Source organism: Polypterus senegalus, chromosome 6 (genome assembly GCF_016835505.1).
Source record: "Polypterus senegalus isolate Bchr_013 chromosome 6, ASM1683550v1, whole genome shotgun sequence".
Classification (NCBI taxonomy): Eukaryota; Metazoa; Chordata; class Cladistia; order Polypteriformes; family Polypteridae; genus Polypterus; species Polypterus senegalus.
Genome location: NC_053159.1, coordinates 83081958 through 83226136, shown reverse-complemented (window position 1 = coordinate 83226136; position 144179 = coordinate 83081958). Strand labels below are relative to the sequence as shown.

General features: G+C 38.5%; 2 protein-coding genes across 3 annotated transcripts in view; one reads left to right on the top strand and one right to left on the bottom strand.

Moving 5' to 3' along the window:
* The window catches only part of traf3ip1 (TNF receptor-associated factor 3 interacting protein 1), an 81969-nt gene extending 44760 nt beyond the window's left edge, over window positions 1-37209 (bottom strand). Inside the window, exons 1-9 of one of the 2 annotated variants that reach the window (XM_039756431.1) lie at window positions 36721-37209; window positions 36161-36588; window positions 26109-26177; window positions 22409-22570; window positions 16472-16615; window positions 15883-16179; window positions 14023-14103; window positions 9127-9202; window positions 762-782 (exon numbers count right to left, since the gene is read on the bottom strand). In XM_039756431.1, the coding sequence (XP_039612365.1) occupies window positions 762-782; window positions 9127-9202; window positions 14023-14103; window positions 15883-16179; window positions 16472-16615; window positions 22409-22570; window positions 26109-26177; window positions 36161-36283 (973 nt within the window). In that variant the 5' untranslated portion in view covers window positions 36284-36588; window positions 36721-37209. The remainder of the gene's footprint in view (window positions 1-761; window positions 783-9126; window positions 9203-14022; window positions 14104-15882; window positions 16180-16471; window positions 16616-22408; window positions 22571-26108; window positions 26178-36160; window positions 36589-36720) is intronic. The other variant, XM_039756432.1, reaches the window with a different exon arrangement.
* A 22317-nt stretch (window positions 37210-59526) lies between these two features.
* On the top strand, window positions 59527-101052 carry agr1 (anterior gradient 1). The gene is made up of 8 exons (XM_039756430.1): window positions 59527-59630; window positions 63675-63832; window positions 65357-65420; window positions 81216-81268; window positions 91782-91858; window positions 93493-93556; window positions 97081-97164; window positions 100904-101052. The coding sequence occupies exons 2-8, from the start codon at window positions 63733-63735 to the stop codon at window positions 100951-100953; spliced, it is 492 nt and encodes a 163-aa protein (XP_039612364.1). The 5' UTR covers window positions 59527-59630; window positions 63675-63732; the 3' UTR covers window positions 100954-101052.
* Window positions 101053-144179: the final 43127 nt, after the last annotated feature.

The following is a 144179-nucleotide window of genomic DNA, read 5'->3' as shown; positions in this document are numbered from 1 at the left end:
AGCACCCATCCACCAACCCCTCCTCCCACGGGTCTCGCCTCTCCTTTACTGCATGAATCAGCACCCAGCTAACAGCCTTCCGTGCTGTACTCTCTCCTCCCTCGATCGGACCTAACAGTCACTGGCCGGGAAGCTACAATACTTTCGACTGTTACTGCTTTCATATTCTGTACCTTTCTCTGCATATGTATCGGGCCTTGGGTCTCTTTTCTCCGTGCTGCTCTTTCTTCTTTGCTGAGAGCACAGGATCTGTGTGTCACATGACTTTACATGACTGAATGTTTGCTGGCTGTCTGTGCTCTTATTTAATAAGAAGGGTGTGTCTTGCAAGAATCTTATGTTCCCCCTCCCCGCGCGACTGTCCTGGGACAATCTCTTGGCACCAAGTCTCATGTTTACAGTCCGAGCGAGACGCTCCTTGGCCAGTCTTTTTTGTCTCGCGGGTCTTTAAAATGTCTTTCGAGAACTTCCAAGAAGATCACGTATTGTCGCCTTGCGTTTCCATTCCAGGAGTTTATATATATATATATATATATATATATATATATATATATATATATATATATAGATATATATATATATATAGAGAGAGAGAGAGAGAGAGATTTACCTAAAAACTAGTATGAATTAACCTTTATGCTCTTGTCAATGAAACCAAATAAAAGTGAGTTAATTTTACAGGCAATAAACTTAATTCAAACATAAAACATTTCAGAAATAAATTAAACATTAAAGACTTAAGATGAATCAAAATATCCTACCTCCATCACTGTCTGATTCATCTAAAAATAAAAAAATATATACATTTAATAAAAGCAGGAATATTGCAGAAAATAAAAAAATACAGCAGTGACCAAAATACCGAATAACAACCTTGCATTTAAAAGTACATAAAATGGGGAAAAAACACATTAGAACAATTTTGACAAACAAAGCTTACCAGTCATGTTCTTCTAATTTGAATTTTGAATGTCCCTAAAGTACTACTTTCTACCACACTACATGTGTTATTCCATGAGTCAATTTTCACTAAAATTATTTACTACTTCTTCTTCCTCTTTTGGCTGCTCCCGTTAGGGGTCGCCACAGAGGATTATCTTCTTCCATCTCGGCATCTTACACCCATTCACCGGCATGTCCTCTCTCACAACATCCATAGATCATCTCTTAGGCCTTCCTCTTTTTCGCTTCCCTGGCAGGTCTATCCTTAGCATCCTTCTCGCAATATACTCAGCATCTCTCCTCTGCACATGTCCAAACCAGCACAATCTTGCCTCTCTGACTTTGTCTTCCAATCGTCCAACTTGAGCTGACCCTCTAATATACTAATTTCTAATCCTATCCATCCTTGTCAGACCCAATGCAAATCTTAGCATCTTTAACTCTGCAACCTCCAGCTCTGTCTCCTACTTTCTGGTCAGTGCCACCGTCTCCAAACCATATAACATAGCTGGTCTCACTACCATCCTGTAGACCTTCCGTTTCACTCTTGCTGATATCAGTCTGTCACATTATCACTCCTGACATTCTTTGCCACCCATTCCACCTTGCTTGCACTCTCTTTTTCACCTCTCTTCAAAAATCCCCATCATTCTGTACTGTTGATCCTAAGTATTTAAACTCATCCACCTTCGCCAACTCTACTCCTTGCATCCTCACCATTCCACTGAGCTCTCTCTCATTTATACACATGTATTCTGTCTTGTTCCTACTGACCTTTATTCCTCTCCTCTCTAGAGCATATCTCCACTTCTCCAGGGTCTCCTCAACCTGCTCCCTACTATCACTACAGATCACAATGTCATCAGCAAACATCATAGTCCGAGGGGACTCCTGTCTAATGTCTGTCAACCTGTCCATCACCATTGCAAATAAGAAAGGGCTCACAGCTGATCCCTGATATAATCCCACCTCCACCTTGAATGCATCCATCACTCCTACCACAGACCTCACCATGGTCACACTTCCCTCGTACATATCCTGTACAAATCTTAAATACTTCTCTGCCACTCCTGACTCCTTCATACAATACCACAACTCCTCTCGAGGTACCCTGTCATATGCTTTCTTCAGGTCCAAAAGACGCAATGCAACTCCTTCTGGCCTTCTCTATACTTCTCCATCAACACCCTCAGAGCAAACATCGCATCTGTGGTGCTCTTTCTTGGCATGAAACCATACTGCTGCTCACTAATCATCACCTCACTTCTTACCCTAGCTTCCACTACTCTTTCTCATACTTCATGCTGTGGCTCATCAATTTTATCCCCCTGTAGTTACTACAGTCCTGCACATCCCCCTTATTCTTAAACATCTACAGCAGTACACTTCTACTCCACTCCTCAGGCATCCTCTCACTTTCCAAGATTCCATTAAACAATCTGGTTAAAAACTCCACTGCCATCTCTCCTATACACCTCCATGCTTCCACAGGTATGTCATCTGGACCAACAGCTTTTCCATTTTTCATCCTCTACATAGCTGTCCTTACTTCCTCCTTGCTAATCCATTGCACTTCCTGATTCACTATCTCCACATCATCCAACCTCTTCTCTCTCTCGTTCTCTTCATTCATCAGCCTCTCAAAGTACTCTTTCCATCTGCTCAACACACTCTCCTTGCTTGGGAGTACGTTTCCATCTTTATCCTTTATTACCCTGACCTGCTGCTCATCTTTCCCAGCTCAGTCCCTCTGTCTAGCCAATCAAATAAATAGCTACTTTGAATAAAAAAAAAACCCTATAATCTAAAAAAATAGCTGCTATAATTAATTGAATAAAACTTTAATTTGGAAGCTTAACTATAATGAAATACTATGTTGACTGACTTAAGCAGTTTTGTAATTATTAAAACCAATCAATTTTAACACAAATACATTCAAAACTTATAATTACATCATCATTTCTATAACTTTTTAAAGGCATTCAGTTACTTTATAAGAAAAAACATTTTTATTTGTGTAATAGTATGGTTTGATCTACATGCCAGATGAGAAGTGACCTCTCACGTCCTATAAGACACAAGACTTTACATAAAAATATGTTAAATCATGGGTTAAATTAGGTGCTACTGTTTATGTTAAAAAAATATTTTATCAAAGTATTTCCCCATTATCTATACTTTTATTCACAACTTGGCCATTCACCTATTACAGAATTTTGTTTCTTCGTAAACTAATGGCAAATACAAAACACTTTTTTACCTATAAAATACAATAAATCCTGCCACTTATTGTTCGATTTATGTGGGCTGGGAATCTTCATAGCTATTTTTTACACCTTCAGGAAATCCTTAGGCAGTGTCATTTCCACTGGCCAATCCGAGCATAGAATTTATGTTTCAAAAAGCAGCAGCATTTTGACTTGACTTAACTGGATAAATGGGTCTAAATGTGAAGAAGAACCAATTATGATTTTGCAATTTGCTACTATGTTAATGAATTTGCCTTTTTCAAGGGTACCATTTTAAGTGATCCCTAAGCTGGAAAGAAGTATCCTACACCCTCTTTAATTAGGGACATAACCAGTTCAATTCAAATTATTCTTATTAATCGCACTTGTACTAATGACTTCAGACCGCTATACAATTACTTAAATTAAGGAAAATATAATATAAACAGAAAACTATTTTCAAAGCAACACCAAAAAAATTTACAAATACGAATACTAAATGCAATTACTTATGGATCACCCTGAGGATATTAGCAAAGAACCTAGAAATTGTGCAACTGGACAAGGCATACATATGAATTAGGATTACTTGCCCTTTTGTTGAATTTTTTTAGTAGATTATAGAGTAAATACCTTTCCTCAAAATGTTTCCTTAGCAAAAATGCAAATGACACAGATCATTAACCTGGTGCTACAAAAAAGAAGCACCTGTACAAATGCATGTTTTCTGTATTGAGAAAGTATAACACTTACTTCTTGATCCTTCACTGTTTACCAGACATATGTGCTGCATAAATCAAATCACACTGTCACACTGTTGTAGACACTTATGCCCATACTGGCTTTAAACCAAATTAAATTTGCAGTTGAACTGGCAGTGTTTTTATTATTAGTGTATTTTCCTTCAAAACACTGTCAAGTTTTCAATTAAAGCACTTGAGACTCAACATTATTGAACAAAGAGTTTACAATGATGAGGATTTAAAACTAACACTTTGACTAATAATAAGGAATCTTTGAAAGACTTAATTTCTTCAGATTCATATTTAGGTTTTAGCATGTAGGCTGGGCTTCTGAAGCACTTACACCTAATCAAAGACTGCTTCTTGCCTTGTGCCCTGCTCTGCCACAACAGGCTCTAGGCTCTTTGGAAAGCAAACTGAATTAAGTAGTTATGAGAATTTTATGTCATGTATGACAGAGAGCCTACTTTCAATTGAGTACAGAGTCGTATATGATACTATATTGCAAGGTTATATTTTTTTTCCATTAAGGAAGTGTTTGATTCCATATTTATAATGGTTTATTATAACTATTAATTTAAAGATTTTACAGTAAAACATGTATATAACAACATTCTTTTAATTAATGGAATACAAAAAAGAATGAAGTGTGAATATATAAAAATACAGATCAATATACAGTGATGCTTGAAACTATAAGATCCCTTTAGAATTTTCACTTTTTCTTAACAAATATACTGTATGATTTAAATTGTTACCGGATTTTTACATAAGTTCAAAAACTAGATAAAGAGAACCCAAATAAACAAATAACACAAAATCATTATGCTTGTGTGTTTATTTATTGAGGAAAACTATCAAATGTTTCATATTTGTGTGTGAAAAAAGTACGTGAACCTCTGATATTATCAGTTCATTAGAAGGGGAAATTAGAGCCAGGTGTTTTAGTCAATGGGATGACAATCAGGTTTGATTGTGGAAGACCTTGCCCTGTTTAAAGAACATAAATCCAGGTCTTCACTATCAAAATATGATTATTACCACACAGGTTTGTGGAAGTGTGTCATGCCTCGAAGAAAGGATATTTTGAGGATCCTGGAAAATAGTTGTTGACACTCACCAGGCTGAAAAAGGTACACATATATTTTTGAAGAATTTGGATTCCATCAGTACACTATTAGGCATATACAAATGGAGGAAATTCAACACCACTGTTACCCTCACCAGGAATGGTTAACCAAAAAAAAAATTATTCCAAGAGAAAGGTTTATATAACGGTAAAGTCAAAGAATCTAAATACCTCTCTTGCAATTGCTAACATTATTGTTCATGTGTCCACCATCAAGTTGACAAAAAATGCTGAAAAACATAATGGTACTAGCTTTTCTGCATTGTTGGTAGTGCAGAGTAAAACTGGTACTGCAATGAGGAGTGACTATAAATGGACAGATGGTTCAATCATATGTGAGAAAAGTGAGACTAAAAACAACACACGAAAATAAATTACAGTGCTACTGCATTGCCTTAACATACAGTATCTCAAAAAGAAATCAATAGCAGAAATCGTGTCTGGAATTGCTTTGTGTTTGAGGTTGTAGAACTTCATCATGTGATTGCTGGGATCATGCTTATCATTTAAGAAAATAAGGCAAAACCCACACACAGGCTTTTGTAATTGTTATTTTTATCCCATTTTGCAGATGTGGGCTGTAACCGTTTAATTTGGAGATGATGAGATAAATCACTTTTTAATGTCTTACACAGTCTTGATAAAGGAAAAGATGCTTTGCATTCATTCTCAGACTGAACATCTACAGATGCCTTGTTGAAGCATCCATATACATCCTCTAACTATAGTATACAGTTCAGGTCCAAATATCCAGAATCATTAATATAGCACTGTGGAATGTAGGATGAAACCACACCACTAAAAGTGCTGTAGCAAGTAAATACTGAGACAAGTTTCAAAGGAAGAGGATGTCTGATGTGTTTACACTAGCGATGAAATGAGCGGCTTGTTGATAGTAGTCATTAGGAATTTTGCTGGCTATGGTGAGGAGGAAGAATCAGTAGCAGCTAGTATTTAACCAAATACAACGTAAGGTTGACAGGCACGGTACCGAAAAATAGTAACGTTAAATGAATCCTCATGAGATGCTCAATATTAGTGCATCATTCCAATAAGAATTTTAGATTTCAAACAATGCCTGCACTTACCAGTTTGGAGGAGTCCTCTTCTTTAGCGGTCAGTTAACGGGCAGTTTTCATTCTGTGTGCGTGGCTATGTACTCCCATTATGCGGCTAAAAGCAGACAAGCAGCTGATTTTGCAACAGTCAAGAGTAACGAAATGGGAAAGGGGAGCAGCAGTCACAGTGTGGGGATGGTAGAAGTTTTACTTAACTTGTTTGTGTATTTTGAAATGTAGGTAAGTTAGTTTATGTGTAGGAATACAATGAGAATAAGGGGATGGACCAACTGGTATGCGCCAACTGAGTATGTAGGAAATGTTTAAAAAGCTCCTGTGCCATTACTTTGGGAGTCAGTGGTAGGGATAGTTGTCACTATTGTGTGTATTGCAAAGTTAACCCCCCACCACATATGCTGTTGGCTGTTTTAAAGGTATTTTTCAACCTTGTTAAGGCAGGGAGCCTCCTGGATTTTGGGAGTGCATCAGCAACGTACTGAGATATAGGTTTTGGCTGCTACTGAGCTTTTTCTTTCTACCATTATCTTTTTTGGCAGCTTTGGACTATGTGCATCTTCTAAGCCATTGTCTGTAACTACTGTGCATGAATGTTTTCAGTAATTTACTGAATTTGTCCTTTTTTTGTCAACTTTTTTATGGATTTTTGTTCTTTATCTCGCCAACAAATAATGGATTATGATTCTTCCTGCAATAAACATTAGTGACTTTGGTTTCAAAATACTTTGTGCTTTATCTGTGTTTTGGGGCATCTTGACTGCCGTCCACCTATGAACTACTAGCAGGGTCTAACTTAAGACAGTGTATCATGACACTTCTCCATTTCTTAATACCTAAATAAAATTTATTTAGTGTTAATATGACATATAGAATAATGTGTTTATATAAATGCACAGCAGACACACACAGATACAGCAGTGCAACCAAAAAATTATACTGAATATGAATCACAAATGTTAAATTAGGCACAAATGTTTGGTTTTTAAAAACAAACTAATGTTGATGTGTATAGCCTCTTTGTGATGAACACAGTGAAAACACAAAGTATATCATATACCTAAAAGGTATATTGGCAAAAGTCTACTTTCTAATTCTGAATTGTTACACATGCTAGACAATAAAAAGGTCAGATCACTCATGTATGTTAATCTTAAAAACAGAACAACAAATCCTGTTTTAAGAAGTGTTCTTGAATAATGGATTAATGTAAACCTGACAAGTATGATTTCACACAAGAAGTATTAAACTTTGGACAAAAGTAAAAAGGAGGCACAGATTTGAAAAATTAAAGCATCAAGAGTTTGTGACATTTGAAATAGGAAAAGAACTGACATCCTTTAAATATTTCACCGTAGTAAGTTTTTAGCAGCTAATGTTGCAGATATAATCCTTACAATAGCAAAATTAAAAACATACCAGTGTAATTCTCTGATAAAATATACTGTAAAAAGATGTGGTTATAAACACAACTTTAAAGAATTTATCTTGGAATCTAATAATTCAAGAGTACAGATATAATAATCCTTGAATTTTTCTTTTTAGTATTGATTTCAAACAACACTTATCAGTAAGTGGAAAGAAAATGTCATAGAACAAAATTAAAACGTGGACACTGTAATATAAATCAGGTAGTCCGTGATGAGCGTCATACTGAAATCCTCGCAAATAAAAATTGAGTCTGAATAATGGAGGTAATTTTAATTAAAAAGCTGGTGAAAAAGAAAAATTAGTATCCCGATACCTGAAATTTCACTATTACTAATTTCAAATACATACACAATTGTGGCATTTCTCATGAGAACACTGAACAACAATGGTGTGTATAGCAAGCCTGCAAGGACAAAGCCACTACTATCTAAGAAGAACATTGCTCTCTTGCTAAAGGTTGGTAAATACCATGTAGATAAACCAGACGTACACTGAAAGAATGTTCTGTGGCTAGAGGAGTCCAAAATAGAAGTTTTTGGCTTGAATATGAAGTGTTATGTTTGGCTAAAAGCAAACACTGCACTGTGGCATAAGACCCTAACCCCACCTGTGAAACATGGCAGTGGCAATATCATGATTTGGCACCGCTGGGCTACCTCTAGTCTAGTATGGCTTGCCACCATTGATGGAACTATGAATTCTACACGGTACCAGCAAATTTTACAAGAAATTGTCAGTGTTTTGTCTGTGTACTGAAGCTCAAAAGAAAGTGGGTCATACAACAAGACCACAACCCTAAGCACAAAATTCATTATACCAAAGAATACATTTTTTGGAATGACTAAGTCAAAGACCTGATGTCAATCCTACAGAAAAATGTTGCCGAAGAAAGTGAAGCAAGCAGTTCATGCAAGGAAGCCCACCAACATCCCTGAGTTGAAGCAGTTCTGCAAGGAGGAATGGGCTAAAATTCCTTAAAGGTAAAATGCAGACTGATGACTTATTACTAAGAACAAAGATTCATATACTTTTTCACAAACAAATATGTAAAACTGGATAATTTTTCTTAATAAATAAAAGTACAATGTTTTTGCATCATTTATTTAATTGTGGTTTTTCATCTAGTTTAAACATTTGTGTATAAATTTGATCACATTTATGCAGAAATAGAGAAAATTCTTACTGTAGTGCCTTCTAGAACACTGTAATTCACTTGCTTTTTTTCAGTGGTACCACATATGACAAACTGAATTAACAATGTCAAACCACAATAAAAGTCATAACTACACCTAGAAAAAATTTTGTTTATTGCAGCTAAGCTTCCACCTAACTTTAAAAAAGATCTTTATTATGTTATTCAAATAATAGATTAATAAGGAAACATTAATCTATGCTGGTACATACTACTTAACTGCATACATACCTATACACTACAGCTATTCAAATACACCACCATACTTATATACTTAAGGGATGTTATAAAGCTTTAGCAATTCAGTTAACTCCAAACAACTAATATTTTCTAGTCTACTTTAACATCCCCAATTGCTCTAAGCTTCACATAGACAAAACAAAAATACCTGCGCCACCAGGTTTGTGCCGCCTTCTCTGTCCTTTTGCTGAAGATGGTCGAGGTATTCTTGCAGGGCTTTCAGTCTTAAAAAAAAAATTATATATATATATATATATATAATATACACACACACACACACACACACACACACACACATACACGTATATGTCATTTACAATTTAATTTCAGTTCTCTAGGCAGAAATGTAAAAGTTTGTTTACTTATTCTATTGTGTCTAGAAACAACAACAAAAGTTTCAGATAGCATATCTATGAACTTCGGTCACTCTAAAAGCTCAACTAAATTAATTCTGTTTATCATGATCTTACCTCCAGTTCCTCACCCTTATAGGTTGACAGAAGAAAAACAAAGTGAAAGTAAATAAGATGCTTTTTCCAAAGGGATCAACACGATACGATGTTATATGCAGGCATACATTTATAAATATTTAAATACACATAATCAAATTATTTCATTTTTAAGAATGATGCAGGAAGAATGTTAAATAACTGTAGGTCTACAAAAAACCCCCCGCGTGGAAATATAACTACTACAGAAGTTAGTGGGTCAAATGAAATGTCTCCTGAATATAGCAATAAGGTTATCATGAGAGCTACAAAGTTTTATATGATTACTAATTAAAACGGTTACCAATAAACACATTCTTTAAAACTATGAAAACTATCAGAAATCCCAAATCATACAATTATCTTTCCTGATAACATCTAAACCTAACATTCTCTAACTGGCTTAACCCACCAATACAATTCAATAATGCAATAAATACAATACCTCTACTCCAAAGACCTCAGTGGGCTTCCAAAAAAAAAAAACAAAACATAGGTATAGTTACACAATACACCAGCCCTTGACAGAGCAAATCAGAATCACCAATTAACCAAACACGTGTCCTGGGTGTGTGGTAAGAAAACCAAACTATAAGAGAAAAATCCAATCAGGCAAACATGGACTGAATGTTCAAACACCTCAAAATGACATATATAAAATTCTCAAACCCCATTGTCAATAAATACCCAGGACAGGGCTCCAATCCCCCAAAGTACAAATACAAACTATCAGAGCAAGGCTAACTTACAGCTGCTATTCTACCTACCACACCTTTGTAAACACATAAAAAATGTAAAACCACAAGCAATGACTGAGAATTGGAATCAAACCCAGAATGCTGGATCTGGCAGGAACTAGAACTAACTTTTGCAACTCTCTGCCATCCTGTGTTTTACTATCTACACATAATGTTTAGTTTGAAGATTTAGGAAATTTTAAAAGACTGCACAGTCTTACATCTTTCCTGAAGGGGCTTGAGTTGCCTTGAAAGCTTGCATATTGCAATCTTTCTAGTTAGCCAATAAAAGGTGTAATTTTGCTTAACTTCTCACCACAAAGACTGTACATACAAAGACTGTTCTGCTAAATATGATGCTAAATAATACATACAGGTGCCGGTCATAAAATTAGAAGATCATGACAAAGTTGATTTCAGTAATTCCATTCAAAAAGTGAAACTTGTATATTAGATTCATTCATTACACACAGACTGATGTATTTCAAATGTTTATTTCTTTCAATTTTGATGATTATAACTGACAACTAATGAAAGTCCCAAATTCAGTATCTCAGAAAATTAGAATATTGTGAAAAGGTTCAATATTGAAGACACCTGGTGCCACACTCTAATCAGCTAATTAACTCAAAACACCTGCAAAAGCCTTTAAATGGTCTCTCAGTCTAGTTCTGTAGGCTACACAATCATGGGGAAGACTGCTGACTTGACAGTTGTCCAAAAGACGACCATTGACACCTTGCACAAGGAGGGCAAGACACAAAAGGTCATTGCTAAAGAGGCTGGCTATTCACAGAGCTTTGTGTCTAAACACATTAATAGAGAGGCGAAGGGAAGGACAAGATGTGATAAAAAAAAAGTGTACGAGCAATAGCACCCTGGAGAGGATTGTGAAACAAAACCCCTTCAAAACAGTGGGGGAGATTCACAAACAGTGGACTGCAGCTGGAGTCAGTGCTTCAAGAACCACCACGCACAGACGTATGCAAGACATGGCTTTCAGCTGTCACATTCCTTGTGTCAAGCCACTCTTGAACAAGAGACCGTGTCAGAAGCGTCTCGCCTGGACTGCTGCTGAGTGGTCCAAAGTTATGTTCTCTGATGAAAGTAAATTTTGCATTTCCTTTGGAAATCAAGGTCCCAGAGTCTGGAGGAAGAGAGGAGAGGCACAGAATCCACGTTGCTTGAGGTCCAGTGTAAAGTTTCCACAGTCAGTGATGGTTTGGGGTGCCATGTCATCTGCTGGTGTTGGTCCATTGTGTTTTCTGAGGTCCAAGGTCAACGCAGCCGTCTACCAGGAAGTTTTAGAGCACTTCATGCTTCCTGCTGCTGACGAACTTTATGGAGATGCAGATTTCATTTTCCAACAGGACCTGGCACCTGCACAAAGTGCCAAAACTACCAGTACCTGGTTTAAGGACCATGGTATCCCTGTTCTTGATTGGCCAGCAAACTCGCCTGACCTTAACCCCATAGAAAATCTATGGGGTATTGTGAAGAGGAAGATGCAATACGCCAGACCCAACAATTCAGAAGAGCTGAAGGCCACTATCAGAGCAACATGGGCTCTCATAACACCTGAGCAGTGCCACAGACTGATCGACTCCATGCCACACCGCATTGCTGCAGTAATCCAGGCCAAAGGAGCCCCAACTAAATATTGAGTGCTGTACATGCTCATACTTTTCATGTTCATACCTTTCAGTTGGCCAACATTTCTAAAAATCCTTTTTTTGCATTGGTCTAATTGATATTCTAATTTTCCGAGATACTGAATTTGGGAATTTCATTAGTTGTCAGTTATAATCATCAAAATTAAAAAAATAAACATTTGAAATACATCAGTCTGTGTGTAATGAATGAATCTAATATACAAGTTTCACTTTTTGAATGGAATTACTGAAATAAATCAACTTTGTCATGATATTCTAATTTTATGACCGGCACCTGTATACAGTATTCCATTATCATTACAAACTTTACAAATTCTTTGTAATGTGTACCAATGATCTATTTAGTCTATAAGCCTGAAGTATGTATTTTTCTAAAGACTGACTTACAAAAAAAACCTTACACAAAAATGCCATTATTACTCCAGGAACCTTCCAATGAATGTTCAAAGTTAAACCGGAACCAATGGGAGTACATTCAGCAAAGCTATGCTTTCAACCTGTGTCACAAGGACATTACAGGTTTGCAGGATCATTATTGTTATATTACAGTCTAATAATTCTTTGCATTTATATAGCGCTTTTCTCACTACTCAAAGCGCTCAGCAATTGCAGGTTAAGGGCCTTGCTCAAGGGCCCAACAGAGCAGAGTCCCTTTTGGTATTTGCAGGATTTGAACCGGCAACCTTCCGATTGCCAGTGCAGATCCCTAGCCTCAGAGCCACCACTCCGCCTGACTAAGCACTTTTTGTCTTGGGTGGTAGTTTAATACATGATCTTTAATGAAAAGGTATACAGGTAAATAACAGACAAGCTTGAAATAATGCAACACGTGCAGGTTTAAAAGAATGCAGAAAAATATATATTTAGCCTTTAGCATGAATAATCATGCTACTACTGTATCACAGACACATACTAAATGTGACATCCTGCTAGTATAAACCAAAAATATAATTAAAATAAGGAAAAGAAAATAACATTGGATGCACTTTCAAAATGAGTTCCTATATACTAAACAGATATGATGATACATATAAGCCATAGAAACAAATCTATCCATTGAACACTATTTGGTCTTCTTTGTTTAATGTGTAACTATTTTAGTTGTTAAAGACAAACTTATCTAATGGCTAAACAGGACTTCTGAGTACAAGGTGTCCTGCCAGTAAATGACAGTGGGGTGGGGGCTGGCAGATAAGCATAAAGTCTTTTATGTTCTGTGCCTGGTTTGACTTGAGCACACTTGGTAACAAGGTAACCATTCTTTAAATGAGTCTGTAACAATCTGTGCAAACAATAAGTTAAGAGTTTATTAAGATTTAAAGTCTATCATTACTCTGTGTCACAGTGTTACAAATAGTTATTTAAAAAAAAAAAACCCTAAGGTGAACACTTTCTGAAAAGAGTGACATATGTTGAAGTGCCAATGAAAATCTAGTAAATGCATGGAGAACAAAAAAATTCATGGTAAAAATTTCTTCACACTTAGAATTTGTTTATTTCTCACAGCAATTTATTATTTATATCACTAAACAATAAATTATCGCCCAAATTACTATTCTATGACAGAAAATAAAACACAAATGAGAAAACAAAATAAAAAAACTAGGAAAGCCACACTTGGGGATTAAGCAGCAATCAAAGAACCCCAACTCACATTAACAAATAAGACAGCAGGTTAAGCTGTACTCTAACACCCAAAACTACAAAATATCTGGAGAAAAAAAAATATAATGAGAATAAAAACAAAAACAAAAGCAAGGCATATAAATCAACTAAACATAAATTATGCCTATACCTCATTGACATCTTCAGGCTTTTTTAAAAAAAGTAAAAACATCAGAATTGTTAGCTTATATAAAAATAATCTGTATGGAAGGATGTATAGGCTTTTTCTAGCATCTGTTATTTAGGAGTTAATTCATGCGCTTCCATGCATTTAAATATTACTATTATGCCACAAAATACAACAAGGTTACAAGTAACTCGGAGGAGGCAAACAAATACCTATAAACAAGTTTAAATAAAAAAAACAAAAATGTGGGTCCAGTGCTACACCTGTATGACCACCATATTAAAAGCACACTAGTAAATTTCTTAAGAATTTAAAAAAATTATTAATAAGGTTCACCAAGTATCAAAAACCAACCTCATTTTGTGTGTCAGTTTTAATGCTTCTCGCAGATGGCTCAGGAGGCTTTGAAGACTCCGTGTCTGTCAGTTCTTTAGACTTAAACAAAGAAACCAATTATTTTATTTCAAAATATCTAACAGTATTCATTTAAAACCATTGACATGTTGAAATGTATTTAAACTTTAATCCAATTGTAAGAATCCAATTCTTAGAAAAGAGGTAAACATTATCGAGTAACATTAGGCTAGGGTCTATTTGTTCAGCAAGTGTAATAGGACGGGTAACAAAAGTTGATTGCCACAAGTGAAGAGATGTAATAACTAATAATTTACAATCATAGATTACAATAAATACTGCAATTAAACAAATTAACTGACAATATAAAATATCGTAAAAGTTTTTTTTCTTCCCGATTCAATATTTATTCACAGAACAGATGGGTCTTCAATCGCTTCTTAAATACATTGAGGGAGTCAGCAATTCGGATAGAGGTGGTCAGCCAGTTCCACCAACTATGAACTACACAGAAAGAGAGTCTGGATTGAAACTTAATACCAAGCTGAGGCGACATCACTAGATAATTTTCTCCTCCAGACCAGAGTGAGCAAGCAAGGCATGCTGGTTAAGCGGACTGGCAATGCTAAACTGGCCCCAAGTTGTGTTTGTGTTAGTGTGTGTGTGTCCACCTTGCAATGGGCTGGTGTCCTGTCTAGAGATCGTTCCTGTCTTGTGTCCAATGTTTGCTGGGATAGATGCTGACTTTCCCACGACCCTGACCTAGGTAAGTGGGTTTAGAAGATGGATGGATGGGTTACAGTTTTTACCCACTCAGTAAAGAATTATATACTTTTATAACTTGATATTTGGCGAGTTTACATATTATGCCTCATTTACAGCAAGTTAATGTCATAAAGTATATATTTAGCAACTATTGCTGCCATTCCTTTCTGAAAGTGAATTTGAAACTTTGATTTCCACAAAAAACAGAGTTTTCAAAAAATACCTAGAATTTTTACATAACAAAACAAAAACTTTATTAAAAACTTTATTATAAAACTTTCAGAAATTTCCTTTCAAGAACCTTCAAAATGTTCTCCTTGAAATGCAATTCACTTGTCCCAGTGATCTCCCAACTCTTGCACTCATCTTTTATTACTATGTCTAAAACCTTCGCCATTTTAATAGGATTTCTCCCATTGTAGCAAAACTTCCATTTTGCTTCAAATTTAATTTCAGGAACAAAAAATTCATAAGGAGTATGCTCTGACGAATACATGAGGTGCAAAACAACAACTGCATTATTTTTCATCAAAAACACTTTACTAATACAGTGCATCATGGTGCAAAATGTTATTGCCATTGCTCATTGTATTTCTCGACAAAAGCCTTCCCATAGACACACCAACACTTCAATGTAATATTAACTCTTTATGAGCAAGTCCGACAATGATGAAAAACATGACCATCATTGGCTGTTGAAAATATGCCCTGATGATTGCTGAAATTGCTGAAGTCACCTGCACAATTGTAGAACAAATACCAAAAACATGCTCAGCACAATGCCACACAATAGACTGATTAACTAGACATGCAGGCATAATATAATTCCTAAATGTACTTTCAAAACATTCTTTTAAAATTAATTTTCCTGAAATAGGCCAGGGGCGTTTGGGTAGTAGTGTATACTAACATCTTAATTATAGTATAAAATAAGAATGTGGAAAACACAAATTCACCACAGTCATCTGTAATAAAATAGTTATAGTGTACTGTTTACACATTTAGGATGTACAATTAAAATCCATTCATTTTTTGCAGATGTCTGCCCATTGAATTTTTTAAAGTACAACTATTACTTTTTAAGATGATACATACCTTTACATCTAAATCATTTGGTAACTCCCTTGGTTTATTACGTTCTCTTCTTTTTTCTCTGTCTTTCTCGTTTGACTGCTCCTGGTCTTTCCCTTTATCTCTTTTTTCCTTGTCTCGGTCACGACTCTTTTCTTTATCTCGATCTCTGTCTCTGGTTCTTTCACGGTCTCTTCCCTTGTCATACTTTTCTCCATCTCTATGTCTGTCTTTCTCTGTCTTCTTACTCTCAGTTTCCTTCTGCTCTTCTTTTCGATCTCTGCTGGTACTTCTCTCCTTAATTTCTTCATCTTTCTTCTCCTTAACATAAATCATTTATTTTTAAATATACAGTTAATCCAAATAAAGTGGCAAAATAAAACTCTATTGGCTAAATTGTTTTATTTTTATAGTATAACACAATTTTTCAGGAACATATGTTTATACAATTTGAGTTAAGGTGGATTCAGCTTCACATAGGAAGCAAAACGTCTTAAATACTATATTACACACATTATAAATAATGAACCATTGAACAGCAAGTACATTTCTTAGTTACAAGGATGTTAACAAATTACAGTGATTTAATGAAAAACTAAAAGGTTTTTGAAACCTCTCTGTCTTTGTGTTTTCTTTTTTCTTCTTCTTTGCTCTCTCGGTTCTCTTTGTCTTGTATTTTAGAAGTAGATGGAGGCTTCCCTTTAAGGTCTGGTTTATCCCCAGCGAGAACTCTTTTAACAGCATCATCACTTGAGAGCTAGCAAAAAAAACAAATTTCCAGGAACTTTTTAAAGCTTGAAGAAAGAAAATACTTATATTTTTGTCTTCAGATGACAAAGAAGGTGAACAAAAATTTAATCCCTCAGTCCAAAACATGTTTTTTGCAGTTTAATAGTTCAATAATATAACAATAATAGGAATCCTAATGATTTGAATTATCCTATATTTACAACTACCTGTGTTACCCTGTTTTCACCCAAGAAATTATCTTAAAACAAAGGGCCTCAGTTGTAATGCCACTGGTTAATCAACTGTATCAGAAGGGCTATTTAACTAACAAATTTCTTTTATATATACAATATTTGAAGTTTTTCTTTTTTTCCCCTCTTTAAGGCTAATATTATTAGGTCACAGAAGCTGCTTACTCTTAGACATACTCTATGAAATTGTCCAGGAGTAAAATATTTCTACCATAGATTAATTTGTGCTTTTCCTAGTAAAGGAACCTGGAGTTTTTTGATGGCATCATCACACAAAATTATATTAATTTGAATAGAAACAGGCAGTCATTAGAAAGAATGTGAATTTTGGGAATATACAGTGTTATCATTATTGGATGTTTCTGATTTCCATGTGTCTACAACATTTACTCAAGTATTTCTTTTAGTGTTTTTCATCGGTTGTATATTCAAGCATATCTAAGATGGAGCATTTGATCAGAAGAAAATATGAAGCTGGTTTTAAACGTCATTGAAATAGGAGATTGGAGGAGGCAAAAAGATGTAAAAAAAAAAAAAAAGTGTCGCATTTTTGAACGGACATATAAGTCGGGGTCTGATTTTATGATCGATTTTTTGGGTTTCAAGACCCGACTTATACGTGAGTATATACAGTAAGTAAGGCAGAGAGAGTAAGAGAGATATATTTACAAAAAAACCACAAAAATAATGAAACCAGTAGTTAAAGAACATATCAGAAATACACCAACTTTACAAATTAAGACAATACTTATAAAAGACCTCAGCCATCTTGCACAGAAACATTTCTTCCTTTGCAGTTCTGGCCAGTGGTACAGGATCATTAGTAACTCCAATACGATATTCAGGAATGGTTTTTATCCCAACATCACAAGGCTTCGGAACAGGAATTCATACTCACACCTGCACTGGAGCTTCTTTTATTTATTTATTTAAGATGTATTAATTTTTTGAACAATATTTATTTTCTATTAGTGACAACAATCAAGTGTCACCATTCTTTGGGAGACAGGCCACTTAAATTCAATGTATACTTTACAACAAATCAAACCTAGACAAACTTCATTGTACAACAAATCAAACCCAGACAAACTTCATTGTGAATATTTACCAACATCACTGCTGCTGAGACGCAGACTTTATTTTCTTGAGAAAACTAACACTTTTAAAAGCTTTCTTGTTTGATTAAAATGTACCTTCAATTTCATATTATAATTTTTGTGATCTCATTTTCACAGTGGAATAACTAAAGAGTGTAGGGAGAAAGATTTGTAGCAACATCAGTGATTAATAAGGCATTTCATTTAACATCATATTTTATTTTCCTTGCCTCTCTATGTGAAACAGAAATGGTCATTGTTAGGGCTCATTTATACTTCACGCGACGCGACGCATGCTGCAGCGGACGCTCCTGCTACGCAAGCGTTGTAGTGTTTATACTTGCGCGCGTTCTTTATGTAAATCTGGAGGAATCCACCAGGTGGCAGTGCGAGATATTATCGTGGTGAGAACATGTTCGGCTTCTCTGTGTTGTGAATTGCCTAAAACACCTATTAAATTCCGATAACACCTTACCGCAGTATCTCTGAAAAAGGTGTTTATTGATTAAATCCATAAATCCAGGGATGTATGTGTCCATTCCAGGAAGCATTGGGCACGAGTGAGAAACAGTCCCTTGACGAGGCCTCAGCTCATCACAAGGTGAATACAAGCACACACATACACTAGTGTCATTTTAGCGGCACCAAATCCCCAAATCTGCATATCTTTGGAAGGAAACCGGAGCACAGTGTGGAATACCAGCAACATAACTCCCTGCGAAACAGCAGTGCTATCGCTCCGCCACCGTGACACCCCCATGTGTGTAATTATTCCCCCATGTGTGTATTTATTAACAGTATTCATTATTTAAACGAAATTATATGTAAAATGTAACATACACATTTTAATGCATTTCATCATGAAAGTGATATCAAGTATAAATCTAAAGATTCTAAATGTGCAGAGTTGGAATATCATACATTTAATTTGTTCTGTTTGGCGATCTATTGCTGCTTTCCGCTGCTGAAGCAAAATGCCGACATACAGATGCATTCGTGGTGCTTTTATATTCAAGCGTCGCATATTCCCGATCGTAATGACACGATACATTTTAAAAGTCTCACATACCATCTTTTGTGCCATCTATTTTTTATTGTTTTACTTTACCTGCTGTCAGGTCCAAGAAGCTCGTAGATATTAAAAACTGGGATGACGTTTGCGACCGTCTGCTTTAATGATAAAGTAAACTACGAGGTTAAAGTGGAAATTTCGAGATTAAAGCCGAAATTTCCACTTTAATCACAAAATACACGTTTTCACCGTGTCCTTTATTTTTTTCTCAGTGGCTCAAATATAACGCTATACATTATGTTGCTGTTGTTAAGTTGCAAAAATTAAAAAGTAAAAAAGACATATAAATGACACGATACATTTTAAAAGTCTCACATACCATCTTTTGTGCCGTCTATTTTTTTTTTGCAACTTCACATCGGCAACATAATGTATAGCGCTGTATTTAAACCATTCATCAAACAGCAAAGTGCGCACATCAATCCCCGAAGGATCTCCATAGAGGCTTACTGTCACATGTAGATAGTAAACAGAGACTCTGACGTCACGTTCCGACTTTTAGCACACTGCGCCCCAGGACTTTTTGCTAGTACTGCAACTCGCGCACAAGTCGCGTTAATTTCTGAGGACCTGCTCAGAGGATGCGTGAAAACGCGTGGCAGCCATGATACGGGCGCGTATGCATTCTGAGCGTGAAGTATAAATGAGCCCTTAGACTACTGTCAAGGTAAGAGAATCAGATTTGTTTAAAGAAACAGGATAATCCAATTTATTGATAAATACAAGGATTATATTTTTACTGACAAAAAATGAGACTAACAACACCTGTTCTTTATTTGCTTACACATTTTTTGATTTTAAAAAGTTTCTTTCAAATAGTGTTCACTTTCTCTTTTGGAACTTTCCTTTGAAATTAAATCAATTTGCCTTTTCTAGCTCAAATGTAACACCATCGGTTTGAGAGGACTTGAACATTATTCTGGTTGTTTACTAGCTATTTAGAGTTATTCATCTTGGAACATATAATGCCTTTTTTATATATTAAGCATTTAAGGAGATGCTTCCTTTAGACTACAATTATCTTTGTTTTGGCTGCAGCTGACTGCACTCATTTTTCTTTTCAAAGCAATCCTTTATTCAATGAAGTTACATTCAAACTGTTAAATTAAAAACATAGAAATATCATAGAACAGGGCACACATTTTTGATACTCTAAACTGTGCCTTAGTAAGTGTCCTTTCTTCAGCTTTGAGCAACCTTCTACCAAAAGTGTACTAGAGATTCATTCTTCTTGAAAAGTAAATCAATAAACTATATACAGTTATTTTGCTATTGCAATTTATCATCAACATTCTAATCAATATATTTTCACTATAAAAGCACATGCACTGGGAAAACAATAAAAGAGTCTGTAATGTGCTAGAATTTCCAGTTTTTTTTTTTTTATTTTCCCAAACACAGCTTTCTGATAAATTCTGGGTAACTCATAGATTAAAGCAGGTTGTGTCCCATTCTAAAGTATCGTCATTTAAATTGCACATTTCAACCTTTGTATGTGTACTTCCCAACATGTCATGTTTTATTCAAGCATGTTCATGTTACTTGCACTCCCTAGTGCCATCTGCTGGTGAATGTAATGTACATTAAAAATACAGAAAAAAGCCCATTTCTTTCGAGACAAAGCTGCAGGAAGACAAGCCTTACTAAAAAGGATCGGAGGTAAAGAATTTAGGGGTAACTGTTGACTGTGACCTAAATTTTTAAATCGCATATTAATCAGATCGCTAGGACAGCATTTTTTCACTTAAGAAATATAGCAAAAGTTAGACCCCTTATAACATTACAAGATGCTGAGAAATTAGTTCACGCTTTTGTTTTCAGTCGACTATATTATTGTAACACACTCCTCTCAGGACTACTCAAAAAAAGATATAAATCGACTGCAACTAGTTCAGAATGCAGCAGCTAGAATCCTAACTAGGAAAAGAAAATCCAAGCACATTTCTCCAGTTTTGATGTCACTACACTGGTTACCTGTGTCATTCAGAATTGACTTTAAAATACTGCTTATGGTTTACAAAGCCTTAAATAATCTCACTCCATCTTATATATCGGAGTGTCTGACATCTTATATTCCAAATCGTAACCTTAGATCTTCAAATGAGTGTCTGCTTAGAATTCCAACAGTTAAACTTAAAAGAAGTGGTGAGGCGGCCTTCTGCTGTTATACACCTAAAATCTGGAATAGCTTGCCAATAGGAATTCGCCAGGCTAATACAGTTTAAAAAAAAACTGCTAAAAACGTATTACTTTAACATGACCTTCTCATAACTTCATTTTAATTTAATCCTGATATTGTGCATTTTCAATTAATTATCATAACTATTCGTGGTGGCTCTAAAATCCGTACTAACCCTTACTCTCTCTTTTGTTTCTCTTTCCAGTTTTCTGTGGTGGCGACCTGCGCCACCACCACCTAATCAAAGCACCATGATGTCCCTACATTGATGGGTTAAAGGCCAGAAGTCCATGTGACCGTCATCATCAAGTCCTTCCATGAGAACCCTGAATACAATGAGGATTGATCATTTATGTTATGTAGAATGCCCAGAGGGGGTAGGAGGTCTCATGGCCTGGAACCCCTGCAGATTATTTTTTCTCCAGCCATCTGGAGTTTTTTTTGTTTTTTTTAAATTTCCTCCCTGGCCATCAGACCTTTTATATATTTTTTTATACTTTTATTCTATGTTAATTAGTGTTCTCTGATTTTAATTATTTCTTTGTCTTTTTTTCTCTTTCTTCATCATGTAACGCACTTTGAGCTACATTATTTGCATGAAAATGTTCTATATAAATAAATGTTGTTGTTGTAAAAATCCCCGCAGCCTATAAGCATCAGGTACTGTACAAGTTAAAATGGGCTCATAGGTGCCCAAGTGTATCTCAGCATAAGTAACATCCTAAACAGTGTGAACCAAAAGAAAACACTTGTGTAGATATTGATATTTCATACATAAAAATCCAAAAAAATAAAAATGAGGATTTAGCCATTTATTGTTGTACAAAGTCATTCTTTAAGCATTATTTTTCAGTGTTTTACAGTTACAAAGGGGAAAAGCATTGCTCTAGTGCATCTTATGTCAGTTTTTCATGAGCACTAGGGACCAAATAGAAGCAGTGTTAAACTATTTACTTGTTTTGCTCCCCTTTACATTTTTCCAAATGGTTGCTGGAACTAATTGTAAAAAAAAATCATTAGCTCAGTTATTTCCTGACCTACATGTGGAAGGAATACTAATTGAGGAACAGATCAAAAAGGCCATTATGACATAATAATCACCAAATGATTTCAGCTCAGGCTGTCATGCCAATAATTTATTGAACCCATATCATTCAACTTTGGGATACTTAATTTTTACAGGAATAAATCTAAAAATTACTCAGTACATTTAATTATTTACCTTATTAAGGCAGCACTTTCCTATGGCCTGCAGAAGTTCATTAGTTTTCTCTGGCTCATGTCCTGCAACAATACGGGCTGGCTTTACAGATAAAGCTTCTCCTGTTACCATAATAACAACATCTATAGCCTTCTGAAGGAAAATGATCTTTGCATCCTTATCCTAAAAATAATAAAAATTTAAGTTTTTCAAGATGTACTCATTTAATTTAAACAAACATACAACATAGTTGAATCCTTTCATTTTTGCGAAACTTGCAAGCAACTTTTACCAGGAACAAATTATCAAAAGATGAATATATTCTTATTATTGCAATAGATCACAGAAATGTATAATCTAGAAGAGAAAATAATGAACTTTTGCCAATAAGTATGACCTATTAAGGTTGACCTATAAGTTTCCTCATGTAACATTTCATTAAAGTACTGTATCAAATACAAAGTTACAAAATACAAGAGTTTAAAGAATATATTAAATACATCAACTTTTGTATGTAACTATAACTCTGCCACAACTAAAATAATCCCAAAATTGCTAAATGCTGGAGCTAATAGCAGAGAAACAATGCAAATATCACTCTAACAGTCCCCGAGACTTATTACTTGTCATCGCGAAGCAGAGCCATACTGGAAATTGGAGGCATTTGAACTGAAATGGGAGATCAGAGGGTATAACGGGGATGCGAGGAATACATTGAGTGTGGAGAAACTCTAGAGACAGCGTGTGTATTAACTTGTGGATTTTTCTGTGAGTATTTGGTGGCAGCGTGACGAAGTTGCTTCCAAGACCGTGTTAGCTGTGGAGCTCAGCTCGGAGCATATTCTTTTCCTACCTTGTCAATTGTGTAATGCATTTTTTGAACAGGTTTGATTCATGGAAGTGATCACTCATACTGCATTCAGTCAGTTCACATGAGCTGCTCTCTTGTGTGATGTTGCGATGTCCACGGCTTTATTTAATGTTAGCTAAGACCCGGCACTTAAAAGTTTCTCGCTACAGCAATTTTAACTCTGTTACAAAGTGATCCAAAGTCTCGTTTATACCTCGTGTCTTCTCATTAAACTTGTATCTCGTGAATAAAGTATTCGTTGAAGGCATGACAAACGGCAGCAGGAGCGTGTCTATAAACTTAATTTAAACTTACGGTTTACACTGTGCTTTGTTTCCGCAGTAGCTGCACTTATGAATATGCTTGTATGCGTTTTTTCTTCAGCGCTCTTTGGAGCTCTTCCTTGTTTTCTATGTACTGCGTTCACAGTCAGTTGATGTGATTACGTGGGAGGCGTGATGATAAGACACGCAACTCTGCCTCCTACGGCCATCGAGTTGCAGTCTATTACAGTATATGGATAAAAATAGGTTCCAGTTATGACCATTACACGTAGAATTTCGAAAAGAAACCTGCCCAACTTTTGTAAATAAGCTGTAAGGAATGAGCCAGCCAAATTTCAGCTTTCTACCTACACGGGAAGTTGGAGAATTAGTGAGTGAGTGAGTGAGTGAGTGAGTGAGTGAGTGAGTCAGTCAGTGAGGGCTTTGCCTTTTATTAGTATAGATAATGTAGTCTGTTTAAGGTGTCAGTCACCATGTCTGTTAAAAGTCTCTGTTTAGTTAACAAGGGTAGGTGCCTTTTAGCTTAAAGGAAAGAGTTTAGAACAGCAAGCAGGAGGAATGATACAGCCGATGTTTGTTTTGTATTTAGTTTGAAAGTACATACTTTGTATGGTTTTAATGCCCATTTTGTTTTTTATTGTTTTAAAGTTATTTCTGTAAAAAAAAAAAAAATGTTTTGCCCCAATGTTCACAGAATGTAATGTATTGCAGAGCTTGTATAGTAGTTGTGCATGGTATGTCAGTACAATTGAAACACTGGTAGAATTCTGTTAGCCATTGTTACTTGTCGCAGATGACATGGTACACAATAGGAGTGGGTGTTCCATTACCTTCTGACACAGAAGGCCCTCCTCGCAGCACACAACCCTAACCCCAACCCAAACCCAAACCATCCATCTGAAACGGTTTACAATTGCATCTTTGGACTTTGAAAATGACACCAATCACCCCCCTGCCCCCTTTTTGCTCTCCAACATTATTTTTAGATTTGATTATGTTCTCGAACTTTGAAGAGGGCCATTCCCTCAACCTTATGATCATTGATAAAAATCGATCTGCAGCTGAAAAAGCGGAGTACTGTTATTTGTTTTGCTTCAAACACCAATGACATTGATAATACAGTTCCCCTGGATTAACCATTAGGCAAAATAAGCACACACTTAGGTAATTGAAAGAAAACTGAACACTACAGAATTTTTAAAAAGTAGAAGAAAATTTTAATATAAATGAAGTTATAAGTCAGGAACAGTAAGCATTATTTTCACATCTTTTGATTCACATATGTTGAAATGCTGTAAATCTTCAAAGTTAGAAGCCAATGGCATGGGAGGCATTTTACTATATAAAAATAATGTTTCGTCATTAGAATCTGTTTAACAAATTGTCCACCAACATCGATTTTTATAGATTGAGGATAATGTTTATCAAGTGTGAAAGCTTTCTTTAGTAGGCTTCATTTTAGGTCTTTGACTGAATACTGCCTCAGCAGAGGCTATCAAACAATGTAGAATAAATGTACACTTTCTTTGGTTTGTCTTTATATATTTTTTCTTCATGTTCATAAAGATATTTTGAAAGGCAAAATTCGATTATTCTATTTAGTCTTGCTTGTTTTTGCTGAAAGATGAACCAAAAGAATTGGGAAGAATAGCATTTTGAATTTTTATTTTGTATTGACACATATTTTTAAAGAATACAGTATGCATCTTTTTTAATGGTATATGTAATATACTGCATGCTTATTTATTTCTTGCTCAGTTCTTTTGCCCATTTTTTTATTTTGCACATTAAAGATATTTTGAATAAAAATTAATTCAATCAGATGGTTCAAATCATCCCTTTCAAAAACAACTTGAACCTCAATTGTTCAGGAAGGCATTTAATTTAGCATGATATTCTGTCCCTTCCCGTCAGTTTATTTACCTTGATACATCAGGATGATTTGTATTTGTATCACATATTGTTATTTGTTCAGAATTTTATTGCAGTATATGCATTTCTGTGTTATATTGTGGTTTATTGTCAGTTATTTATCTTTATTTAGTGTTTTATGGTTATATTATTTGGCATCCAATGATGTGTATTTGATTTTTTTTTCTGCTTTTTCCTGCTGTTCATTCTGAAATTCTGTGAAGCACTTTGGGCATGAAAAAGGTAAAGGTAATTGATTAAAATAGTCCTTATGAAAAGAAACAACCACAGTAGAACTACCTACTGTTAACATAAAAAACTGGGCCAAAGCTCCTAAACTGGATTAAGTCTGAAAAATTATATGTACACAGGTATGCTGTGTTAACAGCATACAGAGAACAGAAGCCCGCAATGCCAAGAGTGGAATTTAGGCAGACATCTACAGAGTCAATTCTGAGTTGAGGATGAATTACTAATATGAAACATATAACAACCTTCCAATGCTGCATTTAGTTCATTCATTTTTACTGGTCACTTTTCTTTTTCATTTTTTTATAGTTAGGTGTGTTAACATTTTGTAGTTTCATTTTCTAAAATGTGTAAAGATGAATGACTCAACTGAATGCTTGCCAATACTGGACAGTAAAATAAATCATACTGAAACTAGAAAACTTACCTTTACATTTTCAGATTTCAACTCAGATTCCAAATAAAGCCCTTTCATAAACCCAGTTGTTCTGATTACCTGGAAAATAATTAATTTTTTAAATTCTAAATTAAATATTTAAAAGAAGAAATAAAACATTTATGATGTGTGAACTGAATAGGTTTTCATGAAATAAAAAAGGACTTTACATTGTATCAAATAAATTAACAAATAGACTCCAAAACAAACACATAACATTCAGCTCTTAAAACAGCTTGAGGAAGTCCCATTCCAAAACCATCGGGAGCAAAAAAGAAGCACAAAACAACTCACCAGTCTACTGCAATGCAAATTCACAATACCACAGAGCCAATTTAGAGTCACCAATTAACCTAAACCCCACATATTGGACAATCTGGGTGGAAAACAAGAGTACTAAGACAAAAACCTATGCACACTTGAAGGAGAATGTGCAAACTCGAAACAGGTAATGACTGGGTGCAGCGCTTAGATCCAATATGCTGGATTAGTTAATGTGAAGTTATGTCAAAATAATATCACACTTTTTTAGATCAATATATTGACTTAGAAATTCTGTATAATATGTACAATATAATTTTCAATAAATTCTAATAAGATTTTTTTGGTTTCCTCCCACAATCCAAAGACATGCAGGTTAGGTGCACTGGCGATTCTAATTGTCCCTAGTGTGTGCTTGGTGTGTGGGTGTGTGTGTGCATGCCCTGCAGTGGGCTGGCGCCCTATCGGAGGTTTGTTTTCTGCCTTGCACCATGTGTTGGCTGGGATTGGCTCCAGCAGACCCCAATGACCCTGCAGTTTGGATATAGCGGGTTGGATAATGGATGAAAGATTTTTTTACTACAGTGAACTGTTCATTGTATATTTTATGAATGCATTTTTAATTTGTGTAGCACCTTTCAAATACTCACAAACCAAAACTGCTTTACAGCACACTTTTTCTAGACATGCAATTTTTATATACAGGAATATTTTGACCAGGCCAAATTTATAGGCCAAAGTACTTAGAATGTTGTTTCTTTTTTTTTTTTGCTTTTTTTAATCTCTCTTATCCTCTGTTAATCAACTTAAAAGATTTTTGGGAGCAGTAGACTTTTTGTATTGTGAAATATGCATGAAAAGCACTAGTACATGCTGAAGAGTGCCTGGAAAATAATAATTATGTAATTTTTCTTCTACAAAAAGTCAGCAAAGCTTTAAGGGAAAACAGGCCAAAATAAAGTGCCATGTCCAAATAACACTTACTCTGGCTTCAACAACCCAACTGTGCATAAAACTGCCCAATGTGGTTAAGTGACTTACTTGCTCTTCCATAGATCAATTTTTTAATCTACTTATTCAGTTTATCATAATGGAGTCAATAATTCTGTTACAAGAATTTTGTGGTTTCAAGACACAACTCTAAATCTTGCCGGCTAGCACTAAACACTGACCAAACATATACACTTGTTCAATTATTTTGTGGGAGATAAACTACCAATGGCCATTGTTTACAACAGGCAAGCCAATATATGCCAGGTGCATTAGTCAGAACACTAACCATACCAGGCAACAAGGCTTTTATTGGTCTACTGTCACCATGCCATAGGTAGTAGGTTTCCATTTCTCTTGTACTGATCCATAACAAGTAAGCAGACAAATTATATAATGTCACAGAAAAGAAAATTACAACTTGTACAAATCAAAAATATCTTTAGCCTTAATTTTCTGACATATGCTATCATCCATTTCCTTTAACCTGTATGCTTAATCAAACAAACCAAGGCTCTAATTTTGCTGAAAAACAAATCATACACTGAAATTCTTTCCTATGACATTATTACTTTAAAGAATTAAAATTTACTTTTTTTCAATTATACATTTTATATTACAAAAAAAACTTCAATGTTTACACTGTAATATTTTGTAGATCCACCCATTATGAAGTAATAACTGCCTTTTGGAGTAAGTATGTACCAGTTTAACACACTGCTCAGAAGTGATTTTGGCTCCTTGAAGATTCACTCTAGGTTGTACAGGTTAGTCAGATGACACATGTGCACCAATTTTCAAATTGTGAAACCATTTCTCATTCACCTTGGGCGCAAGCCTTTGAAACAGCCATTGTAGGACATTCATATTATGTGAACCACGCCATTGTTGCACTTTACATTATATATGGTTCACAATTCTGCTGAAACGCAAACTATGGCCGCAGATTTGTTTAACCAGACTGACGCAGGCACTTGAGGTATTTTCTTTTGTTTTCCATCATTCACTCTTCCTTCTAATTTTCCTTTACAGAATAATGCTGATCAGCATCATACTTCTCTGTATTTATTGTGTTTTTTGAGTTGCTGACAGTGTCCACCACTTGCCACTCTCATTTTGAACCTTGGCTAGCAAGCTCCATTTTATTCTCATCTTACCACCTTTACTAACAAAAGAAATGAGTAACCAGCATTATTTTAAACAGAGTATGGCTTCTTTTTTGCTATCCTTTCATACAGGACAGTGTTATGCGTAACTCGTGATATAGCTAACTTTACTCCAGTTCTTACCTACTGAATCTCTGTATCTGCTTCAAAGTGACTATTGGTATCTTTGTGACTTCTCTCACAAGTCTCTTTCTAGTCTGTGCAGAGTTTTGAGGGATGGCCTTATTTTTCAACCCATTTCCTAATTTATGCTGATTTCATGTTACTGAACTGGCCAATTTTGATACCAATTCTGAGATTTGTTTTATCCCTTTAAAAACTTTTTACACTAAGCTCTCACATAACCTAATGGAATCACTGGTGCCCTCATTAACTTGGTTCGACAAAAAGCAATTTTCTGATAACAATAAACTGTCTTATACTTAAAATTACCCTAGAAAAACAAACAAACAAACAAACCCCGAAGCCTACAAAAATATTCATAATGCCAGGACACTTTAAATTCGCTCGCACCTCCTCATAAGTGTCTTTGTTTTGCAAATGTGTCAATCAACACTGGCAGCAGGCGGCCTGCTTACCCATCCCCCACTGAGGCAGCTGAAGTTGGACACAAATTTTCATAGCTGAAGTCTGTGTATTTGGGAGTTACGTGTCTGGATTTGTATAGAGTAAATAATATATCATTATTTGAACTACACGCATTTCATGTGTGTTCCATATCCACAATGACCTGTGTAAATGTAGGATGCCAGAAAATGCAAGGCAAGAAATGTTGAACACATAACTAAAACAAAAACTTTTTTTTTTGTTATAGTAATAATGACAAAATGTTGACGTGAAGTGTATAGCGTCCCTTGTATGAAATCAACTGGGAAAACAAACTGAGGAAGCATGTGCCATACATTAAAAGACCCACTGTCCGCAGAAATCCGCGAACCAGCTAAAAATATGTGATATATATTTAGATATGCTTACATTTAAAACCCGCGATGGAGTGAAGCCGCGAAAGTCGAAGCGAGATATAGCGAGGATCACTATATATATATATATATATATATATATATATATATATATATATATATATATATATATATATATATATATATATATACTGTAAAAGAAAGACACACAAAGCAGCAAGGTTTGGGGTTTTCTGGCCGCGTATACTGTAAGGAAATGAGTACAAGCAGATATTCAAAGTAGTACTTTTCATCTATCAGAGACAGTCAAAATGGCAGAGAGGGGGTGCATTTATATATATATGTAGATATGTATGTACATATGTATATGTGTATATGTATATATATGTATATATGTTTATATGTGTGTGTGTATGCATATATATATATATATATATATATATATATATATATATATATATATATATATGTGTGTGTGTGTGTGTGTGTATATGTATATGTGTGTATATGTACAGTGGTGTGAAAAACTATTTGCCCCCTTCCTGATTTCTTATTCTTTTGCATGTTTGTCACACAAAATGTTTCTGATCATCAAACACATTTAACCATTAGTCAAATATAACACAAGTAAACACAAAAAGCAGTTTTTTAATGATGGCTTTTATTATTTAGGGAGAAAAAAAATCCAAACCTATATGGCCCTGTGTGAAAAAGTAATTGCCCCCTGAACCTAATAACTGGTTAGGCCACCCTTAGCAGCAATAACTGCAATCAAGCGTTTGCAATAACTTGCAATGAGTCTTTTACAGCGCTCTGGAGGAATTTTGGCCCAATTGTTGTAATTCAGCTTTATTTGAGGGTTTTCTAGCATGAACCGCCTTTTTAAGGTCATGCCATAGCATCTCAATTGGATTCAGGTCAGGACTTTGACTAGGCCACTCCAAAGTCTTCATTTTGTTTTTCTTCAGCCATTCAGAGGTGGATTTGCTGGTGTGTTTTGGGTCATTGTCCTGTTGCAGCACCCAAGATCGCTTCAGCTTGAGTTGACGAACAGATGGCCGGACATTCTCCTTCAGGATTTTTGGTAGACAGTAGAATTCATGGTTCCATCTATCACAGCAAGCATTCCAGGTCCTGAAGCAGCAAAACAACCCCAGATCATTACACTACCACCACCATATTTTACTGTTGGTATGATGTTCTTTTTCTGAAATGCTGTGTTCCTTTTACGCCAGATGTAACAGGACATTTGCCTTCCAAAAAGTTCAACTTTTGTCTCATCAGTCCACAAGGTATTTTCCCAAAAGTCTTGGCAATCATTGAGATGTTTCTTTGCAAAATTGAGACGAGCCCTAATGTTCTTTTTGCTTAACAGTGGTTTGCGTCTTGGAAATCTGCCATGCAGGCCGTTTTTGCCCAGTCTCTTTCTTATGGTGGAGTCGTGAACTCTGGCCATAATTGAGGCAAGTGAGCCCTGCAGTTCTTTAGATGTTGTCCTGGGGTCTTTTGTGACCTCTCGGATGAGTCGTCTCTGCGCTCTTGGGGTAATTTTGTTCTCATTTGTTCCTGAATTTCTTTGGATCTTGGCATGATGTCTAGCTTTTGAGGTGCTTTTGGTCTACTTCTCTGTGTCAGGCAGCTCCTATTTAAGTGATTTCTTGATTGAAACAGGTGTGGCAGTAATCAGGCCTGGGGGTGGCTACGGAAATTGAACTCAGGTGTGATACACCACAGTTAGGTTATTTTTTAACAAGGGGGCAATTACTTTTTCACACAGGGCCATGTAGGTTTGGATTTTGTTTCTCTCTAAATAATAAAAACCATCATTTAAAAACTGCATTTTGTGTTTACTTGTGTTATATTTGACTAATGGTTAAATGTGTTTGATGATCAGAAACATTTTGTGTGACAAACATGCAAAAGAATAAGAAATCAGGAAGGGGGCAAATAGTTTTTCACACCACTGTAAGTAAGGGATTACCTACTGAGACTATACTGTCAGTGATGAAGAATCACCTAGGACGCTATGCCAAATTAGCAGGTGCAGTAGGAATCCTGAAAAATTATTGGCTAACACATGTGGTACTAGCAAAAGGCAATGGCAAAAAACATGGTTGTAATTTTGCCAAGAAAATCATTGTTATGAGAGACAAGTTACATCAGACCAACAAGTTACTGTTCACAACACTGATACTACCCAGCAGCAGCATGAAATGTTCAAACCCTTAAGTAAGATTGGTAAAGAAAGAAGCAACAGGATTAAACATTAATCTACAGGATAGATAATCATAGGCAACATGACATTAGTACATTCAGGTGGCAACAAACATGAGAAAGCAGTTGGAATTCTGTTTGAGGATAGATCAGCAAAATGTTTAGAAATATATTGACCAGAATCAGATTAAGTGGTTTCTTGCAAAATTAAAAGGGAGATCATTTGTTGTGGCAGTTATCCAGGTATATGCACCAATCACAAAATGAAATGAGCAGACCGCAGAGACATTCTATGCAGATTTAGACCAAGCAATGAACTAATGCAGATCTTAGGAAATAAGTATAGTCAAGAGAAACTAGAACGCAAAAACTGAAATGGATAGAAAAGGAGATATAGTAGGATCATATGGTCTAGGGGTGAGGAATGAAAGAAGCGATCGATGAGTAGAGCTGTGTGAATCAAATGAACAGGTGGTAATGAATACATGGTTCATGCCTCACCTTCTTACATTGTGGACATGGAAGAGCGCAGGAGATCAAACATGGAACCATATGGACTATATAACAATCAACAGAAGATTCAGAAATGCTGTATGCCAAGTTAAAAGATACTCCAGAGCAGACTAACAAATGATCAAGTACCTTTGATGAGCAGTGTGAAAGTCAAACAGTTTAAACAGTCAGAAAGTTTAAACAGTTTGACAAAGAGAACAGGAAAACACAAGTTATGACTAAAGCTGTTGCAAAACCACCAACAAAAGAAGCAACAGTATAAGGTAGAAGTTAACAACAAATTTGCCTTGCTGAAGTTAGATAGATGGCAACACAGAGAAAGAATGGCAACTTCCACAAACAGGTAGTAGAAACAGTAAAAGGGAAAAAAGCCACTGATAAAAAAAATAAATATTAGATATCTGAAAAAGAAAGAGAAAAAAGGCAAATACAGAGAACTGGATAAATACATAAACACTTATAAGGAAGCAAAATAGAACTGGTACAACAAAGCCTTTGAAGAAATAGAACAACAGAAAGTAGATAAACCAAGAATGTACAGGAAAATAAAATAATTAATGTCAGAATCAATATGTGCCACAAGTGGGAGCATCAGAGCAAAAGATGGGACAAAAAGTCATGGAAGGCCCAGACATAATGAACAAATAAATTAGACCTGCTATGAAAAGAATGAAAAGAGGAAAACCAATGGGGTGAATAAAGTTACAGTGAAAACTATAGAGGCTTTGGAAGAATATGGAATTAGTAAAATGACACAAATTAACTAATGACATATATAACACTGGGTATATATCGGATGATTAAAGCAGATTCACTTTTGCAGCAATGTCAAAAAAGACTGGAACGGTTAAATGTGAAATACACAGAATGATAAGCTTATTAAGCCATCCGACAAAAGTAATTTTCCTTGCGTTAACATTGAGAATAGGAAAGAAACTATGAAATAGACAGTAATGAGTGCTTTAACTAGGCTAGTTTAATTATTATGCAGAAAAGACATTTAATCCAATTAGGGAACCGCTAGGTATTACTGGACGAAATATCAACAAAATACTGTAAGATTTGCAAATGATACCACCAGGGCTGTGGAGTTGGAGTCGAGGAGTCTGAGGCAATTTTGGGTACCTGGAGTTGGGTTCGGAGTCTGCAAAAATGTACCAACTCCAACTCCTAATAAATTTAAATTGTAAAGAAAAAAAATGCAGCAAGTTCAAATGTCCTATTTCACAAACAATAGTCATAATTAAGTACTTATCTGATGTAAGAATAAAGCCCTGTGCATAGCTGTGTTACTACTAATGTGAAGTTCAGCTGAGCTATTATACAACCTGACATTCACATATTGTAATCTGGATTATGGTACATTACAAAAAGTGTTTTCATTTTATGTGTTTACCAAGTTCATTTGAGTGTAAACAAGAGTAATATTGTAGGTGTAGGTGTGTGTTATGGCCTGATGCGTGTTCAGGCGTTCTTGTCTTTTGTTTAAACTGGCCAACATGGTAGAGAGTCAGCTTCCTAGCCAGTAGTTCTATGGTTAACTGACGTGTATGTTGGCCTTCTTTAATCAACATGGAAAATACATTAGCATATTAAATACAGAGGAGTCAGAGTCAGAAGTACCAGAAACTAAGGAGTCGGAGTCGAAGGATTTATCTGCCGACTCCAAAGCCCTGGATACCACACTGATTGCAGGTACACAGAGGAAGCTTTAACACTGCTAGAATGTGTGCTGGAAGAGTGAAAGGAAAGGGCTAAGGTTAAACATGAAAGTGTGTATGGTAATAACAAAGAAATCATTAAGTCCTAAATGCAATCTTATGGTGCATAGACAGAGGAGCATGTGGATAATAATGACAATGCACTTTGCAAAGATTTATGAGAGCATTTCTCTTTATCGAAGTGAAAAGAACGCAGCATAATTTAACTAAAAACAATACCATTTTTTAATTTAGAATTTCTTTAGCAAAAGAGATAAAGATGGAAACAAAAAGTGATACCTGCCTTAGGAATTCAAACATGTATATGAAACTATACAATTAATACCATCCAAAAAGGTTACTTAAAATTAGAAAAAAAATAAAACATTATTTTTACACCCAACCAACAAGCTAAAATTCATTTTGCAAGTTCCAAACCTCCACGTTTTTTTCATGCCTTACACAGCCACAGCATTGTTTAAAATGGCCAGCAACCTGCAGGCAAACAATTAGATCCAACTTACTCATATCTACAAGTTAAACACCACACACATCTGGTCCAATTGCTTACTGAGTGGAATTAAAACCTTCAAAATTTTGCAGGCAAAATAAGCAATGCAACATTTAAAAAATAAATATTTAAAAAAATGGTCAGGAATAGACTATAATGGACTAAAAAAATGTAATAACATATTAAGCTAACAGGAGGAATAACTACCTTCCGAAAAGCAATGGGCTATTGCTACTGTCATGCTGCTCCAGGTTTAAAAATCACAAAAAGTAAGCCTCTTTAATTACACTAAGCCAAAACATAAGCAAACTGAGCATTTTCCAAACACATTATCTTTGTTGTGCAGTATAAACAGTAAAGAAATAAGAACTTAGGTAAGCGAATATGCTTCTAGACACAAGCTTCAATGCAGAAGCAACCATCAAGTGCTGCTGGTTGGAAATAAAGTAACACCAGTATAGTAACACGATGAGTAGGGAAGAAGGCATCCATGTTTATATGAATGGATGGAATCAGTCCTGCACATCAGGAAACCGTGTCATTCTCGGGCCACTAGCAAACAATTTTAAACGCAAGCTAGAAGCAAGTGTACATTTTTAGGAATGTAATTAATATCTGAATACAACATAATGGTATCATAAAATAACATTTGACAAAAATGTTCATCCCTGATAATATCTAATATTGTAACAATATGGGATTGGCACTAATGAATGAAAGTGGAAAGCTTGCCTGCAACAGACCAATACTGGGCACCAAACTAAGCCACTGACTGCTCCCACATGATTTGCCACCAGTTGATCAGTATAAACCTATGATCAAAAACAGTCTAAAGCAAGCTTTTTAATTCTTTGAGAAAATATTTTTTTTTCTTAAGAAAAAAAAACATATACTACATTTTCTGTTGTTCCCCATCACCCTAATGAACCTTTTCTTAAGCAGTTTCAGTTAGCAGTGACATTGCATGTTAAAATGATTCCTTGCTTAATTTATGTGACAGACTTGATTATATAAGCATGTGTTAGGTGATGAGGAACATGAGTGAAACTACAACAGTACAACCAAAAAAAGATTTCAGCATTTGACGTTACATTTCAGACACTAAAAATCGAGACAATAGTAATCAAATAACAGAAGGACCCTATTTGCGTTAATCCTGACTAATAAAAAGAGCTCTCTACATCACATTTTTACAAGCTGAATTTAGAACATCTTCCGTACATGAACACGGTTAAAGGAAACCGTGGTTATTTCCAAACCAAACTCTAAATCAGGTATCTAAGGAGAAGCTCAATAATACGAACGACTCTCTTATTAGCAAAAACATACACTAGGACACACAGTCCAATGAGAAATCTATTTTTTTCTAAAGTCTCTAAATGAACTGCAATAAGCAGCTAGGCCTTTACTACGGTGTACTGGAGCGCCCAGTGGCGCCTAGCAACCAGAGAGACGCCACAATGACCGAGCACCGGGTATACACAAGAAGGAAACAAAAAAACATCTCTTTACAGAAGCATAACGGTCTAATACCACCTTCATACAGTTAACATTTCATATACAAAATCGTCATGAACTCTAAACTGAACTGTGCTTAACAAGCGTACTATCTTAAATCTCTTTTAGGCTAAAAGAGTTAGGCTTGCCCCTGCATTCAGGTCACATTAGATACTATAAATACACCTTGATATGACTTAGTTATACATATACGCTACATGGATATTACATATTAAAAGGAAAATGAACGCAGTTTGCATTATTTTCTCACCTCGGTAAAAATATCGTGTAGGTATCGGAAAGGAGGCTTGCTGAGCAGCTTTTCTGTAAGAGGTGGTTTTTTAATGACTTTCCCAAGGGAGTCTTGAGTCTTCTTGGTTACCGAACTGTTCATGACCGAGGAAAGTGGGGTTCACCAAGACCGTTCGCAGAAATTCTACGCGTGTGTGCGGCACGCCGTCTGGCCGCTCAGACACCAGAATACCAGGGAAGACTGAAAGGCGGGGCGTCCTCCACGATGGCCCGGCAGGTCGCGCGCGCGCGCGCTCCAAGAAGCTGTAGGAGCTGACGCGCGCGCCACCGCGTCAAAACTGTAATCACTATGCTTTCTTGATGAAACGAGAGCGAGCAGAAGAGGACTCCCACAGTGAGATCATTCAGGAATTGTGGATTTTCTTCCCACTGCCAGATTCATGCTTCCTAGATGAAACAGACCATAACATATTACGATATATGCCGTTTTTTAGTAAACAAAAAGGGATATATTCATACACTTCAAAATAACAATTAAGTATTTTGCTAATAATACCCCTTTAAGACTGCGACATTTACCTTTTACAACGTTTTTCCTTGATGAATATTACAAAGACTTTGAAGCAAAGTTAGCGTCTAGAATTTTATCTGGCTACAAAAATGTATGGACTCGCAGAATAGGAAGCTTAAAAGAGCTGTCTGCAAATCTTAGTAGGAAAAAGTATATAGCAAACGACCGTATCTTCAAAAACATATACCGTTTAAAATATCAAAACTGGGCACCTAGTTTTAGGGATAATCTGTCTGATCTTAATCTCACTTCTTGAATTTTACTAACTGACCATCGCCTCTCTCTCCTCTCAGTGTTTTTTTTTTTTTGTTAAATTCCGGAAGTTTCTTAGCAAGGCTGTTAGGGAAGTTCGCTGTGAAACCTAGCATACCAGAAACTCGAATCGCGTATACACGAACTGCCTTGTCTTTCGGACATCCAAGAATAACCAAATTTAAAATCGTATTTAGATAACCAAAAGTAATCCGGGCTCTGGGCAGCCTGAGCGATCCCAGAATGCACGGTTTGTCTGTCACGCGCCTGCGCGTCCACTGACGTGTTGTTACAGAAGCTTAGTTGCACAGCAACGACTGACAACTAGGCTTGCTTTCTTCTTTCCGCTCTAGTCACCCTTCAGTTTTGAGTCACTATTTGCCTAGAGACAGTAGTTTAACAACTGTAACGCTGTAGCACAATTTAATTATTAAGTCGTTAGTTATATAAATTTAATAATGTTAATTATGTTGCTTAAGGATTGTGGATGAGGGTATCCTAAAATAATGCAACCCCTTTACCGCCTGTCCTTGATTTATCAGTTTACTGCTCTAGGGAAAGCTGCCCCAGCACTTTTTCAAATTGTACAGTTTAATTTACATAAATATTTTTTCCCAGCACTTTTTCAAATTGTACAGTTTAATTTACATAAATATTTTTTCCCAGTCATTAATTTCATTCAGTGTTGTTGCTAACATAATTATATGTTTAAGATAAAATTCACTGCATTTTTGTTGTTATTCAAGTACATTTGCAATACAAATACAGAATGGAAAAGAAAGGCACTGTATAAAGATACAGTAGATTTTCTTTGGCATATATTTCTCAAAGGAAAATAGTAGGAAGTTGTGAAGTATAGTGTAAAAAAGAAACAAAATCAGACACAGAGGAGAGAATAAACAGTAGAATTAGAAAATGATATAATGTGGGATTGCAAACCCTGTGGGGATTGGTTATGGGTCCTTTGACTCCATTCTTCATCAACATTTAAACACTAGCAATGTTTATTGTTGTTAAGTGTCCAGAATGTGGACTCCTGAACGGAACCTTTGCCACATCAAATGTTATAAAGGGAATCTTGAAGTAATATATTTGGACCAAGAGAAATTTAAGAAGTGTTTCATAAGTGTTGATGAAATATAGATAAATCACTTCTCCAACACTACAAAAATTCAAGAGCTAAGCTCTGCTGGTAAGATTATATACATGATTATTTATAGATAGATAGACAGACAGATAGATAGATAGATAGATAGATAGATAGATACTTCATTTATGATGTTGAAGGTGTAATTCCTTTTGATTACATACTATATGAGGCCAACATACTGTAACTGGTCAGTATTATATTGTTTTGTTTTAGTGTTTACTGCAGTCAATCAAAGAAAAGCAGCAATGAAAGCTGTCAACCATCTGCTTCATCACAGTTCCCTCAACCATACTCTGCAAGTTGTAAAGGCTGCTCAAAAAACTGTAGATTCATAGAGATGCCTCATTCATTCTCTTCACAAGCTGTTATCCCCTGTGAGTAGCACCTCTTCCCCAATCCAAAGAGTTACCATTATGGGATGTTTCAAGTAGGCCACAATGAAGACAAAACGTTTTACTTGAGTGTGATAAAAATGCCTTGGGAAAGTTTTAACAAGTGTGTTGTGTATTACAGTTCAAGGGATAATATATATATATATATATATATATATAGATATAGATATATATATATATATATATATATATATTGTGAAGGACAGCCGGGTCCCATGCCCGGTAGGGACGCCTCTGCTGCTTATGTTCCGGGGGAGCCGCCATGGGAAGTCCAATACCTCCCCCGGGACGCTTGGTGGCAGCCTCCCTGGCCGTCGGTGACTCCCCAACCACCCGCAGGGCTCCATGGGAGATGGAGTCCTCCACAGCTTGGTTGGGGCCCGGCGTGGTCGCTAGGGGAGCTGCCTGCTTCCCACAGACCGGCTGGACGAGCTTTCAGCCCCACCCGGAGGTGCAATCGGGACCAGGTGGTTACTCACCTGGAATGCTTCCGGGTGGGCTATAAAAGGGCCCAGCCACCACCACTCGGCGAGCCAGAGTTGGGAGGAAGAAGGAGACGAAGCTTGCCTGGGAGGAGTGGTGGAGAATTGTGAGTTTGTGCTTTGGGACTGTGTTTGGGACTGTGTTGGGCCTGTGGGACACGGGGAAGGCGTGTGCCACGGCTGAAGAAAATAAAACCTGTGTGTTGTTGTACACGTTGCCTCTGCGTGGTCTGTGCCGGGTCGGGCCCTATATAGCGCCTTTCACAATATATATATATATATATACTCGTATATATAAATATATATATATACATACTAGGGGTCTCTGCCCCCTGCTTGCTTCGCTCACCAACCCCCAGGTATGGGTAACCAGATGCACAATTTAAAGCAATTGTTATTTTCATGGGAACTGTTACGTATGCATAATAGAGCTAACTATTTTACATTATAGCAAGTAATTAACCATAGTAAAAAATAGTAAAACGTAATAAATTGAAATAAATTTGTTTCACATTGCATTAGAGGTATTTGTTGAGTTAAACGTTTTCGTTCTTTTTTGCTTTGCTTTGAAATTAACACGCAAATACTTTTTAAACTTACACTAGTAATTAACTATAGTAAAAAAATAGTTAAATGTAATAAATTGAAAGAAAATTATGTTTCATGTTGCATGGTATTCCTTGAGTTATACATTTTAGTTCTGTTTGGCTTTAAAATTAACACGCACATACTTTTTAAACTTACACTTTTACTGTAACACTTCAGTAAAAACATACGCCAAACAACAAATCTTTTAATTCCGCGGATACACCTCTTCATTGGGAAGAAACAATACCTTTCCCTGATGGCAACACAAATTAGATGATCTACAAGTTTCTGACTTAAACTTTAAAGATGAACAATATCTACATACAGTACTTCTGTCATATCACCTATGTCCATATTCAATCTCTTTTCGCTGTTCCATTATTTCACTGTGTAATAATTTCCATTTACTATCGCTAATGCGATCTTTACTATCAGTTTTTCGTGCCTTTCAAATTTTACTACTTTCATAATCTTTAACCTGCTCTGTATGTGTATTGCGCCAATGTTTTTGAACCTCTTTACAACGTTCTTCTTTGTATTCTACTCTTTGTCTATTATTTCCGTCCCCGCTTGGACCTGCTAGGTTTTCAGTTTCACTTGGTCCGGGCTGATTATTACTTTCCTTTTTTCCGAATTCACATTTAGATCATTATTGTTCTTTTTTGAATTATTTTCTCTCCAGTGCTTTTGGGCCTCTTTTCAACATGCTGCCTTTTCTTCTTCGCTTAGTCATTGACATGTCATCAGGAACGTATAGAATTATTGTCCAGAAATGGACTATTACAAATGAAACAAATAGATTGTATAACAGTGCTGTCCAGAAAATCTTCTTTAAAGGATGAAATGGAGGACTTTTCATAAATGACTTAAAATGAGGAAAACGTAAAATTTTATAAGAGCTGAAGAGCGCAGGAGGTGTGTCTGACAAAGGCATTCACACAAATAAGAGGTGATTGGACCATGTGCACGGTTGAATATGGTTGAGAGGAGTGCGCGACTTGAAAAAATCTCCTAGCAAAAGTCTCATCTTTCGGGACATGTCCTTTTATAATATATATATATATATATATATATATATATATATATATATATATATATATATATACAGTGGTGTGAAAAACTATTTGCCCCCTTCCTGATTTCTTATTCTTTTGCATGTTTGTCACACAAAATGTTTCTGATCATCAAACACATTTAACCATTAGTCAAATATAACACAAGTAAACACAAAATGCAGTATTTAAATGATGTTTTTTATTATTTAGGGAGAAAAAAAATCCAAACCTACATGGCCCTGTGTGAAAAGTAATTGCCCCTGAACCTAATAACTGGTTGGGCCACCCTTAGCAGCAATAACTGCAATCAAGCGTTTGCGATAACTTGCAATGAGTCTTTTACAGCGCTCTGGATGAATTTTGGCCCACTCATCTTTGCAGAATTGTTGTAATTCAGCTTTATTTGAGGGTTTTCTAGCATGAACCTCCTTTTTAAGGTCATGCCATAGCATCTCAATTGGATTCAGGTCAGGACTTTGACTAGGCCACTCCAAAGTCTTCATTTTGTTTTTCTTCAGCCATTCAGAGGTGGATTTGCTGGTGTGTTTTGGGTCATTGTCCTGTGGCAGCACCTAAGATCGCTTCAGCTTGAGTTGACAAACAGATGGCCGGACATTCTCCTTCAGGATTTTTTGGTAGACAGTAGAATTCATGGTTCCATCTATCACAGCAAGCCTTTCAGGTCCTGAAGCAGCAAAACAACCCCAGACCATCACACTACCACCACCATATTTTACTGTTGGTATGATCTTTTTCTGAAATGCTGTGTTCCTTTTACGCCAGATGTAACGGGACATTTGCCTTCCAAAAAGTTCAACTTTTGTCTCATCAGTCCACAAGGTATTTTCCCAAAAGTCTTGGCAATCATTAAGATGTTTCTTAGCAAAATTGAGACAAGCCCTAATGTTCTTTTTGCTTAACAGTGGTTTGCGTCTTGGAAATCTGCCATGCAGGCCGTTTTTGCCCAGTCTCTTTCTTATGGTGGAGTCGTGAACACTGACCTTAATTGAGGCAAGTGAGGCCTGCATTTCTTTAGACGTTGTCCTGGGGTCTTTTGTGACCTCTCGGATGAGTCATCTCTGCGCTCTTGGGGTAATTTTGGTCGACTGGCCTCTCCTGGGAAGGTTCACCACTGTTCCATGTTTTTGCCATTTGTGGATAATGGCTCTCATTGTGGTTCGCTGGAGTCCCAAAGCTTTAGAAATGGCTTTATAACCTTTACCAGACTGATAGATCTCAATTACTTCTGTTCTCATTTGTTCCTGAATTTCTTTGGATCTTGGCATGATGTCTAGCTTTTGAGGTGCTTTTGGTCTACTTCTCTGTGTCAGGCAGCTTCTATTTAAGTGATTTTTTGATTGAAACAGGTGTGGCAGTAATCAGGCCTGGGGGTGGCTACGGAAATTTAACTCGGTGTGATACACCAAAGTTAGGTTATTTTTTAACAAGGGGGCAATTGCTTTTTCACACAGGGCAATGTAGGTTTGGATTTTTTTTCTCCCTAAATAATAAAAACCATCATTTAAAAACTGCATTTTGTGTTTACTTGTGTTATATTTGACTAATGGTTAAATGTGTTTGATGATCAGAAACATTTTGTGTGACAAACATGCAAAAGAATAAGAAATCAGGAAGGGGGCAAATAGTTTTTCACACCACTGTATATATATATTGTGAACGATGGCCCGGACACAGACAGACGGACATCTTAGGTTCACCCAACACACCCTTTATTTACAATATTTACAAGAGTTTACTTCATGTGCACCCCCGGTGCATCAAGCACCGATCCCCCAAAGTCCAGGCTGCACAGTCCTTCGTGCCTCTCTCTTGGCCGCCTCCAGTCCTCTCTCCAGTTCTGTCCACTTCCACCCGACTTCCGTTCTCGACTGAAGGGTGGCGGCCCCTTAAATAGGAACCCGAAGACACGCCCCAGTGTGGTGGAAGTGCCAGCTCTGCGCACCCAGAAGCCCTTCGGGTGTCCCCTGTCTTCTTCCCTCCAACACTTCCTGGTGTGGCGGAAGTGCTGGGCTCCAGGGTTGTTCAGGCACCAGGGCGCCACCTGGCGGTGGCCACAGGTCCCTACAGGGCTGGGCTTCCAAGCCCTTTACCCGTGGCCCGCAACATAACCAGGGCAGTCGCCCCCTCGCGGTCTGGAGGAGGTACAAGCCCTCCTCCGGTCCTCCTGGGCGTCCCGGCTCCAGCCCCGGCCGGATGCCACAGTGCCCCACCGCCAGCGAAGACATGTCGGTCCGAGCAGCACTTCCCGAGAGGGCAGCATGTCCCCAGGGTCCAACATGGCACCCTGGGACATCTCATTTCAGCAACCCCTCCGACGCCAACGCGCCCCTCTGGTCTGCGCCGCTCTCGCCTCCACCGTCCCCTCCAGCCGGGGCACGGCTTCTCCGGTGGGGAGTCCTCCCATGGAGTGGCCCGTTCTAGGAGGGCAGGTTCCTAACGGTATTGGTCCCAGCGCTCGTCGGGGCTTCGATCCTGTGCAAAGAGAAAAGGGAGGGCCAGAAGCGCTGCCTGGGCACTCGCCCCGAGCGTCTCTGTACCGGCAGCGCTCTCCCCCCCTACCGACAGCCCGCGACTTGCCTGTCTGGCTCCTCCGCTGCAGGTTCCATGCCCATCCGTTCGTCATTTGCGGGACCGCTCTCGCAGGCGGCTCCTCCACCCGCCCAGGGGTTTCCCTCTGCCTCTGCAGAGGACGGCCCTTTACTGGACGCGCACCCAGCGACACGTCCCCTCCTATCGGAGGAACCGGCACTCACCCCTTGGTTCCTCCCTCTTCTCTTGGACGCCCTGACGGTCTGGGTCTGAGCATGGTGACAGCTCAAATCCAGCCCCGTCTGCGTCCCTACAGAGCGACAGGAGACTGCCGCGGGCTTGGAGCGCAGGGCGCTAGGACCCAGGGCACTCATCAGCCCCTGTCTTGCCAGCCCATGCAAACTCGCTCTCCTCGCTCCGCAGGCAGTCTGCACCGCCGCATCCGCTGTTGGGGAATTGCCTACTTGGTGCTGGTTATTCCTATTACAGTCACGGTCGGCGAATCCCCACCTATGCTGTACAGGGAACGCAAGAGCTTCCTTCCCCGCAGTACTCTGCCGGCCAAAAGCTCCAGCGTCGCGCCGATCCTCCGTATCACGCGGCGTCTCCCATGACGCGACCGCCTTCCCCTTCAGCTGCTCCAGCTGGACGGCGAGAGCACTTAGCATCTGTAAGAAAGGCAACTCTGTGGGCCACCGGCGAAAACTGGGAGACAGACGTCGGTGGGCTTACCTGTCCATCAGCCGCACTCGTCGTCTGCCTCCTGTGGGCCACTCCCTCTGGCCCAGTCGGGTATCCTCCCGGCACGAGACTGGCATTCCTTCGTCCCACCTCTGTACCGTCATTGGCGGGCACACAAGACACACCGGCCAATCCCGTGCCTGTCAGCGGGCAGGACATCCGGCCCGCGGCCATCTTGTCTCCCCTTCTCTGGGTGTGGTGGCGTGCCTCCTGGCAGCCTCACAGCTGCTAAGCTGCAGCGGCTCCGATTCGCAGCCTCCTTCGCTGCCGCCCTCGCGCTGCCGACAGCCCGTGGACCGGCGTGCTCCTGCCACGGACTCGGATCCGGTTCGTCCCTTCCTGTGGGAAACAAGCTACGTCTGACCCCAAAGGGCCGATTACTGCAGTGCAGGGCACTCACCTCCCGGATCCCGTCACTCCGAGGCCCCTGCCTCGGTGTGGCCTTCTGTGTTGCCACACCGGCCTGGCTGTCCGTCCTGACAGCGCGAGTCTCGGAGCCGCTGCACTCTGGCAATGCCCGTTCTCCTTCCTCCGCACCCGGGGAACATGGCCATACTGTGGTCCGGCGGCGGCCCGTGGGGTAAATTGCTCCCGCAGAGCTTTGCACGTGCCGCTCCCGCGGCGAGTGTGTGGGGTCCGCTGCTGCGCCGGGCCGTCCACAGAATGATTTCTCTTGAACTCAGGTCCCCACCTCGACCCAGGTGGAGCATCCTGCCGACTACGCGACTGTGAACTCGAACCCGGACACAGACAGACGGACATCTTAAGTTCACCCAACACATCCTTTATTTACAATATTTACAGTTTAGTTCACGTGCACCCCCAGTGCCTCCAGCACCGATCCCCCCAAAGTCCAGGCCACACAGTCCTTCGTGCCTCTCTCTTGGCCACCCCCAGTCCTCTCTCCAGCTCTGTCCACTTCCACCCGACTTCCGCTCTCGACTGAAGGGAGGCGGCCCCTTAAATAGGAACCCGGATGGGCTCCAGCTGCTTCCTGGCATTCCTCCAAAGACACGCCCCAGTGTGGCGGAAGTGCCGGCTGCGCACCCAGAAGCCCTCCAAGTGTCTCCGTCTTCTTCCCCCCAGCACTTCCTGGTGTGGCGGAAGTGCTGGGCTCCAGGGTTGTTCAGGCACTGGGGCGCCGCCTGGTGGTGGCCACGGGTCCCTACAGGGCTGGGCTTCCAAGCCCTTTACCCGTGGCCCCCAACATAACCAGGGCGGTCGCCCCCTCACGGTCTGGAGGAGGTACAAGCCCTCCTCCGGTCCTCCTGGGCGTCCTGGCCATATTGTAGGAGAAAACACACAAGATTCTCATAAAGTGTCTGGGGCACCCAATGGTAAACCCCGTATATTGAAATAGGCGCAAAAGGCACACAAGAAAATGTGTGGTAGTGTTGTTTCATAGACTATATCTGTGTGGAAACTGAGTCTGCCCCTAAATGGCGGTATCTTCAGCTATGATGGTTTCTGAGAGGAAGAGGCAGGTATAGTTGGTCGGTACCCGGAAATGACATCATGGATGTTGGCCCGTCAATCTTTCTTTCTACAGAGGGGAAAGAGGAAGAGATACTGTTATAGTACACTGTCCCCATGTGTACCGGATTAATATTGTCATCAACTGCTGTAGAAAAAAAAAAATATATATATATATACTAGCCGAAATACCCAGCGTTGCCCGGGAGGAAAATAAAGTGGTTTTTTTTAATTGTTTGAGAAAAATATAATAAAAAATAACTTTAAAAATAAAAATAAATTAACAAACAATGAAGACTCAGGGCGGCACGGTGGCACAGTGGTAGCGCTGTGTCTGCGTGGGTTTCCTCCGGGTGCTCTGGTTTGCTCCCACAGTCCAAAGACATGCATACATCCTAAATTATCCCTAGTATGTGTGTGTGTGTGTGTGTATGCCCTGTGGTGGGCTGGCGCCCTGTCCGGGGTTTGTTTCCTGCCTTGCACCCTGTGTTGGCTGGGATTAGCTCCAGCAGACCCCTGTGACCCTGTAGTTAGGATATAGCGGGTTGGATAATGGATGGATGGATGAAGACTCACTAATGTGCTTGTCTTGCGGTCTTGTATGTATGTATGTTATCATCCAGTTGACGCTCGGAACTGGCCAACTCTATTTAATTTGAAAAACAACAGGGGCACAGTGCTGCTTAAACATAAAGAATGCTGGCAGTCGCCTGCTATATATTAACTGTGTAAGCCAAGCACAGGATCCTAGAAAGTATTGAAATCATCAGAACTACTCTGGGCTCTCTCTGCTATGAGGATTCGTATTGCTGACGTGCTCGCATCATTTTTGCTTTAGCAGCTAAGCGACTGTCTTTCTTAGGAGGTTTCCTTTTTCCAGTGTGCTGGCCTCGCTTGTATATCCTCGGAGCTGCAGCCCTCACCCCGACTCTACGTCTCACTTCTGGGCCAGACAGACACACACACTTGCACGCATAGAACTCTATTTAATTTCAAAAGGAATAGGCAGGCAATGGTGCTAAAACATAAAGAATGCTGGCAGTCACCTCCAGTTCGCCCTCTGGTGGTCATTCCGAGTGTTTACTGAATGATAACATGCATACAAGACAGTAAGGTCACCCCCCACCCTACCCAGAAGGGGATGGGTTAGGGTTGATTTCACCCTACAGTATTTTTAGTTGACCATTGAGAAACATATGTACCAAGTTTCATGAAAATCGCTCCAGCCGTTCGGACGTGTTGTTGGAACATACATACATACACACATTGAATTTTATATATATAGATGTTGTAAGAAAACATAGAGATACTCATAAAGGGTCTGTGACACCCAGAGGCAAACCCTGTATATTATAAAAGGCACAAAAAAAAATGTGGTAAACGCTATAGCAAGACTGGTCTCGTTGTATCAGTCTAGTCTGCCACAAGATGGCAGTTGTTCCGTTTATGATGGTTTCTGAAAGGAAGAGACTGTATACAAATGGGTTGACTCTGGAAATGATGTCATAGATGGTGGCATATCAATCTTCCTTTCTGCAAAGGGAAAAGAAGAAGAGATACCATTATTGCTTAGTGCCCTCAGGTGGTCCAGGATAATATTGTCATCATCTAAGCCCATAAGTTGTTTCCCAAACACACGTCTGTGACTGACTACAGTGGAACCTTGGTTTACGAGTAACTTGGTTTACGAGTGTTTTGCAAGACGAGCAAAAATTTTTAATAAATTTTGACTTGATAAACAAGCGATGTCTTGCAATACGAATAGTATGGATACACTTTGTCTGCTGAGCGTTATGTGATCACAACTGAGCTGATGGTTCTTCTCTCTCTCCTTATCTCGCTCGCTTGCTCCCGCAGCACAACTCTCTCATTCTCTCTCTCTCATCTCGCTCCCCCTGCGCGTGTCTCTCTTTCTCTCTCTCATCTCGCCCGCCCAGCGCGTCTCTCTCTCTCTCTCTGGCAATCGTCTCCTATTCTCCGTCTGAGTCTGTGTGCCTCACTCATATAGTCACATCTGTTTACTACAGCATTGTGACTGTGTGTGTGTGCGCTGTGAAGTGCAAGTGCCCATCTTGCTCCCCAAAACACGAAGCTGAGTCTCAGTACTTTAACACCAGCTTTATTCAGCTTGAGACAGCAACGGCGCTGTTATTTATTGTACTGGGAACTTTATAATGTTCCTTTTATGACCCATTGACGACAGGCGCTTATAGCATGTCTGCGATCTTTTTGGATGCGCTTATATGGCGAACTGCTACAGCGCTGGGAGACTGTGATTGCTTTGGGACGCTCTTCCGCGTGTTGTCCCGTTGGGTGGAATCCCACATGAGTTTAGAAACTCACACCAGCCATGATTCTTTATAAAGGTAAAGTGCAGGTTAATTTGTATTATGTATTTTACTTTATATTTTGTATTAATCATTTTTATATGAATAGTTTTGGGTTGTGGAACGAATCATCTGAGTTTCCATTATTTCTTATGGGGAAATTCGCTTTGATATATGAGTGCTTTGGATTGCGAGCACATTTCCAGAACGAATTATGCTTGCAAACCGAGGTTCCACTTGTATATATAAATATAAATATGTCACACATGGGTGCCCGAGGATTACCTTTGGAACTTTGATGATGCTCATGATAACACTTCAGGGTTAGATGAGGTGCTGTCGATAATAGTATCATCTCCTTTTTCCTTCTGTAGTTCCAAGAAGACACCCAGTGAGGGCAATCGAGATATGCCCACAACATCCAGAGAAGCCCCATCATATAAATTCAGACATCCCCAGAAGGAATGGTTGCATAAGGAAACTGGGTTATTTATATTAAGGATGTCCCACAACCTTCTTGATAAAGCCTTTTCATTAGAGAGACCTCCTTGGCTTTACTGGCACGTATCAGACCTTTTTACTGTTGTGCTTCCAAGAGCCTGGTTAAGTCTTGTTTTTTGGACTCTAAAATTAAATAGGTTGACCCAGTTTGCCCCTCTAAACATTCCTGAAGACTAATCAGTTCATTTGTCCCCTGATAATACAGTATATATATTATAAGAAAGACAAAAAAAACCAATATGTAAAGAGTTAGGGCATCATATAATTGGCAGAGTGGTTTGGCAAAACAAAAGATAGAGCAACTGCAAGAGATCATTGTGATTACAGAGTAATGTCTTCTTCATATGTGAGTCTATATCTGACTGGTGGTGGTGCCATTTTAAATAGTTCTGAGAGGAAGAGGCAGGTCCATAGAAGTAAGTGGAACTGATGCCAAAGTTCCTCAGGTCATCAATCTTCTGTTCTTGCAGGCAAAACTGACAAGAAAATGTGTACAACAGCACCCTCTCCCAACTTGGAGTGTAATTGCGAATAACAAATAAGCCCTGAAGATGTCTCTCATTCATGAGTGTGTGAAACTAATCTCAGCCAAGACCTGTCAGTTCAGGCAGCCAGAACAAATAAATCATAGGAACAAGAGAGAATATTGACATTGGCATTAAGGGAGCCCCAACAATGTTACATTACCTGGATGGGAGGCCAAAGTGACAACACAGAAAGATTGGTCAATGGAACAAGGAGATAAATTTGTACCTGGCTGGTACGTTTTAAGGGGTGAACAGAGAAGAAACAAGGATTGGGATTGGTTCTATCCTCCATACACTAGATGGCAGTGACCCTCATATTGTAACCCAGATGGGACACTGGCAGGGGGTGCTTGGGACTTGCAGACCCTGTTGGGGTCCCTGTGGACTGATAGAGGGCACTGTCGGGGAAGGACCTTTCTACTTTTTTATGGCCCAGAAGTGCTTTCTCAAGGGCACAGTGTGATACCAGAAACATTCCCGGGTCTGACATACAAGGAGTCTGCTGCCTCACAGCGGAGAGGCAGTGGGCAACACCCAGCACAGATATAGAAGAGGAAAAATTGTGTATTATTCTGATTGTGTATTGTTTTTGTGGGTGATTACTGGAGGGAAGAAGTGCCTGGTAAGAATAAATATCCTTTATTTTATCACATCAACATGTGCTGTGTTACTGTGTCTTGAGTTTGGGGCTCAGTGGTGCTGCCTTGTGGTCACACACCACTAATTTGTACAGCTACAATTCAAAGGACCATCTAGTGACATGTGTGTTGGATTCCTTGTGTGGCCATCCACTATAATGGTGCATGGTCAGTGACAAGGGTAAATTCATGGCCCAGAAGGTACTACCTTAGCTAGAGAATTGCCCACTTGATCACCAGAGCTTCCCTTTCAACTATCGCAAGCCAATCTCTGTATCTGAGATACAGTATCTGAAGCACTAATCTGAAGAATAAAGGTTGCAGAAAAATCAGTGGAAATCAAATAATAATAATAATTCTTTGCACTTATATAGCGCTTTTCTCACTACTCAAAGCACTCAATACTAGTGCAGACATCAGGGACTGTTTCAAGTCACGAAAAGCAGCCTCCACTTTTTCATCCCATGCAGCATATTTAGGGTGCAGTTTTTTGTTGGGTTTGTCAAGGGCAGAGCTCTTTCGGAAAATTGAGGTACAAACCAATGGTTGGGCCTTTTGACTTTATACACCAAACATTGAAGAGTGGCTTGTGCTCTGTGCAAACCTAAAGGAAGGATACGGTATGGCCACTGTTCACTAGGGGTGCTAAATGCTGTCTTTTCCTTAGTGGCTGCCATTAAATACATTTGCCAACACCCTTTTGATCCCAGACCAAGACACAATAGCCATTTTTATTTAAATGCCCAGTAAGATTTTAGGCAACACATGACTAAGGGTATTGGTTTTTGTTTTTTGTAAAAGGAGAAGTAGATATTGCTGGTAAGTATTTTTGTAAACTGGATTAATGGGAAGCCACCCCATGAACAGAAAAGAACCTTCCTTCTGTTAGGCTTAGAAGGGTGTTTGTTGTTGTTAATTTTTTGGTATTTTGCACTCTTTGGCATTATTTTGGACTTACAGGAAAAAAATTACAGAGACAACCAGTTAACCTGGGTAAACCTGGAGAATGGCCACTAAACCAGTGTTGATAATGATGATGGCAGTGATGGGGATTGCTAGAAATTGTCCTTCTATCTTCATTAATGTATAGATCTTACCTTTTTTTTTGCAAAACAGAGAAAGAGAAACCAAAATGATTAATACTCCAAACAAACAGAATCACAATATGTTCAAGTCTAAAATATGTTTTTTTCAACATAAAACTAAACAGATCACACTCTATATGAAAAACACAAACAATTCCAAAAACAGTTGCTATGGTCATTGCAAAAAATTTGCTGTAGTTAAAAGTGGCAGAGAAAAGGAAGAACAGCAGGAACTAAGAGAAAAGGTTTTGAGAAAAATCAAGGAAGTAAAGAAATGTAGGTAACTGTCAAGAAAAGTATCTATAAATGTCTCATAAACAAAAAAAAGCACTACATGTATTGTTCAATTACAGTAGCTCTCCTTGTAAATCCAGCAAGATGCTTTGTGTGTGATTAATCAGGATATCAGATACATACAGCACCACATGCATATCACTTCCCATCTTTAACCACTACATTGCATTCTGTTTCTTTATCTAGATCTTGCAACAGAGACTCATTTGGTCAAGTCAAAATCTTCAGTGGTGAATATGACAATGTTCATTCATAATGGTTTTAATTGATTATTATTGACTAATGCCCATTCCACTTTTTGAAATTTCTGAGCCAATCTGTTTCTGCTAAAGAAGGTTATCCAAGGGGTAACATAATGAACATTTATTTCAGTGATGAAAAACAATTTATGCCTGTCATTGTATAATTGAAAAAGAAAAAAACCCTGGAGACAATGGATAAAGGCCACTTATCTAGCCATTTTCTTATTTCTACAGTAGTTCTTTCCATACAGTGCTAATGGCAGGTGTGACTGAAGTAGGGCTGTATTACCAGACAGCCTAATATCAGATGTGCATATACAAACATACAGAATGCACTCTGACTCTTCACTTGAAATAGAAGGAGATAACAATGCACCCCCTTGTACACAAACACTTATAAACAAGAATTTAAAAAAAGGAAAACTAAATTGTTCTACTATGCAGCAGTCTGGATAAGGGAATTTTGCATTTTTGTTACATGAAAGGAAATGCTTGCATTGAAAATGACATCTGTGTTTGGCTTGCCCCTTACCTTACCTTATAAAATCCAAAATTTCAGTTGTATAACTGTCACACAAGTGACATAACTGGCTGCTATAAAGAAAAAGCTTAACACCTTACTTTTGCTACTGGTGAAAAAAGAGCCTGAAAATTATTGTGAGTATCAAAAGGTCAGGAGATGGTAAATTCGAACAAGAAGTAGTCAGAGCTGAAAAAGAAAGTCATAGCCAGGATGTCAAAATGTACCAAAAAATATGCAAGCCAAGGGGTAAGACAAAAGTCAAACGTGAAGGATGTAAGCCAGTGTCAGGAAAGAAAAGAATCATCCTAGCACTACAGACTACTTGGAAATAAGCTAAGTATGGTGAAGTAGATGTTTTTTTTCAACAAGGGATAGTGAATACTGAAACTGTCACATATTTATAGCATCACCACTTGCAACATCATTAATGTGATAAATGAGGTCAAGGGATGCTTCCAATAACATTGCACAAATAGTAAAATCAAGATGTTAGATAAAAAGCATCTTTTCAGAACAAAATCAAAATAAAAACTAAACAATGGAAAAAGGATCTGCAGGTCCAAAAATCCCAAAAAATAATAAAACATGCATGGAAACTAATAATATTACTACTGCATTATAATATGTCATTGTTGGCGTAAGTGAATTTTAATGTACTGTATGTAGGGCCAGAAAATTGTAATTAGAAAAAAAAAATCATTGGAAACCCAGAAAAAACTGCAATGAAAAATGACAAAAAACTAAATATTTTTCCAGCAGTTATCCAGTACAGACAGCAATACTTTAAAAGCCGTAAAAGTTAAATAGCACAAATAGGAAACAGCAAATTAACTAAATGCAAACTTCACCTTAATGTAATATAATACATAAATGGAACACATAAGAAACAAATAAAAGTAGTATTGAAAGATTTTAAGCGAAGAGTTAAAAGAAGAGTCCAATCTGCTTGGCACATTCAAGGTATGGATATACCAGAATAGCATCCTACAAAGTATTCTTTGGTCATTGCTGGTGTATGAAGTTCTAATCTTTGCTGTCAAGTACATGGAGTGGAAAGTCGGGAGCTTTCTCAGATGGTAGGGTAGCTGGGGACACCCATAAGTATAAACAGCATCTTACTTTATGGGAAAATACCAGGCTACAACTCCCTTTAAAGTCAAGACCCTGGGTGGGGAGTTGAAAATAATACAGGTTAGAAAAGCAAAAGGACTCCAATGACCCAAGAGTGACCCAGACAGGAGTCATTGTCTAAACAGGGACAAAGTGAAGAGCAGACAAAACCATGCAGCAGTCTCAGCTGAACCAAAGTATTCTGGCAGGAGTGGTGACCCGGGGAAAATCTAGCTTGGGATACTTTCCAAACCCTTGGTATAATACTGCCAATGGGAAGGATGGATATATGCTGACCAAAGAACAAGTGAGAGCAGCCATAGATGAGGAGACGTCCACCAAAGCAGAGGGCATTTAAGCAGCTGTAATCTTGGATAAATTGGGCACCAGTAAAGGGCAGCAGAGTGACATTGGATAACCTCTGGTAAGGAGAGCCACACTCAATCAAGTTCCTGGTCCAAGTGGTGTATAATGTCTTGCTAAGTCCACCCAACGTCCTGGGATAGTGTTGAGGATACCAACTGTCTGTTGTGCTCTAGGAGTGCAAACTTAGAATACATCTTGAGCTGTTGCCTAAAACTCTTGAATAGGGCCAATATAGCTGGCAACACAAGTCCATTACCGATGGAACCTTCTCAGAAGTCAGCTGCAACAAAGGGGCACAACCTTACAACCAACCCATGCACCTTTGTGAGTGGTAGAAGGCAGCCAAGAGCAAGTGCTAAAGCAACCACTCTGACTCTGACATCAGAGTATGGGTTGGGGGATAAACTGCAACTGAATGCTCATGACTAACATGGGAAAACAACCAACATTTCCACAGCATGTCGATGAAACTATTGTGAGACCTGACAACATCTTGGTTTCATAGTCAATAAAGCATATAATCCTCCGGATGGTGTGGTGTATGAAACATCTATAGGGGACCCATCAGAGGAAGTTAGTCAAATAGGAAGAACTGTTAGAGCTGCAGGTCAAAGTGCATGGCCATATAGTTGGGCTACAGGAGCTTCCCCAGGCAATCCCTTTCGATGCATCCAGTCAATTAACATAGCAGGAGTAGACAGAGTGCTATCATGAGTTCCATTGTGGCAGCAAAGAGGTCCTTGGGATGGTCTTGGATTTTTAGGACAACTCCATGGGCAAGTTCACACTACTTTAATATTAGGCACAACATGATTGACCATGATTAATGTTAAAAAACCTGAAACACCCAATGACCCCAGGTCAAATCACTGATAATGTGTTCAAGTGCATCATAAGTCAATGTTCCTAAAATTTGAGGTAATGGGATTTTGCTGGAAGCTGAAAGAAATGAAAAATGTTATTCCTAAACTCTGCAATTGGAGTGTATCCTATATAGTTGGAATAAGTGTAAGGGTGTCTCAAATCAAAACTAATATATATTTTAATTAAATTAAAAGGAAAGAATAACAAAGAAAATTTACTACCAATTCTTTTCAAAGTGTAAATGCCAGTAGCTGAGTACCTCCTATGTTTCCACATTGTTACATAGACACCCTGATTGGCACGGTACCAGGCTGAGTGATCAATTGAAAATATTTTACCATATCATACAGGTGAATTACACCTCACTTCGACACAAACAATACCTCATTTGCAAGCAACAGGTGTTGACTTCACACTCCTAGTGATCAAATTATTTATTTATTTATTTTGGTATGAAATCATACATGTGGTATTTCATAAATTGGCACAAAAATATTTGAAAAAAATTATAATTATTCTGTATAAGGAATACCCAATTGTTATGCATCAGGCAAAAAGTTCCAACCAATAGATTTCAACGAATGTGATGAACCCTCCCACTGACCAAACAATCACAAGCTATATGCTAAAAACCAGAAAATTGTTACACATTTGTTTTGATTTTTACTGTGCTCTTGCGCTTCACAAAACAACAGCAAATATCTATAAGTGATACACCATTACTTACAGTGGGTTCTATTGATCAAAACAAGTCCAAGCACATTATTGTACAATGCATAAATCATGAGATATCTTCCAAATAAGAGAAGTCGCAAATACCACCTCACATTTCCAGGTCATTAGCTCTGATTTAATAGGTTGCACACTCGCAAACTTTATACCATTGGATGGTAGCGACTTTGACATGTCAAATGATAAGTAGATGTCCATATAAGGAAATAAGGAGACCCAGCTGACAGTGTGTGTAAAAAAAAATACACAATTTGAAGAAAGAATAAACAATGTAAATAGTTTCATGTAAATGTGTAGGTGGGGTAGTGTGTTACTAGGATGTAAGAGTGTATTAGGGTATGGGGTTCAGAGATTTTATATGATTCACTATTTTATGTGTAATAACATTTTTCTGAACCTGGATAGCCATTTGGAGAGATTTTAGATAGGGGAAGTGACCCATGGCACCAAATGCTGCAACTATTTATTTCTTTGTGTTATCAACATGAAACTTCAGACATATACAGTTGACATGACTGGGAATGCCTAAGAGGTGAAAAACCTGCCCTGGCATTACTTGCACATGAGATATGCTGTATCAGACAATGACAATTTGAAAATATTTTTTCCTAGCTTAGCAGCAGTTTCTGATTAAAGGAATGTTTAATTCTGACACAAATACAGATTCTATCACACTCGAGAAGTTATCTGTCAGTTTATAATGAAAAATTGAATATCCTGCTTTCATTTTTTGAACAATAAGTTTTTATTGTGGGGTAGGGTGGAGATTGCTGAAAAATGCAATTGCAGCTTAAACATCCAAGCTATAAAGAAAGCAACATACTCAACATATTAAATTTAGTTATTTAATTAAAAGAAAAAACATCATAATTTCCAGTCTCACAATATTGTGCATTTCTCATACATGCTAATCTAATTGCTATTTTCAGTTTTCTAAACAACAACCACTAAATCACATTTGAGATTTTAGCACGAATGGAATATCATCTGCTTAAACTTCATAATTACGGTATGCCCTTCAGCAGAAACAGCTATCAAGGTGATGGATTACAGTGTACAGATTCCATAGTAACTTTTTAAAAAAATGAAGATGTGTATTTTAAATTATCCATCCATCATTCCATCTCCTACACTTGCTTATACAGGACATGGAAACAGGGAACATGGAGCCCATCACAGCAAGGAACAGGTGCAAGGCAGAAGCAATCCCTCCAATCGAAGGATGAGTACACACACAATGCTTTAAAACATTCCTTTATTAAGTACTTCAAATTTATGTCTGTTTATCTACACATATACACACACTATATCAGAATTTGCCTGTGAATCATTTTTTAAAATTATTTTTACACAAAAGAAATTGTTCAGGTTTTTAAAGAAATTCAGTTTTCACACTAACCCTGTTCTTATTCTGTTACATGACTATAAAAGAAAAAGTCAAAGCATTAAAAAAATTGAACTCTCTTAATTATATACTGTTTTTTCAATTCACACTACTGCTCTACACACAATCCTTTCTTACTGTACAGTACATCCATCCATCCATTATCCAACCGCTATATCCTAACACAGAATCACGGGGGTCTGCTGGAGCCAATCCCATCCAACACAGGGTACAAGGCAAGAACAAACCCTGAGCAGGGCGCCAGCCCACCGCAGGGCACACACACACACACCAAGCACACACTAGGGACAATTTAGGATTGTCAGTGCACCTTACCTGCATGTCTTTGGACTGTGGGAGGAAACCAGAGTACCTGGAGGAAATCTACGTAGACATGGAGAGAACATGCAAACTCCACGCAGGGATGACCCGGGAACCCAGGTCTCCTTAGTGCGAGGCAGCAGCGCTACCATTGCTCCACCGTGCCACTATCTTACTGTACATCCTTTCTAAATTTCTCTGTAGCAAACCTCACTTGCCATTGTTTGTGAAATGCTAAAAATAACTTAATTATTCTTTCAAGATGATTCTGTACAAGTTAAAAGAACACACCTCTCTCTCAGTTGAGAAGCAGGTGTGTTCAGGGGTAGTTCCAGTATTACATTAATGGGCCCCAGAAGCAACTTCAGTCTACATTGCTTAAGAATTTGTGGGTGTCTACTATATGAGAAGGTTTTTTTAACCTCTACATGTTTCAGTTAAATTTAAAAAAAATTGTGGTGATGTATCATGGATCAAGTCAATTGAAGAAGATAACAGCAGCTACCCAGATCCCCTTGCCAGTTGTGAAGGGCCCTCATAACAATTCAAGCTTCAGGGCCCTAAAAATGTAGGTTCACCACTGGGTGTGTCTCAGAAGTATCCCAACCTAACTTTCCCTAAATCTGTTTTTTTTTTTAATGCTCCAAAACTTTTAAAAAGAACCACATCCTAAACAACCCTCTTCCATTCTCTCTGTGCTGAAAGACAAAAAATTTCCAAGACTGCAGTTTTCCAGACGTGATACCTGTTGTATCACGTGCAGATTGGTAATCAATGGGTTCACTTAACTTTTACTTATGATTACAGGTTTTGCAATGAGGGCTCACAAAGCTGAAATTTTACTCAAATTTAGGGAATGCTATAGAATGATATTGGATTTGGTCATATTATGGAATCACCTTTATAATATGTGATTTGGGTCATTTAATGGAAATGAGCATGCAGTCCATTTAGAGACACATTTACATGCATAATACAGAACAAGTCCACTGGTGAAACAAAAAAACTTAAACATTAAAATTTCCAAAATAATAATCAAGTTACAGAATTAGATATGTCTGCAGAAATGTCCCTCCAGATACTTCAAATTTCCACCCGTATCCTAAAGATTTAAATATTATATTATTTGAGTGAATGTGGTTGTCTGCCTAAATGTGTTCTGTGATGGACTTGATGTCAGTTTATGGTGGTTTTCTGCTTTATTCCTTATACCCCAAAATCCTCACCAAATTATGAAAGTATTGAATTAGTGTACAGTAATATATCTATAATAAAATTAAACCTAACAATTTTTCTGTGACCTTGAAATAAATAGATTAAATAGGCTGTGAAAAGATTGTAGAACGAAGTAAGTATTATTCATGGTATAGTAGCTCTGTACAAAATACTACTATATATTTAAAACTACAGAGTATATTTACAGGAACTTTTTAAACATCCATTTCTAACTTCACAAAAGTCAATTGCCCTTAAGTTTTCTTTTAAGGTAATTTTTTGAACATGCAGAATCACTGGTTGTACAAGTATTATGGGTGGATTTACAACAAGTGAAATAAATCAGTTTAATGCTGTCACTCCTGCCATTTCCACATGTGGCTGATTAGTTCATGAATTAAATCGTAAGGTGTGCCAGTTAGGTTAATACTTTAGTCAAACATAAAATGATGGCTTTGTAATTTAACTCTTTTAATCTATCTAAGCTTTACAGACCCCTTCACCACTAAAAGATTAACTTGCATCTAAATTACATCTAATTTACTGTGCATTTAGAAAGAAGAGTGCATAACAATAGCTCATTAATAGAATGGTTATTTGACACTTAATCCTATTATTAGTTACACGTGCCGCTTGGAAATTTCAGTATTTTTATTACATCTGGTGCCTCTAGTCCAAAACGAATACAGATTTATTTTTATTTTAATGGATTACACTAGCACTAGCAAGGGGTGGAATCTACATTCTGAATTATCCAAGTAATAGTATTGGGATATGGAATATATCAGGTCACATTTACTATAGTACACTGTGTGGCCAAACATTTATTCAAGTGTCACTTCATCCAGTAAGATTATCTCCTTGGTCCAAAGTAACTTTATATCAATCCATACTGTATACCCAATCATCCATCCATTGCATTTGTGAGTTCATCTTCTAGTATAGAGTAATGGGCAATCAAATACAGTCTTTGCTTCAACAGATGCAAGGCAAGAACTAGCTAGGCCTTAGACAGGATAGCTTACTCTCACACAGGAATATCAGACAGCCTAGCAGAAAGTCTTAGGACTTAGAAATTAGACCAGAATCTTTAAAACAAATGCAGTGAAAATATGTTTTTTTGCCTTCACCCTTTAGAAGAATGAAATAGTTTTTATAATTAGGATTTTTATCTTAATACAACCCTCCTGATGAATGTCTAAGGAATTTTGAACAATATTGGGCAATGGAGACACAAATCTCTCTCTCTCTATTTTTTTTTAATACTTAAGAAGATGAGATTTCTTTCTTAATTTTTTTTTAACAATGCTAACAGGCTGATTGAAGGTGTGGCCTATCAGTAAGAGTACAACTATGTGAGGGCAATTTGAAATCCCAGTGACAGGCATCTGTTTGCATAATCCCTCAAAAGAACAAGGATATCCTGTTTTACAAGTGTCATTTAAATTCTGGCTATAAATATGTGAGACCTGAGTTAGATCTTTCAGTAAGAGTAGAATAAATTGAAGAAAGTTAATCTCTTCTTAGGATCAGATTCTGTAACTGGTAAGACATATTTTACACTTCATTTATATATAGGTGGATAACTTTTCTTGGTGTTTTATTAATGCATATATATATATATATATATATATATATATATATATATATATATATAGAGAGAGAGAGAGAGTTATTAACATATGTGTATATTTATATACCCTTTATTCCTTTATTACAAGTAGTTATAATAAGCTATAAGAAATAACCAGAAAAATTAATGTTTCTATTAATCAATGGAAGGTAAAGATAAATAAAACCATAGTTCATGAATCTCACTAAAGTACTAATAGTAGTATGGCACTGTATTTCAAATTGCTATGCAGTGCAAAGAGATTGGATTTAGACTATGCAGACTCTTCTCCTTGAATCTGTGTGGATTTTTCTCTAGGTGCCTTGTTTACTTCCCGCATCCCAAAGATAGGCACTCAGATTTGATTGACAACTATAAAGTGGCCTGGCATTAGTGTATGTGATTCTGTACATCTTGTACCACATACAGGGTTGGTTCCTAAATTGCTTTCAGAGCGATGAGGATACACCCTGGCTTCCTGATCAAGAACTGAAGTAAGAAAAATGATGAATTGTTAACCTATGAAATTTTGATATCACTTTCTCAAGTAATGCACTTATTTACATTTGCTTATGGGGTTGGTGCTTTTATGCAAGATGTCTTACAACATTTAGTATAGAATTGGTTACATTTCTTTTGGTTTTTCCACTTGGAGCACAGGGAGGTCAAGTGACTTGCTCATGATCACACAGTATCATTTGCAGGATCTCAACTCACAACTCCAAGGTCTGAAATCCAAAGCCTTAACCAACACACCACACTGTATGAGCTTTATTGTAAAACTATGCTCACTGCCAAATGCAACTTTTTAAACTTGAAAGGAAAAGTAATGGTGTTAAGTATGTAGGAAATAAAAACATTTTCACCAGCACGTTTGAATTTATTACAGTTACCTAATAACAAAATTATGTAAATTTTAAATTAGTAATCTTGATTTCAGGTAATTGGGAGATTAAATTGATTTATTTTGACGGACTTTAATGTTTGATTTAAAGTTATGTTGTGGTAAACATGACACTTCCAAATACAGTAGTTCAAAAATTCTACATGATAGTGAATGGTCTCTTTGTCGTTTACCAGGATGTTAAAAAATGTATTGTATATTCTTATGAAGCTACAAGAATTGTATTAGATCAGCTTAGATTGGGACTCTTAATTGATGATTTTTTTCTCCTTTATATTGTACACTGACAGAATACCAAATTTATATGTAAGAAACAAATAAAATAAGTTGATTTTGTTTCTCTTCCAGATTAAGTTCCACCTTATGCTTAGTGCTGCTGGAATAGGCACACGCTCCTGGTGGGCATTAACTGGATATGTTAGAAAGAAAAGGGATGGATGAATGTATGGATTGGTGAAAGATGTAGTGGTAGTGAAGTAAAGCAATATGAGATGAAAACATGTTCTTAAGTGTTATCAGGTTGTCTGTTCCACAAGGCTTATACCCACCTGGACAAAGCCAGCAGCCCTTTGAGGGATTTTGAGTTTTTTTTTTTTATTTCTCCAGTGCCCTCCAGCCATCCCTGTTAAAGGGTAAACTCAGAGATGATATGCAGGTGAATGAGCCTATGGTGTCCTGGATAATGGATTATCTGTTGGGTAGACTGCAGTTTGTGAGACTCGAGGGCTGTGTTTCAGATATGGATGTGAGCAATACTGGAGCACCACAAGGAACAGTCCTGTCTCCTTTTTTGTTCAATCTGTACACCTCCAACTATAAATATAATACCAGGTCATGTCACTTGCAAAAAGTCTTAGATGATTCTGCACTTATGGGGTGTATTAATAAAGGGGATGAGAGAGAGTATAGGAGTCAGATGGAGAATTGTCTGAAACTTAACATCAGAAACACCAAGGAACCTGGCAATTAATTTTCTCTGCGCCAAAGAGCCTCTATGTCCAGTCACTATACAGGGAGTGGATGTAGAGATGGCCCACTTCTACAAATACTTATTAGTGATAGATTGGACTGCTCTCGGAAAACAGAATAGCTATGTAAGAAAGGGCAGAGCAGGCTCTTTTTTCTTAGAAGACTGAATTTGTTTAATTTGGGTAGTGACATCCTTCACATCCTCATAACTCTGTGATGGGCAGTGCGATTTTCTACGCTTTGATGTGCTGGGCTGGTAACATTACTTCAAGAGAGGCCCACCGAATCAACCAGCTAATTAAAAGAACAAGCTTAGTTATAGGATGCTCTATGGACCCCCTGTATGTAGAAGCAAAGGAGAGAATTAAAACAAAACTGAGAGCCATTATGAACAATGCTACACATGCTCTCTAGGACACTAACACCAAGCAGTTTCAGCCAAAAGATTATTCACCAGATGTGTGTCAAGAAATGCCACTGGGGCTCCATTATGCTAATAGCAATATGCCTGTATAATGCCATAAGGTGACTGTGACTGTCAAGTGAGGAGATTTTCTTTCTTTTTAATTTTCTTCCTTTTTGTGATTCTGGTGCATGCTCAGACCAGAGTGTGTGTGTATCTGTCTGTCTTCTAGTCATCTGTCAATTTATCTATCTATTTATTTAATAAGCTTTTGTAAAAAGCCAAATTTCCCCCCCGAGGCCAAACAAAATGTAGTCTAGTCTAATAAAATCTAATCTAATCTAATCTAATCTAATCTAATCTAATCTAATGATAGGTAACAGCCCAGACCCATACTATTTCACATATTCACTTTATTAATTATAAAGTTGCATGGATACATTTAAAAAATTCTTAGTTCTGCTAGTCACACAGATATATATATATATATATATATATATATATATATATATATATATATATATATATATATATATATATATATATATATATATATATATATATCTCTTTAAGTATCCCATCAAAATGTGTTACACCCTAGCAAAAATCTTTGAAGACAATTGTAATGTTCTCTCTCAAAGGATTCACCCTTGCATTGTTTGTGCAACATTTAGATGTGCTTATCCTGCTCAAACTTTGCAGTGAAGTGCTCACAGTCATTCTAATTATAATCACATCATTAGTAGCTTCTCAATTATTGTTGCCAATGACAGACAAAAATGATCTCTGTTGTTTATGAGGTATTACTGTATATGAAATGTGTTATATATTCATTATTTGGCCCTAAGGTGGTTTAGACACTGTTGTCTGTCAATTGGTGGCACCCAAGTTCAATGCATGGCCTTAAAGGAGTTTCCATGTTCTCCCACAGCATACAGTTTTGGGTGCTGTGTCTTCATTCCACCTTCCCAGAATGTGTATGTTAAGCCGATTGGCAACTTTAAATTGGCCGTTTGGGGATGTATGTGTGAATAAGCCCTCAGTTTTTCTGGTGTGCTAGGGCTGAATCTTGCTGCCTTGGTAGGCTGTGTTTCCCCGTTAAAACAGGTATGAATAACATGAATTTAGAAATAATGCCTGTTTATTTACTTTGCCTTGTGCAGTCAGAGACTTGCAAAAACCTGTATATAATCATTTTTAATTATGATGGTAAAAAGTGGCAGTAGAGTGGAGTATAAGTTAGTGCTGCTGCTTCACAACTCATATTTTCTGGTTTCAAATCCTGGCCTAGGCACTGCCTATGTGTGTTTTAACATGTTAGTTTGATGGATTGTGATAAGGAAAGTCATGTCACCATTAGCAAGTTGGGTGTTTGGCAACACCTGCCAATGGAAAACAAATACTAACTTATCAATCATTTGTAACAGGAGGCTCAAAAGATACACATGTCAGTGAAAACAACTGACCTGGCAAAGTTAGACTCCCACATCTATAAAATTGATTAAAGAAAATACAATAGCTCAATGTCGTCATGCCCAGCTGCACAAGCATCGGCTGAACCTACTGAACCATACATGAGACTTTGCGGTTATGGTTTCTCCTCCAAAATCATTTTTAACTGACTTGGAGACTCTACATAGTAACTGAGTTCACAAGGTGGACTACAGACTGGATTAGTGTTCTACAGGGAAAAGGGCAATAGTGGCATCCCTCATCATTTTCTATTTAATTAAAAGGCAAGTTTTAATCATAAGATGTTTTTTCCAATATGTAATTATTACCATGATAGTGCTCTACATGAATTTATATCTATGCATCTGCTAACCTGCTGAAGGTTGCTGGTGACAGATGAATATTTCAGCAGCACTGTGAAATTGGAAAAGAATAAAGCGCAAGAATGAAAATGGAATGGAATGAAAACTTCAGTATCCAGAGAAAAGACATAGGGAGAATTACCTGGGCTGGAATTTGAACCCAGAACACAAATGGTTAAAGCCAGAAATTGAATCAACGTAGAATTAACTGGGTAAAGCTTTCATTGTCCAAAGAGATTATTCAGATAAAGCTAGAAACTCATATTTTATTCCAACTTTACCCAGGTCTGCTGGATAATGCAGGCTTTACCCAGGTAATGTCAGGTTTACCCAATATTTGGGCTTTACCCAGAATATATATATAAAACCTAAATTAATATTAAGCAACACTTTTATTTGAAAGGATATGCAGCATGACTCTATCACATTCCCATTTTTATTTTTACAGAGAACCTGCTGTTCAGAAATATTTCTCCCAGAGGACAAACCACAACTTAAACCTAATAATGGGCTCAGCTGTCATCTTTGGTGTGGTGGTAATGATTGCTGGTCTTAATGTGACTCTTTTTGCAAATGCAACAAAACAACCTCAGACACTATCCAGAGGTAGGCTAACTTATCTCAATTTAAAGAACTATTAATTATATATTATTAATTTATATTTCTATTATTTATTGTGCATGTAATGACACATGCCATCAATATATGAGGTTTTCTTTATGACATATAGTGAAGTAAACCTGTCTTGATCCTCATGGTCCTGAAAATGCTTGTAGGTGCACTGATAACATGCTTCTTTGATGCAGAATGTCAAACTATTAACAGCAGTTATCTGTCTGTAATCCTAATGCTGCTGAAGATCAGAGACCCAAAGGACCATTGATTGGGAATGGTGTAACCTTCTTTGTATGCATGCTTTCTGGGACATGGCATCAAATTATATTGTGTCTGAAGTGGAAACACATAAGTGTTGATACTCTCTGTTTTTGGATGATGTTTGGGCTGAAGAGTGGTATTCCCCATGGTATTTCAAGCATCATTATATAATACAGTTTAATCGATAAGTATTTGGGTTTGGGGTTTGTATATGCATGATGCGTGCCAGTGTGCTCAAAAACTGTGCGTACCAATAACTAACAGTACGCACCAATAACTGACAGTACACAACAGCTAGAAATGGATAAGTGCTGGAACTCCACTTCACACCCTGATTTATATTGATTAATACACAGTAGTGTGCATCCTAACAATTGATTGAAAATATGGAGGACCAACACCTCACGGCACTTCTAGATCTTTTGGTTCATTTACTGGCTGAGTTGGCTTGTTTTGGGAATTAATCATTTTTCTTCATGTTTTTATTGGTTTCCTACATAATAACAAAGAAAATGCATCGATATTGATTAAAGTCTAAAAATCTACTTCAGTTTATGAGCCTATTGATAGACTGGCATCTTATCTATTGCTGCATGCTTTACATCCTACAGTGCTTGGTGCAAAGTGGATTCTATAGCTGGTTTATGATTATTATATTTAATAATTTATTTACAAATTAAATGGTTAAAACAAATGGTAATCAATTGAAGAAAAAAATAAAATATATTATTTTAAGCACTTACTAGCTACAGCATTGTGACATGTACAGTAAGTCTGTTACATACTGAAGTGCTTTATTAAATGTAAATGCTTTATTTTTAATTGTTACATGCTTGCACATATACTTGGTCTGTTAATACTGCAACTATTCAACAACTATTGCAATATATAATTTTTTTCTCATATGGTTTCTGCATCTTTGGCTTAATGTTTGTTTGAATAAATGTGTTGTAAAACTGGAGAAATGAAACAAGGTGTATATTTTATTATTCAATTTATTAAAACATGCAGCATTACAAGCCTTTATTAATATGATATAAAACTATGAAAATCAACTCTAATATCCTTAAATGTTATTTTTTTCTTTTTTACAGCATAGTTAATAAAATGTTTATAGACAGTAAACAGCTGGTTTATAATGGATACCTAAACTAAAGTGCAACTAACATTGGTTAACCTTGAATGATAATAAATATATTTGTGTAAAAAAATGTAAGCACAATTACAAAAAATTCTTCTAAATATTTTTTTCAGGATGGGGAGATAACATCATTTGGGTTCAAACCTATGAAGAAGGTCTACATAAAGCAATGGAAAGGTAAAAAGCCAAGTAATGTTGATGGTCCTAATAATACTAGATTGTCATTTTATGATGCTTTTCTTTTAAAATATAATGGATAGTTGGAATTGAACAAACAATTCTATATGTAGATTAACTATTAAGGGAATCTGTTTATTTATAAGAATATTTTCTGTTGGCCATCAGTGTGCAGAGTTGGCTGGCAGTGTGGTTTAGTGGAACAAGGGCTGTTGTCTGACACAGAAACCCTGAGACTGCAGATTACAATTCCATTTCTTCTGTGTTTTTTGGCCTGCTTGGAGTAAATGACTTAATATTTCTGTACTCTTATTAATGATTTATATTTGCAATCTTTGTTGAAATGCACATGTAGAGCACTGAGGTTATACTTCACAATACTCAATGAGAATGGTTTCATAAAAAACAAGTACAGTACCAGTAATAGACTTAATAGACAGGAACCCATCAAAATGGAAATATACAGAGCTCTACTAAATTTCACACTGCTCCAGTGTGGTGCTGAGGTGTCACCCATTGCACAGCTGCACTCGAGTCCCAATCTTGGTGGTTCATCATGTGGTGGGTAAGGCAACACACTCTAATTAGCTCAACCTCCTAACCTATTAAATCTCACTTTCCCTGAGTGGAATCTCTTATTGTTTAAATGCATTGCTATAAATTGGAAACAAAACTAACTTGATTATGTGAAAAAATTGATTTTTGTTTTCATTTTTAAGATTTGTTGATATTAAGATTTGAAGAAAAGATGATCAAGATTTGATCTTCATTTAAACAGAATCTATAACTAAAGGTGATAAAACAAACATGCTATTTATATTTTGTAGTTCATTATATCATTTAAGTAGATATAAATGCAAATGTTGCATATGGAAAAAGAAAGTACACACCTTCATTTATCAGTGCCTCAAATATGTAAAATTAAAATCAGGTGCACCAAATCTAGTACAAATGTTTAGACCATCACTTGATTGGATTTTGAAGGGACCTGTCTTATTTCACTCTCTCAAATTTACTTTGGTTTACTCTTAGTTGTTGAAGTGTGTGTTATTACCATGCTTTGATCAACTGAGAATTTTGAGGCCTTTGGAAAGAAAGTTACAAAAGTCTACGAGTCCGCTGAGTTATTTAAGAAGGTCCCTAAACAATAGGAATTCAACCATTTTACTGTGTTTAAGATCATCTACAAGTGAAGAAGATTTCAAACAACTGCCAACTAGCTTAGACCAAGCCACCACTGTAAGTTCAGCCCAAGTGAAGAATGCAAGATTCAGAAAGAAACACAGAATTTCATCATGGGACCCACAGGTCACTCTTGCCACTGTTGATGTCAAAGTGCCGGAATCTGTCATAAGAAACAGACTGCATAAATGAGATCTACATGGGAGGTATGCTAAGAACAGCAGAGCAAGACAAATATCTGCCCATGAACACTTAGACAAAAACCAGCACACCTGGAACAATGTGTTCTGGACAGAAGAGCAAAAGATACAGTGATTTGACCATATCACCATAAGACATTTTTGGTGAAAGACAATTAAATTATTTGGCCAGAAGAAGCTGATACCAATAGTAAATCATGTTATGGTTTGGGACTGCTTTGCTGCATTACGATTTGGGCAGCTTACCAGCATAGACTCCACTATGAATTCTTCATTTAACCAGGGGGTGCTTGAAGATAATGTGAGACCATTTGTCAGAATATTGAAGCTCAACCAAAAACGGACCTTTCAACATGACAATGACAATATATACATACCAGTAAATCCACTAAGGAATAACTGAAAAGAAAGGAATGGATGATCTTGGAATGGTCAAATCAAAGCCCGGATCTAAATCCCATTGAGATGTTATGGGAGGATTTGAAATGAACTGTGAATGCAAGACACGCCTCAAATATCATGCAACTGAAAGAATTCTGCATGAAGGAGTGGGTTAACGTCCTCCCAGTTGATGTCAGAAACTGGCAGACAGTAAAGAGACCTGAGTTCGCTTCCCGGGTCCTCCCTGCATGGAGTTTGCATGTTTCCCTTTGTTTCTGCGTGGGTTTCTTCCGTTTTCCTTCCACAGTCCAAAGACATGCAGGTTAGGTGCATTGGCGATCCTAAATTGTCCCTAGTGTGTGGTTGGTGTGTGGGTGTGTGTGTGCCCTGCAGTGGGCTGGCACCCTACCCGGGGTTTGTTCCTGCCTTACTCCCTGTGCTGGCTGGGATTGGCTCCAGCAGACCCCCGTGACCCTGTGTTAGGATATAGAGAGTTGGACAATGACTGACTGACTTTTTCACATAACTTTATTATGTATGTTGGCTTATGTTTTTCATAAAACTCAGTGCTCAGACTAGCAGAAATGACTATTTATGGAGTTTTGTTTTTTTTATTATTTTCATGAGGAGAAAAAAAGAATATTAGCATTATATAATAAAAGATTACAACATATGTAAAAATTCTTATTAGCATCTTTGTATCTTTTGAGTGCAACATTGTAAATCTCCTGTAGCCTTACTACTGCAAGCTCACAATTATTATACAAGAATACTTGAATAAGAGATTGGTCTCGTCCGATGCGAGAGATGGACGTCTGAAGTGGAGCTCCGCTAACAGAGGTGTTATTTTTCATATTATTTACTTATTATCCTGAGATATCCTGTATTTATTCAACCCGCGAAGGACTGCTACAGTATATGTAAGCACATATAAACATGGCCAACAAGAAGGGGGTTCCAAAGAATCGAAAACTAAAGCTACAGCCAAGCTGCGATCAGCAAGCCCCAGTTCAAGATACGGCCTTTCAGAGACAGACCTGGATCAGATTGGCGAAAGCACAGACTCCTCGGGACCACGGTCCGCTACATTGTCGCCGGCTGAGAGCGAAAAGGGGAGTGAAGATGCGATCGTGAATGCAGATCTGGATAGCTCGCCGATTGGAGAAGATCACCTGAAACTGGAAAGGGCCTTGAAGTCCGTGGCTTCAATTACGCAATTACGCGAGCCTGGAGCAGCGGGGACACAGGCTACAGCAAAGTCTGCTGCTTCATCTACGGTACAAGAAAGCACAATTGAACTATCTGAACTGAAGGTGTTGCTCACTGAGCCAATGCAAGATATAAAGAAAAGCGAAAGGCTAATGAGAAAGCAACGGCAAAGGCACATGAGAGACTGAAACAGGAATTGAAACAGGAGATGAAACAGGCCAATGAATGGCTGCGACAGGAATTCCAACTGGCAAATGAAAGGCTGCGAAAGGAATTCCAACAGGCAAATGAAAGGCTGCGTCAAGAGGTGCAACTAGAGCTTCGACAGGTGCTGGGTAAAATTGAAGAGCGCATTCAGGAAAACTCGGTTAAACTGAGCACGCTTACTGATCAATTGGAGGATTTCAAGGAGACATTCACGAATCGGATTGAAATGGCTGAACATTTAGCTGCCAGTGCGAGGAAAGAGCAGTAAATGTCAGTTCCGAATGCAAAAAACTCGGAGAAAAACTTGGAGACAGACTGGCTGCTTTAGAAGATGGGAGTAGAAGGTATAATGTCAGAATTGAAGGTCTGCTGGAGAATCGAGAAAGTTCAAACCCTGTGAAATTCGCAGCTGAACTTTTTTCTAAAATAATCGGGACGACTTTAAAGCAGAATCTGAGATAGCAGCGGCTTACCGTGTACACGGATCAAACACCGTCAGACCCGACCAAGATCTTTTATAGTTCGTTTTGAACGATTATCATTTAAGCTAGAGGTGATGGCACTCCTCAGAAACAAGGAAGATATTATATATGAAAATAACCACATTCGTATCTTCCCTGACTTCTCTCCAGCAACAGCTACTAAACGCACAGCCTTCTATAATATTAAACAGCGGCTACGGCAAGCCAGTGTCAAATACAGCCTCCTGTATCCGGCAAAACTGAAAGTGGAATGGCAGGGTCAATTCTATGTCTTCGCTAGCAAGGAAGAAGCAGAAAAGGAATTAAGAAAGCTGATCCCGGGACTATTCTGATACATAATAGTGAGTCATGGCGGTTAATGATAAAGCAAAGATTAATAATCTTTTGTCTGATCTATTCGTTTTAAAATATGGGTTTTAATCAGCATATATTCTAATATATTCTCATTATTACTTAGTATTACTAGGGCGCTATCTGTTTATGTTTTATTGTGCTTAATTATTCTTTTTCCTCTCTTTTTTTTTTTTTTCTTTTTCTTTTCTAATTATTTCATCTCTACCCTAAACGAGACTGTTCAATATCATACCCTTGGTTTACTGTTATTGCTATTACTGCATTAAGACTTGTTATGCTTCTTCTGGACACATTTTTAACACCATCCCCGGGTTTATTATCTGGGTGTATCATCTTAATGCACTCAAATTGCTGATGACTATATATATATTTTAAGTACAAAACTCCTTTTTTTTTTAGAGATATCTCTATCTTTTAACCTTAAAGCACCGCTGCATTGAAGCTTGTTTTGCTTTGGACGGACTCTGTCTCTGGGTATGTCAGAGGACTGGGACTGTGTGAAGTGGGTTTTAGCCTCACTTGGGAGGCAAAAGGGAGGGTGGGGGTTAAGGGGAGAGAAAGAGAGCAGGCCTGATCTATACCTAATCTATCCTCTCAATCTTTATAATTATAATAAGACTATAAAATGACATCAAAAACTCAGAATCAGTGTCTCCATGATGGGACAGTTAACTTCGTAAGCTGGAATGTTAAAGGCCTGAATCACGAATTAAAGAGAAAGAAAGTACTCTCTCACCTAACAGGTCTAAATGCTAAAATAGTATTTTTACAGGAAACCCACTTACTAAGCAAGGATCAGTTCCGCTGCAAAAGACTGGACTGGCCAAATGTTCCATTCTAGTTTTACAAAGAAAACTAGAGGTGTGGGAATTCTCATACATAGAACAGTACCATTTGTAGCATCAGATGTAGTATTGGATCCTGAAGGGAGATATGTAATGGTCATGGGAGACTTATCTAACTGTAAAATGATTTTGATAAATGTTTATGCACCTAATGTTGATGATAAGGAATTTATACAAAATTTATTTGCATCCATTCCCAATCTGAACACTCATAAAGTTATAATGGCTGGGGACTTTAATTGTGTTCTAAATCCACTTTTAGATAGGACTTCCTCCACAGGGGAACGCATCTAACACTGCAAAGATAATTACAAAGTTTATAACTGATCACAACTTATCAGACCCCTGGAGGTTTTTAAACCCAAATTCAAGAACATATTCTTTCTACTCACCAGTACATCATTGCTACTCAAGGATTGATTACTTCTTTATAGACAATAACTTCTTGCCTAAGATTAAATCTTGCAAATACGATGCTATTGTTATTTCTGACCATGCACCTATGATCTTGGAGCTAAAATTACTAAGCCCCATACACTCACCCAGATGGCCTCAACCCGCTTCTATTAGCTGACGAGAATTGTACTGAATTTATATCCAAACAAATCAAATTCTTTCTAGAGACAAATACATCCCCGAGATCTCTGCAGGAATACTCTGGGAAACTCTTAAGGCCTTCTTAAGAGGACAGATTATCTCATATCTTTCCCACAGAAATAAATCCGAGGCCAAGAAAGTAGCAGAGATAAAAAGCGAAATTACTAAAATAGATGAAGAACATGCCAGACTACCAAGCGAGACTCTACATAGGAGAGGCAGGCTCTACATTCAGAATTAAACCTCTTGACAACTAAAGAAACTGAACAACTAATTTACAAATCCAGACATCATTACTATGAACATGGAGAAAGCTAATAAGCTTTTAGCTCAACAAATTCACAAGCAAGAAGTGCAACGCAATCTCGTAATCACTAACACGAACGGAGATAAAATCATCGAACACAAAAATATAATGCACACTTTCAGAGACTACTATAAATCCCTATATACTACTGAGTTTAAAGAAGACAATATACAATCTAATGCATTTCTGGATACATTACAGATACCACAAATAGACGCTTTAGTGTGGAGGAACTTGATAAACCTCTGGCATTATCAGAATTACTAGATGCTATAAAGTCACTCCAAGGTGGAAAGCAGCAGGCCCTGATGGCTACCCTGCAGAATTTTACAAGAAATTCTCCGCTCAGCTAGCTCCCTCCTATTAGCAACATTTACAGAAGCCAGAGATAACCAATCTCTTCCACAAACCTTTGCCAAGCACTAATCACTGTCTTTCCAAAACAAAATAAGGACTTATTACAATGTGCATCATACAGACCAATTTCACTTCTGAATAACGACGTTAAAATACTCTCTAAAATCATAGCCAGAAGGATGGAGAAAGTGCTCCCTCGTAATATCACAAGACCAAACTGGATTTATTAGGGGCGCACTTATCTTCAAATCTTCGCCTGTTTAATGTAATATACTCACCAACTAAATCAAACACCCCAGAAATATTATTATCATTGGATGCAGAAAAAGCATTCGACATGATTGAATGGAAATACCTTTTACTACATTGGAGAAGTTTGGGTTTGGCCCAACATTTGTGCATGGATTAAATTACTGTATACTAACCCAGAAGCTTCAGTTTGCATCAACAACATTTGCTCAGACTACTTTAAACTAGAACGTGGCACTAGACAAGGATGCCCTTGTCACCGCTGCTGTTTGCATTGCCATTGAACCACTGGCAATACATTGTCGAAATACTGATCAGATAAAGGGGATTAGCAGAGAAGGACTGGAACAGAAAATCTCATTATATGCAGATGACATGGTACTGTATATATCGGACCCAGAAAATTCTGTGCCTGCAGTCTTAGCAGCACTCACAGAATTTCAAAAGATCTCTGGTCTCAGAATTAATCTGAATAAAAGTGTACTCTTTCCAGTGAATTCTCAAGCATATAATATTAGATTAGACACCCTACCTTTTATCATTGCAGAACAGTTTAAATACCTAGGGGTAAACATCACAAGTAAACATAAAGCTCTATATCAACAAAATTTTGCCGTCTGCATGGAAAAAATTAAACAAGACTTGCATAGATGGTCAACCCTTCATCTCACACTAGCTGGAAGAATTAACACTGTTAAGATGAATACTCTTCCTAAGCTCTTCTTTTTATTTCAAAACATCCCAATATACATTAATAAATCATTTTTAAGCAATTAGATTCAACAATAACCTCATTTATTTGGAATTCAAAACATCCACGCATCAAAAGAGACCTACAAAGACAAAAGGCAGAAGGCGGCATGGCTCTACCTAACTTCCAGTTTTATTACTGGGCAGCAAATATACAGGATAAGAACCTGGACACAAATAGAAGAACATACACAGGCTTGGACCACAATAGAAGTAAAATCCTGCAGTACTTCTTTGTATTCCTTGCTCTGTGCTCCAATAAACACACGTTATCGGCAATATACTAATAACCCAATTGTGCTCCACTCACTTAGAATCTGGAACCAATGTAGAAAGCATTTTAAGACGGAGAAGCTTTTTCTATGGCACCCTGCAAGAGAACCACCTCTTTCAACCTTCACAAACATATGCAGTTTTAATATCTGGAAAAAATTTGGAATTAACTTGCTTAGAGATCTTTATATAGACAACGTCTTTGCATCCTATGAACAATTACATTCCAAATTTAACATTCCAGCTACACATTTCTTTCACTATCTTCAAATCAGGAACTTTGTTAAACAGAACCTTCCAGATTTTCCTCATCTTGCACCCTCATCCATGCTGGAAAAATATTGCTCAATCTCAAGGACTTAGACTCCATCTCTACAATATATAAAATCATTTTACAATCCCTCCTTTCAAAGATCCAAGAGGACACTGGGAAAAAGATCTCTCAATTAATATATCAGAAAAGGAGTGGAAAGTAGCAATGCAGAGAATTCACTCGAGCTCCATATGCGCAAAGCATACAATTATACAACTCAAAATTATATATCGAGCACATCTGTCTCGACTAAAACTCTCCAAAATGTTTCCAGGGCATGATCCAACCTGCGAACGTTGCAACCAAGTCCCAGCCTCACTAGGTCACATGTTCTGGGCCTGCACCAAATTAACATTATTCTGGACAAAAATTTTTAATTACCTCTCAGACAGCCTTGGACTCACAATCCCTCCTAACCCATTAACAGCTGTGTTTGGGGTTCTTCCAGAGGGTTTAAAGTGGAGAAAGACAAACAAATTGTGATTGCATTCACTACACTTTTGGCACGCAGACTTATTCTGATAAACTGGAAGAACCCAAACTCTCCTCTTTTAAGTCAGTGGGAAACCGATGTGTTATATTATTTGAAATTGGAAAAATCAAATACTCAGTTACAGGATCCGGACAGACTTTTTTCAAAACATGGCAGGATCTAATCAGTAATATTTTAAAATAAGTTCATAAAGCACAGAGAATTTATTAATTTAGGTATGTTTACAAGCCTGGCTTGCTCTCTCTCTCAGGGGTGGGGATCGATCTGTTCTTAACTTCATTTTTCTCTTTGTAAAAACTTGATTGCTTTGTATGGATTGTAATAAAATTAATAATAATTAAAAAAAAGAATACTTGAATAATATAATACTACTAATAATGTTCACTATTTTTGCTAATTTATAATGGTCATAAGGAGTGTAAAGCATTTTCCAGGTTTTCAAATATGACTAATATTTAATCTATGCCTGCATTTTGTCTTTCACATATGCTTTCTGAAAAATCTAAATATACTGAACAATTTTCTACTTATCCAAAAGTCACCTGAGTGACATAAACCGGTTTCTCTTATTCTATTAATCTACAATGAATCAGAGTTCGCACCCTTTTACAACTGCTCACCAATAAAAGGTCAGAGTTGGGTGTGTGTTCTCCCATTCTGCACAGCAATTAAATTAGAAAAAAGAATAAATTGGAAAACGCCCTATGATCATCATCTTTAGTAATCCAAAGCTTTCACTGTCATAATTATAAACACTTTTCAGAACAATTTATGATTCAGTTTGAATAATAGAGTACTTAATTAATTAACTTCTCTTTTGGTGCACTGAATTTCATTTTTGAAAACCATTATGATGGGCTGGCAATGTGACACAGTGATTAGCACTGCTCCCTCTCAGTCCTAGAAGATGGTGTTTGATTCTCAGCAGTGCTGTCCAGTGCTTGCATGATGTTCCCCATATGTGTGGGATTTTCTCTAGGTAATATTGTTTCTTACAACACCTCAAATGTGCCTGTTAGTTTAATTATCAACTCTAAATTGGCAGGCATGGCTGTGTGCATGAATGTTCTTTAAAATGGGCATTAGTCCAGGGCTGGTTCTAACTTCTTACTCTCTGCATTTGGATTCGTGAAATTCAGTTATATATACAGTTATGAAGAAACATATCCATCCATCCAGTAATCTAGCTGAGTGTTGCTGGGAGCCAAATCCTATCCAGGCAACTGTAAGCACCTTACAGGAACTGGGTAGTGCAGCTGGAACAACTCAGGATCCTTACGATGCAATATTCTGAACCTAAAGATGGATGGATGCCTTGGTCAAATAAAATAAAGGAACACTTCTAATGTGTGTGTAGAAATATAATTTACAGTATGATGCATTTCTAGCACCATATTTTATAAATGAATATTACAAAATGCTGCGGTGGGCTGGCCCCCTGCCCAGGGTTTGTCTCCTGCCTTGTGGCCTGTGTTGGCTGGGATTGGCTCCAGCAGACCCCCGTGACCCTGTAGTTGGGATATAGTGGGTTGGATAATGGATGGATGGAATATAACAAAATGTTAATAGTGTAAGTACATGATGAAGTATGAAAACAAAATTGAAATTCCAGACAAAAAACCAAGGAACCATTCAAGGATATCCCATACTTCTTATAGAATATGAATGATTATGTACTCAAGTTATTCTGTTTATCTGTTGATTTATTACAATGAGTACCAGATGATTTCAAATCTAACAATACTGTAACAGGAACCAACCCTGATTTGGACTCCAATAGCCCAGTCAATCACTCCTTCTGGTTTAAAGTATTTGAACTTTATCTGGAGGCTAGTTAAGGAAATAAAGTAAACAATGTGCCCTAATTATGTGTAGTAAGAAATTATCTCACGTCATCCAGTAGTGGTCAGCAATAAAAAGATATTATTATATCCAGTCAGCTATATGTACTATGGCCAAATGATGCTGGTCAGAAAGAAGGAGAGAGCAAAAAAATAAGCACAAGAAAAATATGGCAGTCATCTCTGCCTGGATTAGAGGACTGATAGCACACAAAGATATAATCTATATATATAATTCACTAAAGCAAGTCAACCATGGAAAGCACGCCGGAAGGGGCGTGGATTCACTGAGCCGCTGACAAGCAAGACATCTATGGCGCACGCAGGAAGGAGCCACACCCACCAACTCCTGGCACCTCCGAGCCACGTTGACTGTTCATAGAGGCATGTTTCTCGCGGAGGTGAATCGCCATATGCAGCGTGTAAAACGGTTTGCGAGGGGTATCCAATGGGATCCTTAAAACAATCCTTTCCAACTGAGGTTAAAACACAATGAAGTAAGCAGTCTTTAAAAACCGAGTTTTCGGTTATGACGCACGACTGCGTGCACCATAGCAAACTGTTTTACACGCTACATACAGCAATTCGCATCCGCGACAAACATGCGTCTTTTTCACTCACGGACAATTATATGTTGCTCTCTCCAGAGTTCCATGTTTTCATTCACTTTCTTTTGTATCCTCAAACCCTCCCTTTTTAGACAAATATGTCTTTCCAGAAGTGTTCAACCATCAATAAATAATTATGCGGCTTTGTTATGCCGCGGCTTCACTATTTTGTTGTATTTTGCTCTCTCCAGAGTTCCATCTTTTCATTCACTTACTGTTGTATTCTCACACCAACCCATTTTAGACAACCATGACTTGTGTTTAGCAGTTAATAAATTAGTTAATAAAGAAGTGTTTAGCATTCAATAAATAATTATGCATGAGATTGAGCGTGTGTCTACCCTGCGCAGAGAGGCGTGGGTAAGCCGTTGAACCCCGTTCGGGCTGCAAACCGTGGAATTCCCACTGAGTGCGACTCATACGCTCCCACTGGTTGCGTCCCTACCCTTTGTGCACACCCCCCTCCCACCTCGCTACTACTGTGGTCGGGTGTCTTGGTGGATTATATTTAGAAAAGCAGTCAAAACCGCACACAGCAATGAAACGTCTACGTGAATCACATGTGCATCTGGACTGTGCACAGACAACAACGACTCAAGTGATGAGTTGGAGGTGGGCACATGAGCGGGCAGTGCATACTGAACGAGAAATCAGCAGACTAGCATAGCGGAGGGAGCCGAGTGGACGTCCTTTTCCTCTCCGGCCATTCCACACACGCCTGAGCGCAGTGCACTCGCATCCCTCTGTCTGGCAGGAAAAAGAACTATGGCGGTCTACCAGTTTTCAGTTACAGACGATTGTGTGTTAATTCGTTCCGTGCATTGTTACAATGTTGCTTTTCTTGTTGATTTATTACATTACAGATTTTTTAAATGTTAATTTTCTCCCTGTGCTTAAAAATCATTAAAAAATCGGCCTGATTATGATTAGGTTGGCTAGTCATATATAATCTGTATTGGACTAGGCAAGTTAAACATAAACAAGATAAGCGGCATTACATTACATGACTTCTAGTTGGAGGGAATGTCAGCTTTGTCGCCTGACTGCATAACTATTAATCACGGGGGATGACAAACTACACAACTCAATAATGACTTTCCAATACCGTTTCACATTTCAAAGTATCTCATGCTTGCCCCTCTTTCTGATATTCAGTAACTTGCTGTCTGATGTGCTGGTGCTATGTGAATGCTTTCCAGGTATGACGAGTTAAATTACAATCTCTGCCCTTTATTCTTTTCTTGAATTCTGTTGTGGTGCATAAATTATGAGATATCAGACAGACAATAAAAATAATAATAATAATAACTTTATTTATATAGCAACTTGGGCGGCACGGTGGCGCAGTGGTAGCGCTGCTGCCTCGCAGTTAGGAGACCTGGGTTTGCTTCCCGGGTCCTCCCTGCGTGGAGTTTGCATGTTCTCCCCGTGTCTGCGTGTCCGGGCGCTCCGGTTTCCTCCCACAGTCCAAAGACATGCAGGTTAGGTGGATTGGCGATTCTAAATTGGCCCTAGTGTGTGCTTGGTTTGTGGGTGTGTTTGTGTGTGTCCTGCGGTGGGTTGGCACCCTGCCCAGGATTGGTTCCTGCCTTGTGCCCTATGTTGGCTGGGATTGGCTCCAGCAGACCCCCGTGACCCTGTGTTCGGATTCAGCGGGTTGGAGAATGGATGGATGGATATAGCAATTTATCACACATTTACATGCAATTCAAGGTGCTTTCAACAGATTAATCAAGAAAAACAAAGATATACCGCATTTACTTGGATTATTATCATTAATTAATACTATGATAATCTCTATATACAGTATATAAAATCCAGCGTCTGTCTGTTTGTCTATCTGTCTGTATGTCTGTCCGCTTTTCACGAGAGAACTACTTAACAGATTTAGATCAGGTTTTTTTCTATAATTTGCTTCAACTTTCCAGTTGATTTTGTCTCATCGCACTAAGAATCAAAGTTTGGCTGCAACACCGATTTATTTGCGCGAATCCAAGAGAGACGCAGTGGGCCAAGGGAAGGGGCGGGGGCCCTCCTTACTCACGCGCCCGCCTCAGGACGTGTACCTTATCTCTACTTAGCTAGCGAACGAGAGAACTACTTAATGGATTTAAATCGGGATTTTTTTCTATTATTTGTTTGAACATTCTGGTTAATTTTGCGACTTCTCTCATCGAGCTAAGAGTCATAGTTCTCTTGCAGGAGCGATATGTTCACGATAATCCGAGACAGAGTCTGCGAGCCGAGGGGAGGGGGAAGCATGATGTCAGGAGTGGGGAGCCAGGCAGGGCCATCCTCACAGTCCTGTTTCACTATTATGTGGGTGCAGCCGCAGGTGATGGCTAGTTTCTAATAAATGTAAGTATACTAATTACAAAATCAGCCAGGTATTTTTAAGCAAAATGCAACCACTAAAGTGCAGAACAAACCTTTATTCTTATCAGAAAAAGATTTAACTAAAATATTTATACATTAAGGTTGACAATAGAGCAACCAGATCTAATTAAATTATATAAAACATATGCAAGTCCCGCTTTTCTTTACGAGGTCCAAAAGATATACTTCCTCCATTTCCTTCTGGATTCATTGTACTCCTCGTTGAGTGCTTATTGATTATCAGTTCTCATGCATACAAAACCTGCCATCACAACTTCAAATTAATTCAGACCTACTTGATTTAGTCAGGGACAAGTCATGAGTTGCTTGGGGTGTCAAACACACAGCTGGTTCACAGGAGCACAGCACGACTGCCTTCTACTGACTAAAATTATGAAAGCAAAGTCTACGACTGATAATTGCTGGCAAAATTGTGTAATGTGACATGTTGTAATATTCTGCTGTGTTCAGGGACTTAATTAACTATGTTGAAAGTTGGAGCATTTTGTGTTTAATTAATTAACAAAGAGATAGTTATCACATTTGTGTTTAGCAAATACAGTATGTTTGCAACATTGAGTCAAATTCCAAAATAACACTAATAACAAAATGTAATTACATGTTTTAGAAGAGTGAATAAAATTCTTTTTAATCCCATTTTCCAATGTTATGTTTGCAAAACATTTGTCCAAAAAGGCCTTTTATGAATGAAATCAGTTTTTACAAATTGCACTTTTGTAATATTGTTAGGTGTTGGTTGTTTATATTTCTTAAAAGTTTTGACAGCAGTAACCAATGGAGAAATATTATCTATGTTGAAGTCTCAAGTTAAAATGAGTGACTCCAGTGTTGTTCACCATGATGGATACAGATCATTGTGTTTCTTGACTGGTAAATTATAGTGTTAGAGAAATGTTGAATCATTATAATCTGAAGTTCAGATTTGTGTATAGTGTAACATAAATACTGAGTACAGTATATGTTTATTCATTGTATGCATAATGGCTTACAATGAGGGAGCTCCATTTCTCTCCTATTTATTTCTAGATAAGATAATTGACTCTTTTGCTTTTCTTGCCTGCTTTTTTAATCTTAGTATTACAAAGATCATTCAACTTACCTGATACAGCTTCAAACAGAACAAATGCAAATTGGTGCTAAGGAGTGTGTGTAAGCTGCTGGAGTGACTATGTGTTGCCTACCACATGAAACACTTCTGATATTTCCGTAACTTGTTTGGGGTTCTGCTTTACCTTCTGAAGCACTTATTGGATATATAAATAGGAAAGTATACATGATAAAATAACCTCTCTCAAGGTAAATTTGAAATGGTAAATCAGTAATTGAGGTTACACAAAATGATAGCAAATAATGAACATAGACCCAAGTGTGAGTGTTTGCAGCACACCAAGCAATGCATATGTCTCTGATATATGCCATTTGGTATGGGATTTGTAAACGCAGTGTTAATGTTTGTGATGTGCCGTCTGTTGGAATGACAAACGCAATGCATTTTATTACTAAAAATGTTTGTGATGCGCCATGTTTTGAAATGACAGAGACATAGCAGCCAGATGAACACACAGACAGACACTAATCCTTTTATTAAGGTGGATCATTCTGCAAATTCACAAAATCTTTTTAAAATTTCAAAAACAAATACAGCTTTGTTTCAGATATCTCAATGAAAGCCCGACTTTTCACACAAAGTGCCTTCAAAACATAAGTGTAACAAATCTAAAGAAAATCAGTCCTTTTGGAACTGCAGATAGAAATACAAACATGATGAGGAAAGTAGGGTCTTTTTGTATTATAAGTGAGAGTACCTATAAAAAATGGATAGATGAAAAGATTCGGCAAAGCAATTAAGGCTACTCATCTTTGAGGGCTGCATGAATTGAATAGTTTTGTTTTCTTAAAATGAAAGAAACACTTTCTCAGTCTAAAATAATACAAGTAAATTACTTTGTTTAGCACTGTTAGTATTAATGTTTTGCTTCACTGACTACAATTTCTTAATATTGCTTAGTATATAATTAACTCTTTCTTGCCCTGTAATTAATAACCACCTACTGGCCTCCATCGCCCACACAGGAAAATACGATACAATCAAACTTAAGTCAAGAAACCAATATTTATCATTATATGTAGTGCTTTTCAAGATATGCATAATTTCACAGCAATTCTTAAACCAAAAACAAAAGATGCATAAATGGTGCGATAATGCAGTCATACATTGGTTAGTGTTACTGTTTCACTGCTTCAGGAGACTGAGAATCCCAGTTCAGTCCCTATATGTATGTATTTGCCATGCTGTCTCTGTGTCAGCAGAGTTTGTTTCTGAGTATATTGATTTTCTTCCCACTTTAAGATCTGTGTGTTAGGTGGACTGGAGTGTACAACTTGGGCTGGTTTGAGAGAGTGTGGGCTTGCATGTGAGTGTGCCCTGGAACAGACCTACAGTGCATCTAGGACAGCTTCTTGTTTTACATTCCAGCTGTTCCCCTTTATGAGTATATAACCTTGGATTAACTTGAATTAGAAATTGGATTGATGGATATTTAAATTCAAGAGAAGTAATCAAATTTATATTAGACAGACTCATATAACACTGTACTTCCAATGTAATGTACATAAAGTGCATGGATGATCTCAGGTAGCTTATGTTGATAATTTAACAGTAATAAATGAAGAATTTGTAGTGCACTAAATCTTAACAGTAGGCTTATTTGTACTAAGTAAAAAACATGCTAATTGTTACTTTCTTTCAGTCAGAAGCCTCTGATGGTGATTCACCACCTAGAAGAGTGTCAATACAGCCAAGGTAACTGACTTTTTAGGATATTTAGAAATTAATGAACAACCTGGGAATTGTAAAATTCGAGGGCATTCTTCACTCTAACAAATAAAAAGGATGCTTTGACTCTATAGATGAAATTAGGAGAATGTCTATCTGTGCATTACATTGCAATATGCCTCTTGAAAGCATTATTAAAATAAATACATTGGGCAAAATTAAATATGCACATAATTAAGGGCTTTTTTCATTTAAAATATATTAATACCTTAATGAATATTCAGTAGATAGTAGAAATGAATAGAATTTGAAATCCAGCTTTGCAAATTGACTTGCATTAGGCAAGCTCCTCAGCTATACAATTTCTCCACTATTACCAAAATGAAACTCCATGCAGAGCCGGCTTTATGGTGGCATAAGTAGTTCCTATACTGGGGCTCTGAGCTCAGAGACAGTATTAAAAAATGGGCACCCACAACCTGTCTCACATAACCTTCCCTAGATGTCATCAAATGGGGGGCATGTAGAAGGAAAAGGAGAGAAAGAGAAAGGGGGAGAGTGATGTTTGAAGGGCTTGTGATCAGAATTCAGTCTGCACTTCAGATTCCTGGGAATTGCACCCCAGCATTAACTGAAACTGCATTGGCTGGGAATGCACTGAAAGCTCAGTCATTTAACTAAGTCCATGATTTGAGACAGCTTGAACAAACTACAGTTCCTATTACAAAATTAGTTGCATTTTACATTTTTAATTTGGTAACACTGACTTGTGCCAATATTATTTCCAACCATGCATGTAGTACATGGAAATTTAAATTAATTAGGTTCTTTCTTATTAAGTGATCACTCATTTGTTTTTGTTTCCTTTTAGTTTACTCAGATAAATGCAAAACAAGTAAAATGTACTTAAGTTGAAAGTGTTGCATAAAATAAGAAAAGTAAAGAGAAGTTTGCTTAAATTACCAAAGTTGTGTTAAGTTTCTTACACTTAACTTTAAAAATATTACATTGTATGCACAATATTACTTCTTCCCTGAGACAAGTGCTTATTTAATGCCTAACTATTTAGTATGCATGGAAACAAAAAGTTATGTCTCCAGTATACTAGATGTGCTTTATGTCTCTGATGATTTAAAATCTAAGAAATCAATGTAGACCTCAGTGTTAATGTTCCCTGTGGACCATGCAGTGCACGTGTCTCTGTTATATGCCATTTGCTATGAGATTCACAAAAGCAGTGATAATGTTTGTAATGAGCCCTCTATTGGAGTAACAAATGGAATACATTTTATTACTTCAAATGTTTGTGATGTGCTATCTTTTGGAATGACAGAGACATAGCCACCAGATAGACACACAGTCAGACACAAAAAGACTTATCCTTTCACTAAAGCATAGTGTAATTGCAGCCCGCAGTGCCTATGAGGTCAGTCATGTAATGTCCCATCTTCATGAAATGGGCAAAAGGTCAGTCACAAAATGCTAATCACATGCCCAGTTACACTAAGGTTAAGAATAGGGTTGTGTGAGGATTATCTGACTCAAAGAGCATTTCGTGTCTGTCATTGTGGGAATTACCTGACTTATGTCACAGGTATTGCAGGCTGCAGTTAGACCCATCTCTTTTATTGAGGTTTATATAATGTTTATATATTTTTGAAATTATCACTATTTAACCCATCCCAAATTCCACTTACAATAGTTTGAAGTACTTTTCACTTATAATTACCAGTTAAGTAAAATTAAAGATAAGTACAGCAGAGCATGGCTTACCCAAAGAAATTAATGTAGCGTGGGGATCAATCAGAATTAAATCAGAAAGGTGGAAATATCCAATAGAGAATAAAATTAAGTATTTTAAACCCATTATATTTTAAAATACATGTAAATTATTTATTTAATTATCTTTTACAAAATAATAATGTATTTAATTTTAAATCCAAGTTGTGATAGTCAGCTTTATGTGACATGAATTTTTTTTTTTTTTTGCTGACGCACCACTGCCTGAAGAAGGGGCCTGAGTTGCCTCGAACGTTTGCATATTATAATCTTTATAGTTAGCCAATAAAAGGTGTCATTTTGCTTGGCTTTTCTCTGTATGAATTCCCTAACTTTAAAAGGCAACTCCCCAAGTTTAAAATGAAACGATTTTGAGGGGAAAAAAGACAAGCATAATAATGTGGAAAGAATACGCAGACTACAGTACACAGCTACACATCAAACTGCACTTTCTGTATACTTGATAGCGGCACTAACTACTGGGTTGTCAGGAATTAATAAATTGGAGAGATGGCAACAATCAATTAAAAAATGCTTTTCTATATACAATTCATGGCTGTTCTTTCCACTCCAGGTTTCTGCGCTTCTATGAAACAAAGCATCATAATGCCGGAGCACATACCAGCTTCCTAAGGATTTTTTTCAAATTTAGCATGTCCTCCTCAGTGGCAATGCATTCACTTTCTTTCTTTCTTTCTTTCTTTCTTTCTTTCTTTCTTTCTTTCTTTCTTTCTTTCTTTCTTAAATTACTTTGGCTAACTTTAAGGAGCTAAAAGGTACTGGACTTTTCATACACCTGGAGTGTGTTGTATTCCTCAACAGGGAAATGCTTGATCTAGAAGTACAGATACGAAAGTTTAAAAAAAAAATAAACAAAAAATAGTTACCATTTTAATACGGGCAATGTCCCTCAAGCCCCACCACTAATCTGTGCACAAACAAACACACAAGGATTTAGAGAACACTGCAGGGCCAACTGATCCAACCCCTCACCTCGAAACAGGTTTACAGCACCTGGCACAAAGATCATTTTACATGCTTCAAGGTAATTAAGTTAAGCATATGAGAGAGTTGTGAGGGAAGCTTAATGCTTACTTTGTCCAGCATCTGGTGGGGTTGAGTCCCACTGGCCCTTGTTGTAGAAACGTCATTTGTCATCTGTGTCCATGTAAGACAAACCAAAGGGATATGCTGAGCACATTCAAGAGTATCAGATTGATGGTACATTTAGGCTTAGTCATCCTATTGGACTACAACTTCTTATAATTTATCAACATCTATATCCATCCATCCATCCATCCATCTATCCTCTTCCACTTATCCGAGATCGGGTTGCAGGGGCAGCAGCTTGAGCAGAGATGCTCAGACTTCCCTCTCCCTGGCCACTTCTGCTAGCTCTTCCAGGGGAATTCCGAGCCGTTCCCAGGCTAGCCGAGAGACATAGTCCCGCCAGCGTGTCCTGGGTCTTCCCCGGGGCCTCCTCCTGGTTGGACGTGCCCGGAACACCTCACCAGGGAGGCATCCAGGAGGCATCCTGATCATATGCCCGTGCCACCTCATCTGACTCCTCTCGAAACTAATGGAAACTAATTTCATCCACTTGTATTCGCAATCTCGTTCTTTCGGTCACTACCCATAGCTCATGACCATAGGTGAGGGTAGAAATGTAGATCGACTGGTAAATTGAGAGCTTTGCCTTTCAGCTCAGCTCCTTTTTCACCACAATAGGCTGATGCAGAGCCCGCATCACTGTGGATGCCGCACAGATCCGCCTGTCGATCTCACGCTCTATTCTTCCCTCACTTGTGAACAAGACCCCGAGATACTTGAACTCCTCCACTTGGGGCATAAGCTTGCTCCCAATCCTTTTCCGGCTGAGAGCCATGGTCTTGGATTTGGAGGTGCTGATTCCCATCCCATCTCAGCTGTGAACTGATCCAGAGAGAGCTGAAGATCATGGCCTGATGAAACAAACAGGACAACATCATCTGCAAAAAGCAGAGACCCAATCCTGAGCCCACCAAACCAGACCCCCTCAATGCCCTGGCTGTGCCTAGAAATTCTGTCCATAAAAGTTATGAAGAGAATCGGTGACAAAGGGCAGCCCTGGAGGAGTCCAACTCTCACCGGAAACGGGTTTGACTTACTGCCGGCAATGCAGATCAAGTTCTGACACCGGTTGTATAGGGACCGAAAAACCCTTATTGGGGGTTCCGGGGCTACCTACTCTCGGAGTACCCCGTACAGGATTCCCCGAGGGACATGGTTGAACTCATTTTCCAAGTCCACAAAACACATGTAGACTGGTTTGGCAAACTCCCATGCACCCTCCAAGACTCTGCCAAGGGTGTAGAGCTGGTCCACTGTTCCACAACTAGGACAAAAACCACACTGTTCCTCCTGAATCCGAGTTTCAACTATCTGACGAACCCTCCTCTCTAGGACCCCCGAATAGACTTTTTCAGGAAGGCTAAGGAGTATGATCCCTCTGTAGTTGGAACACACCCTCCAGTCCCCCTTCTTAAGTAGGGGGACCACCACATTCTGGTCTGCCAATCCAGAGGCACTGTCCCCGATGTCCGTGCGATGTTGCAGAGGTGTGTCAACCAAGACACTCCTACAACATCCACAGCCTTGAGGAACTCCAGGTGTATCTCATTCACCCCTGGGGCCCTGCCACCAAGGAGTTTTTTGACCACTTCGGTGACCTCAGTCCCAGAGATGGAAGAGCCCACCTCTGAGTCCCCAGGCTCTGCTTCCTCATTGGAAGACATGTTAGTGGGATTGAGGAGGTTTTCGAAGTACTCCCACCACCGACCCACAATATCCTGAGTCGAGGACAGAAGCATACCATCCACACCATATACAGTGTTGACACTACACTGCTTTTTTCCTCCTGAGACAACGGATGGTGGACCAGAATCTCCTCGAAGCCATCCAGAAGTCGTTCTCCATGGCCTCCCCAAACTCTTCCCACGCCCGAGTTTTTGCCTCAGCAACCAACAAAGCCGCATTCCACTTGGCCTGCCGGTACCTGTTAGCTGCCTCTGGAGTCCCACAGAAAAAAAGGGTCCTGTAGGGCTCCTTCAGCCTGAAGGCATCCCTCAATCCACCAATGTCCACCAACGGGTTCAGGGATTGCCACCACAAAGGGCACCGACCACCTTATGGCCACAGCTGCAGTCAGCCGCCTCAACAATAGAGGCACGGAACATGGCCCATTAAGACTCAATGTCCCCCACCTCCCTCGTGACGTGGTTGAAGTTCTGCTGGAGGTGGGAGTTGAAGCTACTTCTGACAGGGGACTTTGCCAGACGTTCCCAGCAGACCCTCACAATACATTTGGGCCTACCAGGCCTGACCGGCATTCTCCCCAACCATTGAAGCCAACTCACCACCAGGTGGTGATCAGTTAACAGCTCTGCTCCTCTCTTCACCCGAGTGTCCAACACACGTGGCCGCAAGTCTGACGACATGACCATGAAGTTGATCATCGAACTGAGGCCTAGGGTGTCCTGGTGCTAGGTGTACATATGGACACCCCTATGCCTGAACATGGTGTTCGTTATGGACAATCCATGATGAGCACAGAAGTCCAATAACAAAACACCGCTCGGGTTCAGATCGGGGGGCCCATTACTCCCAATCATGCCCTTCCAGGTCTCACTGTCATTGCCCACATGAGCATTGAAGTCTCCCAGCAGAACAAGGGAGTCCCCACCAGGTGCACCTTCTAGCACACCCTCCAGGGACTCCAAAAAGGGTGGGTACTCCATACTGCTGTTCGGCACATACGAGCAAACAACAGTTAGGACCCGTCCCCCCACCCAAAGGCAGAGGGAGGCTATCCTCTCGTCTACTGGGGTGAACCCCAATGAACAAGCTCAGAGTCAGGGGACAATAAGTATGCGCACACCTGCTCAGCGCCTCTCACGGGGGGCAACTCCAGAGTGGTAGAGAGTAGTCCAGCCCCTCTCAAGGAGACTGATTCCAGAGTCCATGCTGTCCGTCGAGGTGAGCCCGACAATATCTAGCTGGAACCTCTTAATCTCGTGCACTAGCTCACGCTCCTTCCTCTTCAGAGAGGTGACATTTAACGTCCCTAGAGACAGCTTCTGTAGCCGAGGATTGGACCACCAAGGTCCCTGCCTTCGGCCACCACCCGACTCACACTGCACCCAACCTCCTTGGCCCCTCCTATAGGTGGTGAGCCCATGGAAAGGGGGACCCACATTGCCTCTTTGGACTGTGCCCGGCCAAGCCCCATGGGTGTAGGCCCGGCCACCAGGCACTCACCCTTGAGCCCGACCTCCAGACCTGGCTCCAATGTTTGTATGCATCATAGGAGGTTTTCCAAACCGTTCTTAGTCACGTCCCTCGCCTATGACCAGTTTGCCTTGGGTGACCCTACCAGGGGCATAAAGCCCCTGACAGCAGAGCTCCTAGGATCATTGGGACACGCAGACCCACCTACCACGATAAGGTGGCAGCTTGAGGAGGGGCAACATCTATATATTAAAAATTTAGTCCAGAGCCAAAATGGAATTGATTTCTATTAAAATTTTATACAGAGCAAGAGCTGATCCATTCAGAGGCCAACGCTGAATGGGGAATCAGAACAAAACAAAACACACTCATGCACACTCTAACACCAGGTAAAACTTGAAGGAAGTCGATTAATATCACTTAAACTAGTCAGCCACAATAATAAAACCACCTGCCTAATATTGTGTAGGTCTGCTCGTGCTGTGAAAATAGCTCTGGCCCATGGAGGCATGGGCTCCACAAGACCTCCATAGGGGTCCTGTGATATCTGGTACCAAGATGTTAGCAGCAGATCCTTTAAGCACTGCAAGTTAAGAGGAGGGGCCTCAGTAGATCAAACTTGTTTTTCCAGTACATTCCAGAGATGCTTGACTAGATTGAGAACTGGGAAATTTGGAGGCCAAGATAACACTTTGAACTGTTTGTCATGTTCCTCATATGACACTGCCATTGGGAATACCATAGTCATGAAGGGGTTTTGTGGTCTGCAACAATCTTTAGGTAGGTTGTATGTTACAAAGCAACATCCACATGAATGCCAGGACCCAAGGTTTCTAAGCAGAACATTGCCAGAACATCACGCTGCCTCCGCTGACTTGCTTTCTTCCCATAGTGCATCCTGCTGCATTCTCTTCCCCAGGTAAATGATGCACACATACGCGGCCATTTGCATGATCTAAATGAAAAGGTGATTCATTAGTCAAGGCCATCTTCATCTACAGTATATCTCAACGGTCCAGATCTGATGCTCATGTGTCCATTGTATGTGCTTTTGGCATTTAACAGTTGTCAGCAGAGCCGCTCTGACCAGTCTGTGGCTACGCAGCCCTATGCACAGTAAGCTGTGATGCTCTGTGTGTTCTGACACCTTTCTCTTATGGCCAGCATTAAGTTTTTCAGCAATTTGTGCTATAGTATCACTTCTGATGAACTAGCCAGAAGAGCTAGCCTTCTCTTACCATGCACATCAATTAGCCTTGGGTGCCCATGGCTCTGTCACTGGTTCACTGGTTATTCTTCCTTGGACCACACTTTTGATAGGTACTAAACACTGCATACCAGGAACACACCAGAAGACTTGGGGCCTCATGCATAACGACGTGCATAGAATTCACATTAAAATATGGCGTAGGACAAAAGCAGAAATGTGCATACGTACAAAAAATCCAGATGCATAAATAGGTGCGAACAGCAACTTCCACGTTCTTCCGCTCCATAAATCCCGGTCAGTGTGAAAATTAACGCATGTGCACGCACCTGCTGCCACTCCCCAACTCCTCCCAGAATTACGACCTTTTGAATATGTAAATCAATATAAATAGCCCTTAAGCTCAGCGTTCTGTGAAAAGACAATGGCAAAAGCATGGGGGAAAAGAAGAATTTCAGCAAATACCAAGTGGAGGCAAGGAAAAACTTACCATTTGTTGGTTTAAGCAGTGATATAATCAAAAAAAAAGTTGATTGAGTGACAGAGTGGTGGAGAAACTTGAAAGTTCAAGTTCAGAAAGTCGCAAAGTGTCCAAAATAAATAAGAAGTGGTCAGATATCAAAGTTGCCGTGAAAAGGCAAGTCATAGCCCACTGTCTGAGTGTCATATGGAAGCGTATTAAGGTAAAGAGAAAAGAAAAATAAAATAGGGACACAGTTGAAAAAAATGTCCAAATGTCAACTTTAATCTCGAAATTTCCACTTTAATCATATTCTTTATTTTGTCATCAAAGTAGAACGTCATAAACTTCACCTTAAAATCATTTAATTTACTAGTTTCTCAGATCCCATCGTGACTAAAGTAGCACATTAAATGCTTCTTTCTATGTGTTCTTTTATGTGTTCTGTGTGTCTAAATCACTACGTGCTTCTTAAACAGGCTTTCTTTTCCGCCGACAGGACACAGAATACATTACATTCATGATATTACAGCTCTCTGAACAATTTAAATATTAAGATGTACACTTGATATAATTAAACATGGAAACACGGAGGCGCAGTATTAACGATGAGCTGGCGCTGCACCACAAAGTCCTCACATGTTTAATTATTAACAATATACATTATTTTAATGAAGTTTAAAACTTATCTGTATAATGTAATAAACATGCTTTACTGCATTTCATCTTAAAAATGATATCAAAATCTCCAAGAAGATAGCATTTGGAAATCAAAATCAACTTAGAAGCCAGTCGTCATCATATGTGAATACTCGCTTTATAAAGCGACTCAGGTTGTGCAATTTTATAACTGCATTGCAAATTTACAGTGAGGTAATTGTACTTCTAAGTACAAAAAGTTCTACCAGGAGCAATTGGTGGACTGATTGAGTGTGTTTAGAGCACTTGGGATGAAACTGTTTCTGAACCACGAGGTCCCTACAGGAAAGGCTCTGAAGTGTTTGCCGTATGAGAGAAGTTCAAATAGATTGTGCACATGGCTAAGACAGCGTGTGCAAGATGCTGTATACCGATAATCCGATCAGCTGCTGTACAGCTGTGATTCCACACTCAGATACAGTGGGTTAAACACTCAGTGGTGCATTGGGAATAACAACACTAAAGCAGTGATGATATTTAGAATAGTTTGGCCATTTGGTGCACCATTATATGGTTACGGGTTGATTACAATGAGATGCCTTAAACTGATAAACGATATGCGATTAATTGCAGTGTATTTGATAAAGCCGCGTCAGGGATATGAATCTAAAAAGTAAAGGCAAACCACACAGAAACAGTAGCACTGCTTTGACGTTGGGTGCTGCCAGTTTGCATAACCGAGTAGAGAACTTGCGTACGCAAGGGATTGACCTGACGTGAAAATGTGCGTGGCTTTAGGCCAAGTTTAGTTTTTATACATTGCGATGTGAACGTGGAAATTAAACATTTTTGTGCGTAAGCACCGTTTATATATGAGGCCCCTGCTGTTTTGAAGTTGCTCTGACCCTTGCCACAGGTGGCTGGGGGCGTGACCCGGCCGGGACACCCCTGAGGACCAGAGGAGGGCTTACACCTCCCCCAGACCACGTGGGGGTGACTGCCCGGGTGACTATGGGGACCACGGGCACAGAGCTTTGAAGCTCAACCCTGTAGGGGCCCATGGTCACCGCCAGGGGGCACCCCAATGCCTATGGAGCCCTGGACCTCAGCACATCCGCCACAGAGTATCGGTGACACCTGGAGTGTTTCCGGGTGTGCAGCCAGTACTTCCGCCACACTGGGGAGTGCCGGCGGAAGATAATCGGGACGCACCTGGAGCACATCCTGGTGGTCATAAAAGGGGCTGCTTCCCTCAGTTCGTTGGCTTGAGTCAGGAGTGGAGAAGGATGGAACTCGGGAGGAGAGGCAAGGAGGTGGCCTGAAGAGAGAGAGACATTGTATTGTTGGCCAGGACTTTTGGGGGACTTTGGGGTTGTGTGCACTGTGTAAATAATAGTTGTGTAAATAAACACGAGTGGGTGATTAAAAGGACGTCTGCCTGTCTGTGTCCGGGCCATGCACCACACCCTGTTGTTTAGCCATCACAATTTGGCCCTTGTCAAAGTCATTCAGATCCTTATGTTTGTCCATTTTTCCTGCTTCCTTCACATCACCTCCAAGAACTGACTGTGCACTAGCTGTCTAATATATCCCACCCCTTGAAAGGTGCCATTGTAATGAGATAATCAATGTTATTCACTTCACCAGTCAGTGGTTTTAATGTGTTGGCTGACTATAAATATTAAACAGACTTTGATATTCAGGTAGTTTTTTTCTGTGTTTTGTCATAAATATTTAATTTTACCAAAAGGTAAAAAAAATGGATAGACAGATGGAAATGTCATTTTGGTCATTTTAAAAAGGAAAAAAAAGTTTGTTTTAAGCATAACTTGTCAGTGGCTCTTTAATTGTTTACACACATTTTCCTAGTTCATTTAAGTATGGCTTATGATTTAGCAAGTGCAGCAAGACAGCAAGTGCAACTTTTTAAATATTTTAATAAAGCTTATATTTTTATTATATTATATATATTTTTTTTTGTAGGATAAAAAATGTAAAGGTTTTGTAAAGTAGAAATAATGAATACAATAAAATATATACAGTACATTCAGTATAGATAAACCACCCATCATAACAATGTAGAATAGTATACTAGCAACTTGTATTTTAAGTACTTGCAAATGTAAAAAATTATAAATGTATTTCTTTTAATTAATATTAGTACTATTTTTGTTCCCTTTTTATCATAGCACTGAAAAATGCCTTTGCAGCTGATCCACATGTACAGAAGATGGCAGCAGAAGATTTCATCATGCTAAATCTTTTAGTATGTCTACCAATCCAATGCAAAAATCACAAGCTTTTTAGAACAGGAAGCCAGTCTGTCACAGGACTTGTAGCTCCACTATTCTAATTTTCATAACCTGCATATCTTGTTATTAGGGTGAGGGAGAATTCAAGGTCCTCAAAAGTAATCTGAAAAGAATTTGCCCACTCCATATACTGTAGAAGTCATCTCAGCTCAGAGGTGGTAACTCTACCTGTTGTATCACTACACAACCCCCTTTTTATCTCGCTAGCATATCGAGGATGTATAGGCTGCGGAAAGGCTAACTGCCCCGATCTCTTAATCCTTCTGGTCTCCCATTCCTGGCAAGGGATTAGTTCTCGACCTGGTCGGGATGCCAGTCCTTTGTTGATATTATGCTTAAGATGTATTGACATGATTTATTGATTTATCTTTAAATAACCAGGAAGATATTTAAAGATAATTGCAACTCTTTTAAGTCATTCATATTTAAGTCATTTTAGAATATTAATAATTATATTCAAGAAATGCCTTGCAGAAAGGAAACCAGGGTTCACGTCTAAGGTCTTTCCTGAGTGGAGTTTGTATATTCTGTGTATGTTTCTTCTGAGTGCTCCAGTTTTCTCCCACAGTCCAAAGACATGCAGGTTAGGTGAATTGTCGATCCTAAATTAGCCTCTAGTGTGTGGTTGGGGTGTGCGTGTGTGTGTGTGTCCTGCTATAGACTGGCATCCTGTCCAGGGTTTGTTCCTGCCTTGCGCCCTATGCCACCTGGGATAGGCTCCAGCTGGAAGCCTGTTCAGTTAGAAAATGACTAACTGATTTCAAGAAATCTTTAATTTGTTCAAACAATCCTTGAATCTTTTCAAGAGATGCACTTTATTTAAAGTTATCTTTAAAATAGTTCAAGACAATTTAAATGTACATGGGTGATACCTGTAAATTATTCATTATCCGTAATCACGTAAAGGTGTCTGTGGGTTTCCAGGCCTTCTGTTGTTGCTGAGTTCAGCAGTGTGTTCCTTCTTTTTAAGAACGTACCAAATGGTTGATTTGACCACTCCTGGTGTTTCTGCTATCTCTTTAAAGGGTTTGTTTTGTTTTCTCAGCCTAATGATGGGCTATTTTACTTGCATGGACAGCTCTTTATGACTTCATATTAAGAGTTCACAGCAACAGCTTCAAAAGCAAATTCCACACTTGGAATGAATTCCAGACCTTTCACCTGCTTAATAATTAATGAAATAATGAAGGAACTGCTCACACCTGACTATGGAACAGCTTCTCAGTTAATGTCCAAACACTTTTGAATTCCTGGAAATGCGGGCTGGGGGGCATTGTGGGGGTGGGCATTTGGGGGTTATGCAGAAAAATAGCTTTCATACCTAAATGGCACATAGGAAATTTTGGGTAAACCCCTTAAACTAAAGCTGAAACTCTACACTTCAATCACATAATGTTTGCTTCATTTCATATTCATTGTGGTGGTGTACAGACACAAAATTCTGAAAATTGGACCTGATTGTAAATGATGCTTAAACAACTAAGGAACAAATTTCAGAGTTTGAATCTGGAAGGGAAATTAAGAATTCTTTCAGATGTCCTTGACTTTATTTGTAATTGTAAACTGTCCGGTTTATATGTATCTGCAGCATGAAACATCAGACAAGAACCTGGCCCCAGATGGTTATTATGTTCCTAGGATTATCTTCATTGGTAAGCATAATACATTTTTAGACTAGATAAAGACCATAAAGCGAAAGCTCAATAATCCAAGCATGCATATTAATTATTTGCAGCTAAACTGACAGTGCAAGTATCATATTTATTTGAAAATAGAATAATATACGCTACTGTAATTTGGTAATATATACAGAAAGAAGCCATTTCAATTAATTATTTATTCAATTTATTTTCAATATACTATTTGTTTCCATGTTAAGGGTTGGGTTACCTTGACATCTAGAAATGAAGCAGCCTTTCAATGCAATGTTACATGTGTGATCTGTTGCCAGCTTGTGCTCACACTGGACCAAGTCAAAGTTCCAAAAATATGGAATGGCAGTGATCTGTGCCATACAGTATTTGTGATGCTGTCAAGACTACAGCAGTGCCCTGTCTCTTTTTATGTGTACTTTTTTTTCCCCCATGTTCTCTTAATATTTCTGCTTATGTTTTTTTTTTTTTAAGTTTTTATTGAAAAGAGACACAATCCAATACATCTGTTTATGACTTTTGTCATGTTTACAACAAATTCAGCTTATATATTATCAAAAAGCTCTTCATGGCATAAAACAGATCAATATATCTCTTTGGGTTATCTCTCAATTATAGAAAAAAAACTATTTACAGAAGACAGAGGATGTATAGAAAATACCTATTAATAAAACACAGATTCTATAACAAAAAAACATCTGGTTCAATAGGGGTTATATACTCAATCCACCTAGACCAAAAATCAACAAATAGATCTATTTGGTTATTCATACTGAAAGTAATTTTCTCCATTATAAACACATTTTTTACAACATTAATCCAATCCTGTATTTGTGGTGGATTAGGTTTGTACCAGCATCTAGTAATAGCTTTTTTACTTGAAGCAAGAATTATTCTATACATGTATTTATTTTTCCCTTCCCAGGAAACCATTGACACCGTGCCCATATAAAGTACCTTAAAACTGAAATCAATTGTAATGTTTAAAATAATTTCCAATACCTTATGTCTATCTTTCCAAAAACCTCAAATTTTAGGACATCCCCAAAATATGTGAAAATGGTTCGCATCCTGTGAGCCACAATGTCTCCAACAATTTGAGTCGCCTTGAAAATTATTTTTCTGTTTTGGGGTAAGGAAAAACCTAATAGTATTTCTCCAGCAGAATTCTCTCCAATATGGAGAACGGGAGGTTGCCCATTGTTGTTTACATATATTTTCCCAGTCCTCGGTTGAGAAGATAATCCCACTTTTTTCTCCCATCTTTCTTTAATGTACAAAGATGAATCTCCTTGTAAATCCATCAAGGCTCTATAAAGTTTTGTAATAGTCTTAAACATTAGTTCAGCCTTATAAGCTGAAGAGAATATTTTAACTAGAGCACTCTTATTTGGATCCTCATCGATCCCTTTTTTAATTTTCAGGCAAAAAGGTTGTCGGAGCTGGAGGTATCTGTAAAAGATTTTTGGATTCCAAACTAAATTTTTCTTTTAGAGAATTAAAATCTAATAATTGTCCTTTATCCATGATTGAGCAATAAGCAGTGATCCCTTTCTTAGCCCATATTTTAAAATGCATATCTAATGTATTTGGTTTAAAATCAGAATCATATGATGGCCATTTCAATACATTTACAGAATCCTTTAGATTATAGTCCTTAATAATCTCAAACTAATTTTTAAGTGTTACCTTAATCCATTGATTTTCTTTCTTATTTTTAATTAAATGATCATCTATGATGCTAGCTTGAATAGGGATCATGTCAAACCAACCAATCTCTATATCCTTCCACCTTGCTTGATATTCTGGGTTGCACCAACAAACTATTATTCTTAACTGTGCTGCCCAAAAATATTTTGTAAACATGGAAGAGCAACCCCTCCTTTATCTTTACTCAGTTGAAGGGTTTTAAAGTTTACCCTTGGTTTCCTGCCTTGCCATATGAATCTGGAAATCAGTCTGACCAGTCTGAGAATCATTTTTTGGGCAAGGGAACAGGCAAAGACTGAAATAGATAGAGCATTCTTGGAAGTATGTTTTGCTTGACTGAATCTAATCTAGATCTCATGCTAAAAAATGGTAAAAGATTCCATCTTGCAATGTCGTTTTATTTTTTTATTAATATGACCATAATTAAGCATTTCTAAATTGTTCATATCCTTGGGGATATTTATTCCTGTGTATTTAATAAATGTTAGATCCCATTTTAAGGAGTAATCTTTTTAAATTTTGTTTGCGGGGTTATAATTAAAGGTCAGTACCTGAGTTTTTAAAATATTTAATTTAAATCCTGAGAAAAAGCTAAAGGTTTTTAAAGTTTCCATTAACTCAATCAATGACTCAGTTGGATCCTTTAGATAAACTAATATGTCATCCGAAAATAGTGCTATTTTATGTTCATCATTTTTGATGTTAATACCTTTTATTTTAGAATTTTGCCTGATCCCTTGTCCCAGGGGTTCAATAAACAATGCAAAGAGCAGAGGAGAGAGAGGGCACCCCTGTCTGGTACTTTGCTTATGTTTTGTTTAGAATTGGTCATTTTAACCCAATGCTTCATGCTCCTTGTTGGTCTTATCACAAGAATCAGTCCTCTCAGGTATAGAAATTGCCTGGGAAGGCTATAAAAGACAGCAGTCGCCTTTTTGAGTTTCTGAGTGTCTTTTTCTTGGTTTTGACCCTTTCTTCTGGGTAAATTCATAACAATATAACTTAATTGAATAAGTTCTTTCACTAAGTAGAATTTCCACATTTATTTTTGCTGAAGGGGAAGAAAATAACATATTAATGCAGTATATGTATTTTGGAAAAATTATTGTTTGTAGGCTTATTTATACATTTTACGGGCACCACTGTTATGTACTAGTTGCATACCAGTAGCTCTTTAGATACAGAAAGAATGAGACATTTTCTGTTTTATTTAAAGGGTGATCCAAAAGAGTGGTCACATGGGAAGGGTTATTTATACAAAAAAAGGTGAATAAAACAAAATCTAAAGGGAAAAGCAAGTCATGAATGTTTAAACAGGCAGAAGTTCAAAAAATACTAAACCAAACAAAGGTTTGAATTGCTGAAAATGTGTATCTTTATGCACTGGCAAACCTTGAAATAATAAAAAGCAAATGCTAAGCGAACATTAAGGCAGTCTTATATAAGATGACTACCATGCTGTCACACACCACCCTCAGTATGTGTAGAATTGAAGGAGACCCTTAAAAACCTACTGAGCTGTAATTGTATGTTTTCTTTGAAGATTTTTGAAGCCTTGGCTACACAGTAGGCAACATATTCAGTTTTCTTTCATTTTAATGGTTGATGTGTTTTTTATCCTCAAAGCATGAACAAAAAAAGATCTCCTTTTATTTGTGATTTGCAAAGATTATTTCAGTACAGCAACACACTCCTAGCATGGATGTACTGTAGTTAGGGAATTCCCTTAATAATCATTAAAAAAGATTTTATTTTATATGAATATATAGTCTAAATCCTCTCAAATATTTATATACAGTGTTTATTTTTTCTAGATCCTTCTATGATTGTTAGGGCAGATATTGCTGGAAAATATAGCAACAGACTGTATGCGTATGAACCAGAAGACATGGACATGTGTAAGTAGCAATAAATTGGCATAATCTGCATTGATTTTGTATTAGTGCTAAGATTAGATAATAATGCTACTAGCTAACACTACAAATCAAAGCTTATTTTTGTTTTTTACTGTTAATTTTAGAAACTGTTTCAAATTTTATAAGCACATATACTGAATGCATGTGGTCAATGTATATGTCAAAAATGCTAAACTAATATTTTAGGCAATTTTGAAATGTTCTGAATATTGGGACGTATAAGGGCCAGAAGGTTGGTACAGAGTGTCCGGTACTCGTGTGTCATAACCTCGCCACAAGCACAGGCAAGAGAAAAATTTTTTTTCCATTTGTTTATTTACAAAACAAAAACAAAAATATGTAAACGTTGATTTTTAATAACTTTTGAAACTTCTGTTGCAAAGTTTTTAATGTCGTTAAGTATAACTTCAAAAGGGTCAGTGCCGTTTGAGAAGCAACCGAGTATCCTAATCAAATCCATATGGACACTGTGTTCTGATGAGGGCTGAATGACAGAGAACTTGAAAAGAACAAAAAAAAATGAGCCAGAAGATATCAAGGCAATCAAATGTCAAAACTCGAAGATCAGAAAGTAAATACCTAAACAACCAAACTTGCCAAAAATTTGCAGTCCTAAATACACTGAAAACAAACACACAGAGTCTTTAGTTAAAATACCAAGTATTTTTGATGACTAGGGACCTGGCGTGAACATTATACCATTGTAAGGATAGGTAGCAAAAGTACAAAAATATTCCACAAAATGTTATTACCCATGAATAAACAAATGGAATTGTGCATTCCTAAAAATATTACTTGAAAAACACAATGTCATTAAAACAAAAACTAAAAAAGAATCAGGATTTCCTTGTAACAAAACCCCTAAAGCAGGGGTGTCGAACTCCGGGCCTGGTGGGCCACAATGGCTGCAGGTTTTTCAATCTAACCCTTTTCCTAATCAGTGACCTGTTTTCACTGTTAATTAACTTCTTTTCTTATCTTCTTTTAATAGCCCTGATTTTAAGGATTCAGTCCCCTGAATTTATTCCTTCCTTCATTAAATGCAGCCGAAATGCAATGAAATGTGAAACGAGCTAACAGATGACCAGCTAAATCCATTTCACACCAACCAATCTCTTAATGAGAAGTTGATTCTTGCTGTTAATTAAACCCGTTATTTAATTCAATGGCTTGTTGCTGCTCTCATTCTGCCACAGCAAACATTTCCAAAAATCTTGATTTTTCTGTTTTTTCTAAGAACACTGTCAAAATGTTTCAGTGACCCGAGCAATCACCCTTATTGAGACCATCACGTTTCTTTATTTTTAGATAATGTTTGATGGGCACAGGTAAGATGGTCACGTGGCAGCTTGTTTTGTGTGTCATTATTGTTTGGCTGCTCATTAAGGAAAAAGAAACAACTAAGGGTTCTGAGTCAAGTTAATTAAAACAAAAGCAAAAGACGTTAATTAGCAGCAAAAACTGGTCACTAATGAAGAAGATGGTTAGAATGAAAACCTGCAGCCACTGCAGCCCTCGAGGGCTAGAGTTCGACACCCATGCTCTAAAGGAATCAAAATTAGGGAGAGGTTATGAAAAATCCATATAATATAAACATTTGTTGGTTTGTGACTTGTGTATTATTATGAAACCAGTAATGGCGCACTGCACGATAACGTGCAGTGAATACACTTGACTTGAGCATTCATAGTTTTCATATCTGTACGTTTAGCATTTGTTTGCTCAGAGGTGGATATGCTTGCTACTTCCTGAGCAGCTCTTCTTGTCTCCACCATAGCGGCCTGCTGCTTCTCTTCTTCCGTCTGCATCTTTTCGCGTTAAAACTGATTGTTAGTTTTTATATTGCAATTACTTAGTACGTTTTTCTTAATTTTTCACTTAAGCTGGCACTTAAATAATTTTTGAGGCAGATTGAAGACTTAAGATATGAAGAGGTAGGAGAATTGACCGTGAAGGTGGTAGGGAATGAGCGCTGCACGGTCGCCCTGCTGCGCACTGTCGAGAGTTGATTCTACAATAGAATAAAATAAAAATATGAAGAGTGATAAAAAATCATCACCCCAGAAGCGGATATTAGACGTCACGTAGTATATGTGTATGAAATTTCAGGTCAATAGGTGAAACGGTTTGTGAGCTACAGGTGATTTAAAATCCTGGACAGACAAACAAACAGCCACGGTAGTGTATTATATAAGAAGGAGATTTTTGAGACTTACCAGGACCTTTTATTGGGTTTATATACTGTTGCCCTTGAAGATTAACACACACACACACACACACCTGCACACACATATACATAGTGATCCTCTCCAGACAATGTCTCAAGTGGTGTCAAATGCAAATCACTCCACAATATCCCACATAGGACACAGCTACTCGCACACACATATAGAGAGATCCTCACCAGACAAAGTCTTGAATGGTGCCAATTGCCAGTCACTCCGCAATATTCTGCCTAAGATTCTCTGCATATAGATTCACTTTCACCAGCTCTAAGAGACATGCAGGTGTTTTTGCAACACACAGAAAAGCCCAACTCTTTTGGTTATGTGCTATTTACCAAACAAACTGCTTTTATCACAGTTTTTCTAATTATTGAGGAGCAACCTCAATAGCCATCTAACTCACAATTGATACCCATTTATTATTTCAACTCATAAAATCATAAAACACAAAGTATAGAAAAGAAGTATGGTATTTATATACAACAATACCAAATAGAAAAAAATCTAATAGAAAGTAAAATAAATAGCAAAATCTACATATAAACACTCTTAGAAAATCCTACTGAAAATTAGAAGTGTCAAGGGGTAGATGTCCTAGACGGCTTCTGGGATAGCGATTGGTGTTGTTCATAATTACATTTTCTGACGTCCACATCAGATGAGCTCATGTCTCTTGTTCTCTCACAGCACTCTTCTGTCTTTTTTTCTACCTCCTGTGGTCCATCTGATGACCTGCAGTATATTTAAGTTAAAATGAACACATGGGGTTTTGGAACATGTGACATACACATTTGATTGCCTATCTGTCCTGATGATGAACAACTATGATCAAAATGTTTGATCTTTTAAGTACATCCACACTGTAAACTAATCTGCTAATTCCTAGTACCACATCATACATTTCAGGTTATAAATTAATTAAAACAGGTTCTGTGGTGTGTGCTTTTTCCCATTCCCAGGTCATAAACTTTTTGGAAAAGAAACTGGCAAATGCATAAATTACTAGTACAAAGGGATGGTTGCAATGCCTACAGTTAAAGTCCTGTAAATTCAGTTCATCGTGGTGCGTTTGAACAAAATGATTCAATTTTAATATAAACAGTTTGCAGTTGAAAAATTCTAGATTTTCCACACCAGAACACTCAAACCCTGACTTGTGAGCTAGCTCCAATAACTACTGTGTCAGTATGACATATAAGTGTTGCCAGTACTATGAATTCTGAGGTAATATTGCCTTTAATATATTAATAATTGCTTACATTGATTAAACAATAATTCTTTACTTTTGAAAAGTTTGTAACAGGTTCATTTTTATTAATTTATCTAGTGATCACTCTGTACTTATACAGTTTCCTAGATGATATATTGGTAGTTCACTAAAATGTATCTACTTTCTTATATTTGCATTCCCCGCTGACAAACGGCAGTTTCTTGGATTTTGATTTTTATATCTAAGTTTCTTGCAATTTATTTGTATTTTCTGTTTTGCTTTCTAGTAAAAATAAACATGAGGGCTGCAAAGCAACTTCTTCATACTGAACTATGAAAAACTGAACTTTGGAGTCTGCAACTTCTACAAATACAACATGTCCGCATTGCAAAAGCTTGTCTAATAAAGTCAAACTTGATTTGCACACAAATATTACTAACAGTGTGATCTCATTTTTGAACAACTTTAATACAACAAAACTATACTTCTCCCATAATTATTATGTGATCCAATATGAGTCCTTTATGATCATATCCAATAGAAATATTATAGCAAGTACGCTTCTTTTATTTTAAATACATCACCGTAGACCATTCATAGCTGAAAATTTTGAGATTTTTAAGCATACATGGGGAAAGGAGCCTTTATTACACTGAGTGCATGTCACTGATCAGTAGTTATATATTATTTTAATTATCCACCTGTTCTTTCACCAGCTAAATTTGGTTTAGAGTGGTTAGTACTGCTGCTTCATAACTCAAGATGCCAGGGTTCAAACAGCAGCTCATCTACTGTCTGGGAGCAGTCTGCATATCCCATATCTTCATGGGTTTTCTCATATTTCCTCCCACAAACCAAGGCATTAAAGTTGGAAGTCCTGGAATATCTCAACCCGTTTTGATTAAGTATGAATGTACCCTGTAATAAAATGGCTTCTGCCTTGCATCAACTGTTCCTGAGATTGGCTGTGGCTCCCTGTGACCCTGGCTTTGAAAAAGAGGGACAAGAAAATGGATGGCAGGAAGAATCTGTTTCATTGGATTATAGAGTTGGACTGAATACTTTTCCTTACAATTTGCAACTTAGAACATTTATCAATACAATATTATTGCACAGTCATCATTTCCCTTAACACTTTATCTTCTTCAGGAACATCAAGAAATAAAACAATCTGGGTTTTCATAGAAACCAAAATCATAAGTAGAGATGTACCTCTGTTGTTTCTAAATTTTGTAAAAAAATAATGCTCAAAAAAACAAATCTTAGCAAAAGGATGTTTTATAAATATGATATTGCTCTAAAGTCACATTTGTAAAGTGTGCTTCATATTTAGATAGATAGATAGATAGATAGATAGATAGATAGATAGATAGATAGATAGATAGATAGATAGATAGATAGATACTTTATTAATCCCAAGGGAAAATTCACGTGCTCCAGCGGCAGCATACTGATAAAAAATATTAAATTAAAAAGTGATAAAAATGCAGGTAAAACAGACAATAACTTTGAGTAATGTTAGCATTTACTCCCCCGGGTGGAATTGAAGAGTTGCATAGTGTGGGGGAGGAACGATCTCCTCAGTCTGTCAGTGGAGCTGCTCCTCAGTTTGGAGATGTTTAGTGTATGCAGTGGATTCTCCATGATTGGCAGTAGCCTACTAAAGCTTACACATTTTGCTGTGATAGCTTTAGCATTTAGCAATTAATAGTTATCTTCTGTGAAAGTCAAATGACTGCTTTATGGGATTTTAGAAAGGGAGCAAAATATATGCAAATATATAGCAGAAGGCAGGGTAAAAGGGAGTAGATACCCACTATCTTACATTGCAAAAAAAAAAAACCTTTGGACCTTGTAGCTCTGGACTGCTAGTGCAAATTTCCTGAATCACGGTGCTGATTTTAGGCTGTAGTTACATCTCTGACTGAAAAAACAGGAGAATCTGTGTTTTCATTTGCTAATACAGTATGTTATGTGATTGAATAGTAAAACTTGGGTTCAAAAGAAATGTTGGTATACCAATTTGGTCCTCTGGTTTAATTCTTTAAACAAAAACCACACAAAACAAACCCATGTTGGCATTGAAGAACTGAAACATAGGTTTTAGCACTCTCTTAACTCAATAGTGCTGCTTAGGTTTCTTTTCATGGAGCTCAGTCCTCCAGTCTGGCTCGAATCAAAATGAGACACCTTTTGGGGGTGATTGGCTTTATACGCCAGAAAGGGCGGGGCCAGCTGCCCCCACTGGATGTCTCCTCGGAGCTGTGAGGGTAGAAACAGGTGACAAAGTTAGTGGTAGTGCCCCCTCTTGTTTCAGTGAGGCATATTATCCCTTAGTTGAGACTGGAAGGTGACCCTCTAACACGCATGTGTGACAATTTGAATAACAATCAAAGTCAGGTGTACGTTCCTGATCAATGGCTTCCCTTTTTCCAACAGACCAGTGACCAATGACCAATGTGCATGGGTTGCTTTTATTCAATTCCAAACAGTGAAAAAACTAAACAAAAGTTGCAGCTCAGTTTAAGTGGCATTTCCTATTGTTTTTGTCTGTTTACATTTATTTGCATGCAATATTTATTATTAATTGTGTTTACATTTCACATATCATGTATCATATGGCAAAAAGCATCGCCAGACCACGCCATTGCCATAGGTGACATTTTCTACTTAAATAAGACAGCCGCAGCATTTTTTATTTTTACTAAACTTTTCTAAGATTAGTAATGATGAATTATTTTGCAATTGTGAGATTAAAATCCCCTAATAACTATTTAGTTTTTTAAAATAAACACAAGTGTGGTTCCCCATATTGCTTTGGATGCTTTCATACAGGTATTGGCCTTTCACAAGTAAAAAAAACTACCATATATTCATAAAGTAATCAATCTTTACCACTAAATCAGTCTCTCTAAATCTTTAATCTCTACCACTAAATTTTAAAATTAAACCATTCAAATGAAGTATGTATCAAGTGTAAGATTCCAGGAAGACAACTTTTGTTGAAGTTTGCCATTTGATTTCCACAAAACATTTCTTTCCTTTTTACAAATCCAATGTCATTGACAAGCCTGGCTTATTTTAACAGTTTTTCATTGTAAAATAAAGAGAATTTAGACTGCAGGTTTCGTTTAGGTTGCTTATTACTCAATATGTGTTTGCATATAAAAGCATGTTTTAATAATTCTGAAATATGCTCTTGTATGTAATTTTCATCATTCACCTGCTTCTGTAAGGCTCTCAAAGTCTGCACTTCCTTAATCTCAAGCACTCTTCATCTCAAGGTCGCTCATATTGAAAAGTTAAAGTTTGTGTAATGGCAATATATACAGTTTGGCAGCCAAAAAGGCAAGAATAGTAAAGAGGTCAGGAGATGTAAGATTGTACGTCTGAAACAAGCAGATGTCAAATGGCAGAAACCAAAACTCAGACAACAAATCATACCACCATGAAGTGATTTGAATCCAAACCTAACATAACAAAAATCTCTCAGAAAACCTTGGAGATAACTGGGAATAGCTTACCACCATCTTGAATAGAGATGTCATAATGATGTCTCAAGTTGGAACTTCTGGTTGTCATCTGTAACAGCAACATGGCTGGGACTATTCAAAACTAGGTAGATTGGTGGTACCAGTAATCCGAAACAATAAACGAAATGGAGGAATGGACACATCCCAATAATTATTCTAAATGTAATAGCACAATAAATGGGCTGGCGCCCTGCCTGGGGTTTGTTTCCTGCCTTACGCCCTGTGTTAGCTGGGATTGGCTCCAGCAGACCCCCGTGACCCTGTAGTTAGGATATAGCGGGTTGGATAATGGATGGATGGATGGATAGTACAATAAAAATAAAGTAAACAATACAAAGTCTAAACCTTCAATTAATTTATAAAAACTTGAATCATTCCTGGGGAAACACTCTCCACTTCCCAGACTAGAAACAAAGATTTTTGGAAGTTGAATTAGATAGGCTTGTCATAAATTTGGATGGTGATTTTTTAAAAATTCTGTTAATGTTATTTGAAATCTCAGTGCTTTAATTATTTTCTTTGAATTTTAAATTTAGTCATTTAGATTTTGTTTTGGCTTTTGTTCCACTTTTGTTAATTTAGTTTTTTTGTTTTTGAATTTAGGATTAATATGTGAAAGATTAATTAATGAAAATATTTATATATTAGTTTCATTTGGGCAAAGGTTTTATTTTGGCCTTTCCTTTTGTTGTGACGATGTTAAGTAATAATCGTTTACCTTAGGATTCTAAAATGGTGCTAAAAGGTCTGTATATTGTGATTACAAACATTGCTCAGGTCATTAAACATTAGTAAGGTAAGAAAATTTAAAGAACTTTACAATGTAAGATGTTAGATATTAGAAGTAAATTATGAAACTGGTTCTTAACCTTACTGGCTTAAACATGACACTATTTGGGAATTCATCCACCTATGATTATATTTTTTGCTATAATATTTAAATCTCAAAGAAAACAAATCTGTCATAGTAATTGGGTACAATAAAAAAGTACATTTTTGTCAGGTTATCAAAAGCTAAAGTTTGTGCTAGATGGCATTGTGGCACAAACTTAATGCTGTCGCTTCTCAATGTTTCTATGGGTCCTTTCTGGATTCTCCTTACACATCTCAAGTATATAGAAATTAAACAATTAAGTCACTGTACATTCATCAAGTGTGAGTGGATAGGAGTTTGTGCACTGTCCAGGGCTGATACCACCTAAGGCTCCAGTCTTCTACGGCCCTTGGACTGGGTTACGTATTGTGGCATGCAGGGGATGTACCAGCTCCCTATATCTGACACAGACAGCCACAGGCACAATTCTCTGCAACACACAAGTCTTTTGTTCAGGTGTGGAAAAAGTTTCCCACCAGCACAGCACAGTGTACCACCGAACACAATCTAAAATTCCCATTGTCTTCCTCCTTCTCTCTATCATTCTGTTTTCTTTTGTGTCTCCTTCCACCTCCACTCCTCCCGGCAAGCTTTGTCACTCTTTATACCGACTCTGGCTCCTTCCACCTCCACTCCTCCTCCAGCAAGTTTCATCCTTCTCCTCCAGACTCTGGATCCTCGAGTAGTGGCAGGCAACTCCTTTCAATTAATACCTAGAAGTACCTCCCGTGCCCTGAAGGCTTGGCCTGAGAGCACATCTATGGAAGGCTGGAGACCCAGGAAGAAGGGATTCTCAGTCCCTGCAGCATCCCCTGGACACAACCACAAAACCCAACAGGGCTGTTCCGAACCTCAACTTCCGTGGAGCCCTGTGGGAATCCAAGTCACCAATGCAACCCAGAGGGGCTGCCACCTAGCACTCTGGGGAAGGTAATGCCCTGTGCAAGTTCTCTCCCCCCAGTCCTTCCAGCTTATGGTCTCCCAGCCATCCACCTCAGTATATATGATAATTAGTAGAATGACTAAAGTTATTTAAAGTCTCTTAATTTACAGTTTCATGAATATTAATGCTATTTGCTGGGCTTCCAACCATTAAGAGAATTTCAGTTTTCTCCATGTTATGCTATATAACATTAAAATGCTTTATGTGAAGCTTTTTTTCAGTTAAACGTTTTCTTGACATTTCTAATAATTTTTCCCTCCAAATATAATCTTCTAAAAGTTTACATTGTCCGGTAGCAGATTATGGAGAGCATAATCCAGCTGTCTTTTCATGTCTTGTGAGATTATCTTTTATTAACAAATACTAGCCAACTGTGTATTGAATCAATGGCTGAGCTCACTCTGAATTTAAATTAAGAAGCAAGTTGCCAAATTTGATGCTGACTAAATCCTGCTACCTCTATCCTGCAGACTGAACTGCCATCCAATGACATCTTTAATAAACTCTTTTACAAAGATTAATTGAATTCACAGAGCAGAATATATTGAACAGTCGATCACTCCTCAGTACTTCACACAGGGACTCATTAGCATTAGCATGAACAACACACAAGTGTAGACCTAAATGCTGAAACACCTTGGTCCTCAAGAATAACCAAGACACATGAAGGCTGATAAGTCTTAGGAAATGCCACCTACTAAACAAAGCTGCATTATTCCAACAGTGCTGTCTTCTACTGGGAGCATCTCCCCTCAGCCCACTAACCCTGTTAGAAAGAAAGTGTAACCTCCCCATACTGGGTGCCATGCAATTACATTATTACACTAGTCACTCAAGATGTACAGACAAAATATAAACAATTTAAAAGCAAAGTAGTATTTATTAAGAATTTAATAGTAGCAGCAGGAAAATATAAATGAAATAAATACAAGTGAGTAGTAAATAATAACAAAGGTTGTTTAATAGAATTGCATCATAAAATGGCAAAAAGGGAGTGCACTTCCACAAAATACACAGCAAGGTGAAACCAGAACCTCACCAATCTACCCCAAAATTGGTCTCACTTCAGGCAGCCAGATGCCAAACTAAAGCCCAAAAGTACAAAAACGCCTTAAAATGTCCAAAATACAAAATACTGTCCATCAAGAATGAGGATGACAGTGTATTTGAAAAAAATACTTGCAAGATTAATACTCCAACATATCTCATTGATGCTCTACTGGAACCAACTCCAATACCTGAATATAAAGGTGAAGACCAATTACTCAGCAGTGACATCAGGGTGGGCTTTCTTGGGATTCCACCCACAAAACTCAATCAATGCAGCAACATACAATACACTTGATTTAAAAAATATCTACTTTGAACAATATTTACAAACATTACATTAACTCAAAAAGCACATGAAAATGATACTTCAAAAGTGACAGTAATGAACAACAAGAAGGAAAATAAAAATAAGGTTAGGGAACAGACCTTGCCTAAACCATAACATGGGCCTTACTCTAAGGGGTGGCTTCTAGACATCCCTAAACAACTTTCATCACAGTGTAAAAATAACCAGTCCACAAAAGAGAATATTATCTTGGTACGGATAATGAAATGGGAAGACCTTGGCCTGACTGGATTAATGAGATGAGAAGATGAGAAGACCTTGGCCCAGCAGGAATGATAAGACCAGAAGACCTTGAACCATTTGGGATGACAAGATGAGGAGACTTTGGCCCAGCAAAGGTGAAAGAACAGCATGTAGACCATTTCCAAGGCAAGATGAAGAAGCACATGTCAGACCAATGCCCAACAGCTGGGTTGATTGTTCTTTAGAACATAAACTAAGAGGTGAGATTTTGAAGGTTAGCAGCAAAGGAAACATCAGCATGAGAGGAAGGTAAATATCCCGGAGAGCTTGTTTAAATTCAGCAGTTGGGCTGATGTACGGATGGCAGATGATCTCTTTCTGAAAGACTGGAGTCTCTTTGATGTTTCTCAGTCACACAGATGGGCTGAGATGGGATGTTTAATTCCAAAGTGCTCATGTGGCGTTCTATACCTTGTGATGTTACACATACAGTAGATAATTGGTTGGCTATTCTGGTGATTTACTCACAAAAGCATGTGCAATTTATCTTGTCAAAGGTAGCATCTCCAGTTGCATTGACAATATAGATAGTCTCATCTAACACTTGAGTCATTGACTGTCCTAAGATTGTAATATGAGTTATACACTTAGATAATAAAAAAAGATAAATGAATAAAATACATTGAATTCAAACAGGGTTTACAGGTCATTAAAGATTGCAGCCTCCCTGAAATCCCAAAATTATGATTGCTCACTCCACAACAGTAACGAAAACATTGAATTCACCAAAAAATATTTAATTGTCATGTTTAATTGTTGTCTATAAAATTACAAGTCTTTTTGTTATAGCCATATGATATAAATTAAGTAGTTGTGTTATTACTGTATGTGTTGTAACTTTACAAGTTGGTTCATCCAGACACCTGGAAGCTTCACCAAGGGGAATAAACCTCACTTGGAGTTGAGCCCACTAGTAAGGATTACCCGCTAAGCACATGATTCTAGGCTTGCAACTTTTACAGCATTCTGGAAAACATTTGAGATGCTTGAAGAACAGAAAAATTACATCCTAATTGAGCAGACAGAAATGAAGCATATTAAAAATCAATGAAAAAAGGCGAATGCAAAATAATGTGATTATTGTCAAGCCACCAGGGCACGTACAGCCGCCCTAACCCGGACAGAGACAGACAGGAGACAGATTTTGCCACACAACATCTGTTTGTTTACAATCAGGGAGCGTTTCATCCTGCTCCCCAAAGCACAGTGCACCAATCACCAGACACCCAATAGATAGTTCAGTCCTTTCCTTGCTGACAGTCCTTGTGCCTCCACTCCTTCCCAGGCTTTGTCCTCTTCCTCCCGACTCTGGCTCCTTTTATAGGGCAACTGGAAGAACTTGACGAGCTTGGCCAAAATAAGGCCCTGGAAAGGTCCATGCGCCCCCTGGCCCTGCTGAAAACCAAGGGGGGCTGCCCTCTGTCCGTCAAGGGGAGAAAATGTCCTAAAATTACTCTCTCCCCTAGTCCTTCCACACTCTGGGTGTCCCATCCGGGCAAGAGCTCTGGCCACCTGCCACATTAGATAGAATAGAAATCAGTGTTAAAGTAACACATTGCTCAGTGCTCAAGAACTTGCCATAATGGAATAACAGAGAAGTATAATTATGCTGTACATTGTCAGAGCGATGAAAAAGTAGAACCATACACAATAAATGCAGGTATGTCAAAGCAAAGAAAGTAATTTTCTGATACCAACACTCCGACTTCACAACAAAGTTTATAATAATAATAATAAAAGTAGTAGTCTTTTTCTTCTTCTTTGATTCCTAGCTGGCAATAGGCTTAGGTAATTTTCTAAGACTGTACGCTACTGTAGGTGCAAATAATTGCTGGATTTCGTTTACAAGCTGTTTCCATGCCTGGTGGTCTATGACCGCTGTTCTGGCATCATCAAGAGTGTTTCACTCACTCTTTATGTCTTCTTCAACCTGTTTGATCCACATTTTCTTTAGTGCCATTCCACTGTGTGGGTCGCTTTTGCCAGAGGCATTTGTGTGGTAGCCAGCTGTTATTCATTCTACAAACGTGGCTGAACCATCACAATTATTATTTCTGAATCTGCTCCTTCATCATCAGCTGCTGTTGACATCTGCATTAAATGTTCTCATTTTGAAGGTGGTTGTGAAGTTAGACTCATAGAATCTGGTTTAGGCAACGCATTTGGAAGACCTCCAGTTTGGTCAGGACTGATTTGAGTAGCGTCCAAGTTTCCGATCCAAATTGGAGGATTAGGGTCCAGAAGATGCAAATCTTCGTTTTGGTGGAGATGTTGGTTCGCTTCCACAGGCACCACTTAAAAGAAGCGAATGCAGCAGTTGTGTGACTGATTCAGGTGTGGACCCGTGCTGTGGACGCTACTTTCTACTCTCAGTGAACACAGGTATTTGAATTCTTGAACTTTTAATAGTAGCAGGAGAAGAAGAAGAAGAGGATGAAGGGAGACATGATAAAGCTATTGATATTGAGCGAAGGTGCAGATAATTGCTGCTACTTCAAATCAACATCAAGACCAATAGTATAACAATCACCAAGACAGAAAGATCGAGGCACATCCATGGAATGAGAGTAAAGCCCAATATTGGGCACATTTATTTACGATGAATGACCCACAGATGTACTTTCAGAAGAATTATTTTCCCACTGTGAATGCCACAGGAAGCGCTTCGTAAAGTATCAGTTACTGAAACTAGCTAGAGCTGTTTCTGAAGTGACTTTCACTTTTCCAGTGTTCCCAGATCGTCTTCCAGAGTTGCATGCCATGCCTATCTCCTTGATCCCCCCCTTATCTTCCATGACACTCTACTTATACAATGTCCTGGGTGTGTCTGCCTGCCTCCCTGAAAATTGTAATGGGAAAGTTCTAGGGGTTTGGTGAATGCCGAGCTCACTCATACCTGTGTGACATTTCGTTGTCAATCAGCATTTTAACCCCATGTATCTTCAAGGTATTATGCTGGCTCCTACAGTGCAGTGTGCATCCATGAACATCTGTGCGTTGATACTGAGATATTGCTTCAGATTCACATATGCATGCTAATCCACTCTTGGGGCAATGATCTTTATGTGTGTGCGGATTAGCATGAATGCAGATTGCTTTAACATAAATTAAATTAGTATGCCATGTGTTGTAAGGACATTCAAAATTTGGTGCAAAATTCAAGAAAGGCTTTGTTGTGACATACTCTAGGGCCAGAACACAAACCCTTCTCTAATACACTGGTGCATTGTTCAAGATTTTATTAACCAGACTGCGCCCCATTTCAATGCTGATAAGACAGTGAAAATATGAGGCGGAAGCAAAAAATTAGAGCTTCTTTAATGTGCTGACAAAGCAATCCACCTTAAAAAAAGGATAAGAGTCTATGTGATGGCAGGAGTGTAAGGCAAGTTTTAGCATGGGTAAAACGCGTACCGAAAGAAATCTCTCAGTCCAAAAGTTTGTTTTAAAATATTTAGTGAAAATTCAAAGCCAACAATCCACAAAAGAATAAAGAAAAAAGTTGATACACACATAGAATAAAAGGGAAAAGATAAAAAAAATGTATCTTCTCTAAAGTTTGCTTTTATTGTAAAACTTTAGTTATTTCTTTACTTATAGATTCTTTAATTCTTCTGTACGCTTTAAATGTCTGGCACAGAACATACAATTAAGTGCTTTATCTTTCATGTTACTTCACACACAAAACATGCACGCAAGGCACGTAAGGCATGCAAAGCAAGGTTTAAAACCATGTGCCCTCTACACCTTACACATGGCAAGGCTGATTACTAACTGAGAAAAATGTTTAGTTAGAGAGGATAGAAATAGTTATGATATACCAATTTAATTCAGCTTTTGGGGGTTATAGGAACCTCCCATAGATTATGCACTAATATTTAGTAAAACATTTATATAATTTAAGTAACTACCAAATGGCTCTTACAGTCTGCATGTTTGTCTGTGTGCCTGTCTGGTTGTTATGTCTCTGTAAATTCAAACAAATGGCACAGTACAAAGATTGTTAGCAATAAAATGCATTGCAATTATAATTCCAACAGACGGTGCCTCACAAACATTAACACTGTTTTTACAAATCCTATACCAAATGGCATATAACAGAGAAATATGCATTGAATGCTTCCCTGTAAACGTTAATACAAAGATCTACCTAATTATTTATATTTCAACCTGTCTTAGGTAACACAGCTAGTTTTTGTAAAAATAGTGTAAAGTTCAAGTCCAAGTTTACTGCCATTTGTTAATAGTACAATGAAATTCCTACTTAAAGGTCTAATCAGAATAGTAACTATAATACAATGCCAACAAAAGGCACACACACAAAAAGCATACTAAGAATTCAACCAAAACGTGTTGTGCCCTCTACAGAATGGCAAAGCCCATGCTATGCATCATCTCAGAATGAAAGGAAAAAGACGGAAAAGCTGTTCCCAGACCAGATTGTGACAGATGGCTACTGAACTTCTTATGAAACTCCACATTTTAGCTACAAGACTACAATAAAAGGTCATATTTTTGCCCATCTTTGCCCCAATCTGGATAGAAGACTGGAGAGAGCTAGGAGAAATGCAGAGCCAGTCCAAAAGCAGACCCCACATGTGCATCTCATGTCTGCTGTACAAGCAAAGAAAGCCATGTTTGTCAACGAGAGTCAGGACAGACTACAGCCCTGAACTTAAATATGCAACACAATTAATGGATATACTGAGAATTACAACTCTAAGCTAATGTGGTCTACCAAATTCTCTGTATGAAATGTCCTGACACTGCACTCTATGTGGGAGAAACTGGACAAACACTCTGCCAAAGAATGAATTTACACAAGTTCCACATCAAGCATGGCAACACAGATGTTCCTGTAGCGGCCCACTTCAACAGCCATAGACAACTGTGAGTGAGAAGGACTTTAAAGTCACAGTGCTTATGGGCAACTTCAGAACACAGCAAGAGAGAAAAACATGGGAAGTCAAACTCATGGTAAAATTTAACACATTACAAATATGGTTTAAATAGAGACAAGAGTTGTATGGCCAGATATGAGGTCTGTCTGCATCTTTTGGACTGACACAGACAATTTGTGAAAATCTACAGACCCACATTGTATTGAAAAACTTCAAAACACTTTGTTGGACAGTTATCTTATCGAAAGATCTTGACTATACATTGTTCTTCTCTCTTGCTACATGAATCTTAGCCTGGAGAGGTCTATTAATATTTTATATCTAAGATGTCTCACTTTAAGGTTTTCCAATGTTGTGTCTGTCTTGGTATCTATATAAAAATTCCAGTTTCTGTATTACATCTTGCCTGAAAAAGGGGCATGAGTTGCCCCGAAAGCTTGCATATTGTAATCTTTTTAGTTAGCCAATAAAAGGTGTCATTTTGCTTTACTTCTCACTAAACCTATTGCTAAAAGTTGATGCTATACTACTAACGTCAATAGTTTGTCATGCATTTATAATTCAATAGTTTCAAGTTGAACTTAATAAAATAAGGCCATGTTTTCAATCTCTTAGAAACAAACTCTCCTACACTAAAATCAAGTTAGAAAATGTGCACATGGCAATAAGTTCAGATGTGTTCGCAGACTTAATTAACTGATGTGAAAGTTTAAGCATTTCAACATATTTACTTACTACATCCAAGAGTCAGTTGTCACATTTTTGTTTATTAATATTTTTTGTAACAATGAGTCATTTTCAAAAATAACAGCAATAATTGAATGCATTTACATATGTTCCGCTTTTTTAAAAGTACTTTACAGTGTCATGCAATTAAAAATGTAGCCTAAATAGACCTGAGGTGGCTCAATAGCTTTACAGGCAGCAGAATCCAATTCAAGTGATGTAAAAATGTCATTGATTAAAGTGTGTTAGTGCTGGAGGGTCTGTGACTCTATTAAATTGTCTTAAAGATGAAATTTTAAAGGCATACCCAATATAGTAGTATCCAATAATTGCCAGAAGAAAAATAAATATTAATACAAAATGAGCAATACTAGTAAAAAAACACTATCACTATTACTCCTAGAAAGGAGAAAAAATGTCCCTATCTGGCTTAATATTAGCTAATTCATTAAAATAATATACATAGCTTGGAAAAGAACAAATTTGTTGTAGAATGGGAATACCAAAGGTAATATGCACCGTAAAGATTTTAATTCCATTATGAAGCAAAAGTGGCTCTTCAGTGCAGATAAGCCATAACGCATGTTCAGTCTGTTGGCTGTTATACCACTAACTAACTCTTTCTGCCTTGCCCTGCCATTGCTATTCGCAGCACAATCAGCCTCTTCATGCATCATAGAGACTGACGCCACAGTGCAGTCCTAGTTGCATACCATGTGGCACTGATCGTCTTCTGCCTTCAGATCAACTGCAGTTCCCTTTCTAAACCCAAGCAGCTTTTATATCACTTAGGGGAGCTGCATCTTTCCATGTAATGAATTAGTTCAAACACCTTTTACATGCACGTTGATAATGTCAGTTCTTTGCAATAATGATATGCAGATAATATTTCTTCAGTCAATCTTATGCATGCTTACATAATTGCTTTCCTCTTCCATTCTTGACCAGAGAAGTGACTTTTGTCTGTTCTTTTATGATTAACTTACCTAAAGAAGCAGGACAAAGGCACTGTTGTATGAGCTGCTAGTGTGTTCCCTATCCCTGGCATTCTTATGGATCCATGTGGCTGTCGGACAAGTAAAAGATATAAGATGAGAGTACACCTAAAAACGCTGAAAGTTCTTAATTGTCTGGAGCTGCACTGAACATAATTCCTCAAAATGAATCTTTCAAGAGAAAACATGATGAGAGTCCTAGTAGTTAACAATATCATAGCATATGGATTAATAGCTATTAGGACTTTGCACCCAAAAAAGATTAAAGTTTTACTCAACTTAAAACTGTGCTGGGATCTTGTGTAGGTTCGTCATGTGGTGGGTGCAGAAATGAACTAACAGTACGTGCTCCTAACCTAACATGTGCCATATCATACAGTTTTCCTGCCTGAATGAATAAACTGTAAAATGTTTAAACTGTTTTGCAATTTTGCATTTAAAAAAGCACGTTGGCTGAGAAAATGTCTGCTTTATTTTGTTGATGAAAATATCATTGGCACTAAATACTTTACACATTGAATTCTCTATAAATTTGAAGACTGTAAAATATTTTATAATCAGATCACTGTCAAAGGTACTACATGAATCAGAGGATTTATTAATAAGACTTCCTCCAACTTCATCTGTAGTGGGTCTCAAATCGAAAGAGCCAACTGTGAAGAAGGGTCAACTTCATGGTGAGAATCCTAATAAGTCGCTTGATCTGAGGAAGTCCTTCTTCAGCTTGGTTGCTTTCTTCCCTTTTGAGCGGGGTGTGAAGCCAGAAATGGTGATGTGTGGAGTAGGGAGTGTCTCCTGGCTGAAGTGCACATGGTAACACAATTTTAAAAAGTGCCTCTTTCTTGCCTTTCCCCACATAACCTTACCTTAACCTGACAAGTCCCTTCTACAACAGTCCTGTAAAATACAATCCCCTTCACTTCTGTCTTTCAATTCTTAGTAAACATAAGTCCAATGGACAAAAGCCTTCGTAGCACTGTAATTCTTACAAATAAATCTTTTTCCCAGCCTGATTGTTGCATCGATGCAGTTTCCACATTCATTTTTGATTACTTTTGGTATCTTGAATTATCCTAAACATGTACAGCTTCAAAGATTCTAGATTCGCTAGGGTAAGTGCTTTCTGTGTGCAAATTAATAATAATAATAAATATATTATTATTATATATATATATAATTTATATTATATATATATATATTTATATATATATATAATAATTAATATATTTAACAAAAATGAACTCATCTGCATTCTCATTTCTCATGAATCAGAATCAATAAGGATGACACATTTTATGGAATTTATATTGCTTGGCATTAGTGCAGTACTTTTCTTTTTTTAGTGTTCAAATTCATTCATTTTAATTATGGCTATTTAGTAACGATTAATTGAAACACCTAGAAATCAAGAATTTGATGGGTTTTTTTCTTCATTTAAAACCTGAACAGATAAGGAAGCAGTTCCATCAACTCTCCAGCAGAGGGTGCATCTGTACCTTCAAGTATTATACAAGTCCCTTAGAGGCGGAAATCGGCCGCAGTCCAAGCAGAATTTCTCAGATAATATTAAGTGACTTTTTTTTCTCAGCTTTGAACAAGTCCAACTATTTGCTACCTTAACTATACGTTTTATTTATTATTTCCTAAACATCTTTGGCCTCTTACAAAGATCCCATTTCAACAAATGCAGGGACGTGTTAAGGTTAGTATTAGGAGGTAAGACAAAGTTTACTTCCTAAACTAAACCTATAGCATCTTACATGATGGATTTTATCTAGCAAATTGTACAAAGTTAGTTATATATTAATTTAAATGAGTGACTCTAGCAGGACCATTTAATAAGGTAGTTTGAACCCTTGACCTTATATAATAGAGGGCAGCTTATTACTTAAACTTATTAATTTTGTCACTTGGGTTAAAAAGTTTGGAGGATTGATTGGTCAACTCTGGGATTCCAGTTATCCTGAAAGGAAATCATCATAGAAGTTAAATTGTACATATTCTGTATTTTAGCCAAAGATCAAATTATATTGCTTGAATAGACTTATATTTAGAAACTGCAAATGTCAAGAGTATTGGGATTCTCCCTTAAAATGATGGTAGCTTGAACACTTTCTTCCAGAAGTTGCTATCCCACATCTTTCCTCCTACAAATGACTGCAGGTCTCTGCCTGCTTTTTGGCAGCCTTTTATTGTGTGCTCTGTTTTTTTTATCCCAAACCCACTTTATGGCTTGCTCCACCACAGGCAGCATTAGAATACTTAGCACTGAACCAGAAGGTACCTACACATGAAAAATGTAGCTGCAGGAAGACAAGCCTAAGGACCACTAAGAGCACACTTAAAGCTCCACAAATCTCTTGAAAGTAACTGAGAGAAATGTGGAAGGATGTCTTATTCTGGATAGATTAGGAAGTGAAAATATTGATACCTATGTATTTGATAAATTGAAAAAATCAATATTTCTAGTATAGGGGAGTTGTTAACATTACCAGGGTGATAATTTTTTGGAGGTCGCCCGTCCTTCACATCACTTTTGTAATTTCTTGTAAAAAGTTGCCATAAGGATGTAGAAACCACAACTACTCAGGAAATTGTGTGGAAACCTAAAAGAGATGAAGGGCAAAGATATTTTACAACAAATCATTACTCATCCAGAAACATCTCAATGATAATCAACCTGTGACACTCATTCTCACTGTGAAGAGATAATTTAACTTTGGTACTTTAACACATAGAACACAAAGTACTGCAGATGGTTTGGGCTAATTGTAATTTGTATAAGATCACAACAAATCCACAGAGGATGCCATATCCCTTGCATTTTATACCATGCTCAAACACCTAAATAATACACTTTCTATATACTAATCCTCAGCTTAGGCACTCCAAAGGGTAGTGTTCTGAGCCCCCACTATACTCCTTGATCACCTATGGCTTTGTGAACCAACACAGCTCCAGCTCCATAAATGACATTTTCTGATAACACAACCGTGATTGGACTGATGACCACCAATTATAAAATGGCTTGAAGAGAAGTGATGTACCTTATTAGACAGTGGTGCCTGGACAGCTATCTCTCATGTAATGTTAGCAAGACCAACTGGTCCTGGAGTGCTAAGGCAGGAGGCAGGCCACACTCTCATCAAAGTGAACGTTGTGGAGAAGTTCAGCTGCTTTAAACTTCTTGGCATGACCATCAGTCATGACTTGATGTTTACATAATACCTCTTGGCTATGATAAAGAAGACCCACCAACCGCTTTGCTTCCTCAGATGTCTGCAGAAAGCTCTAATATCTCCATCAATGCCCATCAGTTTGTTTAGGTGCACAGTGGAGTCCATACTCATTTGCAGTGTGGCATCCTGGTATGGAAACTGTTCAGTTTAGGACCCATAAATCACTAGCGAAGGTGAAGAAAGTGGCTCAGAATATTTCAGTTATACAGCTCTGCTCTTTCCAGGAGATACATAACACACAGTGTCTTAAAAATACCTCAGCCATCTAACACAGTCACTTTTCTAAACCCTCTATTCTGACAGTAAGTACCAGACATTTAGCATTCACAGCACTAAATTCAGAAACTGTTTATCATCAGGTCATAAAGCTACTCAACTGACACCTGTACAAATGTACCTGATGAATCTTCTTATATACAGTATATTGTCCATCCATCCATCCATTTTCCAACCCGCTGAATCTGAACACAGGGTCATGGGGGTCTGCTGGAGCCAATCCCAGCCAACACAGGGCACAAGGCAGGAACCAATCCTGGGCAGGGTGCCAACCCACCGCAGCAGTATATTGTCTGATGATGTTGTAAGAATTGAATTTTTTATTACTTTACTGATACAAGTCTGTTGGAGATATACCATTAAGAACTTTACTGTATTATGTGCATCTAATCTGAATTGGAACTTGAAGATACTGTCTCATTTCAGTCCATACTTCCATACTTCAGTCACATATTATTGAGCAATAGATCTGATTGTATACTGTATAGAATATTCTAGAATATGCAATTGTAATTCACACTTTCTACATTCTGAACCCGCTTACTTCATTATGCAGTGTCGAGGGTGCCAGGGGCCACGACCCGGCCGGGACGCCTTGGAGGACCGGAAGTGGGCGTGTGCCCATCTGGGATCATGTTGGGGCCGCCTTCCTGGTTGCTTCGGGGGCCCGTGGTCACCGCCAGGAGGCGCCCCAATGCCTTGGGGACCCTGGACCTCAGCACTTCCGCCACACCAGGAAGTGCTGGGGGGAAGAGAAGCAGGGACACCCGGAGAGCTTCCGGGAGAACAGCCGGCACTTCCGCCACACTGGGGCGTGTCAGCGGGAGATTGCCGGGGAGCACCTGGAGCTCATCCGGGTGTGGATAAAAGGGGCCGCCTCCCTTCATTCGGGGCGAGAGTCGGGAGCGGAGAGGACTGAGCTTGAGAAGGCAAGGAGGCGGCCTGAAGAGAGTGAGAGAAAGACATTGTGTGGCCAGGACTTTGGGGACTTTGGGGGTTTTTTGGTGCACTTATTGTAAATATTAGTGTAAATAAACTTGTGTTTGGGTGACAATGATGGTGTCTGCCTGTCTGTGTCCGGGTCAACCTCCACAGCAGTTACACTCAAAGAAACCAAACTCATTTCAAGTCAAACTCACCCACTGACCCACGCATCTTTGTGATTTAAGAGGAGTACCTGCTTCCAGGACTTGCAGATGTGCATATGAACCATGACACCTCTGTTCACTGGCAGTCATTGGTAATTTTTTTGTTTTATTTGTGCATTGAAAATAAGCTTTTGGGACCATATGAAAACACAAAAATAATGCAGAAGATCTATGACAACCAGTGAGAGAAAAGCTATAAATCAGTGGAGTGACAGAACAGAGGGCAGTACATTTGCACAGTATATAGCTTTACTTCTTTATAGCCATTGAACGTTAAAGTGCCATATTTATCACTTAGCTGCATTCTTGGGACATTCATGTGTTATTGTTTGCACCTGATTGGTTTATTAATCTGTGCGTTTACCAGCCATGATTCCAAATTCACAAGCAGTCTGTCGCTAACAATTCAATTCCATAGTCAAATAAGACTAGTAGCTGCTAATCCACCCTTTATAACTCAGTGGGTGATAAGTGGTTTATTATCTCAAATTGGGAAAAATCTAATTCTCCCTTAGAAGAGATATCCATCCATTATCCAACCCTCTATATACTAACTACACGGTCACGGGGGTCTGCTGGAGCCAATCCCAGGCATTACAGGGTACAAGGCAGGAAACAAACCCCGGCCAGGGTGCCAGCCCACCGCAGGGAACACACATATACCAAGCACACACTAGGGACAATTTATAATCGCCAGTGCACCCAACCTGCATGTTTTTGAACTGTGGGAGGAAACCAGAGTACCCAAAGGAAATCCACACAGACATGGGGAGAACATGCCAACTCCACTCAGGGAGGACCCGGGAAGCGAACCCAGGTCTCCTAACTGCGAGGCAGCACCGCTACCCACTGCGCCACCATGCCACCCTAGAAGAGATATCCAAAACATTTTTAAAACATGATAAGAATTCATTGATATAATTTTAGAATAAGAAAGTAAGGCCAGTGATTGACTCTTGTATGCTATTAATTGCTTTCTTTTTCTTAATCTTATTTTTCATTTCTATTTCTATTATTATATTGTCATTGTTTCTGGACTTATTTCGAAGATAATTATTGTATCTGCTATGTTATTGTTATTTGTTTGATTGAGTAGTATGCCATTGTAAGTTCTGCTTTCCTAAAACAAAATAAAAAAAGAAAGCTACTTGCTGCTCTCATCTCCTAGTAATGACACAAAGCTCCCATAATCCTGTAACCTCAATCACTCAATGAGAGGGCAGGATTGGGTACACAGGAGAAGATGAGGTCTAGGCACAGAATGACTAGGTCAGTGTGCATTGGCCTGACAAAATCACAGAGGGAGGGTCCGACAGGAGACTGTCAAAGGCAAAGCCAGATGATGAATGGTAAACTCCTGGATAGACTAGTGCTGCAATAGAGAATTTTCTTCAGATACAATTGATGGCTGAGGAGGCAATTTGGTGAGTGAGTGAGATTAAAATCTGAGCTGTGATTGTGTATTTCCACCTATTCAAGAACAAGTAAATGTTTAAACCACTGTTTGTAAAGGATTTATTTCTATAGTTTCCATATTATAATTCATTACTCTGTTGTTTTGTTAATATTACAATTTAGTTTGATATATTTAAAGCTCATTTTAACTTAGTTGGAAAAGTAATGTGGTACAAAAAGATGTCATGTTTCATAATGTGTTATATGTGCATCCATTTATTGAACACAGTTTTAGGGTTGCAGTGGGTTGGCATCTATTGTGGTAGCTTTGGCTTCAATGGCTATTTCCTAGCTTGCACCAACTGTTACCTAGTTTTACAGGGCCAGATATGATTGTCAAGTAAGAATACTGTACACGTCCGTGGACAACCCATTAAAAAATTTGCATTGAACAGTGGTGAAACGCAGCATGCAAAGGCTACACAGTTCTTCAGTCTTTGCACTAAATAAAACTGCTGGGGTTCAGGAATGAAAGGCTTGACACTGAAAGGAAATAAAAAATTGAAAATAGCTGTTGTTTCTTCTGTAGCTCAGTAGCACAAGGTGACTGAAGCTTAATGATTAAGGTACATGTTGTAATAAACACTGTGACAGTGGGGGACACACGTAGATCACCAAAGCTACAGGACTGTACACATTTAAGATGCGTCTCAGTTTGCTACAATATCTTTCTGTCATTTTGACTATTGTATCACTATATGGAATAACAACAGCAAACAGGGGTTTAGATAAGATTTCTGGTATATGAATATACAATGTGTTAAAATGCTGCTGCTATATTCTGCCATGGCACGTTTACATTTCCAATTCATTCTTAACTCACTTAAGTCAATCATTTCGATGTGTAGTCAGAATGTGGATGTTGTACAGATTCGTCTGTGCATTGACAGGTGTTGTTAGCCAGATTTGTTGATTCGGGTGCTTTGAGTACTGAAATCTGCTTCTCCTGTCCTCTCTTCACAGGAGAACCGAAGAAAAATAATTGCAGCTATTTTCGGGCTTCAAAATGGCTGCCGTGACGTCACTTCCAGTGACTCCATATGGCATCACTTCCGGCTCTCACCTTGGACATCACTTCCGGTTCTTCCCCCATGATGCAATTTCCTGCCAACCATTTCTTGTTCCCATCATACACCATTCTATAAAAACGCCATTTTGTCAATGCCACATTGTCATCTGTTACAATACATGTATTTTTGATCAACGTTTTGCATCTCTTGCTTTCATTTGTTCGCAGGACAATATATGGGGACGGTCCCCAAACCTTTATCTTGTGAAGATTCCTTTTTGTTTTTGGTATTTCTTCTACAATTGACGTAGCCAGCAGGATTTTTGCTCTCGAAGATGGCAGAAGGGCAAGACCTAAACAGAGTGCTGTCCACAATTGTGAGCAAACTGCACACTTTAAAGATACAAATGGGCGAAACAAGAACCCAACTTGCCAAGTCCGATGCTAGCGCTGTGGCAGCAGTACGGACGGAGGCCGCTCGTTCATTGCCAACCCAATTAACTTATTTAACAGAAGACGATGACATCGAATTTTATTTCTTGGTATTTGAACGTACCGCGAAGAGGAACGCATGACCGAAGTCGGAATGGGCGTACCTGCTGGCTCCCTACCTGAAGGGGATAGTGCAGAGAACCTATTATGATTTAACTGAGGAACAGGCTGCCAACTATGACGTTCTCAGAATGGAGGTGCTCAAGCACTACTGCATATCTCTGGAGCAGCAGGCTAGAGAATGGAGGGAGTGGAAGTTCGATCCTGAACGTCCTCTAAGAACCCAGGCATTTGTGGCATGGAGTAAGGTTTGTCGCTGGCTACGGCCCAACATAAATAAGATGGCCGAGTTGCTTGCCTGTGAGACGTTCGTTCATGCCCTCCCTGACGACATCGCCCAGCAGATCCGGAAACAAAACTTTGACAATATGGACACTCTTATCAAGGTCTCTGAGCGTCACTGGGTGGCTTGTAAGTCATGGCGATCAAAACGTTCTCTCACCGTACCCAACAGGCACGTGGGGCAGCCCCTGAGCCCTCCAGACAACCACCTGAGCCTGCCGTCCGTAAAAGGGACAGACAATTCAACCTACCCCGCTGTTTCAAGTGTGGAGAGTTTGGCCATCTGATCCCAAACTGCATACACAAACCCATGAATTTCTCACTAGGAAAGTGGGAAAGGTACTGGGCCACTGTGATTAACCCTTTATCTCTTCCTTATACAGGTGCAGTTATTATAAATGGCCGGAAGGTAAGGGCAATGTTCGATTCCGGGAGTAACATTTCTATTGTTGTTTCCCGATTCATTTTACCTTGACAATAGCTTAAAATAAAAATTAGCCTAAAATGTTTTCTTGGGGACATCTGGTATTGTAAAACCGCTAACTGTGTAGTAACGGTAGATCAAGTTATGATCAAAATGACAATAGCCAGAATTATTTTTCTTCGATTCTCCTGTGAAGAGAAGAGGTTCATGTAAGCATCACGTGACAATCCTTTCTCTAGCGATATTTCACTCACCTTTGAGCTTTTTGACTGCCTCCTAATCACATGTGTGTGACAATGCATATTTTGCAATTTATTTTTTCAAAAGCATAGGTGCCAATTCTAACAAAATGACATCAACTCCAACACTATTGTGATAACACTGAACGAGAGAGCACACACAGCATTTGCGTCAACGTATCCTTGATATTTACCACTCATCCATTGATTTTTTCGATTGCCAATGTATAACCTGATTTTACAGACAGGTTTTTTGATTAGAATAGGTTACATTTAACTTTTAACACATGAATTGTGCTATATGCACACAAGACACGGAGTTTTTTTTAGAAGACTTTTTGACCAATTGGAATCTTGCTCTCTGTCAGGCTAAGTTAACAAGAACACCACTGCTCTTTGTAGTTCAAAACCACCACCCCTACTTTGAGCGCCACCTTCATGAGGTGTTGGATTGGTTTAGAAATGTGACACTCAATGAGCCGCCTAATTGGTCCTATTCACTTTTATGCATAATTCACGCATGATTGTCTCCAGACATACAGTACATGTTATATGTTTGGCTTCAGAAAGACTAAGTGCTACCAGGATAGGATCCAGCTCAGTGTGATCCTAAAACTGTATTGAACAGAAAGATACATTTGAGAGTATCCTGCAATAGACTGGTGAATCATGTAGGAATCGAGCCAAAAGGCAGGAACCAACCCTGAATGAGGTGCCTGGTCATTGCAGGACACTGTGGCATGCATGTCTTGATGATGTGGAGAGAGAACTAGAGAACTCAGAGAAAACTTGTGCATGTATGTGAACAACATGCAAGTGTTCAATAGGTAGTGACTATAGTGGGATTCAAATCCAGCATCTTCAGCTGTGAGACAACAGTGTTACCCATGCTGCCATATTAGGAATCTGATTTAAATAAATACATTGATCAATTATCAATGAAACATATTTCTTTTAGTACCATTCCACAAGAGCCACACATGTGCTGCATTTCTGACTAAAACAGATCAGAGGAGTAAAGAATTGCTGCATTCTCTCAGTTAGCCTCTAGTTATATGAAATTAGTATTATTTTCCAAAACCGCAGCACAACTTTTTGCAGGGTGTGAGGAATTAAAAAAAAAAACTTCAGTCAAGTTGCACTGTGGTGACATCACTGAGAGTCATCATTTATAAACTTGATTGCTATGCCACTGCACGTCTCTTGGGGTGTGGGCTAAAGGCACGTACACTTGTGGCATCATGGATGTGTGGTCACATGGTCTTGGCTGTCATTATATGACGGGGAACCCCAAAAAATGGAATAAGTCAAAGTGGCATTGTGCTGAGTTGATCAAGATGAGTATTTCTGACATTTATTCTAAAATCATGCACTTGACTTCAGCAATTTTACAAAGTAAAAAAAAGTTTTAAACATTAGTGAGCTTGTTAATAAAGTGTTTTCCCATAAATAGACCGTTGATCACTGATATTACACTAAACCACTGAGACGTCTGTAAGAAAAAAAAATATACTAAAGCAGTGGTGCATTTTGCGCCATGACAGACCACCTCCACACACCCTGCACCATGACAGCAATCCTGCAAATGTTGTGTTATCAGTCAAAGAGTTTTTGACCAAAAACAATGTGGTTATTGCTCCATGCCTTCCATATTCACCAGATCTCACTGCCCATGACTTTTGGTTTTTGTTTCCAAAATAAAAATTGTGAATGAATGGAAGATGATTTCCCATATTAGAAATCCAGAGAAAAAAAATCACAGGAGGCTAAGACCTGGTAAAAAAAAATGAGTATGGAAAATTTTTCCAGGAATGGAAGAAACACTAGGAAAACTGTATTACATCTCAAGGAGAATAATTGACAGTGACTAAAATGGAATGGCTGTAAGTTGCATAATAATGTTTTTTTTTTGGGTCCCACCTTGTATACCTATGTAGCTGCATGCTGAGCCATTGTCTGTATGAGGGGCTCCCAACCTGGGATGCCCGCAGGGGATGCAAGATGGCATGGCTGAGACTTGAGTGAGGTTTGATTTGCCAGACTTGAGTGAGGTGCATCGTCCGAGTTTATTGTGGTGCAATCGGTATCTTGCAGTGTGCTGTCATTTGTAGGTCATTTATTACTTAGTGTTCCTATTTCATATTATGAAAAGAATCAAGCATTACACTTGCAATTGTCACATGTGAATGAGCCGCAGAAATGCGCACTCTTGCTTTTTCCTCGCAGCAGGCAAAGCGTTCATAAAGGCCAATAACTTTTTTTAAAAGAATGAAATTTGGTCATTGCAGTGATCCGTAGTCTAGGACAAGGTGCAGTATTGATTTCTGTCAAGCCCTGACTGTGAAACATCATTGATATCAATGCTTGGTTGACATTTTTGACTTGGGGTGGGGAGATAAGGGGGACTGAAATGGATGCAACACCTGCCGCTTGCACTTCGGCCATATGTCTGGCTGGCCATCCTGGCAGCAGAACAGCAATTTTAACTATGTGGCACATCTGTTTTTGAACTGCAGTGCAGATGTTACTGGGGGGCACAGCTTGTTGACTGTGCTTTACTGCTTAGCAGCGCACTACCACCCAGTGCTTAACAGTCATCTTCAATCCCCCCCTCATTCGTTGATTATGTGTCATGTCCTCATGCTGCTTGATGCTTTGTGGGATAACCCAACCTCCGGATCATCAATCAAGTATCTAAGCTTCACAGGGACACATTTAAAAGATTACTGAGATTTAGAAAGGTAAATTGCTCAATTTATATTTAAATTTTATGCACTGAATTAAAAGCGTTTTTTTTTTTGTGTGTTCAATTTCTTCACTCGCAGTACTGTATTAAGTTCAAATTGTGGTTCAAACATTATGAATGTCTGCAGTGGGCTGGCACCCTGCCCGGGGTTTGTTTCCTGCCTTGCACCCTGTGTTGGCTGGAATTGGCTCCAGCAGACCCCTGTGACCCTGTAGTTAGGATATAGCGGGTTGGATAATGGATGGATGGATGGATGGACATTAGAAATGTGACTTCTTCATCTTCTGATCTGATATTAATTTTGTATAAATCATAAATCAAACATTTTGTAGTGGTGCAGGCCATAAAAGAAGTTGGGGACCACTGGTCTGTACTTTTGTAAAACAAAGGATATACTCATCGGGTAGAGATTTGGTTTTAGGTTTCGTCTGTCACGTAACTTCATCTTTATTTTGCTATTTTGTTTGGTTGCTAATCTATAACCCCTGCTTGATTAGACTTGAACCTGCGCTACTTGATACAAATGAAAAGCACCATTTGTTATAAACATCATGATACAGTAGTGGTGTTATGAAGGAGGGGGTTTTACTGCATCATGCAGAAATGTGAGCGTCCCAGAGAGGTGACAGCGCTAGGCTCTGACAAATTTCAAGCTGCCATTCAGTGAGCTGTCATGTGTGAAACTGTGTGGTGAGGAAGGTGTGGCAGCTACTGCAGCAGACTTATGGTTTTCATTCTCTCATTTATGTGTTTCATTTTTCCTCTCCCATTACATGTGCAAGATAAGGTTTCACTTATTTTACGAGAGTTTTTTTATTTCATTATTATTATCCAACCAAATCCACTTATTCATGTCATAGTCACAAAAAGACAATACTTATCTCAGATCAAGTTAGGAATCCACCCTGGAAAGGGTGTCAGTCTATTCAAGGGCCTATTCAAGCAAACTTCCACACTCAACAACTCAGAGACCATTTAAACTGTCAAATCATCCTGCATCTCTGGGGTGTGGGAAGAAAACCCACACAGAAATGAGAAAACATTCTAACTCCCAACACGCCACACAGAGAGTGCCCAGGATGGTGATTTTATACCAGGACTTGAACCACTGCACCATCATGCCACCTCTTTTATTTATTATTTTATTCAAAAGACAGTACAGCACTTTTGAGCATAGAAGTGAAAAAGCAAGACCATAAACTGCAAAAAAAGGACAACAGGTAGCTGACAAGCATGTCCAACCATCCGTCCACACATCCCTTTTCCGGCCTCATCTGCTAGCACATGGCTGTCTTAATGGCTGTTGCAGGAGTCTCATCTTAGCTATGATAGAATGGGATCTTATTTAAATTTAAATTTAAATTAACTCTGCATTTCAAAATCGGTCATCAGCTTATTTATTAGGCACAGTGCTCAGAGCTGCATGGCGTCCAGAGGTAGTGGACGTTATATGGAATACAGTTGTAGCTGAGACAACAAAATACTCCATGCTGTTTAACACTTCGGAAAAATAACATTTTCAATAATTTCACAGCACTTTCATATTTGCTAATATTTTTATAATTGATAGAATTAGGTCAATACAAGCGAATGCTAATCAATTCTAAATTATTGCTGTTATCATTTATATGAACTTAATAGAAAAACTAGATTCCTCAAATTCCTCACAGTAAATCTGGTAAGATAGTGTTTATACAAATGGCAGTAGACCATTTGATCAGATATGCTGCTAAATACAGAGAAATGTGATACAGAGGAGTCCCAGGCACACGAATCAGCTGATAATCAGACCTTCAGGAAATGAAGCAGAAATTGATGGCAGTTGAGGCATGACAATGTTCTGCTTGCTGTTCCACTTTTTTTCTTACTAAATTATTGCTTGCTTTGCTGGCTGGTTTATCCCATGGTTGGCAGGCACTATCTCAGCATGAGGTGGAGGCCCCAGAAAACACACCGTATATTGCAGTTTTCTTTTACAGTATGTCTCTTGTGAGCATTGTGTTGAATGGAAAATCCGATAAACGTATTTATTTTAAGGCCTGAGAGGTAAAAGGATTTTTTCGGGGGCTAGATGGAAGGCATGTTAGGATGCAAATGTGAAATAAAAAAAAAAAGAGTCAAAGTCTAAAACAACAGCTAAAAAGCAGTCCAAAAGCAAAAAAACAAAAAGTTCCTAGTACTGTCAATAACGTCCTTTCAGTTGCTCCTTTGTTTGGATCCAAAGCTAGAAAGCTAAGCAATGTGCACTGCCAAGGGTGAGTGACAACGTCATGCTTCCTATTCATCTGATGTCACACACAACACCCGTATAGCTTGTCATTGTTATGAATAATATGGCTGCATCCATGAAAAAACACAACCACATAATTGTGATGTGAAGATTTCACTGGCAAAAAGTTTAAAACCTTAAAATAATAATATGCATATGGTGAGAAATATCCATCCTTTATCCAACCCGCTATATCGTAACTACAGGGTCACAGGGGTCTGATAATAAACTGTAATTAACAATAGTCATTTATTGGGAGATTTTTTTGAAATAATACTTTGCTGTGATTTAAAGCACATAATTCCCAATAAGTTCCAAAGCATGTAGTCCCAATCATAATAATGCCCATGAGAGAGAAAAACCATCAAAACTGGCAAGTACGAAGAGTAAACACAGTACTGTATAAAAATAAAAAGTTCTTATTTCCACAAAAATGCTCTGTCAAACTGTAAAGCTCTGAAGAGCACAAAAGGCATAAAGGGTTTGCAATTTCAAGCAAAACTGAGTCAGGAAAATCAAAAATCCAAGGCAACGTTTGAAACACAAGGAAGAAGGTCAAAAATCCAGAAATATCAAAAAGCAAAGAAGAAACACAGAAACTCACCAAAACTCCCAAGTGCATTCAAATGAATCGCCAGGAATTTTTCAATAGGCAGCAGGGCATTTACTTCTGGCATTGATTCTGGCTTCGACAGTTGTCTTTTTTGAATAATTTCTCCATATATTGAATTTCTCTTGACTGCTGTGACCAGCAGGGGGTTCCACAGAGTCCCTAAACCCCAAGACACAACTGCACGGCACCATCCTGGGTTCAAACAGAATATATTTTTATTTTACAATACCTTCACAGACCTCCGAATCCTTTTCCACAACAGTATAATACAATATGTTCTCTTGTCTCCTATCACACCTCCCATATGGTCTTATCCACTGTCCTCCCGACTCTGATTACTCATGCTGGAAACTCTAGTTCTTTTATGTCGGTCCCAGTAGTATTAGTAGTCATAGCATTGCATACTGGAAGCATTTCTGAATCAGGTGGAAGCCCTTAAAAGGGGATATAATGATCCCCTGCAGCTGCCCCTATTGGCACCCAAGATCCCTGACAGAGCTTTTCCACGGAATTGCAATTTCTAGCCTGCCCTGCAGGTTTCCATAAGGGAGTGCCACCATTGGGATGCTGCCATTATGTGCATGGGAGGAAGATATAACTCCCGAGAGCAGCCACCTTCTGTCCATCCAAGCAGACCTCCTGTCCTATCAAGGAACTGGCACCCATCCTGGACAGAACTCCATTCCATCTAACTTAGCACTCACACTGTGCATCTGACTTTTTCTTTTGATCTTTTACATCTCCTGGTTATTTATTCCAAATCAGCCTTTTGGGCACTGGTGTGCTTCAGGTCCCACTGTTTAGTTTCATTTTGTCTGCCAGATAGCGTGGTTACACCTGCTTACTGCCACCTGATCTCACCCCAAAGTACTCTCTCGTATGACTGTCTGCCCCTCTGCCTCCGTTTCAAGTCACCACTTCTATCTGTGAGTCTTTGCCCATTTCACCCTTTAACACTGTCTGGAATGGAGCTGCCTTTAAACAACGCAAGAACTCTGAGACAAGGTGATGAAGTCTTAAACCACAGTGTCCTGCTGAGGCCTGATTAGCCCCCCTAAAATGCAAGGCCTCCTATTCAGCTTCCAGACTACCTTCCCTGCTTCATCTTCTTTTGTAGATAGGGCATCTCTACTGTCAATCTGGAAGAGGTTTGCTAGTCTCAGTCCAGTTATTATTGTCTTCTTTTCAACACTGATGTCTTTCAAGCATTTATTTAACATTCATAATGAATAACATAAGCGTTAAAGGGCAAGCTCAGTTATAGTACACACTCTGGACTCCCTGGAGTTTGTAGTGAAAGAGAGAATTAAAACAAAACTGAAGGTCATTATGAACAATGCTACACACCCTCTCTGACACACTAACACTGAGGACTTTCAGCATTCAATTTATTAGGCAGTAGATGTGTCAGGAAACACTATTGGGGCTCCTTTATACCAACAGCAATAGATCTGCATACTGCCTCACTTGGACTGTGGCAACCAAGTCAGAATTTCACTTTCTATTGAATTTCGTTTTAAAGTCATTCTAGTGTGTGGACAGACCAAAGTGTGTATGTATATTTATTTATTTACCTATTTATGTGTTCATTTTAAGAGCTTCTGTAAAAAGCCAAACTTCCTCCTTGAGGCAAATAAAGTTCTATCTATCTATCTATTGTGGTGGACAGCCGAGGTTCTTATCTGGCCGGGACTCCCTGACCATGGAAGGACCAGGGGAGAGAGTATTTTCAAGACTGTCTCCCCTGGATTGGCAGAGGGTAGCCCCCTTGGCTTCCAATAATGCCATGGGTCATATGCATGGAAGCTCAATCCTGCTGGGCCCTATGGCCACTGCCATGGGGCGCCTGGATGCTTGCAGTTCCCTATTTGGCAGCACTTCCGCCGGACCGAAGGCTCCAGGAAGAAGCTTGTTGGGCACCTGGACTCCTTCCAGGTTCCCTATAAAAGGAACCAGTCATCACCACTCAAAGGCCTGAGTTGGGAGGAAGTGGACAAAGCTCATGAGGAGGATATCTATCTATCTGTCATACTCAGTAGGCACCATGTTCCTAAATTAAAGGAACATTTTGAAAACACATCAGATCTCAATGGGAAAAAGAAATCCTCCTGGATATCTATACTGATATAGACTGGGTAATGTGTTAGGAACGAAAGGATGCCACATCATTTGATGGAAATGAAAATGATCAACCTACAGAGCCCTGAATTCAAAGGCGCCCCAAAAATCAGAGTGAAAAAATTATGTGGCAGGCTAGTCCATTTTGCCAAAATTTAATTGCAGCAACTCAAAATTGTAAGCAGCACTTTGTATGGCCCCTGTGTTCTTGTATACATGCCTGACAACATCGGTGCATGCTTCTAATGAGATGACAGATGGTGTTGTGGGGGATCTCCTCCCAGATCTGGACCAGGGCATCACTGAGCTCCTGGACAGTCTGAGGTGCAACCTGGTGGCATTGGATGGACCAAAACATAATGTCCCAGAGGTGTTCTATTGGATTTAGGTCAGGAAAGTGTGGTGGCCAGTCAATGGTATCAATTCCTTCATCCTCCAGGAACTGCCTGCATACTCTCACCACATGAGGCCTGGAATTGTCGTGCACCAGGAGCCACTGTACCAGCATAGGGTCTGACAATGGGTCCAAGGATTTCATCCTGATACCTAATGGCAGCCAAGGTGCCTTTGTCAAGCCTGTAGCGGTCTGTGAGACCCTCCATGGATATGCCTCCCCAGACAATCATTAACCCACCACCAAACTGCTCATGCTGAATGATGTTACAGGCAGCATAATGTTCTCCATGGCTTCTCCAGACCCTTTCACTTCTGTCATGTGCTCAGGGTGAACCTGCTCTCATTTGTAAAAAGCACAGGGCACCAGTGGTGCATCTGCCAATTCTAGTATTCTATGGCGAATGCCAATCGAGCTGCATGCTGCTGGGCAGTGAGCTCAGGGCCCATTAGAGGACATGGGGCCCTTGGGTCACCCTCATGAAGTCTTTCTGGTTGTTTGGTCAGAGACATTCACACCAGTGGCCTGCTGGAGGTCATTTTGTAGGGCTCTGGCAGTGCTCATCCTGTTCTTCCTTGCCCAAAGGAGCAGATACCGGTCCTGCTGATGGGTTATGGACCTTCTATGGCCCTCTCCAGCTCTCCTAGAGTAACTGCTTGTCTCCTAGAATCTCCTCCATGCCCTTGAGACTGTGCAGGGAGACACAGCAAACCTTCTGGCAATGACACGTATTGATGTGCCATCCTGGAGAAGTTGGACTACCTGTGCAACCTCTGTAGGGTCCAGGTATCACCTCATGCTACCAGTAGTGACACTGACTTTAGCCAAATGCAAAACTAGTGAAGAAACAGTCAGAAAAGATGAGGAGGGAAAAATGTCAGTGGCCTCCACCTGTTAAACCATTCCTGTTTTGGGGTCATCTCATTTTGCCCTCTAGTGCATCTGTTGTTAATTTCATTAACACCACAGCAGGTGAAACTGATTAACAACCCCCTCTGCTACTTAACTGACCAGATTAATATCCCATAAATTTCATTGACTTAATGCTATACTCTGATTAAAAAGTGTTCCTTTAATTCTTTTGAGCAGTATACTTGGATACAATGATATGTTAGCTTGTTGCCACCCCTTTTAATTTGCACTACCTGATCTTTTATAAGCATTATAAAAATTCATAATTAAAAAACAACCATTATTCTGAATTTTATTAAAAAGCAAGAACCACACTGTTGGTAATTTCAAGTAGAGGCAAACCACCTAATTAAACAAGAATATCGGTTAGGAGTGCAGACAGACTTAAAATTAACAAACTTACCACCATAGCTGCCCTGTAGGACAACATTCCCTACCCTAATCCTTTATGTTCAAATTAGAGGTGATCACACATTTTTTAAGCACAAGGACTAACAGCAAAATATGTCTGATTCATTCATTTTTTAAAGTTAGTATCGTCTAGTCCAGCCATTCACGAGGCACTACACAGATTTCAATTAGGTTTTAAAATTCCCAGGTATGTAAAGAAGATAACATGAGGCTTTAAAGGGTTTCAAATGGACATTATAAAGAAAACCTAATAAGAGTCATTGAACAAAAATGTAGTTATCTTTACTAGAATACTAATTTTCAATATTGTTGAACATCCTCTGACATTCAATACCATTTCCAACAATTCTGCATTTGCCTTGCAATAAAGGCACTTTCACAATCACACTTCACTTAAAGACACAAAGACTGAGAACCTGTAAAACCCTGAAAATCCTCTCAATTCTGCAATGAAGTATGCATGCAATCCAATAATAAGCACATGTAAACCAAAAGACTATGGCCTGTTTTGGCCCCTCATAATATACAGGCTGGCACTGGATATGGAGAGTGCGTAACTCCTAGTGCCTTTGTTAACTCAATGAAGTCCACAACGAGGTTTGCATGCCTTATGTCTGAAGTACAACTCATTGCTGAACCATACACCATAGTCATGGGCAGCAAAATAGCTAAACACAGCACAGACGTGTGTATTGTCCCAGAAATCACATTTATATAAATAATGTCTGGCTCATTACCATTCAGCAATCTGACCAGAAATCCATAACCAAAATAAATAATACCTACATAATGTGCATATCCACAATACACAAAAACACTACTGGCCTAAATTGTGACTGTAAAGGAATTAAAAAGGTCCTTTAAAATCAGCTCCTCATGTGCAAATAATTAAATAAGTCAGTGTTTTTATGTCATCTTTTCTTGTTTGTTCATCCCCACACACACCCAGGCCTCATCCACTCTTACATCCCTCCTCCACCTTTATATTTAATGATCCTGTGGAATACAACAACAGCGGTTTTCCTCACAATTCACCACATTACTTACACAATGATTTTCAGCATACACGGATAAAACTACATTCATCCCAGGGTTTAAGAACTGGAAAAACTTCATTAAATCAGAAGAAGGGAGGAAATGTGCAGTGTTTTGAGAAACATCTTACAGAAGCAGCAGTGACTTGTAGATACTGCTGCTTCTTAAGAAACATGCCACATGAGGAATTTCTGTTGGCAACATCAGTCAAAAAAAGAAAAATCATGAAAGGTGGTTTAAATCCAAAGGTGCTTATATAAGCTTACTCTTTTTGAAAATCCATGAGTCTACCATGCACTGCTACGTCTGAAGTCTGACCACTTGTTCATTCAGTTCTCTCTGCTGCTTCCCTCTTCTCACTCTTCTCCTCTCCCCAATGTATGATTCCACTGACATCTCCGCTTCCTGTCTCCCACCCATTTCTCTCCCATGGTTTCCTCTGCTCTCCCTCTTCCTGACCACTTCTGTTCTCCTGACACCAACACTGTCACATACAACCCATGCTCAACTCTTCCTGTCTTGAGAACGTTTGTCCTCTCTCTTCCAGGCCTGCATGCAAAAGACCCTCCTGTCCCAGGCCTTCTGAAGCATTCCGCAATCAACAGACCGACCTCAGGACAGCCTAAGTCAAAGGTTCTGACAGTACTAGCTAAGTATCAATCCCTTCTTGCATCTTTTTCTTCTGCCACCATCAACACTAAGGTAAACTCCTATCAGACTAAAATTAACAACACCACCGACATACTCTTTCTATTCTCCGCATTCACCTGCCTTCTTAACCCTCCTCCACCTCCTCCCCCAACTTTCTTGTTTGCTGATGACTTTGCCACCTTTTTTCAAGATAGGGTGGCTGCCATCAGCAGTCATTTCTCACCTTCACTGCCACCCATTATGCCTCCACCCAAACATCAGCCAACATTCTCTATATTCTCTCCACTCTTTGCCATTGACATTTCTGCCTTCCTCTCCAATCACCCCCACTACCTGTCCACTTGATCCATGTATCTCCTTCAGGCCATTTCCCACTCACTCATTACTACAATTGCACACATCATTAACATTTCAAACATGCTCTGATACTGTTGAATTCTGCTCCGTACTTGTAATATTTCTATTACACCATTATATTGTACTGAGAATTACTTGTGTTTTGTTCTGTGTATTGTATTGTATTTACCCCCTTTTTTGACACTCACTGCATTCCCAACCTACCAAGAAAGGGGTCTCTCTTTGAACTGCCTTTCCAAAGATTTCTTCCATTTTTTCCCTGCAAGGGGTTTTTTGGGTTTTTTTCCTTGTCTTCTTAGAGAGTCAAGGCTGGGGAGCTGTCAAAATCATCTCCCCTCCCATTCACCTCATTTCGCTCTGAGCTGAGCTCCGCAGCTAACGCAGTGTTACGGAAGCGACTTTGTGACACTGCCACCAAATACTCAGAAAAATCCACAAGTTAATACACATGCTGTCTCTACAGTTTCTCCACACTGAATCCTCCAGGCACTACTTACAAAAGGTTACATTGACAATCGTGTTACATTATTTTTAAAATGTTTCCTTTTCTTAGCACAAGCACAGCTGAGAAGCTTCAATGCATGTTCTCCATAACGCGTTAAAAAATCACGCATTTAATCACACTTTGCATTACAAGCAAAGGGGAACTTCTGTCAATGCATGATTTCCTGGTACACCGATTACATTGATCAGCGCTTTCTGATTCATTTTATCCTCGCACCCCCTTGGTTTGAGAAGAAGTATGAAAAAATATCAGGTTAACACAGAAAAACAGATCACCAACTGAAGCTTTATGAATAATTGATTTGCCATCAATAATTGTTTTGGTAAAGCCATACTCAGTGTAATCCTCCTTCAATTTTATAATTTTTCCGCCACTAGCCATGATTAAATGAACGGTAAAAAAGTAAGAGCGAAGCGAGGGTGACTGATTCAGGCAGGCAGGCAACAGCTCAGTAGCTCGAATTTGGATATAAGTAGGTTCTATTTAGTTGGCAGAAATATCTTTGTTAGGAATGGAAGTTGAATTTAGTCTTTAAATTTCTATGGTAAAGAAAAAGTTATGCAATGATGACTAAAATTAACTATATAAAGTCAAAACTTGTATATATAAAGTCATTCCCGAATATATAAAGTCAAAACTTGATTATATAAAGTCACTGTCGGAATAAATAAAGTCAAAACTTGAATATATAAAGTCAGCGTCGGTATATATAAAGTCAAAACTTGAATATATAAAGTCATTCCCAAATATATAAAGTCAAAACCTGAGTATATAAAGACGGCGTTGGAATATTTCGGAATATATAAAGTCAGCGTCGGAATATATAAAGTCAGCACTGGCAAATCCCAGCCAACACTGGGCACAAGGCAGTAACCAATCCTAGACAGGGCACATGCATAATTTTCAAAACATTAATCGAACAGTGTTTTTTTTTATTTATTTTTCTGAATATGTTTTTGTTAACTTAGTTCAGTTCAGAGTCGTTTCAATCAATAGATTTTAACTTTCACTTTATATATTCAGCAGTGAGTTTAAATACTCTGATGTTGACTTTATATAATCAGATAAATTCCGACGTTGACTTTATATATTCAGGTTTTGACTTTATATATTCCAACGATGACTTTATATATTCAAGTGTTGACTTTATGTATACCGACACTGACTTTATATATTCAAGTTTTAACTTTATATATTCAAGTTTCGACTTTATATATTCAGGAATGACTTTATATATTCAAGTTTTGACTTTATATATTCTGACGCCGAATTTATAAATTCACAAAATCAATGTATTTGCCTGTTAGACACCCCATAGTATATGTGTGTGTGTATATATGTACACATGTATGTATATATATATATATTTATATATATATTGTGGACTTGACCCGGACACAGACAGGCGGACATGTTGTTTGTCACCATCACAGGTTTTATTATTTACAATATTTACAATAATGTGTCACTCAGACACTAAATAAAGTCAGTGCACAAACCCCAACACAGTCCTGGTCACAAATGCCACTTCTTCGGGCCGCCTTCACTCTCCTCTCTTGCCTTGTCCTCCTTCCACCCGACTCTAGCCCTGAATGAAGGGAGGTGGCCCCTTTTATAACAGCCCCGGATGAGCTCCAGGTGTTCCTGACACACCCCCTTTGGCCATGCCTGTGGTGGAAATGCCGGCTGTTCTCCCGGAAGCTCTCTGGGTGTCTTCCTAAATCTTCTAAACAGGTCCCCAAGGCACCTACAGGGTGGGGCTTCCATGCCATCAACCCGTGACCCAAAAAGCAAACAGGAAGGCGGCCCCCACGTGATCCAGGGTGGGCGCAGACCCACATCTGGTCCCTCATGGCGTCCCGGCCGGGTTGTGGCCCCTGGCATCCCTGACAATATATATATATATATACATATACAGTGGGATGCAAAAGTTTGGGCAACCTTGTTAATAGTCATTATTTTCCTGTATAAATCGTTGGTTGTTACGATAAAAAATGTCAGTTAAATATATCAGTGATATTTGAGAAGTGAAATGAAGTTTATTGGATTTACAGAATGTGTGCAATAATTGTTCAAACTAAATCAGGCAGGTGCATAAATTTGGGCACCACAAAAAAGAAATGAAATCAATATTTAGTAGATCCGCCTTTTGCAGAAATTACAGCCTCTAAATGCTTCCTGTAGGTTCCAATGAGAGTCTGGATTGTGGTTGAAGGTATTTTGGACCATTCCTCTTTACAAAACATCTCTAGTTCATTCAGGTTTGATGGCTTCCAAGCATGGACAGCTCTCTTTAACTCACACCACAGATTTTCAATTATATTCAGGTCTGGGGACTGAGATGGCCATTCCAGAACGTTGTACTTGTTCCTCTGCATGAATGCCTTAGTGGATATTGAGCAGTGTTTCGGGTCGTTGTCTTGTTGAAAGATCCAGCCCTGGCGCAGCTTCAGCTTTGTCACTGATTCCTGGACATTGGTCTCCAGAATCTGCTGATACTGAGTGGAATCCATGCGTCCCTCAACTTTGACAAGATTCCCAGTCCCTGCACTGGCCACACAGCCCCACAGCATGATGGAACCACCACCATATTTTACTGTAGGTAGCAGGTGTTTTCTTGGAATGCTGTGTTCTTTTTCCTCCATGCATAACGCCCCTTGTTATGCCCAAATAACTCAATTTTAGTTTCATCAGTCCACAGCACCTTATTCCAAAATGAAGCTGGCTTGTCCAAATGTGCTTGAGCATACCTCAAGCGGCTCTGTTTGTGCTGTGGGCGGAGAAAAGGCTTCCTCTGCATCACTCTCGCATACAGCATCTCCTTGTGTAAAGTGCGCCGAATGGTTGAACGATGCACAGTGACTCCATCTGCTGCAAGATGATGTTATAGGTCTTTGGTGCTGGTCTGTGGGTTGACTCTGACTGTTCTTACCATTCGTCACTTCTGTCTATCCGAAATCTTTCTTGGTCTGCCACTTCGAGCCTTAACTTGAACTGAGCCTGTGGTCTTCCATTTTCTCAATATGTTCCTAACTGTGGAAACAGACAGCTTAAATCTCTGGGACAGCTTTCTGTATCCTTCCCTAAACCATGATGGTGAATAATCTTTGTATTTAGGTCATTTGAGAGTTGTTTTGTGGCCCCCATGTTGCTACTCTTCAGAGAAAATTAAAGGAGGAGGGAAACTTACAATTGACCCCCTTAAATACTCTTTCTCATTATAGGATTCACCTGTGTATGTAGGTCAGGGGTCACTGAGCTTACCAAGCCAATTTGAGTTCCAATAATTAGTTCTAAATATTTTGTAATCAATAAAATGACAACGGTGCCCAAATTTATGCACCTGCCTGATTTTGTTTGAACAATTATTGCACACTTTCTGTAAATCCAATAAACTTCATTTCACTTTTCAAATATCACTGTGTGTGTCTCCTATATGATATATTTAACTGACATTTTTATCGTAACAACCAACGATTTATACAGGAAAATAATGACTATTAACAAGGTTGCCCAAACTTTTGCATCCCACTGTATATATATATATATATATATATTGTCACGCATGCGTGAGTAGGAGGCCGTGGGCGGACCCGAAATCGCTTCGAAGGACGTTTGTCGGTAGGGAATGGCGGGGTACTAACCTTTCTGCTCTCTCTTTCAGGAAAAAAGACGCTCCGCCATCATAACCTGACCGCACCACGTCCACTTCCGCCCTTCCTCCGCCATCTTCCCTGACGTCACGAATCCCGTCATCCCTCACGCCTCCTTCCCAGCATTCCTCCACTTCCGGCTCCTCCTATATAAAAATGGCCGCCGGCGCATGTGAAGTCGTCACGCGCATGAACAATATTTTTGTTTGTACCCTTGACCTTGGTTGCTTTCTTTTGTTTACAGTATACGGGGCAGGAAACCCCAACCCTTTATGCTGTGTTGTGTTATTTCTTTACAATATATATATATATATATATATATATATATATATTCCAGCAACACTCATGACAATGACAAAACAATTACATTGTCATTCATGTTACGTTATTATTAAAATGTTTCCTTTTCTTTTTACTTCTCCGCTGCCAAGTGCGGGTATTTTGCTATATATATATTCAGTATATATATATATATATATATATATATATAGATATGACAACAACACTCACATTACTTACATTAACAATCATGTTACGTTATTTTTAAAATTTTTCCTTTTCTTTTTCATAACTTCTTTAACACACTACTTCTCCGCTGTGAAGTGCGGGTATTCTGCTAGCTATTTAAATAAAGTTAAAGTTTTATCTGTATAATATAATAAATATATTTTGCTGCATTTCATCTAAAAAATGATATTGTCATCATATGTAAATACGCGCTTTGTAAAGTGGCTCAGGTTGTGTAATATAACTGTATCGCAAGTTTACAGTGAGGTAATTGTACTTATAAGTACAAACAGTTCTACAAGGAGCAGTTGATGGACTGATTGATTGCGTTTAGAGCTTTTGGGATGATAGCAGTTCGTAGTGGGCTAGAACCCTAGTAATGGGCCATCCTATTTATAATCACTGATTTTGAAATAGTCTAAAACGATACCCCACATGCTTATGTTTCAAATTTGTCATTTTTAACTCTTCTGGTAGTGGCTATTAGATGGCTAGGACCACCAGTAAAGAATCAAATGGGAAAAATATATTTGTAACCATCAACTTTGAAATAACATAAAACAAACACTTCACATGCCTGTACTACTGATCACCATTTTTTCAAAGTTTTGTAGAAAGTAGTTTTAACCCTCTAATCCAATTACGGGGTGAACCCCTGGGGTCAGTTAGTGTGGCTTGCACAACTTCTGGTCCTTCTGATCACTTTAACTGAAGACACCTATTGGTTTACTCTTTATCAAAAGGATTGCAAGTTCTGTATAACATATGGCCCAAAATTAGTTTTTTTTTTGTTCTTGAAGGCAGAAAATAGGGGAGAACTTCAAAAACCTCAACATCGTGCATAACTAGACATCAACACAAGTTAATCGATATATCATATGTGGGAGTTTTCTTGTACCGTTGGGTCAGGAAGCAACGGGGAAAAAAAGTGAATTGATTTCAAAAGTATTTCTTATGAACACAGTAATTAGACTACAAATAATAATAACTACTACTTCTAATAATAATAATACATTATTCTAAAACCCACTTTCCCCAATTCAGGGTTGCAGGGGGTGATTTTTAATTGTGCACAAATCAGGTCCTCAGAGCAAAACATAAATCCCTCATAGAGCACAATCACACACACAAATAATAAAATGAAAAACAAAGTATATGATGTTAGAAGAAACAGCACACACCAATGGACAGAAAACACAAAAATCATTTCAATCTAACAATAATTATACTAGGGTACCAGTCTAAATGTTGGCATTACTTGAAACTGATGGTGATTAAGCTGGAAATATCTTAATTTAGCCCAGGTGAGCAGAGAGCTGAGGAGACTTCGTGCCAGCAAAGCAGTAGGTCCAGATGGAGTATCGCCACGACTACTGAAGGCCTGTGGCACTGGAACTGGGGAGACCTCTACAGCACATCTTCAACCTGAGACTGGAACAGTGGAGAGTCCCGAGGCTTTGGAAAATATCTTGTATCACCTCAGTCCCAAAGGTATCACGTCCTAGTGAGCTGAATGACTTCTGGCCTGTTGTTCTGACGTCACATGTGTACAAAGACCATGGAGTGGCTGCTGCTTCACCACCTGAGGCCACAGGTCCGCCACGCCCTCGACCCTCTGCAGTTCGCATACCAGGACAAGGTGGGAGCGGAGGATACCATCATCTATATGCTACACTGCTCCCTCTCCCACTTGGACAGAGGCAGTGGTGCTGTAAGAGATATGTTTCTGGATTTCTCTAGCGCCTTCAACATCTTCCAACCTCAGCTCCTTAGTGACAGTGGCAGTAGATTCATACCTGGTGGCATGGATCGTGAACTATCTTACAAACAGACCTCAGTATGTGCGTCTCAAGAACTGCAGGTCTGACATTGTGGTCAGTAGCACAGGAGCGCCGCAGGGGACTGTGCTTTCTCCAGTCCTGTTCAGCCTATATACATCAGACTTCCAATACAACTCGGAGTCCTGCCACGTGCAAAAGTTCGCTGACAACACTGCTATAGTGGGCTGCATCAGGAGTGGACAGGAGGAGGAGTATAGGAACCTAATCAAGTACATTGTTAAATGGTGCGAGTCAAACCACCTACAACTGAACACCAGCAAAACTAAGGAGCTGGTGGTGGATTTTAGGAGGCCCAATCCCCTCCCGGACCCTGTGATCATCAGAGGTGACTGTGTGCAGAGGGTGCAGGCCTATAAATACCTGGGAGTGCAGCTGGATGATAAATTGGACTGGACTGCCAATACTGATGCTCTGTGCAAGAGAGGACAGTGCCGACTATATTTCCTTAGAAGGCTGGCATCCTTCAACATCTGCAATAAGATACTGCAAATGCTTTATCAGACGGTTATGACGAGCACCCTCTTCTACGTGGTGGTGTGCTGGGGAGGGAGCATAAAGAAGAGGGATGTCTCACGCCTGGACAAACTGGTGAGGAAGGCAGGCTCTATTGTAGGCGTGAAGCTGGACAGTTTGACATCTGTGGTGGAGCGACGGGTGCTGAGCAGGCTCCTGTCAATCATGGAGAATCCACTGCATCCACTGAACAGTATCATCTCCAGACAGAGGAGCAGCTTCAGTGACAGACTGCTGTCACTGTCCTGCTCCACTGGCACACTAAGGAGATCATTCCTCCCCCACACTATGTGACTCTTCAATTACACCCGGGGGGGGTAAACCGTTTACCGTAAACGTTAACATTATACAAAGTTATTGTCTGATATATCTGCATTTTTATCACTCTTTAATTTAATATTGTTTTTTTTATCAGTATGCTGCTGCTGGAGTATGTGAATTTCCCCTTGGGGATTAATAAAGTATATAATCTATCTAAAGCTAATCTAGCTAATCTAATTTGGAGGCCTCTAGCTCTGGAGGTTTATCATTACAAGACACAAAATTTGAATTTAGTAACATTCTAAAGTGCAGGTGACCCTCTCTGATTGATTTTTTTTTAGTGAAATTCCTGCTTTTTTCACCATTACAACTATCCATGATGAAAAAAGCAACCCAGTAACCGTGTTTTTGGGAGGAGAGTTTTGCATGAAAGCTAGCAGACATAAATTGTAAATACCTGGCCGAAAAAGTCAAGGAGAGCCCTTAAATGTGAGCGCACATGTTGGCCTACTTTAATTCTACCACTCAAAATTACATTACATTGCCATCCTTGAAAAGACATTGTTAATTTCTCACTAAACAGTAATATTTATTCAGCTTATTTTATTATGTGCATGCATTAAAAAACAATAAAACAATGTTTTTTACTAAGAATTTGTGGGCAAATGCATCTAGATGGGAGTCCACTTGATGCGCTGATCGTGACAGAGCCAGTATAAAGCCGATAATTAACGTGACACACACACATGGCACTGGTGCCGCGAATTGAAAATCCTTGCAGACAGAGGGAAAACGCCACATATACAGTACAACAATCAGGAACAGGATTTGAACCTAGGATGGTATATCTGTGAGCCAGCAGCATGAATTGTGTCATCCAGTAATAATACCAGTTTAGCTAATTCTCTTTTCGATATCAAATTCTTGAAGTTTACTCCAAGGCTCATTTGGTAAATGAATGGGTAAAATCAAAATGTTGCTTACAGTTCTGAACTCACGACACAAAATCTTAACATGATGGCAGTTTCTTATTCCTAGACTTACTGACAACTACTTACACAGTCTTTGCATTTGAACACAGTCTCAATAAATCTGTGCACAGTGGACTTTTGTGAAATGTAGACAAGGGCACCAGGTTAATGATAATGAATGTTTACTAAAATAATCTCGTGATTGATTTGATTCGGCATTCATTAGCATGTTTTGTTTCTGAATCATTTATTTTAATCATAAAGTGCAGATGGATCAAAATATGCTAACAATTAATCACATTAAATACCAACTAACATTTTATTAACCGCTCCCCTCACAAACTAGGATGGCCAAACGCAGACATACTGATAATAAGAAGATTGTGTTAGTGAGAAAGGGTTTTGTGACTATCAACCATTTTTGCGGAACAAGTCACACGACAGGAATGTAAGAAAAGCAGAGGAGGTGATTAGCATATCTAACACTGTTTCTTAATTCCCTAGAAAGGGAAAGAACACGTTTGTCATAAATAAAACAGATGCCTACTTAAAGATGTGAAATATCCACCCATACATTTCTCAATTAAACTACCATAAGAAAACCTGTGAGGCACGTAAAAAATATACAAACACATCCTAGGATGTAACCAGGCTAGAAAATTAACTTTAAGGTCACTGGAGCTGTGAAGCAGTAATGGCTTACTACTCTACCAATTTGCTGCCTAGAAGTAAAATTTCATATCGTTAAGAGAGCTGCCAAAACTGAAAACCCAATTAAATACTGCAGCTCTCACAAACCACTCTAAGTGTTACATTTAAAAAGGCATAATTATACAATTTTCAACACTAGACTGTCAATTGTAAAAGTGAATGTTGTTCCCCAGTTTCATTTTTGAGTACAATGATTGCACGACCTTCACCGGCTGAGTACTGGACAAATGTGCAATCTCTTCTATCTGCCTTTCTGTGGGGCAAGGAAAGCCCCTCATCAAGCATTTTACTTTGATCTGTGGAAAAAGTGAAGATGGATTGCCATGGCCAGATTCGGAAGTATATCCATGAGCTTTTGTTCCAAGGCTGTTTTTGGTAACGTCTTGACCACCACACTTACCCCACATTATTGGCTACATATTAAATTAAATTTAGCTGCTACTAATCCTATTTTTTTACTGAAATAAAAGTGACAATTCACTCATTAGCTCTAAACACACTAATCAAATATGTCCTCATCATATGATGTAAGATGGAAAAAACTTACAAGTATATGTTGTCCTACACCTGCATTGGAGGAGCACCAGCTGGGCTCACTAGAGGTATGTCATACCACCCCAGGATGAGAGAGGATGCTGTCACTAACTGCGCCGTCTCCACCACTCCAAGAAGTCACCCTGTGAGGGCCACTAACTCTGCTCCTTCCATTTAAGACAGAGGTGTCTAACTCCGGTCCTGGTGGGCCACAGTGCCTGCAGGTTTTCATTCTAACCATCTTCTTAATTAGTGTGCTTTTTTTTCTGCTGACTAAGTTGTTTTGCCTTAGTTTTTATTGACATGACTCAGACCCTTTAGTTGT

What these genes read in the sequence shown, in the direction of transcription:
- agr1 (XM_039756430.1), top strand. Translation starts at nt 63,733, where the DNA reads ATGGGCTCAGCTGTCATCTTTGGTGTGGTGGTAATGATTGCTGGTCTT. An exon ending in AGAGTGTCAATACAGCCAAG is followed by an intron (nt 81,269 to 91,781) that starts GTAACTGACTTT and finishes TTTTTATCATAG; the next exon opens with CACTGAAAAATGCCTTTGCA. An exon ending in TCATCATGCTAAATCTTTTA is followed by an intron (nt 91,859 to 93,492) that starts GTATGTCTACCA and finishes ATGTATCTGCAG; the next exon opens with CATGAAACATCAGACAAGAA.